The sequence below is a fragment of the Lithobates pipiens genome, unplaced genomic scaffold (genome assembly GCF_037356315.1).
Source record: "Lithobates pipiens isolate NorthernLeopardFrog02 unplaced genomic scaffold, aLitPip1_a1.2 Scaffold_8, whole genome shotgun sequence".
Classification (NCBI taxonomy): Eukaryota; Metazoa; Chordata; class Amphibia; order Anura; family Ranidae; genus Lithobates; species Lithobates pipiens.
Window position 1 is genome coordinate 663675598 of NW_027507903.1, and position 132720 is coordinate 663808317.

Consider the following 132720-nt stretch of genomic DNA (forward strand, 5'->3'; position numbering starts at 1 on the left):
CCCACAAGTGCAGCCCATCAGAGTCCATCAGTTCCACCTCATCAGTGTCCAACAGTGCAGCCTATCAGTGCCAATCAGTGTTCATCAGTGCCCACAAGTGCAGCCCATCAGTGTCCATCAGTTCCACCTCATCAGTGCCCACCAGTGCAACCTATCAGTCCCATTTAGTGTCCATCAGTGCCACCTCATCAGTGCAGCCTATCAGTGTCCATCAGTGCAGCCTATCAGTATCCATCAGTGCCCAGAGTGGGGATCTCAGCGCTGCGGCTCCTTCTCCAAACTCGACCCGTTTCTTAGCTGCACCTGCAGCCTCAGCCTTCTCCCGACCACACATACTGCATCGAGGCAGGGTCTGAGAGTCAGTAGTGCTCCCGTCCCGCCCCCTCCCCTGCTCTCTGTGGACTCCTGCTGCCTTGAAGACAGTGGCATTGAGGGGTGTGGGGCAGCCACTAATATTCAGGCAGTGTGGGCTCCAGGGGCAGCTGTTTTGGGCCCGAAAACAGTGACTGGGCTTGGGGCAGTTTCCCCATTTGCCTCACAATGAAAACAGCCCTGTTGGTCTCAGTGATCACATGGTACAGGCTCATTGTTTCTGAAGGACACAGCATGCATTGCTATCAAATCATTAGTAAGACCTCACCTGGAATATGCAGTTCAGTTTTGGGCACCAGTTCTCAAAAAGGATATCGGGGAACTGGAGAAAGTGCAGAGAAGGGCAACCAAACTGATAAGAGGCATGGAGGAACTCAGCTATGAGGAAAGATTAGAGGAACTGAATTTATTCACTCTTGAGAAGAGGAGAATAAGGGGGGATATGATCAACATGTTCAAATATATTAGGGGTCCATATAGTGAACTTGGTGTTGAGTTGTTCTCTGTACGGTCAACCCAGAGGACAAGGGGACACTCTTTACGTCTAGAGGAAAAGAGATTTCATCTTCAAGTACGGAAAGGTTTCTTCACAGTTAGAGCTGTGAAAATGTGGAATAGGTGGTTCTGGCCAGCTCAGTAGATTGCTTTAAGAAAGGCCTGGATACTTTCCTGAATGTACATAATATAACTGGGTACTAACATTTATAGGTAAAGTTGATCCAGGGAAAATCCGATTGCCTCTTGGGGGATCAGAAAGGAATTTTTTTCCCCTGCTGTAGCAAATTGGAGCATGCTCTGCTGGGGGGTTTTTTTTTCGCCTTCCTCTGGATCAATTGTGGGCATAAAATTGGGTATTTGGATTGTACGATTATTTTTTATTTTATTTTTTGTTTTTAAGGTTGAACTGGATGGACTTGTGTCTTTTTTCAACCTGACTAACTATGTAACTATGTAACTATGTAAGAGGGTGTGCACAAGCAGCAAGAGCTCTCCCGCCCCTAGGAGTGAACCATCTGGCCGTTTACAAAAAGTGTCCGGGAGGAAGATGGTTAATTAGGTAAGATGCAGTGGCCACCCCTTCAATAAAATTTGAGAGGCTGGGAGGGTGGCAACTTCACTGCAATCTCTAAAGTATAAAATTGAGATCTGTGAGCAAATTGTTGTCATATCTGAGGGGTCCTGTCTATGTTGGGGGTATGCACCACTGTGCCTTTAAGGAGGGGTGGGCTCCCTCCAGGCTCACCTGCCCTCTGCCTATTTATTATAATACATGTGCTTCCACAGTGGAGGCTCATCATTAGATGGGTTATGACTACAGAAAATATTGGGGTGCCTTGATGGAACTCTGTAGATTACTCATGTATTTGCAAATGTGTGCAAACTAAACCCCTCTCTTTCCATCACCCCTCTTCTCCACTCTGCAGCCTGTATATAGTTTCATAGTTTCATAGTTAGTAAGGTTGAATAAATACACCAGTCCATCCAGTTCAACCTGAGTGTCTACCCCTATCCCTGTACATTGCACACTCACATTGGTCCCTACCCTCAAGGAGCCCACAATCTAAGGTCCCCATTCATATACTAGGGCCATGTTTGGACAAAAGCCAATTAACCTACCTGCATGTCTTTGGAGCGTGGGAGGAAACCAGAGTACCCGGAAGAAACCCACGCAGGCACAGGGAGAACATGCAAACTCCAGGCAGATAGTGTCGTGGTTGGGATATGAACCTGATAAGGTTCTATCCTACATAACATACATGAAGAGTCATCAGGCAATCAATGCCACAATCCCAAAGAAGTATTAAAACACAACACAGAATGTAGAGATCATCTTATATGATCTAAGAGGGGATTGAAGGGATATTTAGCGTAACCGCTTTCATTCTTTAACCACTTGAGACCCGCGCTATAGCCGAATGATGGCTACAGCGCGGATATCCTTTTCCGGGACTACGTCTATTGACGTAGTCCAGGGGGCACGCGCGGTGCGCTCTGTGATCGGCGAGTCTATGAGACTCGCCTGATCACCGATCAGAGCAAGGGGTCAATCCCGACCCCATATCACGTGATCAGCTGTCAGCCAATGACAGCTGATCATGTGATATAACGGAGCCGGTAATCGGCTATTATTCCTCCTCGCGCTGACAGCGCGAGGAGAAAAAAAAAGAGCCGATCACCGGCGGCCGTGATCGGGACATCAGTCCCGATCACGGCCAGCCCTGCCAGTGCCCACCTGCCCCCTCATCAATAAAGATGTTTAAAAAATAAGTGCCCCCATCAGTGCCACCCAGCAGTGCCCATAGTGCCACCCAGCAGTGCCCACAGTGCCACCCAGCAGTGCCACCCAGCAGTGCCCACAGTGCCACCCAGCAGTGCCCACAATCTGCCTCAACAAAGGTGCTGCACCCCAGTGCCACATATCCGTGCCCATCAGTGTCATCTACCAGTGCCCATCAGTGCCCAGCAGTGCCGCCCATCAGTGCCTAGCAGTGCCACCTATCAGTGCCCATCAGTCCCATCTATCAGTGGTACCTATCAGTGCCCCTTAGTGCCACCCATCCGTGCCACCCATCTGTGCCACCCATCCGTGCCATCTTATCTGTGCCCATCTTTGCCCATCAGTGCCACCTTATCTGTGCCCATTGGTGCCGCCTTATCTGTGCCTATTAGTGCCGCCTTAACTATGCCTATCAGTGCCCACCAGTGCAGCCTATCAGTGCCCACCAATGCAGCCTATCAGTGCCCACCAGAGCAGCCTATCAGTGCCGCCTCATCAGCGCACTTCAATGAAGGAGAAAAATGACCTGTTTGCAAAATTTTATAACAAACTATTAACCACCTCAATACAGTGCAGTTACACCCCCTTCCTGACCAGACCAATTTTCAGCTTTCAGCGCTCTCACACTTTGAATGACAATTACTCAGTCATCCAACACTGTATCCATATGAAACTTGCGTCCTTTTTCCACACAAATAGAGCTTTCTTTTAGTGGTATTTAATCACTAGTGGGTTTTTTATTTTTTGTGCTATAAATAAAATAAAACGTAAATTTTGTGAAAAAAATGCCTTTTTCTTCATTTCTGTCATAAATTTTTGCTAATTAGTAATTTTTCTTCATAAATTTTGGCCAAAATTTATACTGCTACATATCTTTGGTAAAAATAACCCACATTAGTATATATTATTTGGTCTTTGTGAAAGTTATAGAGTCTACAATCTATGGTGCCAATCACTGAAAATTGATCACTTCTGATCAGGCCTTCAGTACATCAGGTGTACCTACTTTCTTGAGACTCTAACTAGTCAGGAAAGTACAAATACCCCCCAAATGACCCCTTTTTACAAAGTAGACATCCCAAGGTATTAAGTAAGTAGCATGGTGAGTTTTTTTATATTGTCATTTTTTCCCATAATTCTTTGCAAAATTAAGATTTTTTATTTTTTTTAATTTTTTTTTACTAAATTGTCATATTCTCTGGTTATTTCTCACACACAGCATATGCATACAACAAATTACACCCCAAAATACATTCCGCTACTCTTCCCGAGTACGGCGATACCACATGTGTGAGACTTTTACACAGCCTGGCCACATACAGAGCACCAACATTGATGTAGTACCTTCAGACGTTCTACGAGCAAAAATGACGCATCTCATTTCTCAACCACCTATTACACTTTTGAAGTCCCTGGAGTACCAGCATAATGGAATTTCCCATAAAATGACCCCATTTTGGAAAGCAAACACCCCAACGTATAATCTGTGAGGCATAATGAGTCTTTTGAATGGTTCATTTTTTTCCAGAAGTTTTTGTAATATGTGGAAAAAAATTAAAACGCATTTTTTTTTTACACAAAATTGTCAATTTATAAGATATTTCTAACACATAACATGTATATAGCAAAAATTACACCCCAAAATACATTCTGCTACTCCTCCCGAGTATGACGATACCACATGTGTAGGACTTTTACACAGCCTGGCCACATAGAGAGGCCGAACATTAAAGTAGTACGTTCAGGCGTTCTAGGAGCATAAATGACACATCTCATTTCATTCCTACCCATCACACTTTTGAAGGTCCTGGACCACCAGGACAGTGCAATTACCCACAAAATGACCCCATTTTGGAAAGTAAACACCCCAACGTATATTCTATGAGACATGAATGAATGAATGAATGAAATACTTATATAGCGCACAATGCGAACTGAATCGCCTCTAGGCGCTGCAAATAGGTACTCGGGTACTCTGATGGGCTGGAGATAGGTACTCGAGTACTCTGATGGCCTGGTGACAGGTACTCGGGTACTCTGATGGCCTGGTGACAGGTACTCGGGTACTCTGATGGCCTTGTGACAGGTACTCGGGTACTCTGATGGCCTGGTGACAGGTACTCGAGTACTCTGATGGCCTGGTGACAGGTACTCGGGTACTCTGATGGCCTGGTGACAGGTACTCGGGTACTCTGATGGCCTGGTGACAGGTATTCGGGTACTCTGATGGCCTGGTGACAGGTACTCGGGTACTCTGATGGCCTGGTGACAGGTACTCGGGTACTCTGATGGCCTGGTGACAAGTACTCAGGTACTCTGATGGCCTGGTGACAGGTACTCTAATGGTTTGGTGACTGGTATTTGGGTACTCTGAAGGGCGGTGACAGGTACTCATATGTACTTTGATAGGTACTCGGGTACTCAGATGGACTGTGACAGGTACTCGGTACTCTAATGGACTGTGACAGGTACTCGGTACTCTAATGGACTGTGACAGGTACTCGGTACTCTGATGGACCGTGACAGGTACTCGGGTACCCTGATGGACTGTGACAGGTACTCGGGTACCCTGATGGGCCGTGACAGGTACTCGGGTACCCTGATGGGCCGTGACAGGTACTCGGGTACCCTGATGGGCCGTGACAGGTACTCGGGTACCCTGATGGGCCGTGACAGGTACTCGGGTACTCTGATGTGCCGTGACAGGTACTCGGGTACTCTGATGTGCCGTGACAGGTACTCGGGTACTCTGATGTGCCGGCACAGGTACTCGGGTGCTCTGATGGGCCGGGACAGGTACTCGGGTACTCTGATGGGCTGGGACAGGTACTCGGGTACTCTAATGGACTGTGACAGGTACTCGGTACTCTAATGGACTGTGACAGGTACTCGGGTACCCTGATGGGCCGTGACAGGTACTCGGGTACTCTGATGGGCCGTGACAGGTACTCGGGTACTCTGATGGGCCGTGACAGGTACTCGGGTACTCTGATGGGCCGGGACAGGTACTCTGATGGGCCGGGACAGGTACTCGGGTACTCTGATGGGCCGGGACAGGTACTCAGATGGGCTGGGACAGGTACTCAAATACGCTGATGGACTGTGACAGGTACTCTGATGGACTGTGATTGACAGGTACTATGAGGGGTGGTGACAGGTCCTCTTTATTGGGGGGGGCAATCAGTATGTTTGGTGTACACTGTATGCGGTAACGAGATGTTACCGCAATCTCCTCCTCACACACGATCGGTGTGTGAGGAGGAGAACCCGGTAACATCCCGTTACCGCGGTTTGTTTACATTTTTGTGATCGGCTGTGAAAGGATCACAGCCGATCACGTGGGTAAACAGCCGGCCAATGGCTGTTTACCAGCGTCGGTGACGAGCAGTGTTCCCGGGGAACACGCCGCCACCGACGTGCACGCGCAGCGCGCTCGCGATCGCGCGCATGCTCCGTGCACGTTCGGGGTGTCACCATCTGTGATCGGCCGTGACTTCATCACGGCCGATCACGTGGTAAACAGCCATAACAAATGGCTTTTCACCCCCTTCGGTGGTGAGCGGTGTCTCAGTGACACGCCGCCACCGAAGAAACAGGGATGCGCGCGCACGATCGCGCGCATCCCTGTTTAAACGGGAGGCCGTCATATGACGGCCTCCCGCCACAGTAGGTGCGCCGCCTGGCCGTCATTTGACGGCCGGCGGTCAGCTACTAGTTAAACATGTATTTTTTTTTTTTGCATCTTTTTTTGTTTGTTTAGCAAAAAATAAAACTCCGAGCTGTAACTAAATACCACCAAAAGAAAGCTCTATTTGTGGGAAAAAAATGATAAAAATTTCATTTGGGTACAGTGTTGTATGCCCGTGTAATTGTCATTCAAAGGGCATCAGCGCTGAAAGCTGAAAATTGGTCTGGGACTGAGGGGGGTTTAAGTGCCCAGTAAGCAAGTGGTTAAAAAATTTGGTTTCCATTTTGTGTCATTCTAACATCCACTTCACAAATAGACATGCTCAAGTTTTGCTAATCTAGTTTCGTTTCTCATGTTGCTGTTATCTTCTTTCAGTTGTTACATTTCTTGGAAATCACATGATTTTGAGGACTCACTAGTTTCACTTTTATTGTAGGCTGTACTTGTATATGATTGGATAATCTGTATGACACGTTCCAAGGGCGATACTTTCTGAAAGCCCCCTTTACCCCCCCCAGCACATGTCTGCTCAGAGGTTGAGTGGCTATGAGGTGATCGTGCTGTCTAATTCAAAATTGCACATCAAATATGCTTCTCCCACTGCAGGACTAGCACCAATCTTAAATGCCCTTTAGGATTAAAATGAGACCAGGATGGGGTTGTGCCACAACATGATTGCATAAACCTCATTCACCAAGACACATCACCCAGGTCTGATTTATCTTTCACAGCACTGCAGAGCACACACAGGCCAACAAACAGATAGCCAAGGGAAATGCTCTGGCTGATTTAGCTGCTAAACAAGCTGCTATTTCACAAAATGCACAGATCCAAATGCCCATGCTAGCCCCAGAATTGCCCTTTTTGGATCAGGTTCTTTCAGATTTGCAGGGATGTGCAGACGAAGCTGATCTCAGAGATTGGGACAAAATAGGTGTGCAGAAAGATCCAAAAACTGGACTTCTCTACAAAGATGGGAAGCCATGTATACCAGTAGCTAATGCATCACATTTATTTCCCAGTACCTTGGAATAGGTCACAGAGGCTGGAAGGCCACTTGTGAACTATTGGAGAAAGATTTTTATTTTCCAGAACTTTTCTGGAGGGTTAAAGATTATGTATCAAGATGCATCACATGTATCAGGCCAAACACTCCTTTTACACATTTGCAGATTGACTTCACACACACACAGGCATGTACTGGCCATTAGGACTACCGGGAGTTTCCCGGTGGGCCAATGGCTCAGTGGGCCACTCTGATGTAAGGGGGTGCTGATGGGACACTCTGATGTAAGGGGGTGCTGATGGGACACGCTGATGTAAGGGGGTGCTGATGGGACACTCTGATGTAAGTGGGTGGTGATGGGACACTCTGATGTAAGGGGGCTGGTGATGGGACACTCTGATGTAAGGGGGTGCTGATGGGACACTCTGATGTAAGGGGGTGCTGATGGGACACTCTGATGTAAGGGGGTGCTGATGGGACACTCTGATGTAAGTGGGTGCTGATGGGACACTCTGATGTAAGGGACTGGTGATGGGACACTCTGTTGTAAGGTAGCTGGTGATGGGACACTCTGTTGTAAGGTAGCTGGTGATGGGACACTCTGTTGTAAGGGGGCTGGTGATGGGACACTGTTGTAAGGGGGCTGGTGATGAGACACTCTGATGTAAGGGGGCTGGTGATGGGACACTGTTGTAAGGGGGCTGGTCATGGGACACTCTGATGTAAGGCGGCTGGTGATGGGACACTCTGTTGGAAGGGGGCTGGTGATGGGACACTCTGTTGTAAGGGGGCTGGTGATGAGACACTTTGATGTAAGGGGGCTGGTGATGGGACACTTTGTAAGGGGGCTGGTGATGGGACACTCTGATGTAAGGGGGCTGGTGATGGGACACTCTGTTGTAAGGGGGCTGGTGATGGGACACTCTGATGTAAGGGGGCTGGTGATGGGACACTCTGATGTAAGGGGGCTGGTGATGGGACACTCTGATGTAAGGGGGCTGGTGATGGGACACTTTGTAAGGGGGCTGGTGATGGGACACTCTGATGTAAGGGGGCTGGTGATGGGACATTCTGATGTAAGGGGGCTGGTGATGGGACACTCTGTTGTAAGGGGGCTGGTGATGGGACACTCTGTTGTAAGGGGGCTGGTGATGGGACACTCTGTTGTAAGGGGGCTGGTGATGGGACACTCTGATGTAAGGGGGCTGGTGATGGGACATTCTGATGTAAGGGAGCTGCTGATGGGATACTCTGTTGTAAGGGGGCTGATGATGGGACATTCAAAATGTATCTGGGCTGGTCTGGATGAAGTCCAGGGCCAAATTTCGGTCCTAGTCCAGCCCTGCACACACATGCCCAAACTAGGCAAAAGACAGGAATATCTTTTGGTAATTGTGAACACGTTCTCAAGATGAGTTGAACTTTTTGTAAACACAAAAGAAGATGCACAAACAGTAGTGAGCATCCTCGATGGGGATGCCCACTTCAAATAAACTCAGACAATGGACCTACATTTGTATCAAGGGTCTGCCAGGACTTGGTAAAAACTCTCAAGATAGAATGAAAGTTTCAAATTCCCTCAGGGATAATAGAAAGAATAAACAGAACAATTAAAAGACAAAATAAGAAAGGCCACAGGAGGAACCTTTGCCAACTGGAAGAAGGTCCTCCCAGCAGTCCTGGCAGAAATAAGAATGACCCTTCCAAGACAACAGGGTATTCACCTTCTGAAGTCTTGATGGGTCAACCTTTCCCCACCCCATGGGCCAGAGCACCTTTAATGATAGAAAAGGAAGATTTAGACTTAATACAAGAAGAATATGTAAGGAAATTGGTTGAAACATTGGATACAGTTGAGAGAAATGTTGCTCGCACCTCTCCTATTTCTTCACAGGAAGCTACTCACCTCTTCAAGGTGGGAGACACCGAGGTGGTCCAATAGCTGAACAGAAGTAAGAAGCAAGAGTATCCCTTTGGACCACCTACCACAGTGGTTGTAGTGACCAGAACAGCCATCCTAGTGGAAAATTGCCAGTCCTGGATCCATGCCAACAGAGTGAAAAAGGTAAATCCATCACGCAGCCCGCCTCATTGCCAACCCAAAAAATGAAGAAAAAAGTCCCTCCGCCCCGATGAAGGCTCCCATCATCTTCCTGATCCACCGTGTGTCAGCTCTTAAATAACTAAAGGGCGGGCCACCAGGTGACATCTCTGGGTGGCACCGCCCCTTATGACGTTTTTAACCAAGGGCATGCTGGGTCAGTGAAGTCAAAAGGGGGCCGTTCCATGCCCCTTAGGTATTTGTCACATAACAAAGCTGGCAGACGGCAGGAGTGTTTGTCAGTGGTGGAGATTTTTTTTTCTTTTTTCAGATCCGGGCGTGGAGGCGGTGGGCGGCGTGATTGACAATGGATCTACACCCGGGGACATTATTTTTTAATTTTTAATAAAGGAAATCTCAAAATCTGGTGTAGTGTCTTTACTCAATTTTTACAATTTTTTGATGTATGTGCAGGGGTATAATGTACCCCATACTGATTCACATGGGGGGGGGTGGGATCTGGGGGTCCTCTTGTTCAAGGGTCCTTTAAGATTCCGATAAGCTCCCCGTCTGCAGACCCCCACAACCACCGCCCAGGGTTGTGGGAAAGAGGCCTTTAACCCCATCAACATGGGGACAAGGTGCTTTGGGAAGCACCCCCCATGTTAATGGCATGTGGCCTGGCATGGTTCAGGGGGGGCACTCGTTTGTCCCCCCTTTCCTGACGTGCTGGGCTACATGCTGGGATAAAGGTCTGGTATGGATTTTGGGGGGACCCAATGCCATTTTATCTACATTTTTTGCATGGGGTTCCCTTTAAAATCCATACCAGACACGAAAGACATAGAAATTATTGGGGGCGACCCCAAGCCTTTTTTTTTTATTGCCAGCATTCTTTTTTTCTCATTCAGTTGCCAGTGGGGAAACCCGCTGACAGCTGATGAATTATCAGTTGCTAAGGACGCTGCGGCCGTCTTCCCGACCCACTCCTTAACAACCATCTATTCTTCACATAGAATTCGAATTGCAATTGATTTGGAAATGTGTAATTCATTAGAAAATAAAGAAACCTAACAAATCTTTCTGTTCTGCACTTATCACACTTATCCAGAGTCACATCAAAATGGATTCTATATTATGCAGGTGTGACTTTCATGCGACTTTTGAGGGTTTATATTGAGGTCTATACATGAAAGTTGGACCAAAGTAGTTCAGAAACTACTTTGAAGTCGCACAGATATGAACAGTACTCATAGGGAAACATGGGGTGCAACTTGTGCGACTTTGGGGTCCTGCACAAGTGTGAACGGGGCCTAAATCCTCATAACTTCCTATCACTATATGATAAAAGAACATTTCTCTATATAAATGGAGACTATAGGAAAAAACATTCAGTGAAAAAAATGTAACAAAATCTTAGGAAAGCAATGAGGAGGAGAATGTCGGGGGGTCTTCTCTAATGTAAAGCTGAACTCCGGGCAGATAGAAGAGAGAAATGAATGTGGCTCTGTATACATGAATACAGCCCGGAGTTCTGCTTTACCAGGAAGTGAGACAACCTCATTATTCCTCAAATATTTTTTAATGGGCACACTGGCAGTGTTGGGCAAAGTGTCAGCGTTTGGCACAGTGGCTGCATTTGATGGGCACAGTGGCAGCGTTTGAAGACACAGTGGCTGTAATTGATGGACACAGTGGTTGTGTTTGATGGGCACAGTGGCTGCGTTTGATGGCACAGTTGCAGCGCGTGATGGGCACAGTTGCAGCGTTTTATGGGCACATTGGCTGCAATTGATGGGCACAGTGGCTGCAATTGATGTTTTTTTGTTTGTTTTTTTTTAATTTGCGCGCTCCCCCAAAAAAATTTGAGCACCAGCTGCCACTGATTTCCAGGACTGAAAGTTTGGCTGTCAGCATTGATAGAAACAGGAAAAGGAGGAATAAAATAACTGTAATTGTGAAAAATATATATATAATCAGCGCAATAAACAATGTGATTGTGAAAATAAAATAAATGATTAAAACCTTTTGTCTATATAAGAATCACCCAATGTGGTTGCAGCTATTACTGATAGAATTAATAACAAATGATAACTGTGCAAAAAGAATAACAATCCAATTTTATTTATACAGAAAAGAAACATTAGAATAATCAGATATCACCAAATATAACGTAGTGATGTTACACATACAATGTTGCCAGTGGACAAAGATAATTAATACAAAAAGGATATATTGTTACAATGAACATATAAATGCTATCAGTGTATTAAGGCAAATCCTAGGAGAGAAAAAAGAAAAGAGAAATAAGATAATGCGGATACGTTCCACAGACAGATCTTACGTGACCATGCTTGTGGAGACCATGAGGCTAAGAGAGGCCCATCAATGGGAGCTTTGATTTTTATGTTCCCTCTCTACCCACCCCCACCAATTACACAAATGGACTACTTTCATTGGTTCAGAGTTGTATCAAATTCTGATTGGCTGTACCTGAAGCCTAGTTGGCCATCATGCTTCTCACATAAGCATAAGGCCCCTTTCACACATGCGGACGATATGTCCGTATTTCATCCATCCATTTGCGGATGAAATACGGACATACATTCATCCCTATGGGATAGCAGGTGTCTGCGAATGAACATCCGCAGACACCCGATTTCGTCCGCCTCCGCTACTGTCCGATTCTGCAGACGGAGGAAAATCATATTTTTCTATCCGTCTGCAGAGCGGATCGGATGAACACGGACAGAAGGTCCGTGCGCATCCAATCCCCATAGAGGAGAGCGGAGAGCTGACAGGGCGGTCCCTGCACAATGTGCGGAGACCGCCCTGTCCGCTGCCGGCTCAGCGGGGACAATTGAGCGATCCCCGCTGAGCGAGCGGATCATCACGGGGCGGATCATTACTGATCCGTCCCGTGTGAAAGGGGCCTTAGACTCTCTTCGGTGCCTCTCTGTCTACCATGTTTCTGGTTGTTGGGTAAGAAACCCTCTTTGATCCGAGTATAACCAGTTCCTCTGATATGTCCATCTCTATAAACAATCGGGGGACTTAGTTATCACCCGACTATTGAAGACATCAAACTGCTTTTGAGAAAAATGAAGAAGTCTTGTGAGCCGGACCCAAATCTCATCATATATATATATATATATATATATATATATATATATATATATATATATATATATATATATATATATATATATATATCCATCTAACGGGGGATGGTCATTTAATTAGAAAGTCCTCACAATGGTTCCCTTGAAGCCTCTTGATATAAATATGAAGCTCAATATTTCCACATCATCGATAATAAACAAAATATATCAGACATTCCAGCGAGAGTCTGAAGTCACCGGATATCAATGAACTGTCACTGAAAGTTGCACTGCGGTGGAATTTTGTCAATATTTGGACTTGATTTATGAGTTTTTGGTTGCACTGCACTATATATTTTGTTTAATAAAATACCCGTCACCATCACTTTTCCCCCCCACAAATAGAGCTTCCTATTGGTGGTATATGATCAACTCTGCATTTTTTAATTTTTTGCGCTATAAACAAAAGAGATTTTGGGGAAAAAACATTTTTTTTTTTACTTTTTGCAATAATAAATATTCAATTTTTTTATTTTATTTTATATTTTTCCATCAGTTTAGGCCAATATATATCTTCTCCATATTTTTGGTAACAAAAAATCGCAATAAGCGTATATTGATTGGTTTGTGCAAAAGTTATCACATCTAGAAAATAGGGGATAGATTTATGGCATTTTATATTTTTATTTTTTACTACTAGTAATGGAAGTCATCAGTAGTGATGGACGAACTTCCGACGGGACGTTTCGCAAACGCGAAACGCGAACGGGGCCAACCGTTCGCGAAACCGAACGTTCGCCGCGGGCCCCATTGACTTCAATGGGAGGTGAACGTTTCAAACCTTCATGTCGAATTTTCAGCCACGAGATAATTATTAGCTAGGCAAACATAGTCCCACCACATGGCCAATGACATAATACATGTATGCGGTGAATTTGGGATTGATAACTACAAGCATTCTTTTTTTATGTGGGAAATTGTTCTGACAATTCAGGGCTGTGGAGCGCATGAAGGCAATGGAGGAGAGGGAAGGTCTGGGACCAGGGTAGGCAAAGAAGAGGGTGCAGGAGATGATCACCAGCAGCGTGACATACAGCAATGACACCTGCACCGTGATAGAGTCATCTGACAACAGCACCGTGATAGAGAGCACTGACATCAGCAGCGTGACATAAAGCATTAACACCAGCACCGTGACATACAGCACTGACAGCAGCACCGTGATAGAGAGCACTGACATCAGAAGCGTGACATACAGCACTGACATCAGCACCGTGATATACAGCACTGACAGCAGCATCGTGATAGAGGGCACTGACATCAGAAGCGTGACATACAGCACTGACATCAGCACCGTGATATACAGCACTGACAGCAGCACCGTGATAGAGAGTACTGACATCAGAAGCGTGACATTAAGCACTGACATCAGCACCGTGATATACAGCACTGACAGCAGCACCGTGATAGAGAGTACTGACATCAGAAGCGTGACATTAAGCACTGACATCAGCACCGTGATATACAGCACTGACAGCAGCACCGTAAGCAGCCCCAGGAGTAAGTCAGCACAGCACAGGGATGGTGTGATCCCCTCATAATAAGAACCCCCAGGAGGAAGTCAGCACAGCACAGGGATGGTGTGATCCCCTCATAATAAGAACCCCCAGGAGGAAGTCAGCACAGCACAGGGATATCATAAGCAGCCCCAGTAGAAATATGACACCGCTCAACCTCTTCAAAGAGGAGGGTAGGGGCATATAGTACGGTGTGCTTTTTTGGGACAAGGAAGTGAGCCAAATGAAGAAAGGTCTGTGTGCTTGATTAAAAAAATAGTTTATAGACATATACATGGTCTACTGGTCACATGTGCTGAATTCCTCCGAGATCCATGCCTCATTCATTTTTAGAAATGTGAGGTAGTTAACACTGTGGTGAGCTAGGCGAGTACGCTTATCGGTCACGATCCCCCCTGCTGCGCTGAATGTCCTTTCGGACAGGACACTGGATGAGGGGCAAGCCAACAGTTCGATTGCAAATTGGGCAAGCTCTGGCCAGAGGTCAAGCCTGCCCACCCAGTAGTCCAGGGGTTCATCACCCCTCATAGCGTCCACATCGGCCGTTAACCCGATGTAGTCGGACACCTGACGGTCTAGGCGTTCCGTGATGCTGGATCGGGATGACACCTGTCGATGGGTCGGCTGAAAGAATGACCTCATATCGGAAGTCACCAACACATCTTCAAACCGGCCTCTTCTTGCATTGTTGGATTGGTACCCGCCAATCCTTCTCTGGGAGTGGGAATTGCTCCTCACAGCCCTCTGCGACGGCGGTAACATTTCCGCCATTTTGTGTTTGTACGGGGGGTCTAAGTACGTTGCCACCCAGTACTGGTCCTTGACCCTTATGCTTTTTATACGGGGGTCCCTATTAAAACACTGGAGCATGAAGGCCCCCATTTGCACTAAAGTGGAAGCGGTGTGGAAGCGGTGTGGTGGCCTGGCTCCTGCTCATCATCCAGGATAATGTCGTCCTCTTCATTCTCCTCTCCCCATCCACGCACAACAGGGATCCCAGAAAGGTTTAAAGCATGCTCTTCTTGCTCCTGCTCATCCGCCCCGGCACCATCCTCCTCTGACTCCTCATCAGACTCCTGTTGTTGACTTGTCTCAGGTAGAGTAGCCCCCCCTGGGAATTCATCCAGCATTGCGACTTCCTCATCTTCCCGCTCCTCCACAGCCTGATCAATGACACGACGCAATGCACGCTCCATAAAGAAGGCATAAGGTACCATGTCACTGATGGCGCCATGGCTGCGAATGACCAGTTTGGTGATCTCCTCAAATGGGCGCAGAAATCTGCATGCGTCGCGCATGAGCAGCCACTGGCGCGGTGAAAAAAAAACCCAGCTCCCCAGAACCGTTTCTTTCGCAGAGTTCATACAGGTAGACGTTAACTTCACGTTTCTGCTGGAGCAGCCTATCAAGCATATAAAAGGTTGAGTTCCATCGCGTCGGGCAATCGCAAATAAGACGTCTGACCGGCAGATGGTGTCGCCGCTGAATGTCAGCAAGGCGAGCCATGGCCGTGTAAGATCTTCTGAAATGGGCCGAGATTTTCCTTGCCTGCCACAAGATGTCCTGGACCCCAGGGTATTTGACAAGGAATTGCTGCACGACCAAGTTTAAGACGTGTGCCATGCACGGCACGTGCGTGATTTTGCCCTGTTTCAATGTGCTAAGCAGATTGGCACCGTTGTCACACACCACTTTACCAACTGTCAAATTGAGCGGTGTTAGCCACTGATCTGCCTGTGAACGCAAAGCTGAAAGGAGTGCCGGGCCAGTGTGGCTCTTGGCTTCCAGGCACAACAGATGCAGCACGGCATGGCAACGTCTCACCTGGCATGTGGAATAGGTTCTGGGGAGCTTGGGCGGTGCAGCGGAAGAGACGCTAGCAGCGGAAAAGGAGGAGGCAGCTGAGGAGGAGAGGGAGGAGGATGGAGTAGGAGGAGGAGGAGAAGAAGAGTCAGGCCTGCATGCAATCCGTGGCGGTAAAACCAAATCTACACGGGTGCCACGGCTTACATGCTTGACGGCCGTCAGAAGGTTCACCCAGTGGGCAGTAAAACTGATATACCTTCCCTGCCCGTGTTTGCTAGACCACGTGTCTGTGGTCAGATGTATCTTGGCACCGACACTGTGTGCCAGAGATACATTCACTTGCCGCTGAACATGGTTATATAGCTCTGGGATGCCCTTCTCTGAGAAATACTTCCTTCCTGGGACCTTCCATTGTGGTGTTCCAATGGCCACAAATTTGCGAAAGGCCTCCCAGTCCACCAGTTTATATGGCAGTAGTTGGCGGGCTATCAGTTCTGACAAGCCAGCCGTCAACCGTTGGGCAAGAGGGTTATCCGGCGTCATCATTTTTTTACGCTCGAACATTAGGCCCACAGAAGCCTGCCTTTTTGCAGAAAAACGTGAGCTTGGCGTGATGGAAGGTGGAGTGGAGGACAATTGTGAGGAGAGAGGAGAAGGAGAAGTAGAAGACGAGGCTGGACGGTGAGAGCCTGCAGTGTGGCTTTGTGTGTTCCGTTGCTCCCACTGGGCTCGGTGATGGCTGCTCATGTGCCTTCTTAAGGCGGTCGTCCCTAGGTGAGTGTTGGGCTTACCGCGACTAACGCGTTGACTGCAAAGATTGCAGATGGCAACGCTATTGTCAGCAGCGGACACGTTAAAAAAAGCCCACACTGCAGAGCCATGTGCTGGTGTCCTGGGAGCGCCAGATGTGACCGTACATGGTCGATGACTCGCTCCTGATACATTTGCAGTCTGCTTTGTCCCTGCTGTGCAATGTAAGTTATTGCTGCTTCTCCTCCCTATCTGCTGGTCCATATCTCCCTCTGAACTCCCCTCCTCTTCCTCTCTTGTGGGCACCCACGTGACATCACTAGACACGTCATCATCAACGTCACCTTCCCCACCGCTATAAGTAGAGATCTCGGAGTAGGCAGCAACACCGGGGACCAACCTCCTCCTTGAGCTGATCTGGGTACTGTCGTCAGACTGCTGAGTAGCGGTTGTTGCTACCTCCTCTTCCTGATCCAATACCAAGAGTGGCTGCGCATCAGAAATGTCCTCTTCATATGGATCGGAAAATAATTCCTGTGACTCAAGCGAAAGGTATGTGGTGGTGGTGGTGGTGTTGTTGGTGGTAGTGTCTTTGGGGGTGCACATAGCAGAGAGTGAAGAAGAGGGTGCAGATCGAGAGGATGAGGAGGGTGCAGAAGAGTAAGGCTGAGTGAGCCACTCAACCAAGTCTGGTGCATCCTTTAAAGTAATTGAACGCACCTTCTGCAACTTCCCACTTTGGCTCAAGGCTGTTGCTCCTGCCCTACCCCTACCACCCCTGCGGAAGGGCCTGCCTCTTCCTCTGCCTGTCATTTTTTAAATCACCCTGTGACAAAACTCTTAGTCCCTATACCGCTGAAGGACTGCTGCAGTATAGGGCAGCGGTCAGCAGTGGTGCACCTCAACCCTATCTATTGTGGACCGATACCAGTCCTTATAGAATAGCAGACTGTACCTCACTCAATCCTATGTACTGTAGCACCCTAAACCAAGTTACCAGTCCTTATAAGAACTTTTGTGGACCAAGTAGGTTGTGTGTTAGTGTTTAGCAGACTGTACGTCAGTCCCTATACCAATGAAGGACTGCTGCAGTATAGGGCAGCAGTCAGCAGTGGTGCACCTCAACCCTATCTATTGTGGACCGATACCAGTCCTTATAGAATAGCAGACTGTACCTCACTCAATCCTATGTACTGTAGCACCCTAAACCAAGTTACCAGTCCTTATAAGAACTTTTGTGGACCAAGCAGGTTGTGTGTTAGTGTTTAGCAGACTGTACGTCAGTCCCTATACCAGTGAAGGACTGCTGCAGTATAGGGCAGCAGTCAGCAGTAGTGCACCTCAACCCTATCTATTGTGGACCGATAGCGGTCCTAACAGAACAGCAGACTGTACCGCACTCAACCCTATGTACTGTAGCACCCTAAACCAAGTTACCAGTCCTTATAAGAACTTTTGTGGACCAAGCAGGTTGTGTGTTAGTTTTTAGCAGACTGTACGTCAGTCCCTATACCAATGAAGTACTGCTGCAGTATAGGGCAGCAGTCAGCAGTAGTGCACCTCAACCCTATCTATTGTGGACCGATAGCAGTCCTTACAGAACAGCAGACTGTACCGCACTCAACCCTATGTACTGTAGCACCCTAAACCAAGTTACCAGTCCTTATAAGAACTTTTGTGGACCAAGCAGGTTGTGTGTTAGTGTTTAGCAGACTGTACGTCAGTCCCTATACCAATGAAGGACTGCTGCAGTATAGGGCAGCAGTCAGCAGTAGTGCACCTCAACCCTATCTATTGTGGACCGATAGCGGTCCTTACAGAACAGCAGACTGTACCACACTCAACCCTATGTACTGTAGCACCCTAGACCAAATTACCAGTCCTTATAAGAACTTTTGTGGACCAAGCAGGTTGTGTGTTAGGGTTTAGCAGACTGTACATCAGTCCCTATGCCAATGAAGGACTGCTGCAGTATAGGGCAGCAGTCAGCAGTAGTGCACCTCAACCCTATCTATTGTGGACCAATAGCGGTCCTTACAGAACAGCAGACTGTACCGCACTCAACCCTATGTACTGTAGCACCCTAGACAGACCAAGTTACCAGTCCTGATAAAGAGCTTTGTGGAACAAGTGAGTTGTGAATGATTAGCAGACTGCAGCAGAAGGGCAGCAGTCAAGTATAATATTCTTTCTATATTTGGAAGAAAGAATATTATACGTGTACAAGCCTATTACCGTACCACTGATACCAGTCCTGAAAAGAACCTTTGTGGAACTAATAGTAACAGCAAGTCTTTAAACTGACCCTCACTGCCTGACAACACTGCTTCCTTCCTGTCCCTATACAAAGTGGCAAAAAAGAGTAGACTGGAACGATTAGTGGTTACTGGAATAGCTCTTTTGTGGACCTGATAGTAACAGCTAATGATGATGATGATGATGACGACTAATCTGGCCGGCCCTGTAACACACACCGTCCTTTCCCTTTCTCTAAACTGACAAAAGACACTCAGGCTGCTGCAACAATCAGTAGCACAGCAAACCTATATACACCTAACACCTATACCAGTCCTGAAAAGAACTTTTGTGTACCAAATAGCTAGCGATTTATCTCTCCCTACTCCACACAGCAACCTTTCCCTATAGTGACAGAAGAAAGAATGTAAAATGGCCGCCGGATCGGGTGTATTTATAGGTTAGGGGGAATGTCCAAGTGTCCATGTGCTGTCATGTCTCAATTGGCTGTCCTGTACCCCATGATAGATGTGTCATCATAGGTCAAAGTTCTTTTACACAGAAAACACGTAAGTCCGCCGGGGTGAACAACCGAAATAGGCGAGCGAACGAGCGGACCGCGAACGACCGAAATTCGCCGCGAAACGACCGCCGGGCGAACCGTTTGTCCATCACTAGTCATCAGCGATTTTTAGTGGGACTGCAACATTGCGGAGGACAGATCAGACACTTTTGACACTATTTTGGGACCATTGACATTTATACAGCAATCAGAGCTATAAAAATGCACTAATTACTGTATTATCGGGTGGCACAGTTGTGTAGGGGTTAGCAATCTTGCCTAGCATTAAAAAGGGTCGCTAGTTCACATCCCAACCACAACACTACCTGCCTGGAGTTTGCATGTTCTCCCTGTGCCTGTGTGGGTTTCCTCCCACACTCCAAAGACATGCTAGTAGGTTAATTGGCTTCTGTCCAAAATTGGCCCTAGTATATGAATGGGGACCTTGGATTGTGGGCTCCTTGAGGGTAGGGACCGATGTGAGTGTGAAATGTACAGGGATGGGGACAATTGTAGACACTCACTCAGGTTTAACTGGATGAACGGGTGTCTTTATTCAACCTTACTAACTATGTATAAATGTCACTGGAAGTTGTTAACACTAGAGGGCGATCAAGGATCTGGGAGGTGTTTCTTGTTGTGGGGGGATGGGACTGACGGGGGGACGAGAGAGATCGCTGCTCCTAAACATTAGGAACACAAGATCTGTTTCCTCACCCCTAACAGGACAGGGATCTGTTTGTTTACACACACAAATCCCCATTCTGGCTCTGTCAGGTGCGATCGTGGGTGCCTGGCAGACATTGTGGCTGCCGGGCATGCACATCGGCTCCTCGGTGATGTGGCAGGTGTGCCCACGTTCCCTGTACCCCTTAAAGCACCCACCGTACAGCTACATCGATTCACGCAGGGGAGCCATTCTGCCACTATATAATGACGGCGGACAGTCGTTAAGTGGTTAAGGAGAACCAGTTATCCAAAAAAGCATCACATTGTCTCCATGTGACGAAAAACAAGTTTAGTAAAATAGAAATGTAAAAATATTACTATACCGACCAACATTATGAGATGGGAATGAGGGACACCTACCAGCAAATGTATGTCAAATACTCTAAATACTGAAGTACATCAGCAGTATATCTTAATTGTAAGTAATTCATACGACAGTGCAACTATTAAAAACGCACCCAGCATAATGCTGCCATATTTCTAATAAAATAAATAAATAACACGTGCTTGAAAATCAAAAAATATCTCAAAGAAAAAAAAATATATATAATCATATACCAAGGTAAAAAAATCTACGTTAACCGCAGATTGCATGCACCAGTGTGAGGATAGTGTGGAGCTTCCGGTCTCAGCCACGACCAGAAGTAGCAAGTGACACCTCAACTCCTCCCTGACGCGTTGCGTCACGATCACGTGACTTTCTTTGCCACGGACCCTTTGAGAAAGTCACGTGATCGTGACGCAACGCGTCAGGGAGGAGTTGATGCGTCACTTGCTACTTCCGGTCGCGGTCGAGACCCAGAAGCTCCGCTGTGTACAGGTTTTGAGAAGTTTTCCTAAATGTAAGTGCTGATTTTATATTTAAATAAATATTGTGCGTTACTACTCATTGGAGCTCCCCCTCATTCTTTCATATACTGCCTGAATCATCGCTATTGGAGGAACTGGTGGAGTTCTTGGAGGCTGTATATATATTGTTTGACGGTGGAAGATTGGTTACTAACCATCCCCTAAGTGTGATCCGGTCCGTAGGGACCTTCAGTGGAGGTGAGAGGCTGGGGGAAACAAGGGGTGCATGCAATAGCACTGAAAGGAAACACTAAAAAGAAGAGGGAACAACTGATTGACTGCTCACATTGCATGGATCGTATTGCTAAATGAACTGCACATTGTTTTAGAGTGGACTGTTTACACTGTGTTTCACTGGGCACTGGAATTGAATGTTCACTGATTATAATTTTTATTGTTTATTCTGCTGTATTTTGCACTATCCTCACACTGGTGCATGCAATCTGCAGTTAACGTAGATTTTTTTACCTTGGTATATGATTATATATTTTTTCTTTTTTTCTTTGAGATATTTTTTTCATTTTCAAGCACGTGTTATTTATTTATTTTATTAGAAATATGGCAGCATTATGCTGGGTGCGTTTTTAATAGTTGCACTGTCGTATGAATTACTTACAATTAAGATATACTGCTGATGTACTTCAGTATTTAGAGTATTTGACATCTATGCACTTTATTGCTACTTTGTAGCCTGATTATTATTTTGCACTATTGTGATAGGTTGGATAGATTTATATATTTATTCAAAATTGCATTTATTTAATTTTTGTAGTATTCACCTTATTAGTATTTATTTAGGTAGCGCCACATAAAAACACCCCTTATAATTTTATTTAGAGTGCTGAGAACACTTTTATATGTGTGCAGCTTCCTATATTTCATATATATATTTTTTATTTAGCAAGAGTGTTGCGCATCAGGACTTTCCCATTTTTTATATTCTTCCTTTATATTGGCTTTTAACATTTACAAATGTAGCAATTTAGAAATTGGATGAAAGTGGGAAACACTTTTTTGATAGATAAAAAGTGCATTTTCCCTGACAGACTCCATGGCAGCCTACGTGTGGGTTGACCCCGCCTCCACTCCAATGCTATAGGACCCCATTCAAATAAAAGAGCACTCACCACTCCGCACCGTGTTCCTTTTTTGTCCTCCTCCATTTGGACCTACACTTGCTGTTCGGTTGGATTTCGGATTTCTCTCTTTGCATACCTATGCGGTGCAAGCTCAGTACCCAGCCATGGGCGGGTGAGTAGCTTTGAGGCTGGACGGTCCCCTGTATGAGGGTGGTTGCCTCGGTATGCCCCAGACGAACGTTCAGGAGGAATCACTACGGCTGGCAAGGTCTGAAGAGTTTTTTCTTTCTCCATGGCAGTCATATATTTGTATATGTTTGTGGCTATTCCCTGGCATTTGTTTATTCCCCCTGTATGGCGGCTGGAGCGCTTTGCGTTCCAGGTCGCCGCATTGTCTTCCGCGTTCTGGACGCGCCTGCGCAGTAGCCTCTTTCGATATGGAGGCTTGGTGTGCATGTGCGCAGTTTGACCGAGCTAAAGTGGCCGCACAGACGCAGTTTGGCCATCCCTCTACTACGCAAGTGCGAGGTGAGGGGGCGGTGACGTCATGGGTGGGGATTTTAAAAACCAGACTGCTGCCTCAGTCTTACTGGGTATGTCAGTGCATCGGAAGCAGCAAGCCTGTTTTCTCCAGCCCCAGTCTGCAAAGGTGAGCATCGTTGCTATGGATAATTAGATGCAGTGTGTGCATGTTGGAATACATGTATTTAAAAAAAAAAAAAGAGAGTTTTAATTTGGTAATCTTGTTTAAAAAAAAAAAAAAAGAAAAAATATATAATATATATTTAATGAATTCTTTCTAAATATTATTAAGTGAGATATATTTATGTGCTTTCCCTTGGGACCTCATCTTTTCTTTGCAGACTATCTTGTATCGTGACGCTCTTCGTCCTAAAATTATGGACAAATCACCGCCTTTAAGTGGCCAGCCCTTACGCACTAGGTATGTGCTGATAAGGAGAGGGGTGGAATTAACAGTCGCATTTGTTTGCGTTTTCTTTTTGATGTAATTTTTTCCCCCTTTCCTGTCTTGTGTTAGCCCTTTCAGGTTGGATCCTCAGGATAAAGACCTTGCCAGGCCACATCGCCATTCGTCTAGATCCAGAAGGGAATCACCGCATGGATCTCATCATCAGAGGAGAAGTTCACATTCCTCCTCCAGACACCGCTCTCACCGCCATGATAGTCGCTCTGATCGCAGAGCCTGCTGGGGATGTGGGACTCGAGTCCCAGAGGGCAAATCGCTGTGTAATCAATGCTATGCCAGGGCGGTTGGAGAAAAAGAATCAGAAAGCCAGCGTATGGAATCCCTGGTGAAACGTGTGGTGCAGCAGTCTCTGAGAGACATGGACACCTCTCACACGCTGAGTCAATCTACTTCCTTGTCTGGCCCTCAGGCTGATGAGGCCCGTGATGATCCGGGCACTTCCCAGCTCTATGCAGCATCTAATGCGACTTCGGAAGACGAGTTCCTAGGTGAGGAAGATATCGGGGGTTTCGACTTTTCTATGGTCTCCCCTCTGATTAAGGCAGTTAAGGAAGCCCTTAAGTGGGAAGACTCATCTACTCCTCCAGCCAAGCAGAAGAAATTCTTCAAACAGCTGGGGAAGGAACGTCCAAACTTTCCTTTTCTTACTGAATTCAAAGATATTTTTGAGGAAGAGTGGAGTAAAGTGGACAGGAAGTCCTCTATAACTAATAAAACTTCCAGGTTGTATCCCTTCAAATTAGAAGATGTAAAGCATCTGGAAAATGCCCCCCTTGTGGATGCGGCTTTGATGCGTTTGGCCAAACACGTTACCCTCCCATTGGAGGATTCAGTGTCCTTTAAGGACGGCCTGGAGAGGAAAATTGACCAAGACCTTAAGAAGATTTATGGTCTGGCTGGGATGGCCTGAAAACCTGCCCTGGCACTAGCAGCTATGTCTAAGGCCATGGAAGCTTGGTCTGAAAATGTGGAATCCTTCCTTAAGGGCGTTTCCGAGGATCTGGCTAAGAATTCAGCAGCAGCAGAACTGAAGCTGGCGACAGTCTTTCTGGGGGAGGCGTCCATTGATCTAATCCGTCTGTTGGCACACGTGATGCTGTCTTCGGTTATGGCTAAGCGGGCCTTGTGGTTACGTTCCTGGCTAGCGGACCCGGTTTCTAAGCAGGCGTGGTGTTAGATCCCCTTCGAGGGCTCTACGTTATTTGGTAACAAGTTAGATGACGCTATTACACGTGCTACAGGAGGCAAGTCTGGCTTCCTTCCCCAGGACAGAAGACTTTTAGGTCGGAAGAGACCACAGTATAAAAAATGCAGCCCAGAGCGGACAAGGGACACACGTTCCTACAATCCGGGTCGGAACTTCAGAAGGAATTGGTACAGAGGTCAGACTTCCTTTTGTAAGCCCAGCAAGAACCAGTCATCCAGTGGCCGCGAGCAGGCTAAGTCTTTCTGAGGTTGCGCCTGCCCAGACAGGTCGGGTGGGGGCTCGGCTATCCCTCTTTCGGCACGTTTGGGTGGCCTCGATCTCAGATTACTGGGTAGTCAGAACGGTCTCGGTGGGCCACAGATGGACCTTCTCCAGCTCCCCTCCTCCCAGATTCGTGCCCACCCTCCTCCCTCGCTCGGAGGAACAAAGTCAAGTACTGTCTTCTTATGTGGATCTGCTGAAGGCTCAAGGAGCGGTAATTCAAGTGCCAAAGGAAGAGTGGTTTCAAGGAGTCTATTCTCCTCTTTTCCTGGTTCGAAAGAAAATCAGTTCCTGGCGCCCAGTGATAGATCTCACCTATCTAAACAAATACATAGAGCAGGGGTGGCCAACCCGCGGCTCTCGAGCCGCATGCGGCTCTTTGCCCGGTTTCATGCGGCTCTTGCGTTCGGGCTGTTTCATTCGGCTCTTGCGTTCGACTGTTTCATTGCGGCCCTTGCGTTCGGACCTGGCCGATGGTTCAGTGGGCTGGTTTAGTGACAGGCAGCCCGAGTCTTTGCACTCCTCCGCTCCTCCCACACATCAACAGCCAATCAGCATGTAGTGTCCCCAGCCCGCCACATTTGAATACATAAGCGCAGGAGTGAGGCTGAAGGGGGCAGAGGAAGGAGAAACACGCTGTATCTGAAGCCGATGAGATACAAAAAGGTATGACCACAAGTGTGCAGGTTACTGACCTGTCCTCCCTTCTCCCTCTGTCTTGCTCTGTACTTTTTTTTTTTTTTTTAATAGCTGTTTTACCTGCACACTGATAAGATCTGCTCAGCACATTCTCTGTCTGTTTATAGTGTGACACACGCTGGCTGTTAACCATTTCAGCTTCTTTTCACTTATTTATCCAGAGCTCTGTGTGTGCTGCATGCTTTCTGTGATGTTTTGGAAGAATTTACTGCTAGTTCAGGCTAGAAGACCCATTAACTGTTTATTGTTATTCTGACCAGTTCACTCTTTGTAAGACCATTTGTCTTGTATTTGTATTTTGGAAATTAGATGAGCTGCTGTCTTCTGTCACATGGATGTACTTTCAAAGGAAGATTACTGACTTGATGAAAATGACTGGCCTGTGGTCTTTGTAGTGTTAAAACAGTGTGTGCCATTTACAATAAATCCAGCTGAGCAAAAGTATGTGTGTAGGGATGGGGTGATGTTCATGTGTGCCATGCGTATGATGTGGCTCTTTGCGGTAACTTGGTAAAAAATGTGGCTCTTGGTCTTCGTCTGGTTGGCCACCCCTGACATAGAGTATGGGAAATTCAAGATGGAAACTCTTTCGACCATTCAACAAGCCATACAGACGGGAGACTGGTTGATTTCGATCGACTTAAAGGACGCCTATTTCCATGTCCCGGTAGAAAAGGATTTTCAAAAATTCCTAAGATTTCACATAGGTCAAGACCATCTCCAATTTATTTGCCTCCCCTTCGGGTTGACGACCTCTCCCCGAGTTTTTTCAAAGGTCCTCCTGGCTGTAGTGGCCTTTATCAGGTTAAAAGGTATTCGACTGTACCATTACCTGGACAACCTGCTGGTTCTGTCCCAAAGCAGAGAACAACTGCTGAAACACTGGGAACAAGTAATCTCTTCTCTGTCCAGCTTCGGGTGGCTTCTAAATCTGGCAAAAAGTCATCTAGAGCCGGTCCAGCGGCTAATATATCTAGGAGCCCAATTCGACACTCTGTAGAGTACTATTTCTCTCCCGGATGAAAAAATACCGACAATACGAGAAAGAGTCTCTCGGCCCCTATACACTCAGCACCTAAAAGCTTCTCAGTGTCTCAAGATCATTGGTACGATGGTCTCGACAGCCCCGATGGTGAAATGGGCTTTGTGGAGGCTTCGCCCCTTCCAAGCAGGTTTTCTCAAGCAGTGGAAGTCAGGGGACAAAAATCTGATTATTTGTATAACCTCAACCATGAGAGAGAGCCTCTTTTGGTGGCTACAGAGCAAGAATCTGCTGAACTGTCATTCCATCATCCCCATCTCCTGGGTCATGGTCACGACCGATGCCAGTGGGACAGGTTGGGGGGCTCTCTATGGATCAAATCTTGCACAAGGCAAGTGGATTGCTCATCTCCCCTTACCAGGGTCGAATGTCCTGGAACTTTGGGCAGCCTGGTGTGCTCTCCAGCAATTCTCTCACCTTCTGAAGGGGAAGTCAGTGTTATTACGGATGGACAACACCACGGCAGTGTCCTACGTGAAAAGGCAGGGGGGTACTCGGAGCTCTACTCTTCTACGGGAGGTCGAACCCATCCTATCATGGGCACAGAAAAACCTGATGAACATCTCAGCGGTCTTTGTGCCAGGAGTTCAGAACTCTCAGGCGGATTTTCTATCCCGGTCTCTACTGGACAACAACGAATGGTCTCTTCATGTTCAAACCTTCAAGTGGATCCTGTCATTAGGGGTCAGTCCAGAAGTGGATCTTTTCGCCTCTCCCTGCAATTTCAAAATAAAGAAATTTTACACGCAAAGTCGTTGCAGTCAGGCCTGCGGGACGGACGCTCTAACGGACCAGTGGAGGTTCAGGAGGGCATATGCTTTCCCTCCACTTCCCATGATCCTCAGATTCCTTCAGAGGCTCCGAGTGGAAGCAGTAGAAGTTGTGATGATAGCTCCCTATTGGCCCAACAGGCCTTGGTTTCCCCTCCTGGTCCAACTCAGTGTTTGAGATCCCATACCTTTCCCTCTCAGGCCGGACCTTCTTTCTCAGGGTACAGTTCTGCACCCTTGCCCAGCAGTTCTGAGACTGATGGTCTGGTTCTTGAGAGGAAGAGGCTGGAATCCATTGGTTGTGCATCAAGTGTGATTTCCACTCTGATGAGTGCAAGGAGATCAAGTACAAACAAAGTGTATGGCAGAATCTGGGACAAATTTGTTAAGTTCTGCTCTTCTTCGAATAGACCTTTTGAACATCCAGGAGTACAGGACATTCTTAGCTTCTTGCAGTCCGGCCTCGATCTTCCTTTATCGGTAAGCTCCCTCAGGGTGCAGGTGTCGGCTTTATCGGCTTTCTCAGGTACATCTTGGGCAGTGCATCCACTGATTCGTCAGTTCTTCCGGGGAGCTTCAAGACTCAAACCCCAAAGAAAGCCTATATTCCCCAAGTGGGATCTTCCTCTGGTCCTGGGCTCAATCTCCGGTCTAAGTATGACGGGGCCATCCCCGCTCTCTATTAAGGATTTCTCAGCAAAAGTTGTTTTCTTAGTTGCAGTCACCTCAGCCAAAAGGGTTTCGGAAATTGGATCCTTGGGCTTCAAAGAGCCTTTTTTGACATTCTTTCCGGACCGAGTAGTCCTTATTCCCAAGTTGGGATCTAATACAAAGGTTACTTCTGTGTTTCACCAGAACCAGGAAATTGTCTTGCCTACTTTTAGGACTTCAGATTCTAATGACGTTCACCCTTTGGATGTTGGAGAAGCCTTGAAAGAATATCTTCTTATCAGTTCCCCCTTCAGATGCTCGGAGCAACTCTTTATCCTACCTTCAGGTAGCAACAAGGGCAAGAAAGCTTCAACTAGGACGCTGGCCAGCTGGATTGTGAGAACTATACAACGGGCATATAGGGTGAAGGGCTTGGCTCCTCCAGAGGCGGTGACGGCTCACTCTACCAGGGGAATGGCAGCCTCATGGGCAGTGTCTCGGCATGTGGCTCCTGACACAATCTGCAAGGCGGCCTCTTGGTCTTCTATTAATACGTTCATGTCACATTACTGTGTTGAGCCTGCTTCTCTATCCTCTGTAAATTTTGGTTTAAAGATTTTATCGGTTGCTAAAGCAAATTAAATGTTTTCTGTTTAAAGCATACCCACCCGTGTGGTCGGCTAGTTATTTCCCACACGTAGGCTGCCATGGAGTCTTTCAGGGAAAAAGGAAAATTTATTGTCAAATACCTACCGTAATTTTCCTTTCCTGATGGACTCCATGGCAGACGGAGTTCCCACCCATAAGTCTTATGAGGAGGCTAGTTACGGAACACCGTGTGGAGTGGTGAGTGCTCTTTTATTTGAATGGGGTCCTATAGCATTGGAGTGGAGGCGGGGTCAACCCACACATAGGCTGCCATGGAGTCCATCAGGAAAGGAAAATTACGGTAAGTATTTGACAATAAATTTTCCTTTTTATATACATCTATATAGATCAGACCAAAATGAGGGACAGGTGAGGAGGAAAGAGGGACAGAGGGACTTTGCTCCAAATCAGGGACAGTTGGGAGCGATGATATTACACATAAATTGCCCCTAAAGTCACCCCCACCCCAACATTTTTGAGTGCCCCACCCCCCCAATACACGTATGACTGTAAATGCATGTTTCAGGGACACCTACACACAAGGCCATTGCTTGCACTGCACATTACATATCACCACACACACCGGAGTGAGAGAAGAAATTCTCAGCCCATTACTCACAGTTATCTCTAAACTGATGACCTGTAGGGGCTTGTAAAGTGTCGTCTATGAAAATAAAGCGCACCAAAGATTGTTGTAATTTCAGGGGCACACACAATGTTAACCACTTGCCGACCGGCTCACGCCGATATATGTCGTCAAAAGGACATGGGTGCGCAAAACGACGTAACCGTACGTCACTGCTTCACCGGCGGCAAGCGGGCGTGCGTGCATTTTTTATAGCACTGATCACTGTACAAATGTCAATGGTCCCAAAATATTTTCAAATGTGTCCGATGTGTCCGCCGCAATGTCACAGTCATGATAAAACATTGCAGATTCGCCACCATTACTAATAAAAAAATTATAATCAGGGGCTCTTTACCAAGATTGGTGTGGCGGTGTGCTAGACTGACACACCGCACCACCGATCGCCGTGATGCACACCCCAACGGGCGCACGAGATTGGTCATTCTGGGAGGCCGTCATATGATGTCCACCCAGAACGAGAGCCGCGCTGCCCCCAGCTGTCATATGATGGCCGACGGGCAGCAAGCGGTTAAACAATGTGTACAAAAAAAATGCTAAAATGGTTCTGGAAGAGAAAGGGTTAAAGGGCCCCTGTCATGAGAGAATCATGGGGGCCGCCATTTCTACCATTACTCTCCTTGTGAGAATGCTAGTTCCCTGGCTGTCATGCTGATGCTTTGCCTTCATTACTGTCTCAGTCTGTGACCCGGAACAAGTATAGAGATAAGGAATTCTGACTCTTTTCTTATTCTTATTCCCCCCATGCTTGTTCCGGGTCGGAGACTTAAAGTGGTAATAAATCCCAAAAACAGAAATGACAATTATTGGAGCTTGTGTACATACGACTGAAAAACAGCAGTAAATAAACTCTGCGCCACTTAATAAAATAATATGTGAAAAAAAAATTAAATAATCTGTGACTCAAAACTAGCTGAGTGAAACATTTATAGCTGCTCCCTAGAAACAATAAAAAAAAAAAACTTATTGTACTGAAAATATGGTAATGATAGGGGTGCTGAAATATAAACATTAATTACAAAAAAGTGTAAAACTTAATAATCATAAACGACTAAAGTGATAGACAACCTGTCACCATACAATAATGATCATAAGACAATTGCAAAAAGTTAATAAATAATAAAGTCCCAATTAGATGCTAGAGAACAACATATATCCACAGTCCACACAGTGATTCATTTAGTGATAGACTCCGTCTATATCCATTTGCCAAAAAAGACTGAAATCTTCTAAAGAATTGTGAAATGTCCCTTCACCAAGATTTGGACACGGACAACACCCAACCGTGAAGATATAGTTGTCTTCTTACCAGATGGTGTTGACTACTTTAATTAAAAAGATAGTCAGCTGAGCTTGTGCAGGTGATTCCCTGCTCACACGGAATAAGATGGGTCTCTATGGAAAAAACCTTCCTCCTCATAGACTCAGACAGGGCATAAAAAAGGAGAGCAAACAATATCCATAGTGTAACACCGTTTTAATTAAAAAAAAATTTAAAAACATAAAGCCAAATGGTTGCTTACATTTTCCGGTGCCCGACCTGGCACTGGGGCTGCTCGCTTAAACAAATCGTTTCGTGGTAGGTTCGTAGTTCCTCGTTGTGTACGGCATGCGTTCCACCGAAAGCAGCCGACAACCAAAACGTCCGGAACTGTGCGTATACGAACGTGACCAGGTACCGCCTCCACGTACGTTTCGTTTTCACGTCCTCAGGAAGAGTACCTAGTCACAGGGTCAACGTTCTTTATAGTGTACCGATCGATCGTAAAGACCAATAGGATACACCACATTTTGTGCGCAGCCTCAGTCCCACTCAAGGCTTAATGGATAATCCATTGCTCACAAAACATAACTTGCTTACATAATACAATTAAAAATTCTTACTACAAATACAAACCAATTGTTATTCACACTATATCAGAGGGAAGAGGGAACCATAAATAACAAAAATTACAAAAATGAATATGAATTAAAAATCTTGTCTTAGGGCAGCTCCTCTACCTATGGAGGGGCAGTGGAGACCTCCTTGGACAGCAGCCTTGTCTGGAGAGGGGGGTGTTGGATGGACTAGTAGATTTAGATGGACTTTACATAACTCCAGAACTCCAGATAACACTTTATAAGCCGTTACACCAACATTTGTGTCTCATTTTGGGATAAATGTTTTACATCAATGAATAAAAGCTGATCATTGTAAGCACCCCTGTCAGTGGTGAATGGTTTGTCCCAACCCTCTAACTGCCACTTTTGCGGGACAGATTGGTCTGTTATAGGAAGTTGGGAAATAACAGCAGAACCAACAGGTAAAAGAACAAAATTCCAGGAGGACTCCGAAAAAACAAAGACTGCTGTGTTCATGTCAGTGACAGACGCCGTCATATCCGTCATTTTATATTTTGTCTTTACTACCACTTTATAAGTTCTTACATTACACACAGCCAGGGAACTAGTATTTTCAGAAGGAGGCCCTCAGACTTCTCCCAGGAGCCACCACTTCCTCCAATCATTGGCTGATCAATGAACCAATCCCACCATCCGTCCACTGTGATGTCACCAGACTGTGGGCGGAGTTCTCACATCTCCCTCCTCCCCCCACATATCTTTATACAACCTCCCCATACACATATCACAGCATGGAGGGGCTCAGTGAAGGTGGTGGTGAAGGTGTGGAGGTGTCGGATCGGGTCACACAGATCATAAAAGGAGATCCGCCCGGCCTCATAATCCAGATATATCCTGACTCTGTTACTGGAGGGATTGGTGGGTAAGAAGATCACTTTACTGTCATATATCACCTGATACTGATTATTACACCTGTCCAATCCCCAGGACTTCTTATTACATCCAATCTCTGACTCCTCCCCTCCCCTCTCTATACTGGGGTAACACATCCCGACTGTCCACCAATCTGACCCCCCGACATCCACTTCCCAGTAATGTCTCCCTGAGGAGAAACTCCGACTGCTCAACACCTGAGAATCCTGGAATCTCTCTGGTGTTTCTGGGTGATTCTGGTTTCTATCTGACCAGGATACAGTTTTCCTATCATCTGATATCTGTAGATTATTATCAGCTGTGTTTCCATCCAGTAATATGTCTGCAGCTCCCTGTATATAGAAGTATACATTTACCTCTGTTATTATATCAGATAAACCTGTGTGTAAGACCCCCGCCACATCCAGACCCCCTCCATCATGGAGGAGCTCCTCATGTCTCTCTCTGTCCTCATTATCTCCATCCTCAGTATCACACAAGTCACCTGTGTCTGATTCCTGTAAGACAGTCAGTGGATCCGTCACGTTACACAGCTCCTCAATGTGACGCAACTTCCTGGACAGCTCCTCCTTCTTTATTTCCAGATCCCGGATGGAGATGGAGATCCACTCTGCCCTCCCAGAGATGTCCCTCAGGGCTCTCTTCTCCAGGTCTTCCAGACGTCTCCTGAGATTAGACATGTGCAATTCATTTAATTCTGAATTTGTTTATTAGCGAATTTTGACAAATTTGTCAATTCTGAAATTTCCAATTTTCCAAACTTTTGAATTTCTGAGTTTTTGAAATTTAGAATTTCCAAGTTTCCGAATTTCCGTGTTTCGAATTTCCAAACTTTCCGAAATTTTAAATTTTCTGAAATTCGGAATTCAGAAATTGGAAAAATAAAAATTTCAGAAATTAAAAATTTGGGAAATTTGAGATTTTGGAAAATTGAGATTTTCAAAATTAGAATTCGGAAATTCTAAATTTTGGAAAATTCAGAAATTCAAAAATTCTAAATTAAGAAATTTGAAAATTCTAAAATTTGTAAATTTGAAAATTTACAAATTTGAAGATTCAAAAAGAAGAATGAATATCTGAAAATTCAAAAATGTGTAAATTTGAAAATTCAAAAATAGGAATGAAAATCAGAAAATTCTAAATAATGTAAATCTGAAAGTTTAAAAACCCATAAATCTGAAATAAAAATGAAACAATAATAAATATTAAATTATAGGTATTGGAATTTTCTTTCAAATTTGGCTGTTAGTGAATGTAATGAATATGAATGTATCCAAAGTTACAAATTATCTGAAATAACTAATCTAAACAAAAGGAAAGTAATGATCTAATAATAATAAATAACAATAATAATAATAACAAAACCTTAATATTATTCATTATTAATTTATTCCATTCCATTTGTTTAGATGCTGCATTCTTTATTTCGGATAATTCATAACTTCAGATACAATTGTATTTGTTACATTCACTAATAGCCAAATTTGAAAAGAAATTCCAATACCTATAATTCAATGCTTAGTTATTATTTCAAATTTTACAGATTTTCTTGCTTTTTTTAACCACTTTCAGACCGGACCATTTTGCTGGTCAATGACCAGAGGTCTTTTTACAATTTGGCACTGCGCTGCTTTAACTGGTAATTGCGCGGTCATGCAATGTTGTACCCAAACAAAATTTGCGTCCTTTTCTTCCCACAAATAGAGCTTTCTTTTGATGGTATTTGATTGCCTCTGCGATTTTTATTTTTTGCGATATAAACGTAAAAAGACCGCAAATTTTGAAAAAAATGATATTTTCTACTTTTTTTTTATAAGTAAAATCCAATAAACTCAATTTTAGTCATACATTTAGGCCAAAATGTATTCAGCCACATGTCTTTGGTAAAAAAAAAGTCAATAACTGTATATTTATTGGTTTGCGCAAAAGTTGTCACATCTACAAACTAAGGTACGTTTTCTGGAATTTACGCAGCTTTTAGTTTACGACTGCCTATCTCATTCCTTGAGGTGCTAAAATGGCAGGGCAGTACAAACCCCCCCAAATGACCCCATTTTGGAAAGTAGACCCCCTAAGGAAATTGATAAGTGGCATGTTGAGCCCATTGAATATTTTATTTTTTTGCCTCAAGCGATTGAATAATGACAATTTTTTTTTTTTTTTTACACAAAGTTGTCACTAAATGATATATTGCTCACACATGCTATGGGCATATGTGAAATGACACCCCAAAATAAATTCTGCTGCTTCTCCTGAGTACGGGGATACCACATATGTGGTACTTTTTGGGAGCCTAGCCCCGAAAACCAAGCACCGCCTTCAGGCTTTCTAAGAGCGTAAATTTTTGATTTCACTTCTCACTACCTATTACAGTTTTGAAGGCCATAAAATGCCAAGATGGCACAAAACCCCCACAAATGACCCCATTTTAGAAAGTAGACACCCCAAGCTATTTGCTGAGAGGCATGTTGAGTCCATGGAATATTTTCTATTTTGCCACAAGTTCAGGGAAAATTACAAACTTTTTTTTTTTTTTTTTTTTTTTACACAAAGTTGTCACTAAATGATATATTGCTCACACATGCTATGGGCATATGTGAAATGACACCCCAAAATAAATTCTGCTGCTTCTCCTGAGTACGGGGATACCACATATGTGGGACTTTTTGGGAGCCTAGCCGCGTACGGGGCCCCGAAAACCAAGCACCGCCATCAGGCTTTCTAAGGGCGTAAATTTTTGATTTCACTTCTCACTACCTATTACAGTTTTGAAGGCCATAAAATGCCAAGATGGCACAAAACCCCCACAAATGACCCCATTTTAGAAAGTAGACACCCCAAGCTATTTGCTGAGAGGCATGTTGAGTCCATGGAATATTTTATATTTTGCCACAAGTTGCGGGAAAATTACAAACTTTTTTATTTTATTTTATTTTTTCACAAAGTTGTCACTAAATGATATATTGCTCACGCATACCATGGGCATATGTGAAATGACACCCCAAAATAAATTCTGCTGCTTCTCCTGAGTACGGGGATACCACATATGTGGGACTTTTTGGGAGCCTACCCGCGTACGGGGCCCGAAAACCAAGCACCGCCTTCAGGCTTTCTAAGGGCGTTACAGTTTTGAAGGCCATAAAATGCCAAGATGGCACAAACCCCCCCCCAAATGACCTCATTTTGGAAAGTAGACACCCCTAAATTTAGGGGTACACTAGTGAGACTAGGTAATAAATGGCGGGTGCCCTGAAACTATAAAAAAATAACTAACCAACCAGCGTCACCTGTAACAGTTATATGGTGATCACTGGTGAAAGGGTTAACTAGGGGGCAATCAGGGGGCTTTATGCGGTAGTATATGGGGGTCCCTGGCGCTATAAAAAGCTGCGGCGAACCTAAATACCTACCTGCCTAACTAGCGTCACCTGTGACACTAATACAGCGATCAGAAAAACGATCGCTTATTAGGCTGGGTTCACACTGGAGCGATGCGGGAACGCCACGAATCCGCGGCGGGTTCCCGCATTGCATGCCTCCCGGCGGCAGTTCACACTGCCCTATGCGAACTGCTGGGAGTGTCAGTGAAATGTTAATGACACCCCCAGATCAGTTCGCATATCGCAGTGCGATCTGCAAACTCGGATCGCATGGTTTGAACACCCATGCGATCCGATTCTGCTGCGGACCAAAAAAAGGGTCCCGTGCGAGTTTGCGGCGGGTGCGACACGAATTCAGCCATACTATCTGTATGGCTGAACTCGAATCGCACAGAGATCGGATGTGATTTGCACTGCAGTGCGGTGCGAATCACATCCGTTCTCATAAACCGCTGCAATGTGAACCCAGCCTTAGTGACACTGGCGACGGGGGGTGATCACGGGGTTAAACCTTTATTGGGGGGGTCAGGGGGGTACCTTAGAACTAAAGGGAGCTAACCCTAACTGCCCTAACAGTTATTACAGTCACAAATGACACCCGCCGGGTGATCAGGGGGTTAAACCTTTATTAGGTAATAAATGGCGGGTGCCCTGAAACTATAAAAAAATAACTAACCAACCAGCGTCACCTGTAACAGTTATATGGTGATCACTGGTGAAAGGGTTAACTAGAGGGCAATCAGGGGGCTTTATGCGGTAGTATATGGGGGTCCCTGGCGCTATAAAAAACTGCGGCGAACCTAAATACCTACCTGCCTAACTAGCGTCACCTGTGACACTAATACAGCGATCAGAAAAACGATCGCTTATTAGGCTGGGTTCACACTGGAGTGATGCGGGAATGCCACGAATCCGCGGCGGGTTCCCGCGTTGCATGCCTCCCGGCGGCAGTTCACACTGCCCTATGCGAACTGCTGGGAGTGTCAGTGAAATGTTAATGACACCCCCAGATCAGTTCGCATATCGCAGTGCGATCTGCAAACTCGGATCGCATGGTGTGAACACCCATGCGATCCGATTCTGCTGCGGACCAAAAAAAGGGTCCCGTGTGAATTTGCGGCGGGTGTGGCGGGTGCGGCGAATGGCTGAACTCGAATCGCACAGAGATCGGATGTGATTTGCACTGCAGTGCGGTGCGAATCACATCCGTTCTCATAAACCGCTGCAATGTGAACCCAGCCTTAGTGACACTGGCGACGGGGGGTGATCACGGGGTTAAACCTTTATTGGGGGGGTTAGGGGGGTACATTAGAAACTAAAGGGGGCTAACCCTAACTGCCCTAACAGTTATTAGAGTCACAAATGACACCAATGCAAAAAAAAAAAAATGCAATTGGTGTCACTGTGACTGGGGGGGCAGGGGTAATTGGTGGGTGATCGGGGGGTAAAGGGGGGGTGTGAGTGTGCCTGGCATGTTCTACTGTGAAGTGTCGTGTTGGTGCAACTCACCGATGCTCTCTCCTCGGTGCCGGAACGAAAAATACCGACACGGAGGAGAGATTACATCACTTCCTCTCCTGTGTTTACATTACAGGAGAGGAAGTGATGCAATGCTTCACTCCCATTCGTCAGGAGCGATCGCGAGGGGGTGGCCATGAATGAATGGCCGCCCCCTCATCTCGGATCGCTCCTGCACGGATACCGACCGCTGCTGGCACCGGGGGGGGGCCTGATCGGGCCCCCCACCCGCGGGAAGGCAGGGACGTACATGTACGCCCATATGCCTGCCCGTGCCATTCTGTCGACGTACATCGTCGTGCGGCGGTCGGCAAGTGGTTAATATTTTCACATTTTTAGATTTTCACATTTTTAAAATATAAAAATTTGTATATTAGAAAATTCTAAATTTGGAAATTGGAAAATTCAGAATTTGGCAAATTCGGAAATTAGAAAATTTGAATATTCGGAAATTTGAAATTCAAACTTCAGAAAGCTGGAAATTCAAAAATTTGAAAATCAGAATTTTCTGATTTCTGAATTTCCGAATTTTCTAATTTCCAAATTTCCAAAAAAAAGCAAAAAAAGAATGAAAAGAAAACAAATTAATTTTTTATCAGTGCACATGTCTACCTGAGATCTCTAAACAGGGCAGTGACTCTCTCGGTGTCACCGGCTGCTTCTTCTTCTACTTTCCTCCGGTGTTCCTGCAGACTCTGGACTCTTTCCTCCGTCTTCTCTCTCTTTGTCAGAAGTTTCTGCTGAACATTCCTCAGTGTCTCCTTCTTCTTCTCAGAAGCCTCATCCAGTGACTCCACCTGGTGTCCCCGATGTTCTCCAGCCAAACTGCAGGACACACAGATACAGGCGTTATCTTTGGTGCAAAAATACTTCAAAACTTCCTTATGGACGGAGCATTTCCTGCTCTCCATGGACAAGGTGGGGTCACAAAAGACGTGTTCTGGGGACTTTTTGTGGACTCTCAGGTGTTTATCACACAGAGAAACCTCACAGTGCAGACAGGATCTAACAGCAGGTACAGGATAGTCCACACAGTGAGTACAGAAGACCCCGGACTCCTCCTGATTTGGCTGAGTAGACAGGAAAGTCTCTGCTATGTTACGTAGTGTTATGTTCCTGTGCAGTGCAGGACGACTCCTGGATCTTTTTCTGCATACAGGACAGGAATATCCTCCAGACCCCTTCTGTGTATCCAGCACACGATCAATACAGACTCGGCAGAAGTTGTGACCACAACTCAGCATTACAGGATCGGTATAAATGTTCAAACAGACGGTACATTTCAACTCGGCTCTCAGATCACCAGACGCCATCGCTGACAGCAGAAGAGAAAGAAACTGAAAGTCTCTGACACCGGAGAGGAATGTGGAGGGGGGAGGGGTGACGTCCTCCTACACAGGGTGAGGCTGAGCTCAGCTTCCTGTTGACCTTCAGCATAGAGGGGGGTGACATAAGGCAGGATCAACCAATTGGCACCAATGTTCCTGCAGCTGAGACCTACTGCCACGTTGGCTCCAGTTCTGAGTAACAGGGAAGTGATAATAAGGTCTAAGCAAGTGCAGAGCAGAAAAATGTTACGTTACTAGTTTTGTTTTGTTATTCGCTTTTGGAATTTGTTTAGTTTAATTTATAAATTTTCACAAAAAATCTAAATTTTTGGAACAATTACTATTCAAATTGGTCGAAAATTGATCGACTGACCTGAATTCTGTGTAAAGAATAGATGGTTGTTAAGTAACGGGCCGGCAAACTGGCCACGGCGTCCTTTACAACCAGAACTCATCTGCTGCCAGCTGGACACTGACCGCAGAATATAAACAAACAATTGCCGACATTAACCACTTCAGCCCTGGAGAATTTGGCTGCTCAATGACCGGAGCACTTTTTACAATTTGGCACTGCGCTGATTTATCTGGTAATTGCGCGGTCATGCAATGTTCTACCCAAACAAAATTTGCTCCTTTTTTTCCCACAAATAGAGCTTGCTTTTGATGGTATTTGATTGCCTCTGCGATTTTTATTTTTTGCAATATAAAGGGAAAAAGACCGAAAATTTTGAAAAAAAAATTATATTTTCTACTTTTTGTTATAAAAAAATAATAAACTCAATTTTAGTCATACATTTAGGCCAAAATGTATTCAGCCACATGTCTTTGGTAAAAAAAAAAATGTCAATAATCATATATTTATTGGTTTGCTCAAAAGTTATAGCGTCTACAAACTAGGGAACATTAGACATGTGCAGACTAGAATATTTCGTTTCGTTTTTTCGTTTTCGTCCGTAAATTTTATTTATTTAGTTACTCCCGAAATTCGTTTTTATTTATTTCGTTTTTCGTGCAAAAATTCCACATGAATTACGGTCGAATCTGTCTTGGAAGGCTTATGGTATCTGTCGAATGGATAAAGAAGATTCGATGGAGCTGCTAAACTATATAGCCTATAGGCGGAGCATTCGATTGCCGAAATGTACGATTGCAGTGTCGTATAGTTGCGACGATCCCGTCGAATATTATTATAAACGTGCAACGATCCCGTCGAATATTATTATACACGTGCAACGATCCCGTCGAATATTATTATAAACGTGCAACGATCCCATCGAATATTATCATTATTTTTTTTTATTTACTTCCCCCACCCAATTCCAGTATCGTTTCTCTCTGTCGATTCTGTTCTCTCTATGTCGAATATTTACTCTCTGTCGAAGCTTTTCTATATAATAATACTAATAGAGGTAAACGAAACTTAGGCACATTCGACCACAGGTTCAATAGACATATGGAGTCACGTCGAATCTCCTATTCTATATCGAACGGTCACTTCGAATCTCCTATTCTATATCGAACTGTTGTAACAACGAAAACGAAAAAAAGCATTTATTTATGTCGGATCTTTCGTTTTTCGGAACCTGCACTTTCGTTATCGTTTGTCAAAACGAAAACGAAAATACCTGAAATTCGGACGAAAATGCATTCGGACGAAAATGAATGCACATGTCTAGGGAACATTATCTGGAATTTACGCAGCTTTTAGTTTATGACTACCTATCTCATTTCTTGAGGTGCTAAAATGGCAGGGCAGTACAACCCCCCAAATGACCCCATTTTGGAAAGTAGACACCCCAAGGAAATTGCTGAGGGGCATGTTGAGTCCATGGAATATTTTATATTTTGCCACAAGTTTCATGAACATTACATTTTTTTTACACAACGTTGTCACTAAATGATATATTATTCAAGCATGCCATGGTTATATGTGGATTTACACCCCAAAATACATTCTGCTTCTCCTGAGTACGGGGATACCTCATGTGTGGGATTTTTTGGCAGTCTAGCCGCGTACAGGACACCAAATCACCACCTTCAGGATTTCTAAGGGCGCACATTTTTGATTTCACTCCTCACTACCTATCACAGTTTCGGAGGCCATGAAATGCCCAGATAACACACCCCCCTAAATGACACCATTTTGGAAAGTAGACACCCCAAGCTATCTGCTGGGGGGGAATGTTGAGTATTGTGCAGATCTCGCTTTGTGTCACAAGGTTTTGAAAAAACAAAAAAAAAATAACATTTTATTTTCTTTCTTCATTTTCGAAAATAATTAAAATCTGCAAAATACTCACTATGCCTCTTAGCAAATACCTTGAGGTGTCTAGTTTCCAACATGGGTTCATTTGGGGGGGGGGGTGTGCTATCTGGACACTTCAGGGCCTCCGTAACTGTGATAGGTAGTGAGGTGTAAAAATCATAATTTTACGCCTTTAGACAGCTTGAAGGCGGTGATTGGTTTTCAGGGTCCTGTAGATGGCTAGGCTCCAAAAAAGTCTCACACATGTGGTATCCCGGTACTCAGGAGAAGCAGCAGAATGTATTTTGGGGTGCAATTCCACAAATAACCATGGCATACGTGAGCAATATATTATTTAGTGACAACTTTGTGTAAAAAAATTTTTTTTAAATTTCCTGAAACTTGTAACAAAATTTCAAATATTCCATATACTCAACATGCTTATCAGCAAATAGCTTGGGGTGTCTAATTTCCAAAATGGGGTCATTGGGGGGGAGTTGTGCTATCTTGACATTTCAGGGCCTCCGAAACTGTGATAGGTAGTGAGGAAGTGAAATCACCATTTTACATCCTAAAGCCGCGTACACACGGGCGGACTGTCTGGCCTACTTAGTCCGCCGAAACACATTTCAGCGGACAGTCGGCTCGTGTGTGGGCTTCAGCGGATTTTTCAGCGTGCAGTCTGGCGGACTAAGTATTTCGGAATGTTCGAAATACTGTCCGTCGTACTCGCATTTCGGCGGACAATCCGCCCGTGTGTGTGCCAGTCCGCCGTACTTTTGAAATGAGCGGACTTTTCCCGCCCGGAGAAAAGTCCGCTCATTTCGAGCGGGTATCCAGGTAGGCGGGGCCCGCGAAGGAGACGTCGCTGGCCCCGCCGCCTGGTATGGACTTAAAGGGGAACCTCAACGCCGAAAAAAATCGGCGTGGGGGTCCCCCCCAAGTCCACAACAGACCCTTGTCCGAGCACGCTACCCGGCCGGCCAGGAAAGGGGGGCGAGCGAGCGCCCCCCCTCCTAAACCGTACCAGGCCGCGTGCCCTCAACATGGGGGGGTGCCTTGGGGAAGGGGGGCCGCGCGGCCCCCCCACCCCAAAGCACCTTGTCCCCATGTTGATGAGCACAAGGGCCTCTTCCCGACAACCCTGGCCGTTGGTTGTCGGGGTCTGCGGGCGGGGGGCTTATCGGAATCCGGGAGCCCCCTTTAATAAGGGGGCCCCCGTATACCGGCCCCCCACCCTATGTGAATGAGTATGGGGTACAATGTACCCCTACCCATTCACCTGTAAAATAAAAGTACAAAAAAAAACACAACACACGAGATAAAATACTAAAATTCTTCCGTCTTCGGGGGTCTTCTCGCCGAACTCCTCCTCTATCTTCTTGTAGCTCTTTTGCTAGCGGAGGAGTCCGGCTTTCTTCCTCGCCGCCGGCCTCTTCTCCCGACTTCGGGGGTCTTGTCCCCCTCTTCGGTTCTTCTGCCGGGCCACCGCGCCTTATAGCTCTTTTACAGGCGGTGGCCCGGTCTTCTGTCGCCGCTGCCGCCGCCCGTTCTTCTTCTTCTTCTTCTCCTGGAGATGTTGCCTCGACGATCTCTCCGGCCGGAATGCCAGGGACGCGCTCCGCTGCCACTTATATAGGGACAAGGGGCGGTGTCACATGGCTTTATGTCACATGGGTTGGTGTCACATGGTGACCCCGGACCCCTTACGATGTCATAGTGCCCATGTGACCTCAACCCATGTGACCAACCCATGTGACATAAAGCTATGTGACACCGCCCCTTGTCCCTATATAAGTGGCAGCGGAGCGCGTCCCTGGCATTCCGGCCGGAGAGATCGTCAAGGCAACATCTCCAGGAGAAGAAGAAGAAGAAGAAGAAGAACAAGAACGGGCGGCGGCGGCGGCGACAGAAGACCGGTCCACCGCCTGTAAAAGAGCTAGAAGAAGGCGTGGTGGCCCGGCAGAAGAACCGAAGAGGGGGACAAGACCCCCGAAGTCGGGAGAAGAGGCCGGCGGCGAGGAAGAAAGCCGGACTCCACCGCTAGCAAAAGAGCTACAAGAAGATAGCGGAGGAGTCCGGCAAGAAGACCTCCAAAGACGGAAGACCCCCGGAGCTGTGCAATAAGATAAAAGTATTTTATCTCGTGTGTTGTGTTTTTTTTTGTACTTTTATTTTACAGGTGAATGGGTAGGGGTACATTGTACCCCATACTCATTCACATAGGGTGGGGGGCCGGTATCCGGGGGCCCCCTTATTAAAGGGGGCTCCCGGATTCCGATAAGCCCCCCGCCCGCAGACCCCGACAACCAACGGCCAGGGTTGTCGGGAAGAGGCCCTTTTCCTCATCAACATGGGGACAAGGTGCTTTGGGGTGGGGGCCGTGCGGCCCCCCCTTCCCCAAGGCACCCCCCCATGTTGAGGGCACATGGCCTGGTACGGCTCAGGAGGGGGGGGGGGGGGGGCGCTCGCTCGCCCCCTTTCCTGGCTGGCCGGGTAGCGTGCTAGGACAAGGGTCTGTTGTGGACTTGGGGGGGACCCCCACGCCGATTTTTTTCGGCGTTGGGGTTCCCCTTTAAGTCCATACCAGGCGGCGGGGCCAGCGACGTCTCCTTCGCGGGCCCCGCCTACCTGGAGACGCGCTCGAAATGAGCGGACTTTCCACCGCGTGTGTGGGCGAGTCCGTTCATTTCAAAAGTAGGGCGGATAGTACGGCGGACTTAGTACGCCGTATTAGTCCGCTCATAAAGTGCCGTGTGTGGTCAAGTCCGTTCATTCGAAAGTATGATGGACTGTCCGTCGGATTGTCTGACAGACTAAGTTGGCCAGACAGTCCACCCCGTGTGTATGCGGCTTTAGAAAGCCTGAAGGTGGTGATTGGATTTCAGGGTCCTGTATGCCGCTAGGCTCCAATAAAAGTCCCACACATGAGCTATCCCCATACTCAGGAGAAGCAGTAGAATTTATTTTGGGGTGTAAGTCCACATATAACCATGCCATGTTTCAACATCATATTATTTAGAGACAACTTTGTGAAATAAAAGTGTAATTTTCCCAAAACTTGTGACAAAATATAAAATATTCCATATACTCAACATGCCTCTCAGCAAATATCTTGGGGTGTCTACTTTCCAAAAAGGGGTCATTTTGGGGGGGGTTTGAACTGTCCTGGCATTTTATGCACAACATTTAGAAGCTTATGTCACACATCACCCACTCTTCTAACCACTTGAAGACAAAGCCCTTTCTGACACTTTTTGTTTACATGAAATAATATATTTTTTTTGCAAGAAAATGTTTTTAACCCCCAAACATTATATATATATATATTTTTTAAAGTAAAGTTCCTACAGATTAAAAGGGTGGGTGTTTTTTTTTTTTTTTTTTCACACAGTATTTGCGCAGCGATTTTTTAAATCCAATTTTTTGGGAAAAAACACAGATTTCTTATTTTAACTGGATCCCGACCGGCGCACGCCGATGTACGTCGGCAGAATGGCACGGGCAGGCAAATGGGCGTACCTGTACATCCCTTTAAATTTGCTGCCCTGCCATCATGAGCGCGCCGGCGGCGGCGCGGCCGCGTGCTGATCGGGACCCTCGTGAGTCCGGTTGCGGGTCCCGCGGACTCGATCGCCGCGGGCATACCCCCGATCGTCTCATGGGGTGGCTGAACGGAGAAATGCCGTTGTAAACAACATCTCCCCGTTCTGCCTAGCAACTAGTGACGCTGATCTCTGCTCCATGTGATTGAAGCAGAGATCAGTGTTCACTAAATTAAAGCCCAGCCCCCCAACAGCTAGTAACACAGCCCTAGGAACACTTAACCCCTACACTGCCACCCACTGGTTAACCTCTTCACTGCCAGTGTCATTTACACAGGAATCACTGCATTTATATAGCACTGATTGCTGTATAAATGACAATGGTCCCAAAAATGTGTCAAAAATGTCGGATGTGTCCGCCACAATGTCGCAGTCACAATAAAAATCACTGATCGCCGCCATTACTAGTAAAAAAAAATTATTATTAAAAATGCCATAAAACTATCCCCTATTTTGTAAACGCTATAACGTTTGCACAAACCAATCAATAATCGCTTATTGCAATTTTTTTTACCAAAAATATGTAGAAGAATACGTATCGGCCTAAACTGAGGGAAAAAATTGTTTTTTTTAATATATTTTTGGGGGATATTTATTATAACAAAAAGTAAAACAATAATGCGTTTTTTTCAAAATGGTCGCTCTATTTTTGTTTATAGCTCAAAAAATAAAAAACGCAGGGGTGATCAAATACCACCAAAAGAAAGCTCTATTTATGGGAAAAAAAGGACGTCAATTTCATTTTGGAGCCACGTTGCACGGCCGCTCAATTGTCGTTTAAAGCGACGCAATGCCGAATCACAAAAAGTGGTCTGGTCTTTGACCAGCAAAATGGTCCGGGGCTGAAGTGGTTAACGCACTAAAACACACTATATTGCCCAAATATTTGATGAAATAAAAAAAAGGTGATCTTATGCCGAGTACATGGATACCAAACACGACATGCTTTAAAATTGCGCAGAAACGTGCAGCGGCGACAAACTACATACATTTTTAAAAGTCTTTACAGGTTACCATTTTAGATTTACAGTGGAGGTCTACTACTAAAATGACTGCCCTCGATCTGACCTTTGCGGTGATACCTCACATGCATGGTGCAATTGCTTTTTATATATGACACCAGACTGATGATTGCATTCACTTTTGCACATGAGCACGGAAGGGACAGGGTGCTTTTTTATTTTTATTTTTTATTATTATTTATTTTGCTTTTTTATTATATTTTTAAACTGTTCCTTTCATTTTTATTTGTTTTATCATTTTTATTGTAGCCACGCCCCCCCCCACAGTTAGAATAACTCCCCAGGACACACTTAACCCCTACACTGCCCCCTAGTGGTTAACCCCTTCACTGCCAGTGTCATTTACACAGGAATCAGTGCATTTGTGTAGCACTGATTGCTGTATAAATGACAATGGTCCCAAAAATGTGTCAAAATGTCCGATGTGTCCGCCATAATGTCGCAGTCATGATCAAAATCACTGATCGCCTCCATTTAAAAAAATATATATATATATTAATAAAAATGCCATAAAACTATCCCCTATTTTGTAAACGCTATAACTTTTGCACAAAACAATCAATAGACGCTTATTGTGATTTTTTTACCAATAATATGTAGAAGAATACGTATCGGCCTAAACTGAGGGAATTTTTTTTTTTTTTTAACATATATTTTTGGGAGATATTTATTATAGGAAAAAGTAAAAAGAATGCGTTTTTTTTTCAAAATTGTTGCTCTTTTTTTTGTTTATAGCACAAAAAATTAAAACCACAGAGGGGATCAAATACCACCAAAAGAAAGCTCTATTTGTGGGGAAAAAAGGATGTCAATTTTGTTTTGGAGCCACGTCGCACGACCGCGCAATTGTCAGTTGAAGCAACGCAGTGCCGAATCGCAAAAAGTGCTCTGGTCAGGAAGGGGGTAAAATCTTCCAGGGCTGAATTGGTTAAGCAGCGGGCCTGTAACCCGAATTTTGGCGTCCTTAACAACTGATGACTATCAGCTGTCATCGGGTTTCCCCTCTGACAGCTGAATGTGAAAAAAAGAATTCCGGCAATAAAAAGAAAACGGCGTGGGGTCTCCCCCAAAATCCATACCAGACTTTAACCACTTGCCGACCGCCGCACGACGATGTACGTCGACAGCATGGCACGGGCAGGCATAAGGGCGTACATGTACGTCCCTGCCTTCCCGCGGGTCGGGCCCCCGCCCGGTGCCTGCGGCGGTCGGTATTCGTACGGGAGCGATCCCGGACGAGGGGACGGCAATTCATTCGTGGCCACCCCCTCGCGATCGCTCCCGACGAATAGAAATCCTTCGTGACATCACTTCCTCTCCTGTAATGTAAACACAGGAGAGGAAGTGATGTGTTCTCTCCTCCGTGTCGGTATTTTTCGTTCCGACACCGAGGAGAGAGGATCGGTGAGTTGCACCAACACGTCACTACACAGTAGAACATGCCAGGCACACTCACACCCCCCCTTTACCCCCCGATCACCCCCCCAATTACCCCTGCCCCCCAGTCACAGTGACACCAATGTAATTTTTTTTTTTTTTTTGCATTGGTGTCATTTGTGACTGTAATAACTGTTAGGGCAGTTAGGGTTAGCCCCCTTTAGTTCTAATGTACCCCCCTAACCCCCCCAATAAAGGTTTAACCCCGTGATCACCCCCCGTCGCCAGTGTCACTAAGGCTGGGTTCACATTGCAGCGGTTTATGAGAACGAATGTGATTCGCACCGCACTGCAGTGCAAATCACATCCGATCTCTGTGCGATTCGAGTTCAGCCATACAGATAGTATGGCTGAATTCGCATCGTACCCGCCGCACCCACCGCACCCGCCGCAAATTCGCACGGGACCCTTTTTTTGGCCCGCAGCAGAATCGGATCGCATGGGTGTTCACACCATGCGATCCGAGTTTGCAGATCGCACTGCGATATGCGAACTGATCTGGGGGTGTCATTAACATTTCACTGACACTCCCAGCAGTTCGCATAGGGCAGTGTGAACTGCCGCCGGGAGGCATGCGATGCGGGAACCCGCCGCGGATTCGTGGCGTTCCCGCATCGCTCCAGTGTGAACCCAGCCTAATAAGCGATCATTTTTCTGATCGCTGTATTAGTGTCACAGGTGACGCTAGTTAGGCAGGTAGGTATTTAGGTTCGCCGCAGCTTTTTATAGCGCCAGGGACCCCCATATACTACCGCATAAAGCCCCCTGATTGCCCCCTAGTTAACCCTTTCACCAGTGATCACCATATAACTGTTACAGGTGACGCTGGTTGGTTAGTTATTTTTTTATAGTTTCAGGGCACCCGCCATTTATTACCTAATAAAGGTTTAACCCCCTGATCACCCGGCGGGTGTCATTTGTGACTGTAATAACTGTTAGGGCAGTTAGGGTTAGCCCCCTTTAGTTCTAAGGTACCCCCCTAACCCCCCCAATAAAGGTTTAACCCCGTGATCACCCCCCGTCGCCAGTGTCACTAAGGCTGGGTTCACATTGCAGCGGTTTATGAGAACGGATGTGATTCGCACCGCACTGCAGTGCAAATCACATCCGATCTCTGTGCGATTCGAGTTCAGCCATACAGATAGTATGGCTGAATTCGCGTCGCACCCGCCGCACCCGCCGCAAACTCGCACGGGACCCTTTTTTTGGTCCGCAGCAGAATCGGATCGCATGGGTGTTCACACCATGCGATCCAAGTTTGCAGATCGCACTGCGATATGCGAACTAATCTGGGGGTGTCATTAACATTTCACTGACACACCCAGCAGTTCGCATAGGGCAGTGTGAACTGCCGCCGGGAGGCATGCGATGCGGGAACCCGCCGCGGATTTGTGGCGTTCCCGCATCGCTCCAGTGTGAACCCAGCCTAATAAGCGATCGTTTTTCTGATCGCTGTATTAGTGTCACAGGTGACGCTAGTTAGGCAGGTAGGTATTTAGGTTCGCCGCAGCTTTTTATAGCGCCAGGGACCCCCATATACTACCGCATAAAGCCCCCTGATTGCCCCCTAGTTAACCCTTTCACCAGTGATCACCATATAACTGTTAGGCCGCGTACACACGCGCGGACTGTTTGCCCAACCTTGTTCGTCAAACAGTTTCGGCAAACAGTCCGCTCAAAATTTGCATGAGCGGACTTGCCCACACACGAGCGGACTGTTTCAGCGAACTGTTTGCCAAACAGTTCGCTCAACTTTTGAAATGAACGGACTCGCCCACGTAAGGAGGAGGCAAATCTGCACTGCCTATCTCATTTCTTGAGGTGCTAAAATGGCAGGGCAGTACAAACCCCCCCCCAAATGACCCCATTTTGGAAAGTAGACCCCCTAAGGAAATTGATAAGTGGCATGTTGAGCCCATTGAATATTTTATTTTTTTGCCTCAAGCGATTGAATAATGACAAAAATTATTTATTTTTTTTTTTTTACACAAAGTTGTCACTAAATGATATATTGCTCACACATGCTATGGGCATATGTGAAATGACACCCCAAAATAAATTCTGCTGCTTCTCCTGAGTACGGGGATACCACATATGTGGTACTTTTTGGGAGCCTAGCCCCGAAAACCAAGCACCGCCTTCAGGCTTTCTAAGAGCGTAAATTTTTGATTTCACTTCTCACTACCTATTACAGTTTTGAAGGCCATAAAATGCCAAGATGGCACAAAACCCCCACAAATGACCCCATTTTAGAAAGTAGACACCCCAAGCTATTTGCTGAGAGGCATGTTGAGTCCATGGAATATTTTCTATTTTGCCACAAGTTCAGGGAAAATTACAAACTTTTTTTTTTTTTTTTTTTTTTTACACAAAGTTGTCACTAAATGATATATTGCTCACACATGCTATGGGCATATGTGAAATGACACCCCAAAATAAATTCTGCTGCTTCTCCTGAGTACGGGGATACCACATATGTGGGACTTTTTGGGAGCCTAGCCGCGTACGGGGCCCCGAAAACCAAGCACCGCCATCAGGCTTTCTAAGGGCGTAAATTTTTGATTTCACTTCTCACTACCTATTACAGTTTTGAAGGCCATAAAATGCCAAGATGGCACAAAACCCCCACAAATGACCCCATTTTAGAAAGTAGACACCCCAAGCTATTTGCTGAGAGGCATGTTGAGTCCATGGAATATTTTATATTTTGCCACAAGTTGCGGGAAAATTACAAACTTTTTTATTTTATTTTATTTTTTCACAAAGTTGTCACTAAATGATATATTGCTCACGCATACCATGGGCATATGTGAAATGACACCCCAAAATAAATTCTGCTGCTTCTCCTGAGTACGGGGATACCACATATGTGGGACTTTTTGGGAGCCTACCCGCGTACGGGGCCCGAAAACCAAGCACCGCCTTCAGGCTTTCTAAGGGCGTTACAGTTTTGAAGGCCATAAAATGCCAAGATGGCACAAACCCCCCCCCCAAATGACCTCATTTTGGAAAGTAGACACCCCTAAATTTAGGGGTACACTAGTGAGACTAGGTAATAAATGGCGGGTGCCCTGAAACTATAAAAAAATAACTAACCAACCAGCGTCACCTGTAACAGTTATATGGTGATCACTGGTGAAAGGGTTAACTAGGGGGCAATCAGGGGGCTTTATGCGGTAGTATATGGGGGTCCCTGGCGCTATAAAAAGCTGCGGCGAACCTAAATACCTACCTGCCTAACTAGCGTCACCTGTGACACTAATACAGCGATCAGAAAAACGATCGCTTATTAGGCTGGGTTCACACTGGAGCGATGCGGGAACGCCACGAATCCGCGGCGGGTTCCCGCATTGCATGCCTCCCGGCGGCAGTTCACACTGCCCTATGCGAACTGCTGGGAGTGTCAGTGAAATGTTAATGACACCCCCAGATCAGTTCGCATATCGCAGTGCGATCTGCAAACTCGGATCGCATGGTTTGAACACCCATGCGATCCGATTCTGCTGCGGACCAAAAAAAGGGTCCCGTGCGAGTTTGCGGCGGGTGCGACACGAATTCAGCCATACTATCTGTATGGCTGAACTCGAATCGCACAGAGATCGGATGTGATTTGCACTGCAGTGCGGTGCGAATCACATCCGTTCTCATAAACCGCTGCAATGTGAACCCAGCCTTAGTGACACTGGCGACGGGGGGTGATCACGGGGTTAAACCTTTATTGGGGGGGTCAGGGGGGTACCTTAGAACTAAAGGGAGCTAACCCTAACTGCCCTAACAGTTATTACAGTCACAAATGACACCCGCCGGGTGATCAGGGGGTTAAACCTTTATTAGGTAATAAATGGCGGGTGCCCTGAAACTATAAAAAAATAACTAACCAACCAGCGTCACCTGTAACAGTTATATGGTGATCACTGGTGAAAGGGTTAACTAGAGGGCAATCAGGGGGCTTTATGCGGTAGTATATGGGGGTCCCTGGCGCTATAAAAAGCTGCGGCGAACCTAAATACCTACCTGCCTAACTAGCGTCACCTGTGACACTAATACAGCGATCAGAAAAACGATCGCTTATTAGGCTGGGTTCACACTGGAGTGATGCGGGAATGCCACGAATCCGCGGCGGGTTCCCGCGTTGCATGCCTCCCGGCGGCAGTTCACACTGCCCTATGCGAACTGCTGGGAGTGTCAGTGAAATGTTAATGACACCCCCAGATCAGTTCGCATATCGCAGTGCGATCTGCAAACTCGGATCGCATGGTGTGAACACCCATGCGATCCGATTCTGCTGCGGACCAAAAAAAGGGTCCCGTGTGAATTTGCGGCGGGTGTGGCGGGTGCGGCGAATGGCTGAACTCGAATCGCACAGAGATCGGATGTGATTTGCACTGCAGTGCGGTGCGAATCACATCCGTTCTCATAAACCGCTGCAATGTGAACCCAGCCTTAGTGACACTGGCGACGGGGGGTGATCACGGGGTTAAACCTTTATTGGGGGGGTTAGGGGGGTACATTAGAAACTAAAGGGGGCTAACCCTAACTGCCCTAACAGTTATTAGAGTCACAAATGACACCAATGCAAAAAAAAAAAATGCAATTGGTGTCACTGTGACTGGGGGGGCAGGGGTAATTGGTGGGTGATCGGGGGGTAAAGGGGGGGTGTGAGTGTGCCTGGCATGTTCTACTGTGAAGTGTCGTGTTGGTGCAACTCACCGATGCTCTCTCCTCGGTGCCGGAACGAAAAATACCGACACGGAGGAGAGATTACATCACTTCCTCTCCTGTGTTTACATTACAGGAGAGGAAGTGATGCAATGCTTCACTCCCATTCGTCAGGAGCGATCGCGAGGGGGTGGCCATGAATGAATGGCCGCCCCCTCATCTCGGATCGCTCCTGCACGGATACCGACCGCTGCTGGCACCGGGGGGGGGGGCCTGATCGGGCCCCCCACCCGCGGGAAGGCAGGGACGTACATGTACGCCCATATGCCTGCCCGTGCCATTCTGTCGACGTACATCGTCGTGCGGCGGTCGGCAAGTGGTTAATATTTTCACATTTTTAGATTTTCACATTTTTAAAATATAAAAATTTGTATATTAGAAAATTCTAAATTTGGAAATTGGAAAATTCAGAATTTGGCAAATTCGGAAATTAGAAAATTTGAATATTCGGAAATTTGAAATTCAAACTTCAGAAAGCTGGAAATTCAAAAATTTGAAAATCAGAATTTTCTGATTTCTGAATTTCCGAATTTTCTAATTTCCAAATTTCCAAAAAAAAGCAAAAAAAGAATGAAAAGAAAACAAATTAATTTTTTATCAGTGCACATGTCTACCTGAGATCTCTAAACAGGGCAGTGACTCTCTCGGTGTCACCGGCTGCTTCTTCTTCTACTTTCCTCCGGTGTTCCTGCAGACTCTGGACTCTTTCCTCCGTCTTCTCTCTCTTTGTCAGAAGTTTCTGCTGAACATTCCTCAGTGTCTCCTTCTTCTTCTCAGAAGCCTCATCCAGTGTCTCCACCTGGTGTCCCCGATGTTCTCCAGCCAAACTGCAGGACACACAGATACAGGCGTTATCTTTGGTGCAAAAATACTTCAAAACTTCCTTATGGACGGAGCATTTCCTGCTCTCCATGGACAAGGTGGGGTCACAAAAGACGTGTTCTGGGGACTTTTTGTGGACTCTCAGGTGTTTATCACACAGAGAAACCTCACAGTGCAGACAGGATCTAACAGCAGGTACAGGATAGTCCACACAGTGAGTACAGAAGACCCCGGACTCCTCCTGATTTGGCTGAGTAGACAGGAAAGTCTCTGCTATGTTACGTAGTGTTATGTTCCTGTGCAGTGCAGGACGACTCCTGGATCTTTTTCTGCATACAGGACAGGAATATCCTCCAGACCCCTTCTGTGTATCCAGCACACGATCAATACAGACTCGGCAGAAGTTGTGACCACAACTCAGCATTACAGGATCGGTATAAATGTTCAAACAGACGGTACATTTCAACTCGGCTCTCAGATCACCAGACGCCATCGCTGACAGCAGAAGAGAAAGAAACTGAAAGTCTCTGACACCGGAGAGGAATGTGGAGGGGGGAGGGGTGACGTCCTCCTACACAGGGTGAGGCTGAGCTCAGCTTCCTGTTGACCTTCAGCATAGAGGGGGGTGACATAAGGCAGGATCAACCAATTGGCACCAATGTTCCTGCAGCTGAGACCTACTGCCACGTTGGCTCCAGTTCTGAGTAACAGGGAAGTGATAATAAGGTCTAAGCAAGTGCAGAGCAGAAAAATGTTACGTTACTAGTTTTGTTTTGTTATTCGCTTTTGGAATTTGTTTAGTTTAATTTATAAATTTTCACAAAAAATCTAAATTTTTGGAACAATTACTATTCAAATTGGTCGAAAATTGATCGACTGACCTGAATTCTGTGTAAAGAATAGATGGTTGTTAAGTAACGGGCCGGCAAACTGGCCACGGCGTCCTTTACAACCAGAACTCATCTGCTGCCAGCTGGACACTGACCGCAGAATATAAACAAACAATTGCCGACATTAACCACTTCAGCCCTGGAGAATTTGGCTGCTCAATGACCGGAGCACTTTTTACAATTTGGCACTGCGCTGATTTATCTGGTAATTGCGCGGTCATGCAATGTTCTACCCAAACAAAATTTGCTCCTTTTTTTCCCACAAATAGAGCTTGCTTTTGATGGTATTTGATTGCCTCTGCGATTTTTATTTTTTGCAATATAAAGGGAAAAAGACCGAAAATTTTGAAAAAAAAATTATATTTTCTACTTTTTGTTATAAAAAAATAATAAACTCAATTTTAGTCATACATTTAGGCCAAAATGTATTCAGCCACATGTCTTTGGTAAAAAAAAAAATGTCAATAATCATATATTTATTGGTTTGCTCAAAAGTTATAGCGTCTACAAACTAGGGAACATTAGACATGTGCAGACTAGAATATTTCGTTTCGTTTTTTCGTTTTTGTCCGTAAATTTTATTTATTTAGTTACTCCCGAAATTCGTTTTTATTTATTTCGTTTTTCGTGCAAAAATTCCACATGAATTACGGTCGAATCTGTCTTGGAAGGCTTATGGTATCTGTCGAATGGATAAAGAAGATTCGATGGAGCTGCTAAACTATATAGCCTATAGGCGGAGCATTCGATTGCCGAAATGTACGATTGCAGTGTCGTATAGTTGCGACGATCCCGTCGAATATTATTATAAACGTGCAACGATCCCGTCGAATATTATTATACACGTGCAACGATCCCGTCGAATATTATTATAAACGTGCAACGATCCCATCGAATATTATCATTATTTTTTTTTATTTACTTCCCCCACCCAATTCCAGTATCGTTTCTCTCTGTCGATTCTGTTCTCTCTATGTCGAATATTTACTCTCTGTCGAAGCTTTTCTATATAATAATACTAATAGAGGTAAACGAAACTTAGGCACATTCGACCACAGGTTCAATAGACATATGGAGTCACGTCGAATCTCCTATTCTATATCGAACGGTCACTTCGAATCTCCTATTCTATATCGAACTGTTGTAACAACGAAAACGAAAAAAAGCATTTATTTATGTCGGATCTTTCGTTTTTCGGAACCTGCACTTTCGTTATCGTTTGTCAAAACGAAAACGAAAATACCTGAAATTCGGACGAAAATGCATTCGGACGAAAATGAATGCACATGTCTAGGGAACATTATCTGGAATTTACGCAGCTTTTAGTTTATGACTACCTATCTCATTTCTTGAGGTGCTAAAATGGCAGGGCAGTACAACCCCCCAAATGACCCCATTTTGGAAAGTAGACACCCCAAGGAAATTGCTGAGGGGCATGTTGAGTCCATGGAATATTTTATATTTTGCCACAAGTTTCATGAACATTACATTTTTTTTACACAACGTTGTCACTAAATGATATATTATTCAAGCATGCCATGGTTATATGTGGATTTACACCCCAAAATACATTCTGCTTCTCCTGAGTACGGGGATACCTCATGTGTGGGATTTTTTGGCAGTCTAGCCGCGTACAGGACACCAAATCACCACCTTCAGGATTTCTAAGGGCGCACATTTTTGATTTCACTCCTCACTACCTATCACAGTTTCGGAGGCCATGAAATGCCCAGATAACACACCCCCCTAAATGACACCATTTTGGAAAGTAGACACCCCAAGCTATCTGCTGGGGGGGAATGTTGAGTATTGTGCAGATCTCGCTTTGTGTCACAAGGTTTTGAAAAAACAAAAAAAAAATAACATTTTATTTTCTTTCTTCATTTTCGAAAATAATTAAAATCTGCAAAATACTCACTATGCCTCTTAGCAAATACCTTGAGGTGTCTAGTTTCCAACATGGGTTCATTTGGGGGGGGGGGGTGTGCTATCTGGACACTTCAGGGCCTCCGTAACTGTGATAGGTAGTGAGGTGTAAAAATCATAATTTTACGCCTTTAGACAGCTTGAAGGCGGTGATTGGTTTTCAGGGTCCTGTAGATGGCTAGGCTCCAAAAAAGTCTCACACATGTGGTATCCCGGTACTCAGGAGAAGCAGCAGAATGTATTTTGGGGTGCAATTCCACAAATAACCATGGCATACGTGAGCAATATATTATTTAGTGACAACTTTGTGTAAAAAAATTTTTTTTAAATTTCCTGAAACTTGTAACAAAATTTCAAATATTCCATATACTCAACATGCTTATCAGCAAATAGCTTGGGGTGTCTAATTTCCAAAATGGGGTCATTGGGGGGGAGTTGTGCTATCTTGACATTTCAGGGCCTCCGAAACTGTGATAGGTAGTGAGGAAGTGAAATCACCATTTTACATCCTAAAGCCGCGTACACACGGGCGGACTGTCTGGCCTACTTAGTCCGCCGAAACACATTTCAGCGGACAGTCGGCTCGTGTGTGGGCTTCAGCGGATTTTTCAGCGTGCAGTCTGGCGGACTAAGTATTTCGGAATGTTCGAAATACTGTCCGTCGTACTCGAATTTCGGCGGACAATCCGCCCGTGTGTGTGCCAGTCCGCCGTACTTTTGAAATGAGCGGACTTTTCCCGCCCGGAGAAAAGTCCGCTCATTTCGAGCGGGTATCCAGGTAGGCGGGGCCCGCGAAGGAGACGTCGCTGGCCCCGCCGCCTGGTATGGACTTAAAGGGGAACCTCAACGCCGAAAAAAATCGGCGTGGGGGTCCCCCCCAAGTCCACAACAGACCCTTGTCCGAGCACGCTACCCGGCCGGCCAGGAAAGGGGGGCGAGCGAGCGCCCCCCCTCCTAAACCGTACCAGGCCGCGTGCCCTCAACATGGGGGGGTGCCTTGGGGAAGGGGGGCCGCGCGGCCCCCCCACCCCAAAGCACCTTGTCCCCATGTTGATGAGCACAAGGGCCTCTTCCCGACAACCCTGGCCGTTGGTTGTCGGGGTCTGCGGGCGGGGGGCTTATCGGAATCCGGGAGCCCCCTTTAATAAGGGGGCCCCCGTATACCGGCCCCCCACCCTATGTGAATGAGTATGGGGTACAATGTACCCCTACCCATTCACCTGTAAAATAAAAGTACAAAAAAAAACACAACACACGAGATAAAATACTAAAATTCTTCCGTCTTCGGGGGTCTTCTCGCCGAACTCCTCCTCTATCTTCTTGTAGCTCTTTTGCTAGCGGAGGAGTCCGGCTTTCTTCCTCGCCGCCGGCCTCTTCTCCCGACTTCGGGGGTCTTGTCCCCCTCTTCGGTTCTTCTGCCGGGCCACCGCGCCTTATAGCTCTTTTACAGGCGGTGGCCCGGTCTTCTGTCGCCGCTGCCGCCGCCCGTTCTTCTTCTTCTTCTTCTCCTGGAGATGTTGCCTCGACGATCTCTCCGGCCGGAATGCCAGGGACGCGCTCCGCTGCCACTTATATAGGGACAAGGGGCGGTGTCACATGGCTTTATGTCACATGGGTTGGTGTCACATGGTGACCCCGGACCCCTTACGATGTCATAGTGCCCATGTGACCTCAACCCATGTGACCAACCCATGTGACATAAAGCTATGTGACACCGCCCCTTGTCCCTATATAAGTGGCAGCGGAGCGCGTCCCTGGCATTCCGGCCGGAGAGATCGTCAAGGCAACATCTCCAGGAGAAGAAGAAGAAGAAGAAGAAGAACAAGAACGGGCGGCGGCGGCGGCGACAGAAGACCGGTCCACCGCCTGTAAAAGAGCTAGAAGAAGGCGTGGTGGCCCGGCAGAAGAACCGAAGAGGGGGACAAGACCCCCGAAGTCGGGAGAAGAGGCCGGCGGCGAGGAAGAAAGCCGGACTCCACCGCTAGCAAAAGAGCTACAAGAAGATAGCGGAGGAGTCCGGCAAGAAGACCTCCAAAGACGGAAGACCCCCGGAGCTGTGCAATAAGATAAAAGTATTTTATCTCGTGTGTTGTGTTTTTTTTTGTACTTTTATTTTACAGGTGAATGGGTAGGGGTACATTGTACCCCATACTCATTCACATAGGGTGGGGGGCCGGTATCCGGGGGCCCCCTTATTAAAGGGGGCTCCCGGATTCCGATAAGCCCCCCGCCCGCAGACCCCGACAACCAACGGCCAGGGTTGTCGGGAAGAGGCCCTTTTCCTCATCAACATGGGGACAAGGTGCTTTGGGGTGGGGGCCGTGCGGCCCCCCCTTCCCCAAGGCACCCCCCCATGTTGAGGGCACATGGCCTGGTACGGCTCAGGAGGGGGGGGGGGGCGCTCGCTCGCCCCCTTTCCTGGCTGGCCGGGTAGCGTGCTAGGACAAGGGTCTGTTGTGGACTTGGGGGGGACCCCCACGCCGATTTTTTTCGGCGTTGGGGTTCCCCTTTAAGTCCATACCAGGCGGCGGGGCCAGCGACGTCTCCTTCGCGGGCCCCGCCTACCTGGAGACGCGCTCGAAATGAGCGGACTTTCCACCGCGTGTGTGGGCGAGTCCGTTCATTTCAAAAGTAGGGCGGATAGTACGGCGGACTTAGTACGCCGTATTAGTCCGCTCATAAAGTGCCGTGTGTGGTCAAGTCCGTTCATTTGAAAGTATGACGGACTGTCCGTCGGATTGTCTGACAGACTAAGTTGGCCAGACAGTCCACCCCGTGTGTATGCGGCTTTAGAAAGCCTGAAGGTGGTGATTGGATTTCAGGGTCCTGTATGCCGCTAGGCTCCAATAAAAGTCCCACACATGAGCTATCCCCATACTCAGGAGAAGCAGTAGAATTTATTTTGGGGTGTAAGTCCACATATAACCATGCCATGTTTCAACATCATATTATTTAGAGACAACTTTGTGAAATAAAAGTGTAATTTTCCCAAAACTTGTGACAAAATATAAAATATTCCATATACTCAACATGCCTCTCAGCAAATATCTTGGGGTGTCTACTTTCCAAAAAGGGGTCATTTTGGGGGGGGTTTGAACTGTCCTGGCATTTTATGCACAACATTTAGAAGCTTATGTCACACATCACCCACTCTTCTAACCACTTGAAGACAAAGCCCTTTCTGACACTTTTTGTTTACATGAAATAATATATTTTTTTTGCAAGAAAATGTTTTTAACCCCCAAACATTATATATATATATATTTTTTAAAGTAAAGTTCCTACAGATTAAAAGGGTGGGTGTTTTTTTTTTTTTTTTTCACACAGTATTTGCGCAGCGATTTTTTAAATCCAATTTTTTGGGAAAAAACACAGATTTCTTATTTTAACTGGATCCCGACCGGCGCACGCCGATGTACGTCGGCAGAATGGCACGGGCAGGCAAATGGGCGTACCTGTACATCCCTTTAAATTTGCTGCCCTGCCATCATGAGCGCGCCGGCGGCGGCGCGGCCGCGTGCTGATCGGGACCCTCGTGAGTCCGGTTGCGGGTCCCGCGGACTCGATCGCCGCGGGCATACCCCCGATCGTCTCATGGGGTGGCTGAACGGAGAAATGCCGTTGTAAACAACATCTCCCCGTTCTGCCTAGCAACTAGTGACGCTGATCTCTGCTCCATGTGATTGAAGCAGAGATCAGTGTTCACTAAATTAAAGCCCAGCCCCCCAACAGCTAGTAACACAGCCCTAGGAACACTTAACCCCTACACTGCCACCCACTGGTTAACCTCTTCACTGCCAGTGTCATTTACACAGGAATCACTGCATTTATATAGCACTGATTGCTGTATAAATGACAATGGTCCCAAAAATGTGTCAAAAATGTCGGATGTGTCCGCCACAATGTCGCAGTCACAATAAAAATCACTGATCGCCGCCATTACTAGTAAAAAAAAATTATTATTAAAAATGCCATAAAACTATCCCCTATTTTGTAAACGCTATAACGTTTGCACAAACCAATCAATAATCGCTTATTGCAATTTTTTTTACCAAAAATATGTAGAAGAATACGTATCGGCCTAAACTGAGGGAAAAAATTGTTTTTTTTAATATATTTTTGGGGGATATTTATTATAACAAAAAGTAAAACAATAATGCGTTTTTTTCAAAATGGTCGCTCTATTTTTGTTTATAGCTCAAAAAATAAAAAACGCAGGGGTGATCAAATACCACCAAAAGAAAGCTCTATTTATGGGAAAAAAAGGACGTCAATTTCATTTTGGAGCCACGTTGCACGGCCGCTCAATTGTCGTTTAAAGCGACGCAATGCCGAATCACAAAAAGTGGTCTGGTCTTTGACCAGCAAAATGGTCCGGGGCTGAAGTGGTTAACGCACTAAAACACACTATATTGCCCAAATATTTGATGAAATAAAAAAAAGGTGATCTTATGCCGAGTACATGGATACCAAACACGACATGCTTTAAAATTGCGCAGAAACGTGCAGCGGCGACAAACTACATACATTTTTAAAAGTCTTTACAGGTTACCATTTTAGATTTACAGTGGAGGTCTACTACTAAAATGACTGCCCTCGATCTGACCTTTGCGGTGATACCTCACATGCATGGTGCAATTGCTTTTTATATATGACACCAGACTGATGATTGCATTCACTTTTGCACATGAGCACGGAAGGGACAGGGTGCTTTTTTATTTTTATTTTTTATTATTATTTATTTTGCTTTTTTATTATATTTTTAAACTGTTCCTTTCATTTTTATTTGTTTTATCATTTTTATTGTAGCCACGCCCCCCCCCACAGTTAGAATAACTCCCCAGGACACACTTAACCCCTACACTGCCCCCTAGTGGTTAACCCCTTCACTGCCAGTGTCATTTACACAGGAATCAGTGCATTTGTGTAGCACTGATTGCTGTATAAATGACAATGGTCCCAAAAATGTGTCAAAATGTCCGATGTGTCCGCCATAATGTCGCAGTCATGATCAAAATCACTGATCGCCTCCATTTAAAAAAATATATATATATATTAATAAAAATGCCATAAAACTATCCCCTATTTTGTAAACGCTATAACTTTTGCACAAAACAATCAATAGACGCTTATTGTGATTTTTTTACCAATAATATGTAGAAGAATACGTATCGGCCTAAACTGAGGGAATTTTTTTTTTTTTTTAACATATATTTTTGGGAGATATTTATTATAGGAAAAAGTAAAAAGAATGCGTTTTTTTTTCAAAATTGTTGCTCTTTTTTTTGTTTATAGCACAAAAAATTAAAACCACAGAGGGGATCAAATACCACCAAAAGAAAGCTCTATTTGTGGGGAAAAAAGGATGTCAATTTTGTTTTGGAGCCACGTCGCACGACCGCGCAATTGTCAGTTGAAGCAACGCAGTGCCGAATCGCAAAAAGTGCTCTGGTCAGGAAGGGGGTAAAATCTTCCAGGGCTGAATTGGTTAAGCAGCGGGCCTGTAACCCGAATTTTGGCGTCCTTAACAACTGATGACTATCTGACAGCTGAATGTGAAAAAAAGAATTCCGGCAATAAAAAGAAAACGGCGTGGGGTCTCCCCCAAAATCCATACCAGACTTTAACCACTTGCCGACCGCCGCTGTACGTCGACAGCATGGCACGGGCAGGCATAAGGGCGTACATGTACGTCCCTGCCTTCCCGCGGGTCGGGCCCCCGCCCGGTGCCTGCGGCGGTCGGTATTCGTACGGGAGCGATCCCGGACGAGGGGACGGCAATTCATTCGTGGCCACCCCCTCGCGATCGCTCCCGACGAATAGAAATCCTTCGTGACATCACTTCCTCTCCTGTAATGTAAACACAGGAGAGGAAGTGATGTGTTCTCTCCTCCGTGTCGGTATTTTTCGTTCCGACACCGAGGAGAGAGGATCGGTGAGTTGCACCAACACGTCACTACACAGTAGAACATGCCAGGCACACTCACACCCCCCCTTTACCCCCCGATCACCCCCCCAATTACCCCTGCCCCCCAGTCACAGTGACACCAATGTAATTTTTTATTTTTTTTTGCATTGGTGTCATTTGTGACTGTAATAACTGTTAGGGCAGTTAGGGTTAGCCCCCTTTAGTTCTAATGTACCCCCCTAACCCCCCCAATAAAGGTTTAACCCCGTGATCACCCCCCGTCGCCAGTGTCACTAAGGCTGGGTTCACATTGCAGCGGTTTATGAGAACGAATGTGATTCGCACCGCACTGCAGTGCAAATCACATCCGATCTCTGTGCGATTCGAGTTCAGCCATACAGATAGTATGGCTGAATTCGCATCGTACCCGCCGCACCCACCGCACCCGCCGCAAATTCGCACGGGACCCTTTTTTTGGCCCGCAGCAGAATCGGATCGCATGGGTGTTCACACCATGCGATCCGAGTTTGCAGATCGCACTGCGATATGCGAACTGATCTGGGGGTGTCATTAACATTTCACTGACACTCCCAGCAGTTCGCATAGGGCAGTGTGAACTGCCGCCGGGAGGCATGCGATGCGGGAACCCGCCGCGGATTCGTGGCGTTCCCGCATCGCTCCAGTGTGAACCCAGCCTAATAAGCGATCATTTTTCTGATCGCTGTATTAGTGTCACAGGTGACGCTAGTTAGGCAGGTAGGTATTTAGGTTCGCCGCAGCTTTTTATAGCGCCAGGGACCCCCATATACTACCGCATAAAGCCCCCTGATTGCCCCCTAGTTAACCCTTTCACCAGTGATCACCATATAACTGTTACAGGTGACGCTGGTTGGTTAGTTATTTTTTTATAGTTTCAGGGCACCCGCCATTTATTACCTAATAAAGGTTTAACCCCCTGATCACCCGGCGGGTGTCATTTGTGACTGTAATAACTGTTAGGGCAGTTAGGGTTAGCCCCCTTTAGTTCTAAGGTACCCCCCTAACCCCCCCAATAAAGGTTTAACCCCGTGATCACCCCCCGTCGCCAGTGTCACTAAGGCTGGGTTCACATTGCAGCGGTTTATGAGAACGGATGTGATTCGCACCGCACTGCAGTGCAAATCACATCCGATCTCTGTGCGATTCGAGTTCAGCCATACAGATAGTATGGCTGAATTCGCGTCGCACCCGCCGCACCCGCCGCAAACTCGCACGGGACCCTTTTTTTGGTCCGCAGCAGAATCGGATCGCATGGGTGTTCACACCATGCGATCCAAGTTTGCAGATCGCACTGCGATATGCGAACTAATCTGGGGGTGTCATTAACATTTCACTGACACACCCAGCAGTTCGCATAGGGCAGTGTGAACTGCCGCCGGGAGGCATGCGATGCGGGAACCCGCCGCGGATTCGTGGCGTTCCCGCATCGCTCCAGTGTGAACCCAGCCTAATAAGCGATCGTTTTTCTGATCGCTGTATTAGTGTCACAGGTGACGCTAGTTAGGCAGGTAGGTATTTAGGTTCGCCGCAGCTTTTTATAGCGCCAGGGACCCCCATATACTACCGCATAAAGCCCCCTGATTGCCCCCTAGTTAACCCTTTCACCAGTGATCACCATATAACTGTTAGGCCGCGTACACACGCGCGGACTGTTTGCCCAACCTTGTTCGTCAAACAGTTTCGGCAAACAGTCCGCTCAAAATTTGCATGAGCGGACTTGCCCACACACGAGCGGACTGTTTCAGCGAACTGTTTGCCAAACAGTTCGCTCAACTTTTGAAATGAACGGACTCGCCCACGTAAGGAGGAGGCAAATCCGCCCATTTCGAGCGCGTGTACAGGTAGGCGGGGCCCGCGAAGGAGACGTCGCGGGCTCCGCCGCCTGGAATGGGCTTAAAGGGGAACCCCAACGCCGAAAAAAATCGGCGTGGGGGTTCCCCCCAAGTCCACACCAGACCCTTGTCCGAGCACGCTACCCGGCCGGCCAGGAAAGGGGGGCGAGCGAGCGCGCCCCCCCTCCTGAGCCGTACCAGGCCGCGTGCCCTCAACATGGGGGGTGCCTTGGGGAAGGGGGGGCCGCGCGGCCCCCCCACCCCAAAGCACCTTGTCCCCATGTTGATGAGGACAAGGGCCTCTTCCCGACAACCCTGGCCGTTGGTTGTCAGGGTCTGCGGGCGGGGGGCTTATCGGAATCCGGGAGCCCCCTTTAAGAAGGGGGCCCCCGGATACCGGCTCCCCACCCTATGTGAATGAGTATGGGGTACAATGTACCCCTACCCATTCACCTGTGAAATAAAGTACAAAAAAAAACACAACACATGGAAAAAGTATTTTATTGCACAGCTCCGGGGGTCTTCCGTCTTCGGGGGTCTTCTCGCCGGACTCCTCCGCTATGTGTGTGTAGCTCTTTTGCTAGCGGAGGAGTCCGGCTTTCTTCCTCCCCGCCGCCGGCCTCTTCTCCCGACTTCGGGGGTCTTGTCCCCCTCTTCGGTTCTTCTGCCGGGCCACCGCGCCTGGTCCGGTGGCCCGGTCTTCTGTCGCCGCTGCCTTCCGTTCTTCTGTCGCCGCCTTCGGTTCTTCTGCCGGGCCACTGCGCCTTCTTGTAGCTCTTTTACAGGCGGTGGCCCGGTCTTCTGTCGCCGCTGTCGCCGCCGACTTCCGTTCGTGTTCTTCTTCTTGTTCTTCTTGTTCTTCTCCAGGAGATGTTGACACGTCGCTCCCTCCGGCCGGAATGCCAGAGCCGCGCTGTGCGGTCACTTATATAGTGACAATGGGGCGGGGTCACATGGTATATGTCACATGGGTTGGTCACATGGGTTGATGTCACATGGGGACTATGACATCGTAAGGGGGCGGGGTCACCATGTGACCAACCCATGTGACATATACCATGTGACCCCGCCCCATTGTCACTATATAAGTGACCGCACAGCGCGGCTCTGGCATTCCGGCCGGAGGGAGCGACGTGTCAACATCTCCTGGAGAAGAACAAGAAGAACAAGAAGAAGAACACGAACGGAAGTCGGCGGCGACAGCGGCGACAGAAGACCGGGCCACCGCCTGTAAAAGAGCTACAAGAAGGCGCGGTGGCCCGGCAGAAGAACCGAAGGCGGCGACAGAAGAACGGAAGGCAGCGGCGACAGAAGACCGGGCCACCGGACCAGGCGCGGTGGCCCGGCAGAAGAACCGAAGAGGGGGACAAGACCCCCGAAGTCGGGAGAAGAGGCCGGCGGCGGGGAGGAAGAAAGCCGGACTCCTCCGCTAGCAAAAGAGCTACACACACATAGCGGAGGAGTCCGGCGAGAAGACCCCCGAAGACGGAAGACCCCCGGAGCTGTGCAATAAAATACTTTTTCCATGTGTTGTGTTTTTTTTTGTACTTTATTTCACAGGTGAATGGGTAGGGGTACATTGTACCCCATACTCATTCACATAGGGTGGGGGGCCGGTATCCGGGGGCCCCCTTATTAAAGGGGGCTCCCGGATTCCGATAAGCCCCCCGCCCGCAGACCCCGACAACCAACGGCCAGGGTTGTCGGGAAGAGGCCCTTGTCCTCATCAACATGGGGACAAGGTGCTTTGGGGTGGGGGGGCCGCGCGGCCCCCCCTTCCCCAAGGCACCCCCCATGTTGAGGGCACGCGGCCTGGTACGGCTCAGGAGGGGGGGCGCGCTCGCTCGCCCCCCTTTCCTGGCCGGCCGGGTAGCGTGCTCGGACAAGGGTCTGGTGTGGACTTGGGGGGAACCCCCACGCCGATTTTTTTCGGCGTTGGGGTTCCCCTTTAAGCCCATTCCAGGCGGCGGAGCCCGCGACGTCTCCTTCGCGGGCCCCGCCTACCTGTACACGCGCTCGAAATGGGCGGACTTTCCGAGCGGGAACAGTCCGCTCATTTCGAAAGTACAGCGGACAGGCCCACACACGGGCGGACTGTTCGCTCAAACACAGTTTCAGCGGACAGTTTTTCGGAATTTCCGAAAGACTTTGTCCGTCCAACTGTCCGCTGAAACTGTCCGCTGAAAGCCCACACACGAGCGGACTGTCCGCCCAAACACTGTTCAGCGGACAAGGTTGGGCGAACAGTCCGCCCGTGTGTACGCGGCCTTACAGGTGACGCTGGTTGGTTAGTTATTTTTTTATAGTTTCAGGGCACCCGCCATTTATTACCTAGTCTCACTAGTGTACCCCTAAATTTAGGGGTGTCTACTTTCCAAAATGGGGTCATTTGGGGGGGGGTTTGTGCCATCTTGGCATTTTATGGCCTTCAAAACTGTAACGCCCTTAGAAAGCCTGAAGGCGGTGCTTGGTTTTCGGGGCCCCGTACGCGGCTAGGCTCCCAAAAAGTCCCACATATGTGGTATCCCCGTACTCAGGAGAAGCAGCAGAATGTATTTTGGGGTGTCATTTCACATATGCCCATGGCATGCGTGAGCAATATATCATTTAGTGACAACTTTGTGAAAAAAAAAAAGTTTGTAATTTTCCCGCAACTTATGGCAAAATAGAAAATATTCCATGGACTCAACATGCCTCTCAGCAAATAGCTTGGGGTGTCTACTTTCTAAAATGGGGTCATTTGTGGGGGTTTTGTGCCATCTTGGCATTTTATGGCCTTCAAAACTGTAATAGGTAGTGAGAAGTGAACTCAAAAATTTACGCCCTTAGAAAGCCTGAAGGCGGTGCTTGGTTTTCGGGGCCCCGTACGTGGCTAGGCTCCCAAAAAGTCCCACATATGTGGTATCCCCGTACTCAGGAGAAGCAGCAGAATTTATTTTGGGGTGTCATTTCACATATGCCCATGGCATGCGTGAGCAATATATCATTTAGTGACAACTTTGTGAAAAAAAAAAAAAAAAGTTTGTAATTTTCCCGCAACTTGTGGCAAAATATAAAATATTCCATGGACTCAACATGCCTCTCAGCAAATAGCTTGGGGTGTCTACTTTCTAAAATGGGGTCATTTGTGGGGGTTTTGTGCCATCTTGGCATTTTATGGCCTTCAAAACTGTAATAGGTAGTGAGAAGTGAACTCAAAAATTTACGCCCTTAGAAAGCCTGAAGGCGGTGATTGGTTTTCGGGGCCCCGTACGCGGCTAGGCTCCCAAAAAGTCCCACATATGTGGTATCCCCGTACTCAGGAGAAGCAGCAGAATTTATTTTGGGGTGTCATTTCACATATACCCATAGCATGTGTGAGCAATATATCATTTAGTGACAACTTTGTGTAAAAAAAAAAAAAAAAATTTTTTTTTGTCATTATTCAATCGCTTGAGGCAAAAAAATAAAATATTCAATGGGCTCAACATGCCACTTATCAATTTCCTTAGGGGGTCTACTTTCCAAAATGGGGTCATTTGGGGGGGTTTTGTACTGCCCTGCCATTTTAGCACCTCAAGAAATGAGATAGGCAGTCGTAAACTAAAAGCTGCGTAAATTCCAGAAAACGTACTTTAGTTTGTAGATGTGACAACTTTTGCGCAAACCAATAAATATACAATTATTGACTTTTTTTTACCAAAGACATGTGGCTGAATACATTTTGGCCTAAATGTATGACTAAAATTGAGTTTATTGGATTTTTCTAATAACAAAAAGTAGAAAATATCATTTTTTTTCAAAATTTGCGGTCTTTTTACGTTTATATCGCAAAAAATAAAAATCGCTGAGGCAATCAAATACCATCAAAAGAAAGCTCTATTTGTGGGAAGAAAAGGACGCAAATTTTGTTTGGGTACAACATTGCATGACCGCGCAATTACCAGTTAAAGCAGCGCAGTGCCAAAGTGTAAAAAGACCTCTGGTCATTTACCAGCAAAATGGTCCGGTCTGAAAGTGGTTAATCCGAGCATGCAGCCCGGCAGGTCAGGAAAGGTGGGAGCGATACCATACCTCCGGCCCCGATGAAGGTTCCTGCCATCTGCTTGCTCCGCCATGTGACAGCTCTTAAATAGCCAAAGGGCGGGGCCAGCTGGTGATGTCTGTGGGTGGCACCGCCCCTTATGACATCATCAATGGAGGGCATGCAGGGTCAGTGAAGTCAAAAGGCCATGCCCCTTAGGTATTTAAGAGCTGTCACACAGCAAAGCAGGCAGATGGCAGGAGTGTTCTTAGGGGCTGGAGGTTTTTTTTTCAGTGGTGGCAGTGGCGGCGGATGGCGTGATTGACAATAGTTCTACACCCGGGGACATTGTTTTTTATTTTTTAATAAAGGAATTGTCAAAAAGTGGTGTTGTGTCTTTACTGAGGTTTTACACTTTTTTGGTGCATGGGTAAGGGGTAATATGTACCCAATACTCATTCCTATGGGGGGCGGGATCTGGGGGCCCCCTTGTTAAAGGGGGCTTTCAGATTCCGATAAGCCCCCCGCCTGCAAACCCCAACAACCACCACCTAGGGTTGTGGGGAAGAGGACCTTGTCTTCATCAACATGGGACACTCCCCCCCCAAGTTGAGGGCATGTGGCCTGGTATAGTTAAGGAGGGGAGGGGCTGCTCACTCATCCCTCCTTTCCTAACCTGAGGGTCTGCATGCTTGGATAAGGGTTCGGTATGTATTTTGGGGGGACCCCATGCCATTTTATTTTTACATTTTGCCATGGGGTTCCTTTTAAAATTCATACCAGACCCGAGGGGCCTGGAATGCATTGGGGGGACCCCAACTTTTTTTTTTATTGCTGGCATTGTTTTTTCTTTATTCAGCTGTCAGTGGGAAAACCCGCTGACAGCTGATGAATTTGAATTGCAATTGAGTTAAAAATGTGTAATTCACTAGAAAATAAAGAAACCTAACAAATCTTTCTGTTCTGCACTTATCACACTTATCCAGAGTCACATCAAAATTGATTCTATATTATGCAGGTGTGACTTTCATGGGACTTTTGAGGGTTTACATTGAGGTCTGTGCCTGAAAGTCAGACTACAGTAGTGCAGGAACTACTTTGAAGTCGCACAGATATGAACAGTACTCATAGGGGAATATGGGGAGCGACTTGTGCGACTTTGGGGTCCAAAGTCACATGACAAGTCGCACAAGTGTGAATGGGGCCTAAATCCTCATCACTTCCTATCACTATATGATAAAAGAACATTTCTCTATATAAATGAAGACTTAAGAAAAAAAAAACATTCAGATAAAATAATCTAACAAAATCTTAGGACAGCAATGAGGAGGAGAATGTCGGGGTGTCTTCTCTAATATAAAGCTGAACTCCGGGCAGATAGAAGAGATAAATGAATACGGCTCTGTATACATGAATACAGCCCGGAGTTCTGCTTTACCAGGAAGTGAGACAACCTCATTATTCCTCATATATTGTTTGATGGGCACACTGGCAGCGTTGGGCAAGGTGGCAGCGTTTCGCACAGTAGCTGCATTTGATGGGCACGGTGGCAGTATTTGATGGTATAGTGGCAGCGTTTGAAGACACAGTGGCTGTAATTGATGGGCACAGTGGCTGCAATTGATGGGCACAGTGGCTGCAATTGATATTTTTTTTTCAAAAATGTTGCGCCCTCTCCCAAAAAAAATTGAGCACCAGCTGCCACTGATTTCCAGGACTGAAAGCTGCCACTGATTTCCAGGACTGAAAGCTGCCAACATTGATAGAAACAGGAAAAGGAGGAATAAAATAACTGTAATTGTGAAAAATATATATAATCAGCGCAATAAACAATGTGATTGTGAAAATAAAATAAATGATTAAAACCTTTTGTCTATATAAGAATCACCCAATGCGGTTGCAGCTATTATGGATAGAATAAAAAAAAATGAATGATAAATGTGCAAAAATAATAACAATCACATTTTATTTATAGAGAAAAGAAACATTAGAATAATCAGATATCACCAAATATAACGTAGTGATGTTACACATACAATGTTGCCAGTGGACAAAGATAATTAATACAAAAAGGATATATTGTTACAATGAACATATAAATACTATCAGTGTATTAAGGCAAATCCTAGGAGAGAAAAAAGAAAAGAGAAATAAGATAATACGGATACGTTCCACAGACAGATCTTATGTGACCATGCTTGTGGAGACCATGAGGCTAAGAGAGGCTCATCAATGGGAGCTTTGATTTTTATGTCCCCTCTCTGCCCTCCCCCACCAATTACACAAATGGACTGCTTTCATTGGTTCAGAGTTGTATCAAATTCTGATTGGCTGTACCTGAAGCCTAGTTGGCCATCATGTTTCTCACATAAGCATTAGACTCTCTTCGGTGCCTCTCTGTCTACCATGTTTCTGGTTGTTGGGTAAGAAACCCTCTTTGATCCGAGTATAACCAGTTCCTCTGATATGTCCATCTCTATAAACAATCGGGGGACTTAGTTATCACCCGACTATTGAAGACATCAAACGGCTTTTGAGAAACATGAAGAAGTCTTGTGAGCCGGACCCAAATCTCATCATATATATATCTCCATCTAACGGGGCATGGTCATTTAATTAGAAAGTCCTCACAATGGTTCCCTTGAAGCCTCTTGATATAAATATGAAGCTCAATATTTCCACATCATCGATAATAAACAAAATATATCAGACATTCCAGCGAGAGTCTGAAGTCACCGGATATCAATGAACTGTCACTGAAAGTTGCACTGCGGTGGAATTTTGTCAATATTTGGACTTGATTTATGAGTTTTTGGTTGCACTGCACTATATATTTTATTTATTAACCACTTGGGATCCGCGCTATTGCCAAATGACGGCATTAGCGCGGATCTACTTTGCCGGGACTACGTCTATTGACGTCGTCCCATGCACGAGCGGCCTGCGCGCCCCCTGAGGGGCGCGCACAGCGCGCTCTGTGATCGGCGAGTCCATGAGACTCGTCTGATCACCGATCCGTGCAAGGGGTCGATCCCGAACCCTTATCACGTGATCAGCTGTCAGCCAATGACAGCTGATCATGTGATAGAACGGAGCCGGTAATCGGCTATTATTCCTCCTCGCGCTGACAGCGCGAGGAGAAAAAAAAAAGCCGATCACCGGCGGCCATGATCGGGACATCAGTCCCGATCACGGCCAGCAATAGGAGCGACCACTTGCCCCCTGCCAGTGCCCACCTGCCCCCTGCAGTGCCATCCTGAGTAAAACTAAGTGCCCCCCATCAGTGCCACCCAGCAGTGCCCATAGTGCCCACAGTGCCACCCACAGTGCCACACACAGTGCCACCCAGCAGTGCAACCCAGAGTGCCACCCACAGTGCCCACAATCTGCCTCAAAGGTGCTGCACCCCAGTGCCACCCATCAGTGCCCAGCAGTGCCGCCCATCAGTGCCCAGCAGTGCCACCTATCAGAGCCACCTATCAGTGCCACCTATCAGTGCCCATCAGTCCCATCTATCAGTGGTACCTATCAGTGCCCATCCGTGCCACCCATCCGTGCCACTTATCCGTGCCACCCATCTGTGCCATCTTATCTGTGCCCATCTTTGCCCATCAGTGCCGCCTTATCTGTGCCCATCAGTGCCGCCTTATCTGTGCCTATTAGTGCCGCCTTAACTATGCCTATCAGTGTCCACCAGTGCAGCCTATCAGTGCCCACCAATGCAGCCTATCAGTGCCCACCAATGCAGCCCATCAGTGCCCACCAATGCAGCCTATCAGTGCCGCCTAATCAGCGCACTTCAATGAAGGAGAAAAATGACCCGTTTGCAAAATTTTATAACAAACTATTAAAACATGATTTTTTTTTGCATCTTTTTTTGTTTGTTTAGCAAAAAATAAAACTCCCAGCTGTAACTAAATACCACCAAAAGAAAGCTCTATTTGTGGGAAAAAAATGATAAAAATTTCATTTGGGTACAGTGTTGTATGACCGCGCAATTGTCATTCAAAGTGCATCAGCGCTGAAAGCTGAAAATTGGTCTGGGACTGAGGGGGGTTTAAGTGCCCAGTAAGCAAGTGGTTAAAATACCCGTCACCGTCAATTTTTCCCCCACAAATAGAGCTTTCTATTGGTGGTATAGGATCACCTCTGCGTTTTTTTTATTTTTTACTCTATAAACAAAATATTATTATTATTTTTTTTTTTTACTTTTTGCGATATTTAATATTTCATTTTTTTCTATTTTATATTTTTCCATCAGTTTAGACCGATATATATCTTCTCCATATTTTTGGTAAAAAAAAAATCGCAAGAAGCGTATATTGATTGGTTTGTGCAAAAGTTATCACATCTAGAAAATAGGGGATAGATTTATGGCATTTTTTTTTTCTACTAGTAATGGAAGTCATCAGTGATTTTTAGTGGGACTGCAACATTGCAGCGGACAGATCAGACACTTTTGACACTATTTTGGGACCACTGACATTTATACAGCAATCAGAGCTATAAAAATGCACTGATTACTGTATTATCGGGTGGCACAGTGGCGTAGTGGTTAGCACTCCGCCTAGAGTTAAAAAGGGTCGCTGGTTCGAATCCTAACCATGACACCACCTGCCTGGAGTTTGCATGTTCTCCCTGTGCCTGCGTGGGTTTCCTCCGGGTACTCCAGTTTCCTCCCACACTTCAAAGACATGCAGGTAGGTTAATTGGCTTTTATCCAAAATTGGCCCTAGTATATGAATGGGGGCCTTGTATTGTGGGCTCCTTGAGGGTAGGGACCGATGTGAGTGTGCAATGTACAGGGATAGGGACAATTGTAGACACTCACTCAGGTTTAACTGGATGGACGGGTGTCTTTATTCAACCTTACTAACTATGTATAAATGTCACTGGCAGGGAAGCGGTTAACACTAGAGGGCGATCAAGGATCTGGAAGGTGTTTCTTGCTGTGGGGGGATGGGACTGACTGGGGGAGGAGAGAGATCGCTGCTCCTAAGCATTAGGAACACAAGATCTGTCTCCTCACCCCTAACAGAACCGGGATCTGTTTGTTTACACACACAAATCCCCATTCTGGCTCTGTCAGGTGCGATCGTGGGTGCCTGGCAGACATTGTGGCCGCCGGGCATGCACATCGGCTCCTCGATTATGTGGCAGGCGTGTCCACGCTCCCTGTACCCCTTAAAGCACCCGCCGTACAGCTACGGCATTTCGCGCAGGGGAGCCATTCTGCCGCCGTATAATGATGGCGGACGGTCAGCAAGTGGTTAAGGAGAACCAGTTACCCAAAAAAGCATCACATTGTCTCCATGTGACGAAAAAAAGTTTAGTAAAATAGAAATGTAAAAATATTACTATACCGACCAACATTATGAGATGGGAATGAGGGACACCTACCAGCAAATGTATGTAGGCATAGGACACGCCCCCTGCCACACCCCGTTAAAGGAGAAATAACCAAAAAAAAGGTTAATTAAATCCACAAGGGATTTCTTTACCACGACTCTTCCTTTATATTGGCTTTTAACATTTACAAATGTAGCAATTTAGAAATTGGATGAAAGTGGGAAACAGTTTTTGATAGATAAAAAGTGCATTTTATATACATCTATATAGATCAGACCAAAATGAGGGACAGATGAGGAGGAAAGAGGGACAGAGGGACTTTGCTCCAAATCAGGGACAGTTGGGAGCGATGATATTACACATAAATTGCCCCTATATTCACCCCTACCCCAACATTTTTGAGTGCCCCACCCCCCCAATACACGTATGAATGTAAATGCATGTTTCAGGGACACCTACACACAAGGCCATTGCTTGCACTGCACATTACATATCACCACACACACCGGAGTGAGAGAAGAAATTCTCAGCCCATTACTCACAGTTATCTCTAAACTGATGACCTGTAGGGGCTTGTAAAGTGTCGTCTATGAAAATAAAGCGCACCAAAGATTGTTGTCATTTCAGGGGTGCACACAATTTTAACCACTTGCCGACCGGCTCACGCCGATATATGTCGTCAAAGGGACACGGGTGCGCAAAACGACGTAACCGTACGTCACTGCGTCACCGGCGGCAAGCGCGCACGCGTGCATTTTTATAGCACTGATCACTGTATAAATGTCAATGGTCCCAAAATGGTGTCAAAAGTGTCCGATGTGTCCGCTGCAATGTCACAGTCATGATAAAAAAATTGCCATTACTAATAAATAAATTATAATCAGGGGCTCTTTACCAAGATTGGTGTGGCGGTGTGCTAGACTGACACACCGCACCACCGATCACCAAGATGCGCACCCCAACGGGCACACGTGATCGGTCATTCTGGGAGGCCGTCATATGATGTCCACCCAGAACGAGAGCCGCGCCGCCCCCAGCTGTCATATGACGGCCGACGGGCAGCAAGCGGTTAACCACTTCAATACAGGGCACTTAAACACCTTCCTGCCCAGACCAATTTTGAGCTTTCAGCGCTGTTGCACTTTGAATGACAATTGCGCGGTCGTGCTACACTGTACCCAAATGAAATTTTTATCATTTTTTTCCCACAAATAGAGCTTTCTTTTGGTGGTATTTGATCACCTCTACGGTTTTTATTTTTTGCGCTACAAATAAAAAAATACCGAAAATTTTGAAAAAAAAAATGTTTTTTTTTGTTTCAGTTTCAAAACTTTGTAAATAAGTACGTTTTCTCCTTCACTGATGGGCACTGATGGGGCTACACTGATGGGCACTGATAAGGTGGCACTGATGGGCACCAATGAAGTGGCACTGATAGGCGGCACTGATGGGCGACACGGATGGGCGACACGGATGGGCGACACGGACGGACACTGATAGGTGGCACAAATTGGCACTGATAGCTGGCACAGATGGGCGGCACGGATGGGCGGCACGGATGGGCATGGATAGGCGGCACAGGTGGGCATGGATAGGCGGCACAGGTGGGCATGGATAGGCGGCACAGGTGGGCATAGATAGGCGGCACAGGTGGGCATGGATAGGCGGCACAGGTGGGCACTCATAGGCGGCACAGGTGGGCACTCAGGCGGCACAGGTGGGCACTCATAGGCGGCACAGGTGGGCACTCATAGGCGGCATCGGTGTTATAGTAATGGATGCCAATCAGTGCCAAACAATAATGCATGCCAATCAGTGATGCCCATTGTGGCCACTGATTGGCATCCATTATGGGCACTGATTGGCACCCATTGTGCTGAGTGGCACCCTGGTGGTCTAGGGAGGATTATGGATTTTTATTACCTTTTCCCTGGTGGTCTAGCGGTGTCCCTGGTGGTCCAGTGTGGGCATCCTCGGGGGGGCTGTGCTGATAATCGATCAGCACAGACCCCCCCTGTCAGAGGAGCAGCCGATCGGCTCTCCTCTACTCGCGTCTGACAGACGCGAGTGAGGGAAAGCCGATCACCGGCTCTTCCCATTTACACTGTGATCAGCCGTGATTGGACACTGCTGATCACATGGTAAAGAGTCTCCGTCGGAGACTCTTTACTGAGATCGTAGTTGCCGGGTGTCAGACTGACACCCCGCAACAACGATCGCCGCGATGCGCGCCCCCGGGGGCGCGCAGCGGCTCATAATCCTAATCACGTCATATGACGTCCGGTTAGGATTATGAAACCACTTTGCCGCCGTCAATTTGTAATAGGGCGGGCGGCAAGTGGTTAAACATGTGTGCAAAAAAATGCTAAAACGGTTGTGCAAGAGAAAGGGTTAAAGGGCCCCTGTCATGAGAGAATCATGGGGGCCGCCATTTTCTACCATTACTCTCCTTGTGAGAATGCTAGTTCCCTGGCTGTCATGCTGATGCTTTGCCTTCATTACTGTCTCAGTCTGTGACCCGGAACAAGTATAGAGATAAGGAATTCTGACTCTTTTCTGATTCTTATTCCCCCCATGCTTGTTCCGGGTCGGAGACTTAAAGTGGTAATAAATCCCAAAACTGAAATGACAATTATTGGAGCTTACCAATCCTTAGATGTGGTGGCTGCATTCCTTTTCTGTTTTTACCTTTATTTTCCCCTGGTGATCCTGCCAGTAACACACTTCCTGTCTTAGGGTGGCTCCTCTATCTATGGAGGGGCAGTGGAGACCCCCTTGGACAGCAGCCTTGTCTGGAGAGGGGGGTGTTGGACGGACTAGTAGATTTAGATGGATTTTACATAAGTGACTAACAAATTAAAGGAGAACTCCAGATAACACTTTATAAGCCGTTACACCAACATTTGTGTCTCCTTTTGGGATAAAGGTTTTACATTATTGAATAAAAGCTGATAATTGTAAGCACCCCTGTCATTGGTGAATGGTTTGTCCCAACCCTCTAACTGCCACTTTTGCTGGACAGATTGGTCTGTTATAGGAAGTTGGGAAATAACAGCAGAACCAACAGGTAAAAGAACAAAATTTCAGGAGGACTCCGAAAAAACAAAGACTGCTGTGTTCATGTCAGTGACAGACGCCGTCATATCCGTCATTTTATATTTTGTCTTTACTACCACTTTATAAGTTCTTACATTACACACAGCCAGGGAACTAGTATTTTCAGAAGGAGGCCCTCAGACTTCTCCCAGGAGCCACCACTTCCTCCAAATCATTGGCTGATCAATGAACCAATCCCACCAACCGTCCACTGTGATGTCACCAGACTGTGGGCGGAGTTCTCACATCTCCCGCCTCCCCCACATATCTTTATACAACCTTCCCATACACGTATCCCAGCATGGAGGGGCTCAGTGAAGGTGGTGGTGAAGGTGTGGAGGTGTCGGATCGGTTCACACAGATCATAAAAGGAGATCCGCCCGGCCTCATAATCCAGATATATCCTGACTCTGTTACTGGAGGGATTGGTGGGTAAGAGGGTCCGATTACTTTCATGTATCACATAATACTGATCACCAGTCCTGTCCAATCCCCAGGACTTCTTATTCCATCCAATCACTGACTCCCCCCTCTCCTCCCTATACTGGGGTAACACATCCCGACTCTCCAGCTCTCTGACCCCCCGACATCCACTTCCCAGTAATGTCTCCCTGAGGAGAAACTCCGACTGCTCAACACCTGATAACAATCCTGGAATCTCTCTGGTGTTTCTGAGTGATTCTGGTCTATATCTGACCAGGATACAGTTTTCCTGTCATCTGATATCTGTAGAATATTATGAGCTGTGTTTCCATCCAGTAATATGTCTGCAGCTCCCTGTATATAGAAGTATACATTTACCTCTGTTATTATATCAGATAAACCTGTGTGTAAGACCCCCGCCACACCCAGACCCCCTCCATCATGGAGGAGCTCCTCATGTCTCTCTCTGTCCTCATTATCTCCATCCTCAGTATCACACAAGTCACCTGTGTCTGATTCCTGTAAGACAGTCAGTGGATCCGTCACGTTACACAGCTCCTCAATGTGACGCAACTTCCTGGACAGCTCCTCCTTCTTTATTTCCAGATCCTGGATGGAGATAGAGATCCGCTCTGCCCTCCCGGAGATGTCCCTCAGGACTCTCTTCTCCAGGTCTTCCAGACGTCTCCTAAGATTACACATGTGCAATTTGTTTAGCTCTGAATTCGTTTTTTAACGAATTTTGACAAATTTGACAATTCTGAAATTTCCAATTTTCTGAACTTTTCAATTTCTGAGTTTCTGAAATTTAGAATTTCCAAGTTTCGAATTTCCAAATTTTACGAAACTTTAAATTTTTGGAAATTTGGAATTCAGAAATTGGAAAATTCAAAATTTCAGAAATTAAACATTTTGTAAATTTGAGATTTCAAAAAAATTAAATTTTGAAATTCGAACTTGGAAATTCTAAATTTTGGAGAATTCGTAAATTCGAATTTTCGGAAAATTCTGAAATGCAAAAATTCTAAATTAAGACATTTGAAAATTTTAAATTTGGAAATTAAAAAATTCTAAATTTCATAAATGTGAAAATTTGTAAATTTGTAAATTTGAAAATTAAAAAATTAAAAAATGTGAAGATTCAAAAATAAGAATGAAAATCTGAAAATTCAAAAATGTGTAAATTTGAAAATTCTAAAATAAAAATCATAATCAGAAAATTCCAAAATTTTAAATTTGAAAATTCCAAAGAATGAAAATCTGAAAGTTTGAAAACCTGTAAATCTGAAATAAAGATTAAACAATAATAAATATTAAATTACAGGTATTGGAATTTTCTTTCAAATTTGGCTGTTAGTGAACGTAATGAATATGAATTCATCTAAAGTTACAAATTATCTCAAATAACGGATCTACACAAAAGGAAAGTAATGATTTAAAAATAATAATAATAACAAATCCTTTTTTTCCTGGTGCCTCCATGGCAGCATACCTGTGACAAGCTCCGCCTTGGCTCCTCCCTCAGGACTAGTGAATATTATAAAAGAAAAGGTTAGTACAGCCCCAGCATTCTCCTTTTTTTCCTCATACCTCATGGCAGTGAATTCTGGTCGGCGTCCTTACCTCCTGCAGTCGGCAGCTTCCGTCCGGGTTCAAGCCTCTCCCAGACGCAGTTCCTTCTCTTGGGCAGCTAAACGCGCTTATAAGGTTGGAAGTCCCTTCTGTAGGATCTTTTGGGACAAGCAGTTTGTCTCTTAAGTAAGAGCTTTATCTGCAAATTGATCAGGCACCAGCTCATTCATGGTAACGGAGGCAGCAGCTATTTCTACATTTCTTTTTTTTTTCCCCCCCTTCTCTCTTTTCTTCCTTCCTTTCCTTTCCCTTTTAGGTTTTATATCTTTATCTTTTCCCTTTTCTCTTTCCTCTCTCTTTTGCTCTCTTCCCCTCCCCAACCTTCCATTTCTTTGTTTCTTTGTTTCTTTTCTTTTGACCTCCCATTTGTTTGTTTCTCTCAGAGAAAAAATCTCCCTCTTAGCCCCTACCGCCATTCCCGGCTCCATAGGAGCTGCGCGCGCTCAGCGCCGGCGTTTTATTTAACTTTCGGCGTTCCCCGCCGTGCTCTGCGCATGCGCCGGCGGTGTGAGGCTTCTAGCTTACTGTTCCGCCGATCGGCGCATGCGCAGTGGATTCGGAGGCCGCGGCGGCCATCTTTGATAAGGGCACAGTGACGTCTGTGCCCTCAAAATGTCAAAGACAGGATAGAGGCGTGCCCTGCCTCTCCTGTTCTACTGTTTATCTCCCTGATGGGCTCAGTGGGACGCCTGTGGCTGCAGGGAGAACTGCTACTCTGAGCTTTAATATAATGAAAAAAAAAAAAAAAAGAGAAGATGGATTAATTAATTAATTAAATAGTATAAAATTAAATAAACATATTAAATTATTAAATAAAATTAATAAAAAATAATTAAATAAATTACTTTATTTACAAAAAAATAATAATAATTAAATAAGTTATTTTATTTACAAAAAAAAAATTAAAATATATATATAATTTAACCCCCCCCCCCCCCCCCAAAAAAAAAAAAAAAAAAAAAAAAAAAGGGACAAGAAGACAAAATGTAGATTTAGACGTATTTTAGATGTATTTATTGAAGTCCCTTTTTCCAGTCAAGGACACGGTTGGTTGATTTTTCTCCTCTAAAACTCTTTTCTTAGCTGCTGCTTCTGCTAATCCGTCTAGTATGAGCCATTCGCCACCCGCACAAGATCCTACTCTACACCTGAGGTAAGGACCTACGTCCAGGTAAGTTGATACACTTTAAAAAACAAACAAAAAAAAAAAAAGAGTGCACTCAGGCTGGTACTTTATGTATTTCAGTCCTGTACGCCAGAAGATGTCTAAGAGGACCTCAAGGCGACATGAAGACGATGATGACTCTAGTCACAGCAGAGACAGGTCGTCCTGGCATGGGGATTATAGAAGTGGCAGAAAGCATCGGCCAAAAAGGCGCCATCACTCATGCTCCCCGAGACCTAGATCTCCAAGATGTCAGGCGTGTGGAGCTGCCCCACTTTCAGACAAACTGATCTGTTTGAGATTGCCTCAGGGACGATGCAGCTGAAGGTCTGCAAATGGCGGACCTACTTAAGAAAGCAGTAAAGGACTCCCTTGCGGAATTGGTAGCCACAATGACGACGCAACAACCAGCGTCTCCTCCTCAGGAGCAAACGGCTGAGGCTGAGGCTTCCATCCCGGGGCTGTCCACAAGTGGAATTTTTCGTCTGACGCCGGCATCCTCCTCTAAATGCCATCTCAGAGGAATCATCTGATGACCTAGATGCCTCTGGCTTTGCTTTCGCCATGGTCCAGCCTTATGTACAGGCAGCTAAACAAACGATCGGCTGGGAGAGACCAACACAAAGGTTTAAGAAGTCTAAATCGTACTTCCCCTTTCTCAAACGCCAGATCTCCGTTTTTTCTCTCATGGACGAGATCAGGGATGTGATTGAGGAAGAGTGGGAAAAGACAGAGAAAATGTTCTCTATTAATCGGTTGGGAAAGTTATTCCCTCTCTCATAGCCTGATTCCGCAATGCTGGAGGGTTCTCCAGTGGTCGATGCAGCAGTGGTAAGGTTGGCAAAGAATGTCACATTGCCCCTGGAAGACTCAACTTCTTTTAAGGCTCCAGATGGCAGACAACGCCTGTAAACCTGTCATAGCCCTGACATCAGTGTCCAATGCGCTACGCGTCTGGACAGATAATATAGAGTCAGCAATCCAACAGGACATCCCAGAGGAGGATATAATCAAGGCCTTGGATGAGCTGAAGTTCTCAGCAGACTTTATTGGTGAAGCCGCCATCGATTCAATTCGTTGCTCCGCAAGGGCAATGCTCCACACAGTTATGGCCAAATGGGCCTTGTGGCTGAAACCGTGGGCAGCAGATATCGCCTCCAAACAGAACTGGTGCAAGATACCATTTGATGGTGAAGCCTTGTTTGGGGGAAAAACTGGACAAGGACATCTCTCGAGTCACTGGTGGAAAATCAGGCCTGCTACCCCAAGACAGGTGATCTAGGCGCTCCAGGACAATCGCACCCATATTCCAATACTCCAAGAATAAGGATTACCGATAGTCCAGGCAGGGAAAAGGCTTCAGGCATAATTGGGAAAGCACACAGTCCACGTTCCTCAAAACCCGAAGACAGAGACCAATGCCTACCCCACAGGATTCTACTAAATCCTTTCGACGCCTGGCCAGCCCAAGCGAGTCCTGTGTGGGCCAAGCTAAAACACTTCTCAAAGATCTGGGAGCAAAAGTGCAGGGATTCTTGGGTAGTCTCCACAGTCAAATACGGCCATTTCTGGCCGTTCCTAGACAAACCTCCCAAGGTCTTCTTCTCCCTGACAAGGGTGTCAAGGTTCCCCCCTAAAAAACGGAAGTGCTACAGCAATTTCTTCTCTCCTTGCAGTAACAGCAAGCAGTAGTTCCAGTGCCTCCATCAGAGAGATTTTCAGGTTTTTACTCAACCCTGTTTCCAGTCCCCAAGAGAAATGGAGGGTGGAGACCCGTGATAGACCTAAAAAGTCTAAATCGTTATTTCTTCCTAGTAAGATTCAAAATGGAGTCACTACGAACGATTATTTGTGTAGACCAACCAGCGGGCTGGATGTTGTCAATAGACTTGCAGGACACTTACCTGCATATACCCATACTCCCTCCTTTCCAGAAGTATCTGAGATTGGCGGTGGGGCAGGTACATCTCTAATTCCAGAGTCTTCCATTGGGCCTCTGCACATCGCCAAGAGTCTTCACAAAGACCCCAATTGCCATCATAGCCCCTCTGAGAGAATTGGGGCTTCGGGTATGCCACTACTTGGACGACCTTCTACTGCTGGCAAAAGACTCTGGAACAGGTGGTATCTATCCCAACCCATACACTTGACGACCTTGATGCTCAGGAGTCTGCATTGGTGGATGAAGAAACAGACACTTCTGAAATCACGCCCGTTAGGGCATGTCGACTGGATCACAATTTAATACCAATGCCAGTGCAGCAGGTTGGGGAGCACACTGCAACCGGATTTCAGTGCAGCGTAGATGGTCCTTCCATACAACAGGCCTGGTGTCGAATGTCCTGCAGGTCAGAGCGGCCTACCTTGCGTTACTAGCCCTAAGGTTCGAGATTACAGGGAAACCTGTTCTCCTCCGAATGGACAACAGGACTGCGGTATCCTATGTACACCGGCAAGGGGGGACACGCAGCAGGTCCCTCCTGAAGGAGGTGGAACCCATAATACTCTGGGCAGAAAGGAATCTAAAGGACCTGAGGGCAGTTTATCTGCCCGGCCATCTCAACTTGAGGGCCGACCGCCTTTCCCGCAAGTTTGCGGATGCCAACGAATGGTCTCTACACCCGGAGATTTTCGACTGGATAGTGAACCAGTGGGGTCCCCTCGAGCTAGACCTATTTGTAACAGCATTCAATACCAAGCTTCCAAGGTGCATCTCAAGGCTTCCTCAACCCCAAGCGGAGGCATTAGATGCCCTCTCAGCCCCCTGGGCATGCAATCAGGCCTATGCCTTCCCTCGACGGCCTTTCATTCCAAGATTCTTGTCAAGGCTTATGATAGAAACCTCGACAGTGATAACGGTCCTACTGTACTGGCCAACACGTCCTTCGTTCCCCACAGCAATGTATCTAAGTACCCGACTTCCAGTCAAGGTTCCAATAATACCTCTTCGCCTCTCGCAAGGATGTCACACCCTTCCAGATCCCCGCAGGCTGGATCTTCACATCTGGCAGCTGAAAGGGAAAGGTTCCAATCTCTAGGGTGTTCCAACAAAGTGATCGCAACCCCGCTCAAGGCAAGAAAACCATCCACAAACAAAAGTTCAGGGCCTTCATGATTGGCAGAAGCTGTGATCCAGATTCCCCATCATCCTCTCAAATTCTTGAGTTTTTGTAGGCAGGCCTAGACCTAGGTCTTGCACTAGGTACACTAAAAGTACAGGTATCAGCAATTTCATTGGCAAACCAGTAGAAGATGGGCCGAGGACTCATTAATAATACAGTTCTTCAAAGCTGTCAAAAAGATCCGACCGCCAACTAAACAATCTTTTCCCTCTTGGGACCTTGCTATTATCCTAGAGTCCTTAGCCAGTCCACCTTTTTGCCCCTTCGGAGTCAGCATCGCTTTGGAATCTAGCCTAGAAGCTAGCCTTCCTGATAGCTATAACCTCTGGCAGACGGGTTTCAGAGCTCCAAGCTTTAGGTGCAGATCATAATCATATCATATTCCATCCGGACAGAGTAGAACTCAGAACAGTGCGAGGATTTATTCTCAAAGTCGCATCATCCTTAAACATGTCAGAACCTTGGGCACTCCCAACATTTTCAGAACAGGACTCTGGTTCTCTTCATGAGCTAGACATTGCCTCCACTTTGAAATGCTATCTGCAGGCCACAGCATCATTCAGGGATTCCATCAGGCTGTTTATAATTCCCTGGGGCAAACACCAAGGCAAGGAGGCGTCAGCAAAAACGATTGCCTCATGGATCGTTAGACTCATTCACAAGGGGTACAGGACAAAGGGGCTGGAACCCCCTTTGGCGGTCAGGGCGCTCTCCACCAGAGCAGTTTCTGCCTTTTGGGCGGCAAGAGCGAATGTGTTAATTGAAACTATTTGTGGGGCAGCGACTTGGTCGTCCCGACATACGTTTCTGAAACATTGCAGGGTGGACCCAGGGGCTCTTGCATCGGTGGAGTTTGGCAGACAGGCAGTCACATCAGCCCTCGCTTCTTCTAAATAATAATTTCTTTAAAATAGACTTCTAAGCATCCCACCCATCTCAGCTAGTTATTTGTCACAGGTATGCTGCCATGGAGGCACCAGGAAAACAGAAAATTGTACCATACTTACCGTAATTTTCTTTTCCTGGTGCCTATCCATGGCAGCATACAATCCCACCCTCGGTATTCTATATTACGGAGAATGCGGGGGCTGTACTAACCTTTTATTTTATAATATTCACTAGTCCTGAGGGAGGAGCCAAGGCGGAGCTTGTCACAGGTATGCTGCCATGGATAGGCACCAGGAAAAGAAAATTACGGTAAGTATGGTACAATTTTCTGTTATTATTAATTACAAATTTGTTCCATTCCATTTGTTTAGATGCAACATTCATTATTTCTGAAAATTCATAACTTCAGATACATTTGTATTTGTTACATTCACTAACAGCCAAATTTGAAAGGAAATTTCAATACCTATAATTTAACGCTAGTTATTATTTTGAATTTTAGAGATTTTTTTGCATTTTTTCATATTTTCAAATTTTTGGGTTTTCTAATTTTTGAATTCCAAAAATTTGGAAATTGGAAAATTCTAAATTCAGAAATTGGAAAATTCGGAAATTGGAAAATTCGGGTATTGGAAAATTTGAATATTTGGAAATTTGAAATTCCAAATTCTGAAATTTGGAAATTTGAAACTTTCGGATTTCTGAATTTCCGAATTTTCTAATTTCCGAATTTTCAAAAAAAGCAAAAAAAAGAATGAAAAGAAAACAAATTAATTTTTTGTCAGTGCACATGTCTACCTGAGGTCTCTAAACAGGGCAGTGACTCTCTTGGTGTCACCGGCTGTTTCTTCTTCTACTTTCTTCCGGTGTTCCTGCAGACTCTGGACTCTTTCCTCCGTCTTCTCTCTCTTTGTCAGAAGTTTCTGCAGAACATTCCTCAGTGTCTCCTTCTTCTTCTCAGAAGCCTCATCCAGTGTCTCCACCTGGTGTCCCCGATGTTCTCCAGCCAAACTGCAGGACACACAGATACAGGCGTTATCTTTGGTGCAAAAGTACTTCAAAACTTCCTTATGGACGGAGCATTTCCTGCTCTCCATGGACAAGGTGGGGTCACATAAGACGTGTTCTGGGGACTTTTTGTGGACTCTCAGGTGTTTATCACACAGAGAAACCTCACAGAGCAGACAGGATCTAACAGCAGGTACAGGAGAGTCCACACAGTAAGTACAGAAGACTCCGAACTCCTCTTGATGTGGCAGAGGAGACAGGAAAGTCTCTGCTATGTTACGTAGTGTTATGTTCCTGTGCAGTGCAGGCCGATCCGGAAACTTTTCTCTACATTGAGGACAGGAATATCCTCCAGACCCCCTCTGTGTATCCAGCACACCATCAATACAGACCCGGCAGAAGTTGTGACCACATCTCAGGGTTACAGGATCCGTATAAATGTTCAGACAGACGGAACATTCCAACTCAGCTCTCAGATCACCAGACGCCATCGCTGACAGCAGAAGAGAAACGAGACTGAAAATCTCTGACACCGGAGAGGAATGTGGATGGGGGAGGGGTGACATCCTCCTACACAGGGTGAGGCTGAGCTCAGCTCTCTGTTGACTTAGAAACCTTTCTATGTCAGATTAGGACACGCCCCATGACTGTGTACATTTACACTTATAAACATCTATTTAACCCCTTGAGGGCCACCATGACATACTTTTCTTCCAGCATTTGTACCCACAGACCACATCGGGGTGCAGCACCTAGGGGTGGGGCACATTTTTCTGGCAGCAAGCCTGTTATACACCCAGAGCTGAAGAGAAGACCGTGGAGTCTAATCAAGTCTTCATCCTCCACCTCCTCTGTCTTCCAGGATCAGAATAGATTGAAGCTCCCTGTTCTTCCTCCTTACCCACAGATACTCCTGTCATTGCCCCACCAATTGGCATGGAGAAGTCATCTGAGATATTTCAGCACAGTGTCAGTCACTTGCTCCATGAGGATGCACAGCAATTAATGAACGGCGAGGTTGGGGAGGAGACCAATGGGAGCATAGAGGGGGGTGACATAAGGCAGGATCAACCAATTGGCACCAATGTTCCTGCAGCTGAGACCTACTGCTACGTTGGCTCCAGTTCTGAGTAACGGGGAAGTGATAATAAGGTCTAAGCAAGTGCAGAGCAGAAAAATGTTACGTTACTAGTTTTGTTTTGTTATTCGCTTTTGGAATTTGTTTAGTTTAAATTTATAAATTTTCACACAAATTCCAAATTTTTGGAACGATTACTATTCAAATTGGTCGAAAATTGATCGACCGATCTGAATTCTGTGTAAAGAATAGATGGTTGTTAAGTAACGGGCCGGCAAGCTGGCCACGGCGTCCTTTACAACCAGAACTCATCTGCTGCCAGCTGGACACTGACCGCAGAATATAAACAAACAATTGCCGACATTAACCACTTCAGCCCCGGAGGATTTGGCTGCTCAATGACCGGAGCACTTTTTACAATTTGGCACTGCGTTGCTTTATCTGGTAATTGCGCGGTCATGCAATGTTCTACCCAAACAAAGTTTGCGTCCTTTTTTCCCACAAATAGAGCTTGCTTTTGATGGCATTTGTTTGCCTCTGCGATTTTTATTTTTTGTGATATAAATGGAAAAAGACCGAAAATTTTAAAAAGAAATTTATACTTTTTGTTAGAATTTTTTTAATAAACTCAATTTTAGTCATACATTTAGGCCAAAATGTATTCAGCCACATGTCTTTGGTAAAAAAAAATGTCAATAATCGTATATTTATTGGTTTGCACAAAAGTTATAGCGTCTACAAACTAGGGTACATTTTCTGGAATTTATACAGCTTTAGTTTATGACTGCCTATCTAATTTCTTGAGCTGCCAAAATAGCAGGGCAGTACAAACCCCCAAATGACAACATTTTGGAAAGTAGATACCCCAAGGAAATTGCTGAGAGGCATTTTGAGCCCATTGGATATTTTATTTTTTTGTCACAAGATATTGAATAATGCAAATTACACAAAGATGCCACTAAATGATATATTGCTCACACATGCCATGGTTATATGTGGAATTACACCCCAAAATACATTCTGCTGCTTCTCCTGAGTACGGGGATACCTCATGTGTGGGACTTTTTGGGAGCCTAGACGTGTCCAGGACCCCAAAAACCAATCACTACCTTCAGGATTTCTAAGGGTGTAAATTTGTGATTTCACTCCTCACTACCTATCACAGTTTTGAAGGCCACAAAATGCCAAGATAGCATAAAACCACCCCAAATGACCCCATTTTGGGAAATTAGACACCCCAAGCTATTTGCTGAGAGGCATGTTGAGTCCATGGAATATTTTTCCACAAGTTGCGGGACAATTACATTTTTTTTTTGCACAAAATTGTCACTAAATGATAAATTGCTAAAACATGCCATGGGCATATGTGAAGTTACACCCCAAAATATATTCTACTTCTCCTGATTACGGGGATACCACATGTGTGAGATTTTTTGTGAGCCTAGCTGTGTTCAGAACCCCAAAAACCAATCACCGCCTTCAGGCTTTCTAAGGGTGTACATTTTTGATTTCACTCCTCACTGCCTATCACAGTTTCGGAGGCCATGAAATACCCAGATAGCACAACCCCCACCCCCAAATTACCCAATTTTGGAAAGTAGACACAAGCTATCTGCTCTGGGGAATATTGAGTATTTTGCGGATCTTGCTTTTTGTCACAAAGTTTTGAAAATTGAAAAAATAAAAAAAATAAAATTTTCTTTTCTTTCTTAATTTTCAAAAATAAATGAGATCTGCAAAATACTCACCATGCCTCTTAGCAAATACCTTGGGGTGTCTACTTTCCAAAATGGGGTCATTTTTTGGGGGGGGGGGGTTGTGCTATCTGGACATTTCAGGACCTACTGTGATAGGTAGTGAGAAGTAAAATCTGAATTTTACGCCTTTAGAAATCCTGAAGGCGGTGATTGGTTTGTCAGATCCTGTACGCAGCTAGGCTCCCAAAAAGTCTCACACATGTGGTATCCCCGTACTCAGGAGAAGCAGCAGAATGTATTTTTGGGTGTAATTCCACATATAACCATGGCATGTTTGAACAATATATCATTTTGTGACAACTTTGTGTAAAAAAGAAAAGAAAAATTGTATTTTTTTTCCGAAACTTGTAGAAAAATATCAAATATTCCATGAACTCAACATGTCTCTCAACAAAAAGCTTGACGTGTCTTCTTTCCAAAATGGGGTCATTTGGGCGGAGTTGTGCCATCTTGACATTTCAGGGCCTCCAAAACTGTGATAGGTAGTGAGGAAGTGAAATCACCATTTTACGCCCTTAGGTGGTGATTGGATTTTGGGGTCCCGTATGCGGCTAGACTCCAAAAAAGTCTCACACATGTGGTATCCCCGTACTCAGGAGAAGCAGCAGAATGTATTTTGGGGTGTCATTCCACATATGCCCATGGCATGTGTGAGCAATAGATCATTTAGTGACAACTTTGTGCAAAAAAAAAAAAAAGAAAGTGTAATTTTCCTGAAAATTGTGACAAAATATAAAATATTCCATGGACTCAACATTCCTATCAGTTTATAGCTTGTGGTGTCTACTTTCCAAAAAGGAGTCATTTGGGGGGGGGGGGGTTAAACTGTCATTTTATGCACAACATTTAGAAGCTTATGTCACACATCACCCACTCTTCTAACCACTTGAAGACAAAGCGCTTTCTGACACTTTTTGTTTACATGAAAAAATATAATTTTTTTGGCAAACCCCCAAACATTATATATATATATATATTAATTAAAGCAAAGGTCCTACAGATTAAAATCTTGGGTGTTGCAATTTTTTTTCACACAGTATTTACGCAGAAATTAAAAAAAAAAAAACACGCATTTTTTATTTTTTTATTTGAATGCACTAAAACACACTATATTACCCAAATGTTTGATTAAATAAAAAAAGGTGGTCTTATGCCGAGTACATGGATACCAAACACAATGCTTTTACCGTATATACTCGAGTATAAGCCGAGATTTTCAGCCTCTTTTTTGAGGCTGAAAGTGCCCCCTCGGCTTATACTCGAGTCACCGCTGTCTGACTGCTCGATCAGCGTATCGAGCAGACAGACAGCGGACATTCTAAAATTCAAAAGCCGCGCCTCCGCCTTCGCCTGTGATAGGCGGAACACTGAATTTCCCAGCAGTCAGTGTTCCGCCTATCACGGACATCCGCTCATCCTCGTACTACCGACGAGGATGAAAGGATGTCCGTGATAGGCGGAACACAGGCTGCTGGGAAATTCAGTGTTCCGCCTATCACAGGCGAAGGCGGAGGCGCGGCTTTTGAATTTTAGAATGGCCGCCGAGAAGAGCGGCGATCCTGGAAGGACTGAGGAGGCTCGGGACGGCGGCTCGGGACGGAGGCTCGGGACGGAGGCTCGGGACGGAGGCTCGGGACGGAGGCTCGGGACACAGGTAGGCTGGACACACACACAAGGCTGCACGGACACACACACACAGGGATGGATGGATGGATGGACACACACACACAGGGATGGATGGATGGATGGACACACAGGGATGGATGGATGGACACACACAGGGATGGATGGATGGACGGACACACACACAGGGATGGATGGATGGACGGACACACACACAGGGATGGACGGACACACACACAGGGATGGACGGACACACAGGGATGGACAGCCATGTCTCACCCTCGGCTTATACACGAGTCAATAATTTTTCCAGTTTTTTTGGGGGTAAATTGGGGGCCTCGGCTTATATTCGGGTCGGCCTATACTCGAGTATATACGGTAAATTGCGCACAAACGTGCAGTGGCGACAAACTCATACATTTTTAAAAGCCTTCACAGGTTACCATTTTAGATTTACAGAGGAGGTCTATTGCTAAAGCACGGGGGGAAGGGGTGATTTTTCTTTTTTCTTTTTTTGCTTTTTTATTATAATTTTAAACTGTTCCTTTCTTTTTTTTATAATTTTTATTGTTATCTCAGGAATTATAAATACTGTATCCCCTATGATAGCAATAGGTAGTTGCAGGTACTCTTTTTTTTTTTTTTAAATGGAGTTCATAGACCCCATGGGGACATAGTCCCTACATCTCTCCTCAGCCCTCAAAGCATCTGACCACACCAAGATCGGTGTGATAAAATGCTTTGCCAATTTTCCAATGGCGCTGTTTATTTTCGGCAAAACCTAATTCATTAAATGCTTGGGGCTTCCTGTTTCTTAGGCTATAGAGATGATTGGAGCTGTTCTGGTCTTTGATCAGCTCTATGGTCAGCTTGCAGAACCACTGGCTGAATTCTCGGGTTCCCTGTTGGGACAGAAGAGCCAGAGAAATCCAAGGAAGATGGAGGGAGGGTGTAAGAGAACCAGTTGCTCCCGTCCATTGCACACTCGCGCGCGCACGCACGAGGGCATCCGCACATGCCTGTGCGCATCAATGCGCATGCGCGTGTGCCCATGGCGCAAATTGGCACCAGAAGGCCTATTTAAAGGAGTGCTGACCCCCGGTGGTTGCTGACTGATCTTCAGCTGTTCCTGTTACCCTGCACCAGCTATTATTCTGCCTGATACCTCCTGATGAACTCGGCTTGCTCTGACCCTGCATCTGGATCCTGTTCTGGCTCTGATCCCTGGCTCCTGATCCTGGCTATTCTTGTGACCTCGCTTCTGCCTGCTGACCTGTACCACGTTGCCCGCCTGCTGCCGCACTTGGCTTCCTACAAGACCCTGCTTTTGCTGCTGTTCGTCCTGCCGGTGCCTGCTACCTTGATCCAGCGACCTTCTGCGATCTTCTGCTGTAAGCCTATCAAGGACCTAACCACACCGCATGTTCCAGTTCCACTGTTCCTGTGGAGTTCCCCTTTAAGTCCAGCTGATCCTTGGTACCAGGCAAACCATCCTGTCCTGACGGCTCACCTGCCTGCCCAAGTTCACTTCCTATGCTGCAAAGCTCTGGGTCCGCAGTAGCAGGCACTCATGTTCCTTATGGACCTCAGTTCCCTCTATACCACTCCCAGTGGGGCCTGGGCAGAAGATACAAGAGACGCCGACCTCATCAATTCCGTCTCCTCCAAGGTACGTGACAGACGGGGTTGTTGCCTCCCACTGCTTATAAAAGCAGTCTAGAGGTTAATTAGCCACTAGGATTGCTTTTACATGAAAGCCGACTGCTGTCTGAAAAGAATGATACCAAGATGATACCTATACCTGCAGGCATCATTCTGGTATAACGGCTCAAAGTCCAGCAACATACCAGTATGTTGCTGGTCCTTGGTGGGCATACATTGTAATGTTCTTTTTTTCATGCAGCCTGTGGGCTGAACTAAAAAAGAGATTGTAGACAAAAGATATATCTATAGGAAAGACTAATGGTCATGTATATCTGAGACTTAAAAAAGGTACCACATCCCAGTTTAGAAATTTAAATGAAGAAGGGGGAAATAGATGAAGGGGACTGGAGGGTAACCAACCCCCGGGACTTTTTTGACGGTACCAGATATATATAAACAAAGAATAAAATCAATAGAATTTTATTTGATGTACAAAAGACATTTCTCACATAGGACCAACAATTTTGTCCATATATAAAAAAAAAAAAAAAAAAAAAAAAAAAAGAATGACAAAATACAAAAGCTGATACAGAAGCTTGTATAACTCCACAGATTACCACATTTTTGTAAATGATAAAGCCTGCATTGTTTCTTTCCTACATGTTTCGCTCTCTTGAGCTTCCTCAGGACAATTGCAGCATATAACAGTACATGGAAAACCCATAAGGTTTGTAAATTAATGTGATTCAAAATCGTTGTTAGTGGATAATAGAAATAGCTTAGACGAGAAGATTTCTCCTCTTTATCCACCAGAATAGGTGGAATATGGTGAAAGCAGCGCTAGGGATCCCCAGTATCTTCAATGAGTCTGGACCATGCCCAGAAATGTCACTTTGAAATACACACGCTCTCCTCTCTCTCATCCCTCGGGTATACACATTGCTCTATGAGAGAAGAGGAGGAAGGGGGCGGGGACTCCACACAGAGGAAGCTGCTTCTGAGACTGGCACTCTGGAACGCTCCACGGACATCAAAGGACATCATATTGTGTCTTTGCGTAGCACTTGGGACAGAGGAAAACTCTGTACTGGAATGGGGGGGGGGGCTTTGTGGGAGGACAGCTTTGGAGAGGCGCTCTGTCCTGGAATCTGGGTGGGAGGAGAGCTGTGAACCCACCTCCCTCTGCACCCACCTCCCTCTGCACCCACCCCACTCTGCACCCACCTCACTCTGCACCCATCCCACTCTGCACCTAGCCCACTCTGCACGCACCTCACTCTACACTCACCTCACTCTGCACCCACCTCCCTCTGCACCCACCTCCCTCTGCACCCACCCCACTCTGCACCCACCCCACTCTGCACCCACCTCACTCTGCACCCACCTCCCTCTGCACCCACCTCACTCTGCACCCACCCCACTCTGCACCCACCTCACTCTGCACCCACCCCACTCTGCACCCACCTCCCTCTGCACCCACCTCACTCTGCACCCACCCCACTCTGCACCCACCTCACTGTGCATCCAACTCACTCTGCCTTCACCCCACTCTTCACCAACCTCAGTCCTGCACTCAGCACCCACCTCACTCTGCACCCACCTCAGTCCTGCACTCTGCACCCACCCCACTCTTGCAATCTGCACCCACCTCACTCTGCACCCACCTCAGTCCTGCACTCTGCACCCACCCCAGTCTTGCAATCTGCACCCACCTCACTATGCACCCACCTCACTCCTGCACTCTGCACCCACCCCACTCTGCACCCACCTCACTCTGCACCCATCCCACTCTGCACCCACCCCACTCTGCACGCACCTCACTCTACACTCACCTCACTCTGCACCCACCTCCCTCTGCACCCACCTCCCTCTGCACCCACCCCACTCTGCACCCACCCCACTCTGCACCCACCTCACTCTGCACCCACCTCCCTCTGCACCCACCTCACTCTGCACCCACCCCACTCTGCACCCACCTCCCTCTGCACCCACCTCACTCTGCACCCACCCCACTCTGCACCCACCTCACTGTGCATCCAACTCACTCTGCCTTCACCCCACTCTTCACCAACCTCAGTCCTGCACTCAGCACCCACCTCACTCTGCACCCACCTCAGTCCTGCACTCTGCACCCACCCCACTCTTGCAATCTGCACCCACCTCACTCTGCACCCACCTCAGTCCTGCACTCTGCACCCACCCCAGTCTTGCAATCTGCACCCACCTCACTATGCACCCACCTCACTCCTGCACACTGCACCCACCCCACTCTGCACCCACCTCCCTCTGCACCAACCTCCCTCTGCACCCAACTCCCTCTGCACCCACCCCACTCTGCACCCACTTCACTCTGCACCCACCCCACTCTGCACCCACCTCACTCTGCACCCACACCACTCTGCACCCACCTCACTCTGCACCAATCCCACTTTGCACCCACCTCCCTCTGCACCCACCTCCCTCTGCACCCACCTCCCTCTGCACCCATCTCCCTCTGCACCCATCTCCCTCTGCACCCACCTCCCTCTGCACCCAGCTCACTCTGCACCCACTCTGCACCCACCCCACTCTGCACCCACCTCCCTCTGCACCCACCTCACTCTGCACCCACCCCACTCTTCACCCACCTCACTGTGCATCCAACTCACTCTGCCTTCACCCCACTCTTCACCAACCTCAGTCCTGCACTCTGCACCCACCTCACTCTGCACCCACCTCAGTCCTGCACTCTGCACCCACCCCACTCTTGCAATCTGGACCCACCTCACTCTGCACCCACCTCAGTCCTGCACTCTGCACCCACCCCACTCTTGCAATCTGCACCCACCTCACTCTGCACCCACCTCAGTCCTGCACTCTGCACCCACCCCACTCTTGCAATCTGCACCCACCTCACTCTGCACCCATCTCAGTCCTGCACTCTGCACCCACCCCTCACTCTTGCACTCTGCACCCACCTCAGTCCTGCCATCTGCACCCACCTCCCCCCTGCACTCTGCACATAGTGCACCCCTCAATGCTAGCACAGTTTGGCCACACCCTCAATTTACACTGATGTGTAGTAACTTCTAGAAACTAATCAGTGAGCAATAATGATATGCAGTAACCTCTAGAATCCAATTAGTGAGCAGTAATGATGTTCTGTAACCTCTAGCAACTAATCTGTGAGCTGTAATGATGTGTTGTATTCTCTGGCAGCCAATCACAACCACTGCTTGATCTGCTGCCGTAAACTAATTTTGAGTGTAGCTGGGGAGGGGGGGCAATTAAAATCTTTGCCCAGGGTCCAATCAATATTAAAGACGGCCCTGACTAAATGCATCAGTCTATGGGAACTAACATAAAAAATATTATTGCACTGATATCTAACCCCATATAGAATTTCTACATTCGATACTCATGCTTCTACACTATGCTGGAGGGAATGTAACAATATAGGTACTTTATACCATATATTTTTGGGATGTCCAAATACACGTAAGCTTCAGGACAAAGTATTTGACATGATTGCACAAACATTGAAACTCCGTTTCCCCAAAACTCCAGGATTGGCTATTCTATCCTCAGGTATAGACTCGCTTCCAAAAGATACCAGGGCAATAATGACCCGCATCTTACTAAGCACCAGACTAGTGATTACCAGACATTGGAAAGACCAGGAAGCACCTACAATGAAGAAAATAATAATAACGACTAACACACACGCCACATACACAATTATGTTCACTTCACCCCGGGGCAAATTTCAATCATCACACAAACAATGGAAACCGTGGACTGACTGGTATCAGACAAAAAGTTCTGATTACTACTTATGACTTCCATACAATCAAAAGACACTTGTTGCCATTGGTCTCGGGTGTAATTAAGATAGGTAAATCAGTCAGCGCTACAAATGTCTGATACTAACACATGTGCATCAGGAGGGATAGAGAATCCCCCCTCCCAGGACACGGTGTGACCCCCAGAAGGGGTGTCGAAGGGGGAGATTCACCCTCTTACAATAATGCCGCGTACACACGATCAAACAAGCGGGTGGAAAAGTCCGGCAAACTGAAGTCCGCCAAACAATCCCCCCGTGTGTAGCCTCCGGCATACTTTTTTGACCCGAAAGTACAGCGGACTTAGAAAGTAGTTTTACACTCCAATCTTCCCGCCGGACTCGCATTTCGGCGGACAATCCGGCCGTGTGTATGCCAGTCCGCTGTACTTTTGAAATGAGCAGACTTTTCCCGCCCGGAGAAAAGTCCGCTCATTTAGAACGGGTCTCCATGTAGGCGGGGCCCGCGAAGGAGACGTCGCTGGCCCCGCCGCCGCCTGGTATGGACTTAAAGGGGAACCCCAACGCCGAAAAAAATCGTCGTGGGGGTCCCCCCAAGGTCCACATCAGACCCTTGTCCGAGCACGCTACCCGCCGGCCAGAAAAGGGGGGACGGGCGAGCGCCCCCCCTCCTGAGCCGTACCAGGCCGCGTGCCCTCAACATGGGGGGTGCCTTGGGGAAGGAGGGCTGCGCGGCCCCCCCACCCCAAAGCACCTTGTCCCCATGTTGATGAGGACAAGGGCCTCTTCCCGACAACCCTGGCCGTTAGTTGTCGGGGTCTGCGGGCGGGGGGCTTATCGGAAACCGGGAGCCCCCTTTAATAAGGGGGCCCCCGATAACAGCCCCCCACCCTATGTGAATGAGTATGGGGTACAATGTACCCCTACCCATTCACCTGTAAAATAAAGTACAAAAAAAACACAACACACAAGATAAAATAATTTATTGCACAGCTCCGGGGGTCTTCCGTCTTAGGGGGTCTTCTCGCCGGACTCCTCCGCTATCTTCTTGTAGCTCTTTTGCTAGCGGAGGAGCCCGGCTTTCTTCCTCACCGCCGGCCTCTTCTTCCGACTTCGGGGGTCTTGTCCCCCTCTTCGGTTCTTCTGCCGGGCCACCGCACCTTCTTCTAGCTCTTTTACAGGCGGTGGCCCGGTCTTCTGTCGCCGCCGCCGCCGCCACCTTCCGTTCTTCTCTTCTTCTCTTCTTCTCCTGGAGATGTTGCCTCGCCAAGTCCTCTGCTCACAATGACTGGGACCGGGCATGCGGCGACTTATATAGGGACAAGGGGCGGGGTCTTCGGTTGATGTCACCGTTATCTTGTTATTGTGTTATACTATATTCACGGTATACTTTGTACCTTTTCTGACAAAATTCAATAAAAACTTATTGGAATAAAAAAAAAATGTTGCTGGGAAGGGGGATATAGATGGGGGCAAAGATTTTTTTGGCGGGAGAGAATTTGTGATGGGAGGGGGATTTGTGGGAAGATTATTTGTGATGGGAGGGGAGATAAGGGAAGACGATTTGTGCTGGGAGGGGTGATTTGAAGGATCGAGGATTTGTGTTTGGAGGTGATATTTGGGGGAAATATGATTTGTGCTGAGAGGGGCACGGGGGTTGTGTATAGAGGAGAGACTTTAGGTGGTATTGCAAGACAAAGATTTGTGTTAAAAGAGGATTTGAGGAAAGGATTTGTACTGGGAAAGATCATTTGGTTAGTAGACAAAGATTTCCGCGGGGAGAAGGGATTTTGAGGGGGAAAAGATTTGGGCTGGGAGTTGGGATTTTGAGGGGTAGATTATGTGTGCTGACATGAGAGATTTGGGTGTGGGACAAAGATTTTTGCTGGGATGGGGAATTTCAGAGGGCAGTATTAATGCTTGGAGGGAGGAGAGGATTTGTGCTGAAGAAGGGATTTGGGGGATCGATGCTGGGAGGGGGGATTTGGGTGGGGGATAAAGATTTGTGCTGGGAAGGAATATGGACAGAGGGTGAGGATGTTGTCTGGGGGGGGGGGGGGTTTGGGTGGGGGAGAGGATTTCTATTGGAAGATGGGATTTGGTCAGAGGCAATAATTTGTGATTGAAGGGGGGATTTGGAAAAGAGGGGATTGATGTTTTAAGGAGGGATTTGGTTGGGGAAGAAGATTTGTGCTGAGAGGGGAATATTAGATAGAAAATATTGATGATGAGTATTCGTGTCTGTCAGGCTCTTGCTGATGGCCCAACAATTAAAGTATAACTTCTGAGTACCGGGAGACTCGGGTTTTATTTATGTCCCTGTATTCTCTCCCATTGGTTTGTCTACAACCACTGGTCGTTGTGTCACATTTTTACCCCCCCAGGTCTTCTACATTCCTAGTAACACCTCTGGATCCAGAGCATACAATGAGACAAATGTAAGGAGCCGCACTTCTCCGGTGTCACCTGCTGGGGGCGCTCTGCTCAGGGTTTGTTCCCATTCACTCTTCACCAGAGGAAGTCTCACTGAAGCTCCAACTCCCCTCATTCTCCCCCTGCATTGCTTGTTTGCTGTGTATTGATTTGTCGCATTCCTCTCAGTATCTCGTTAATCTTTCAGGGTGTGTCTGTCCTGTATGACCGGTTCTCCGTATCCTGAAGGCTTCTCACTTCTTTTTTCTGCAGGTACTTTTCCAAGTTTCTATGGAACAGGCAGCAGTGTGCTCTCCTCTAAGGCAGGCCACAGATTATACAATTTTGTTTCCTTCAACTACAAGTTAGAAGAAATTCCCCAACAGAACAGTCCGTGTTATTGGTGGAATCCCTTCTGCTGCGCTAATGTATCATCACATTGTACAGAAATACCCCACAGGATGAGAGTACTGAAGGTGATTGATAGACTTTGTTACACTACAAGTATACGGGTGTGGTGGTGATCAGAACACTGTTGCTGACTTTCACTGGTCTTTTGACACTGGGACTGGTGCATAGGCAGGCGCACAGGGTGTGCCAGGTGTGCCTGGGCCCACCCTAATCCCCCTGTGCTGCACAGATTTCCCCCTGCTGCTTGGCTGCTGAAGAAAAAGACTGGGAAATCTCTGTGTCAAGTGTTATGGTGATCAGGGACACTGTTGATGGCTACGCTGGCTAACACTGGGACTGGTGTTATGGTGATCGGGAACGTAAAAATGGGAAAGTCCTGTTGAGCAAAACCTCGCTAGGAGAACTAGGTATAAACTATAGAAAGCTGCTCACATATAAAAATGTTCTCTACACTCAATGTCCCCGCCTATGGTGTCAGAGTCCCAGCATCCTCTGGGACTGTGACACCATAATGGGCGGGGACATCATCCGGTGATGTCCCTATATAAGTCGCCGCATGCCCGGTCCCTATTATTGTGAGCGGAGGGAGCGACGAGTCAACATCTGAAGAGAAGAGGAGAAAAACAGAAGGCGGTGGCGACAGAAGACCGGGCCACCGCCTGTAAAAGAGCTATAAGAAGGTGTGGTGGCCCGGCAGAAGAACCGAAGAGGGGGACAAGACCCCAGAAGTCGGAAGAAGAGGGCGGCGGTGAGGAAGAAAGCCGGGCTCCTCCGCTAGTAAAAGAGCTAGCAGAAGATAGTGGAGGAGTCCGGCGAGAAGACCCCCGAAGATGGAAGACCCCCGGAGCTGTGCAATAAACTATTTTAACCGTTGTGTGTTGTGTTTTTTTGTACTTTTTTTTACAGGTGAATGGGTAGGGGTACATTGTACTCCATACTCATTCACATAGGGTGGGGGGCCGGTATCCGGGGGCCCCCTTATTAAAGGGGGCTCCCGGATTCCGATAAGCCCCTGCCCGCAGACCCTGACAACCAACGGCCAGGGTTGTCGGGAAGAGGCCCTTGTCCTCAACAACATGGGGACAAGGTGTTTTGGGGTGGGGGGGCCACGTGGCCTCCCCTTCCCCAAGGCACCCCCCATGTTGAGGGCACGCGGCCTGGTACGGCTCAGGAGGGGAGGGCGCTCGCTCATCCCCCCCTTTCCTGGCCGGCTGAATAGCGTGCTCAGACAAGGGTCTGATGTGGACCTGGGGGGACCCCACGCCGATTTTTTTCGGCGCTGGGGTTCCGCTTTATGTCCTTAAAGTCCATACCAGGTGGCGGGGCCAGCAACGTCTCCTTCGCGGGCCCCGCCTACCTGGAGACGCGCTCGAAATGAGCGGACTTTCCTCCGCGTGTGTGGGCCGAATCTGTTCATTTCCAAAGTACGGCGGATAGTACGGCGGACTTAGTACGCCGTATTAGTCCGTTGAAAAAGTGCCGTGTGTGAGCAATAGTCCGCCGGATAGTCAGCTATGTGTGTAGAATCAGGTAGTTTATCTGCCTCAATAACCTGGTCATGTGTTACAACAGCATATCCTGTCTTATTTGTATTTGTATCACATTTTTTTTTGCATGATCCATCAACAAAATAAGTAATATCGGCATTATCAAATGGCACATCCGTGAGAGCTTTTCTGGGAAGTATTCTTTCATCAATTTGATCTATACAGTCATGCGGGTCCCCTTCAGTGGGTGCGGGCATGAGTGTGGAAGGATTTAGGGTAGTACACCTCTCCAATGGTTATGTGAGGTTGCCCTAAAAGAGTAGTCATGCATGACAGATGTCTTGCCGGGGCAAATAGGAGATCTTGTCCTGCAGCAAGATTACTAAAATGGCATGTGGGACCCTCAGGACAAGAGGGTGAAAGAGAACTATCATGGCTGAGGACTTAATGGCCATTGAAGCAGCTACAACGGCTTGAACACAATTGGGTAGACCGTGTGCTACTGTCCAATCTGGTGGAATAAAATGCAATTGGTTTGTGTTTGCTACCATATATCTGGGTGAGGACAGATGTCATGTACCCGTTCTTGCAATCTACTGTTTGATAAAAACTGATCCCACAATCAATTGCTTAACCTTCACAAAGGCCTCCTCAGCATTAGATGTCCATTATACTTTGTCTCTGGCTGCCATGGGGGTGTCATAAATTAGTTCTGCTAATGGAGCTGTTTCTGCTGCATAATTTGCTATCCGGTGTCCTGTCAAGAAATGTCCCCCATCGGATAGTGTCCGCCCTATACTGCGCTTGCACAGTACGGAGGACAAAGGAGACGCCGAAGGTCTCTGAGGATGAACAGCTGAACGTCAGCTCTATACGCGCCTGTGCGCTTAATACTACATTCTGCCCTGAGTCCAGGTTCAAGGCCCACCATCCAAGTTGACATAGAGTTAGATTATAATTATGCCAAGTGAAGCGAAAGCTGTGCCTGAAGCGCGTTGAGTGAAGCGAGCCCGTGAGGGGCCCTGTTATCGGGAGCGCGTGACCCTGTTATCGGGAGGTGGCGTGTAGAGCTGATGATCACCTGTTCATCTTCGGAGACTTTTGGCGCCTCCTTTGTCCTCCGTACTGCACAAGCGATGCGCCTGCACAGTACAGGGTGGACACTATCCGATGGGGGGGCCTTTCTCGTCAGAACACCGGCAGAAATGAGCCATTCACTGGAAAGACATCATTTCTCTTTTTGTGTGTGGTTTTAGGGCCTGAAGTATAGCTGTCTTACGGCCCTCATCCAAGTGTCTGCCTTCCTGTGACAGGGTATAGCCCGGGTATTTTGCCTGATCTTTCCATAGCTGCAGTTTATCTTTACTGACCTTGTGTCCTTGTTCAGCAAGAAAGGACATCAAGGCCAGTGTGTCTTCCTTGTAGCTCAGTTCTGTAGGAGATGCCACCAGGATGTCATCCACATACAGAAGTATTTGGCTGCCACATGGAGGTGAAAACCTGGACAAATTATTTGACATTTCTTGTGAAAAAATTGTAGGAATTTCCCAATACCCTTGTGGTAATCTTGTGTATGTGTATTTTATTTTTATTTTTTTAGGTAAATGCGAACCAACACTGGCTATCCTTATTCACAGGTATTGAAAAGAAAGCATTACTTATATCAGTGACAGAAAATACCTTGTTTTCAGGCTGGAGGTCGTTCAGGAGGACATGGGGGGTCAGGCACTACTGGGGCCCGCGACACCACAGCTTTATTTATTGCTGGTAAGTCCTGAACAAGTCCCCAGCATCCTTGTGGCTTCTTAACAGGAAATAATGGTGTATTACTGGGTGAATCTGGACATTCTATGATTATACCCTTATCCTGCAGTTCCCTGATTACAGGATCTATTCCAACCTCTGCATCTTTTCTCAAAGGGTACTGTTTTTGATGCGGTCTCATAGTACTTTTTGGGGGTGATATGCACTTCACTTGCTGCTTTAATTAGTCCTACATAACCTTTTCCTCTTGACCAAAGGTGGTCCGGATGTCTTTAAGTGTATCCTCTTCCTCTCGGGTCAAGAGGACCAGTCATTCTTCGTCATAATGTCCCCCTGAAAGGTGCACCCCTGGTGTACTTTGTGTGACCCAATTGAAGCTACAGGACTGGATTCCCTTTGTTTTCCGTTGTTCTGGTGTCATGTGTACCCAATCATTTAACAAATCTCCCAACTCATGCCATTCTACTGTAGTGTTTCCAGTGATTGGCACATGGGGTGGAAACTCTCTGTGCAGCTTGAATACCTCATCAGGAAGGAGACAGGTGGCCATTCTGTTTCCCTCCCGATCCCAATACAGGGTTTTCAAGGTGATTCTGGCCCCCTTTTTATATATATATATATATATATATATATTCTTTATTTATATTCAAAGGAGGTCAAAGTATTACATTACATATCCTTATATAGTCACATACATACATTAAGCAATTCCCAGCCAATCTTACTTTAGACAGGATATTCATATTTCTCTGTTTTTAGTAGTTGAAAGCTCTATAATAAACCTTATACTACTGTTCTGTCACCTACCCTGGTTTTCTTTCATCTCCTATACTATTAGGTGAGGTTCATTCCTCCTTTTATTTGTATATTTTCCCTTGTCCACACCCCCCCTCCCCAAAAAAAAACAAAGGATTTATTAATTTTCCTCGACTTCCTACCTCTTCTCTCCTCTCCTATCTCCCTCCCCTGAGGGGGGGTCTATATTGTTATTGTATTATTAGCTTCCAATACATAGCAAATTCCTTATCCTTCCCTATTCCCCATCAGTCTCCTCCCCTCTTCTGAATAGACAAAAGCATTCCATACTGTCCAGACCCTGACGTATTGCTCATTCCTATCCTGAGCCGAGTGTACCAGGTCTTCTATGGCCCCCACCTTTCTAAACTTATTTAACCACATTGCTATCGTAGGTGGCTTAGGGTCTTTCCAGCATCGGGCGATACACGCCTTGGCCTCATTAACCAGGTGGCATAGTACCGAGTTCTTATATGTCAGTATTGGGATATGTGAGAGATGCAACAGGAAGAGGGCCGGATCATCCAATATTGGGTATTCGGTAAATTTTTGAGCAATCTTTTGCACTTCCCTCCAATATTGTCTGATCCTAGGACAGGTCCAAAATATATGGTATAAAGTCCCCCGTCCCCCCGTTGCATCTCCAACATTGATCTGAGGCTTCAGGGAAGAACCTCTGAAGCTTCGACGGAGTGTAATACCACCTCATCAACAGCTTATAATTTAATTCCTGAGTTTCCGGTACAGACTGATGAGTTTAACGAGAGGTATATCATCCTCTGGCGTTGGTCTGGTGTGAATGTCCTATTAAGATCCCTTTCCCACTTTACGAATCCTGGCATCTCATAGTTATCTGGGAGGGCAGTGAGCATCGTGTATATCTTTGATATCGTTTTGAGAGAGGGGCTCCTTCTCTTCACAATATAATTCAAACCTTGTCAGGTCTCATCTATAATTTGTCGCTGGTCCCGGTGACTCAAAAAAGTGACGAAGCTGCAATGCCTGCCGGTAATTAATTTTAAATCGACCCCCCTGTTGTGTCAGTGAAGTCACTGTAGGCCAAGAGTCAGACTGCAGAAAGTGTGATGCCTGGGTGTAGCCTTTTTTCCAAATTTTTCTAAAGGCCTTTCTCTCCATCCCTGGTCCAAAGCTAGGGTTACCCAGTATCGGAAACAGTGGAGATTGTATTGACGAAAATTTAGGTTTCTGACTAATTCTGAGCCCTATTCGCAGTGTCGGGCCTATAAGGGGATGCTTTTTTATGAGACTCCGGTAATCCCGCGTAACACCAAATCGCTCTCCGTAGGGGTACTGTACTCAATTCTTGTTCTAGTTCCGTCCACAATTTAAATTCTGTGTGCCTACACCAATCAATAATCCTACCAATATGGACTGCCTTATAGTATTTAAGTAAGTCTGGAACTGCTAGGCCTCCATCTCTTTTTGAAATAGTCATCCGACTTCTACTGATCCTTGGTCGCTTACTTGTCCAAATACATTTAGTAAAAAGCATGTCTACTTGACGAAAGAGGGCAGATGGAATCTCTATCGGTAGGGCCTGTAGTAAATACAAACTTGGGCAGAATACTCATTTTAATGGCATTACAGCGCCCAAACCATGAATGCAATCCCTGTTGCCATTTCTCTAATAAGGTTCTAACTACCTTAAGTAACGGGGATTCTGACCCCTTTTAACTTAGTTAGTTTCTTTTCGTAATTCATATCAGGTCCTGAAGAACGTTTGAAATACATTGTACAATGTGAATGATGTTGGACCTTGCAGTTCCTCTCACTTTATCCTTTTCTTCCACCTTGTTCAGTAGGGATTGCTGCATGCACCCAGGACCTGCAGTACATAGATCCAGGCTATACCAGTAATAAGGCTCGCTGTGATCCTCCACTACATGTGTTTTGCAAGTGCGGTGGGCTCTCAAGCCCCCTTCAGCTGGTATAACCGAAATATCAAGTGCATGAAACAAGTCCCTGCCCAGCAGGCTAACCGGACATCGTTTAGATATCACAATTTTACATTCAACTTGTTTGCCTGTTAGTGGGTCCTCTATAGGAAGATTTTCTGATACATCCTCCTCACACATTAACCCATTTAACTGATTTTACAAAAATTTTACCTTTTTTTCTTAACTCCTCCAGGCATGTCCTGGGGATGAATCAGGGTCCTGCATGCCCCTGTGTCACACAAAAAGGTGACTTCCCTTCCTTTTACAACAAGTGTTATTTCAGGTTTAATCTCACTCTGTAAATACATTTCCACATTACATATCTCCAAATCTTCAGACCCTTCTGAATTCCTTTCATTGTCCATACATTCTGTCTCATACATTTCTTCTCCCTCTAGTCATGCCTCCTCGTCCTTTTTCAACTTGCAATTCATGGCCAAGTGGCCTTTCCTGCCACACAAAAAACATTCCCCCCTCTCTTTCCTTCCCTCGTAATCCTTAATGCGAGGTCTACACTGGGAGTTTTTTTCTGTACCTCTTTTGGCAACATGAGTGTTCCGTCTTCTATAGCAAACGCCTTTCCTTTTTTTCCTTTCTTTTATGATTGGAAATGTCTTTCAGCGTGGCCTGTATATGCAATAAAATCCTGGAGCCTGCAGGTTCTATGCTTTATTATGTGTTTAGTGAGCTGCAGAAGTCCCTGCGTAGGCGTGTCATCCTCCAGCCCCTCCCCTATCAGCCTCTATACTGATCCCTATTGGTGGATGTGGGCGGGGCTTCTTCTGGCTCGGATCCCACAGTGTGCAGTGGCGGGGCTCATCCTGAATATACACCGTAACCCCGGTGTCACGGGTCTTTGGGGTTCTAGAACTTCTCATATCATAGTGAGCACAACCCAATCTGAGGAAATGCTTCATCTCCATTTATTATAAAGAAATCACTTCCAATACAATACGATTCCTGACAATCACTTCTAATTACTGGACATGATTGGGACATAAAAGATCTGAATAATGATTGACAGAACTGATCACATGACTCCGGTGATAGAAATAGAACACGACCAATAGAAACATGAACATTCCTAATCGGGTCCTCTGGTGGACGACAGGATGACTATAACAGATGATAGATGTCTCCGGGGTTATCATTGGGGAAATCTGATGTGGATTGTCAGCTCTTCTGCCAAGTACAATCCAGACCCTGATCTTCAGATCTATTTCTGGATTCTTTTCTATGAAATAAAGATTTCCCGGGACCCCTTTAGACATGGACAATACTAGTTCTAGCAGCTCCTCAGTCCAGCCGTTCCCCTATAACACTAAGGCCCCATTCACACTTGTGCAACTTAAATATCATGTGATTTCCACTGCGACTTTACTGTGGGACATAGTGGGACATTGATGCAATTTTAATGCGACTTTGGATGAGTGTGACTTGTGCAGAACGGAAAACAATGTGTTAGGTTTCTTTATTTTCTAACGAATTACAAATTTTCAGAATGACTGGAATTCGAATTGGTCAAAAATTGATAGACGGATTTGAATTCTGTGTGAAGAATAGCTGGTTGTTAAGGAGCGGGCCTGTCACCCAAATTTCGGCGTTCTTAACAACCGATAACTCATCAGCTTTCTGTGGGTTTCCCCACTGACAGCTGAATGTGAAAAAAATAATGGCGGTAATAAAAAAAATGAAAACAAAATTAAACGGCATGGGGTCTCCCTCAAAATCCATACCAGACTTTTATCTGAGCAGGCAGCCGGGCAGGTTAGGAACTATACCAGGCCACATGCCCTTAACATGGGTGGGTGCTTTGGGGCAGGGATTGCACCCGTTTTTGACAATTTCTTTAATAAAAAACAATGTCCCCCGAAGTTAATCCATCACGCAGCCCGCCGCATTGCCAACCCAAAAAAACAAGAAAAAAAAACCCTCCGCCCCGATGAAGGCTCCCATCATCTGCCTGCTCCGCCGTGTGTCAGCTCTTAAATCACTAAAGGGCGGGGCCACCCGGTGACATCTCTGAGTGACACCGCCCCTTATGACGTTTTTAACCAAGGGCATGCTGGGTCAGTGAAGTCAAAAGGGGGCCGTTCCATGCCCCTTAGGTATTTGTCACACAACAAAGCTGGCAGACGGCAGGAGTGTTTGTCAGGGTCAGAGATCATTTTTTTCTTTTTTCAGATCTGGTGGTGATGGCGGGTGGCGTGATTGACAATGGATCTACATTGTTTTTTAATTTTTTAATAAAGGAATTGTCAAAATCTGGTGTAGTGTCTTTACTCAATTTTTACACTTTTTTGATGTATGTGCAGGGGTATAATGTACCCCATACTGATTCACATGGGGGGGGGTGGGATCTGGGGGTCCTCTTGTTTAAGGGTCCTTTAAGATTCTGATAAGCTCCCCGCCTGCAGACCCCCACAACCACCACCCAGGGTTGTGGGAAAGAGGCCTTTGTCCCCATCAACATGGGGAACAAGGTGCTTTGAGAAGCATCCCCCATGTTAATGGCATGTGGTCTGGCATGGTTCAGGGGGGGCACTCGCTTGTCCCCCCCTTTCCTGACCTGCTGGGCTGCATGCTTGGATAAGGGTCTGGTATGGATTTTGGGGGGACCCAATGCCCTTTTATTTACATTTTTTGCACAGGGTTCCCTTTAAAATCCATACCAGACCTGAGAGGCATAGCATTCATTGGGGGGACTCCAAGCCTTTTTTTTCTTGCCGGCATTCTTTTTTTTCATTCAACTGTCAGTGGGGAAACCCGCTGACAGCTGATGAATCATCAGTTGCTAAGGATGCTGCGGCCGTCTTCCCGACCCACTCCTTAACAACCATCTAATCTTAACATAGAATTCGAATTGCAATCGATTTGAAAATGTGTAATTCATTAGAAAGTAAAGAAACCTAACAAATCTTTCTGTTCTGCACTTATCACACTTATCCAGAGTCACATCAAAATGGATTCTATGTTATGCAGGTGTGACTTTCATGCGACTTTTGAGGGTTTACATTGAGGTCTATACATGAAAGTTGAACCAAAGTAGTGCAGGAACTACTTTGAAGTCGCACAGATATGAACAGTACTCAAAACATGGGGTGCGACTTGTGCGACTTCGGGGGCCAAAGTCACATGACAAGTCGCGAACGGGGCCTAAATCCTCATCACTTCCTATCACTATATGATAAAAGAACATTTCTCTATATAAATGGAGACTATAGGAAAAAACATTCAGAGAAAAAAATTTAACAAAATCTTAGGAAAGCAATGAGGAGGAGAATGTCGGGGTGTCTTCTCTAATGTAAAGCTGAACTCCGGGCAGATAGAAGAGAGAAATGAAGGTGGCTCTGTATACATGAATACAGCCCGGAGTTCTGCTTTACCAGGAAGTGAGACAACCTCATTATTCCTCAAATATTGTTTGATGGGCACACTGGCAGTGTTGGGCAAAGTGGCAGCGTTTGGCACAGTGGCTGAATTTGATGGGCACAGTGGCAGCGTTTGAAGACACAGTGGCTGTAATTGATGGGCACTGTGGCTGCGTTTGATGGGCACAGTTGCAGCGTTTGATGGGCACATTGGCTGCAATTGATGTTTTTTTTTTTTTATTATTTACGCCGTCCCCCAAAAAAATTGAGCACCAGCTGCCACTGATTTCCAGGACTGAAAGCTGCCAACATTGATAGAAACAGGAAAAGGAGGAATAAAATAACTGTAATTGTGAACAAAATATATATACATAATCAGTACAATAAACAATGTGATTGTGAAAATAAAATAAATGATTAAAACCTTTTGTCTATATAAGAATCAACCAATGCGGTTGCAGCTATTATGGATAGAATTAAAAAAATGAATGATAACTGTGCAAAAAGAATAACAATCACATTTATTTATACAGAAAAGAAACATTAGAATAATCAGATATCACCAAATATAACGTAGTGATGTTACACATACAGTGTTGCCAGTGGACAAAGATAATTAATACAAAAAGGATATATTGTTACAATGAACATATAAATGCTATCAGTGTATTAAGGCAAATCCTAGGAGAGAAAAAAGAAAAGAGAAATAAGATAATACGGATACGTTCCACAGACAGATCTTACGTGACCATGCTTGTGGAGACCATGAGGCTAAAAGAGGCCCATCAATGGGAGCTTTGATTTTTATGTTCCCTCTCTACCCTCCCCCACCAATTACACAAATGGACTACTTTCATTGGTTCAGAGTTGTATCAAATTCTGTACCTGAAGCCTAGTTGGCCATCATGCTTCTCACATAAGCATTAGACTCTCTTCGGTGCCTCTCTGTCTACCATGTTTCTGGTTGTTGGGTAAGAAACCCTCTTTGATCCGAGTATAACCAGTTCCTCTGATATGTCCATCTCTATAAACAATCGGGGGACTTAGTTATCACCTGACTATTGAAGACATCAAACGGCTTTTGAGAAACATGAAGAAGTCTTGTGAGCCGGACCCAAATCTCATCATAATATCATAAAATATATTATGTACATCATCTTCCTGTAAAAATACACACATATATATATATATACCCATTTAACGGGCCAGGATAATATAATTAGAAAGTCCTCACAATGGTTCCCTTGAAGCCTCTTGATATAAATATGAAGCTCAATATTTCCACATCATCGATAATAAATAAAATATATCAGACATTCCAGCGAGAGTCTGAAGTCACCGGATATCAATGAACTGTCACTGAAAGTTGCACTGCGGTGGAATTTTGTCAATATTTGGACTTGATTTATGAGTTTTTGGTTGCAGTGCACTATATATTATGTTTAATAAAATCCCCGTCACCATCACTTTTCCCCCCACAAATAGAGCTTTCTATTGGTGGTATATGATCATCTCTGCATTTTTTTATTTTTTGCTCTATAAACAAAATATTTTTTTTTTACTTTTTGCGATAATTAATATTACATTTTTTTTTTTTTTTCCATCAGTTTAGACCAATATATATCTTCTCCATATTTTTGGTAACAAAAAATCGCAATAAGCATATACTGATTGGTTTGTGCAAAAGTTATCACATCTACAAAATAGGGGATAGATTTATGCCATTTTAAATTTTTATTTTTTTCTACTAGTAATGGCGGTGATCAGCGATTTTTAGTGGGACTGCAACATTGCGGCGGACAGATCAGACACTTTTGACACTATTTTGGGACCACTGACATTTATACAGCGATCAGAGCTATAAAAATGCACTGATTACTGTATTATCGGGTAGCACAATGCTGTCATGGTTAGGACTTTTGCCTAGCATTAAAAAGGGTCGCCGGTTAGAATCCCAACCATGACGCTACCTGCCTGGAGTTTGCATGTTCTCCCTGTGCCTGTGTGGGTTTCCTCTGGGTACTCCAGTTTTCTCCCACACTCCAAAGACATGCAGGTAGGTTAATTGGCTTCTATCCAAAATTGGCCCTAGTATATGAATGGGGGCCTTATATTGTGGGCTCCTTGAGGGTAGGGACCGATGTAAGGGTGCAATGTACAGGGATAGGGACAATTGTAGACACTCCCTCAGGTTTAACTGGATGGACCGGTGTATTTATTCAATCTTACTAACTATGTATAAATGTCACTGGCAGGGAAGTGGGTAACACTAGGGGGCGATCAAGGGTTTAAATGTATTCCCTGGGAGGTGTTTCTTGCTGTGGGGGGATGGGACTGATTGGGGGAGGAGAGAGATCGCTACTGCGTCACCGGCGGCATAGCACTGATCACTGTATAAATGTCAATGGTCCAAAAATAGTGTCAAATGTGTTTGATGTGTCCGCCGCAATGTCGCAGTCATGATAAAAAAAATTGCAGATTCGCCGCCATTACTAATAAAAAAAAATTATAATCAGGGGCTCTTTACCAAGATTGGTGTGGCGGTGTGCTAGACTGACACACCTCACCACCGATCGCCGTGATGCGCACCCCAATGGGCGCATGAGATTGGTCGTTCTGGGAGGCCGTCATATGATGTCCACCCAGAACAAGAGCCGCACTGCCCCCAGCTGTCATATGACGGCCGACGGGCAGCAAGCGGTTAAACATGTGTGCAAAAAATGCTAAAACGGTTCTGGAAGAGAAAGGGTTAAAGGGCCCCTGTCATGAGAGAATCATGGGGGCAGCCATTTCTACCATTACTCTCCTTGTGAGAATGCTTGTTCCCTGGCTGTCATGCTGATGCTTTGCCTTCATTACTGTCTCAGTCTGTGACCTGGAACAAGTATAGAGATAAGGAATTCTGACTCTTTTCTGATTCTTATTCCCCCCATGCTTGTTCCGGGTCGGAGACTTAAAGAGGAGGGCCAGTTTAAAAAAAAAAAAGTCAGCAGCTGCAAACACTGCAGCTGCTGACTTAATAAAATCACTTACCTGTCCAGGGCGCCCGAGGCCGAGCCGTCCCTCGGCTCTCGGGTCCCGGCGCCGCCATTCCCTGTAAGGGAAACAGGCAGAGGAGCCTTACGGCTTCACTGCCCGTTTCCTACTGCGCATGCGCGAGTCCCGGAACTACTGCACATGCGCGAGTCCCGCAGCGCTTTCTGAATGGGACGCGCTGTGTTCTGGAACACACAGTTCCCAGAACACAGCGCGACCCATTACCCAGAAGACGCCGCGACGAAGACAGAAGACAGAAGATCTCCGCGGAGGAGGAAGAGGAAGATTAGGATAAAGTGCCTAGCAACAGGCATTTCTGGTAAGTAAAAAAAAAAAAAAATTTCTCATTTTATTTTTTTTAGATTTTTTTGTCATTTTTAACATTTTTTGGTTTTCAGGGTGGCCCTCCACTTTAAAGTGGTAATAAATCCCAAAAACAAAAATGACAATTATTGGAGCTTACCAATCCTTAGATGTGAGAAATAACAGAAGAACCAACAGGTAAAAGAAGAAAATTCCAGGAGGACTCCGAAAAAACAAAGACCGCTGTGTTCATGTCAGTGACAGACGCCGTCATATCCGTCATTTTATATTTTGTCTTTACTACCACTTTATAAGTTCTTACATTACACACAGCCAGGGAACTAGTATTTTCAGAAGGAGGCCCTCAGACTTCTCCCAGGAGCCACCACTTCCTCCAATCATTGGCTGATCAATGAACCAATCCCACCACCCGTCCACTGTGATGTCACCAGACTGTGGGCAGAGTTCTCACATCTTCCTCCTCCCCCCACATATCTTTATACAACCTCTCCATATATATATCCCAGCATGGAGGGGCTCAGTGAAGGTGGTGGTGAAGGTGTGGAGGTGTCGGATCGGGTCACACAGATCATAAAAGGAGATCCGCCCGGCCTCATAATCCAGATATATCCTGACTCTGTTACTGGAGGGATTGGGGGGTAAGAGGATCACTTTCCTGTCATGTATCACATAATACTGATTATTATACCTGCACAATCCCCAGGACTTCTTATTACATCCAATCCCTGCCTCCCCCCCTCTCCTCGCTATACTGGGGTAACACATCCCGACTCTCCAGCTCTCTGACCCCCCGACATCCACTTCCCAGTAATGTCTCCCTGAGGAGAAACTCCGACTGCTCAACACCTGAGGAGAATCCTGGAATCTCTCTGGTGTTTCTGGGTGATTCTGGTTTCTATCTGACCAGGATACAGTTTTCCTGTCATCTGATATCTGTAGAATATTATGAGCTGTGTTTCCATCCAGTAATATGTCTGCAGCTCCCTGTATATAGGAGTATACATTTACCTCTGTTATTATATCAGATAAACCTGTGTGTAAGACCCCCGCCACATCCAGACCCCCTCCATCATGGAGGAGCTCCTCATGTCTCTCTCTGTCCTCATTATCTCCATCCTCAGTATCACACAAGTCACCTGTGTCTGATTCCTGTAAGACAGTCAGTGGATCCGTCACGTTACACAGCTCCTCAATGTGACGCAACTTCCTGGACAGCTCCTCCTTCTTTATTTCCAGATCCCGGATGGAGATGGAGATCCGCTCTGCCCTCCCGGAGATGTCCCTCAGGGCTCTCTTCTCCAGGTCTTCCAGACGTCTCCTGAGATAAGACATGTGCAATTTGTTTAGTTCCGAATTCGTTTTTTAACAAATTTTGACAAATTTGTCAATTGTGACATTTTCAATTTTCCAAACTTTTGAATTTCTGAGTTTCTGAAATTTAGAATTTCCAAGTTTCCGAATTTCCAAGTTTCAAATTTCAAAATTTTCAGAAATTTTACATTTTCAGAAATTTGGAATTCAGAAATAGGAAAATTCAAAATTTCAGAAATTCTACATTTTGGAAATTTGAGATTTCGGAAAATTGAGATTTCGAAAATCGAATCCGGAAATTCAAAATTTTGGATAATTCGGAAATTCGAAAATTTTGGAAAATTCAGAAATTCTAAATTAAGAAATGTGAAAATTTTAAATTTGGAATTTCAAAAATTCTAAATTTCATAAATTTGAAAAATCAAAAATGTGTAAATTTAAAAATGTAAAAATTTGAAAATGTAAAAATTTGAAAATGTAAAAATTTGAAAATGTAAAAATAAGAATGAAAATCTGAAAATTCAACCCTCGTTAACAAGTACACGCCCTCAACATCAAACTTATGCTGGAGATGCAATTCAGTACCTGGTTCACAGCTTCACATCTGGTGGTCATGCCCCATCATCCAAAAATTCTGGAAGGAAGTACACATCATCACATCAAGGATAACCACACTTACCCAAGACTTCTCCCCTGCACAGCTACTATTACACCATACCACACTACCCAGATGGGCTTACTTTAAATCTCTGGCAATGCACATGCTGAACGCAGCCAAGCTATGCATACCGTTCCTATGGGGCAAACCCAGGGCTCCCTCAATCAAAGACTGGCTTCTGAGAGTCAACAAAATTGCAGAAATGGAAGAGCTCATAGCCATTGCACATGATAATATCACCAAACATAATACACGTTGGGCATGCTGGTCCCACTTTAAGACTACACCAAAATACAAACACGCAGTCCAAACACATGTTACTTAAAACTATTTCAATACACATTCTCTCAACAAGCTCATAGCATCCTAAACAATATTAAATGTATAGAAGGACTGATGAGGGCGGGGCTGAGATCCAGGACCAGTTTGGAGGCTCCTGCCACCCCTAACTCGATCTAACCCATCCTCTTACTCTCCAGCCAACCCCACACCATAGCCAACTCTACAATCCTTTCCACTCCTTTTCCACCAAACCCTAAACAAATCTAACCCCAACCCTTACACCTACCTGTCTTCGAGAACCCCTCCCCACCCCCCACCTTATCCTTCCACACACAACCAACGGACTTCACCAAGACAACCAGCGGGACTGGTTGTCTCCACTCATATACGAATCACAAGATACACACTCAACTGAGCTGAATAAGGACAGGTACATATGAACCTTACAACCCCACAGAAGCATTAGAACTCTACTCAACATAGCTTACCAAACGACCGGGAAAACAGAGATAACAGCACTCAACGAGAACACACCCTCCCAAAAACCTGTCAAACCACCCTCCAGGAAAGCTGCACCACCACCCGGAATACAATAGAATACAAAATTCGACATCCCTATCCACAAGCTAATGTATGATGCTGTGTTATCGTTAGTGACACACTTGTTTTCCTGAGGAAAGATGTGAAGCCTGTGTATCTCTTTAAACCATTGGTTACTTGTACTTACTGTTTTGCTTGGACAATTCTGTTCATTGTTAACTTTTCCTCGTTTTTCCTCAATAAAAACATTATGCAATAAAAAAAAAATCCCATTTTGATAAAATCCAACTTGGCAACTCTAAATAAATAAAAGTGCTGAAAATCTGAAAATTCAAAAATGTGTAAATTTGAAAATTCAAAAATAAAAATGAAAATCAGAAAATTCCCAAATTTGTAAATTTGAAAATTCCCAAATTTGTAAATTTGAAAATTTCCAAATTTGTAAATTTGAAAATTTCCAAATTTGTAAATTTGAAAATTCCCAAATTTGTAAATTTGAAAATTCCCAAATTTGTAAATTTGAAAATTCAAGAATAAGAATGAAAATCTGAAAATGCAAAAATGTGTAAATTTGAAAATTCAAAAATAAGAATGAAAATCTGAAAATTCTAAAGAATGAAAATCTGAAAGTTTAAAAACCCATAAATCTGAAATAAAAATTAAACAATAATAAATATTAAATTATATGTATTAGAATTTTCTTTCAAATTTGGCTGTTAGTGAATGTAATGAATATGAATGTATCCAACGTTACAAATTATCTGAAATAACGAATCTAAGCAAAAAGAAAGTAGTGATCTAATAATAATAAATAACAATAATAATAACAAAACCTTTTTATTATTAATTATTTCGGATAATTCATAACTTCAGATACAATTGTATTTGCTACATTCACTAACAACCAAATTTGAAAGTAAATTCCAATACCTATAATTTAATACTTAGTTATTATTTTGAATTCTACAGATTTTCTTGCTTTTTTCATATTTTCAAATTTTTGGATTTTCAAATATTTGAAATACAAAAATTCGGAAATTGGAAAATTCAAAATTCAGAAATGGGAAAATTCTAAATTTGAAAAATTCAGAAATGAGAAAATTCGGAATTTGAAAAATTCGGAAATTAGAAAATTTGAATATTTGGAAATTTGAAATTCAAAATTTGGAATGTTGGAAATTCAAAAATTAGAAAATCAGGATTTTCAGATTTCTGAATTTCCGAATTTCCAAAAAAAGCAAAAAAAGAATGAAAAGAAAACAATTTTTTTGTCAGTGCACATGTCTACCTGAGATCTCTAAACAGGGCAGTGACTCTCTCGGTGTCACCAGCGGCTTCTTCTTCTTCTACTTTCCTCCTGTGTTCCTGCAGACTCTGGACTCTTTCCTCCGTCTCCTCTCTCTTTGTCAGAAGTTTCTGCAGAACATTCCTCAGTGTCTTCTTCTTCTTCTCAAAAGCCTCATCCAGTGTCTCCACCTGGTGTCCCCGATGTTCTCCAGCCAAACTGCAGGACACACAGATACAGGTGTTATCTTTGGTGCAAAAATACTTCAAAACTTCCTTATGGACGGAGCATTTCCTGCTCTCCATGGACAAGGTGGGGTCACATAAGACGTGTTCTGGGGACTTTTTGTGGACTCTCAGGTGTTTATCACACAGAGAAACCTCACAAAGCAGACAGGATCTAACAGCAGGTACAGGAGAGTCCACACAGTGAGTACAGAAGACCCCGGACTCCTCCCGATCTGGCTGAGGAGACAGGAAAGTCTCTGCTATGTTATGTAGTGTTATGTTCCTGTGCAGTGCAGGCCGATCAGGAAACTTCTCTCTACATTCAGGACAGGAATATCCTCCAGACCCCTCCTGTGTATCCAACACACGATCAATACAGACCCGGCAGAAGTTGTGACCACATCTCAGGGTTACAGGATCGGTATAAATGTTCAGACAGACGGAACATTCCAACTCAGCTCTCAGATCACCAGACGCCATCGCTGACAGCAGAAGAGAAACTAAACTAAAAGTCTCTGACACCGGAGAGGAATGTGGATGGGGGAGGGGTGACATCCTCCTACACAGGGTGAGGCTGAGATCAGCTCTCTGTTGACTTAAAAACCTTTCTATGTCAGATTAGGACACGCCCCATGACTGTGTACATTTACACTTATAAACATCTATTTAACCCCTTGAGGGCCACCATGACATACTTTTCTTCCAGCATTTGTACTCACAGACCACATCGGGGTGCAGCACCTAGGGGTGGGGCACATTTTTCTGGCAGCAAGCCTGTTATACACCCAGAGCTGAAGAGAAGACCGTGGAGTCTAATCAAGTCTTCATCCTCCTCCTCCTCTGTCTTCCAGGATCAGAATAGATTGAAGCTCCCTGTTCTTCCTCCTCATCCACAGATACTCCTGTCATTGCCCCACCAATTGGCATGGAGAAGTCATCTGAGATATTTCAGCACAGTGTCAGTCACTTGCTCCATGAGGATGTACAGCAATTAATGAATGGCGAGGTTGGGGAGGAGACCAATGGGAGCATAGAGGGGCGTGACATAAGGCAGGATCAACCAATTGGCACCAATGTTCCTGCAGACCTACTGCCACGTAGGAAAACATAAAAGAACATAGGCGCTCAGTAAATCAATGTAAATTTCATAACTCAAAAGGTTTGAAATATTAAAATAAAATTCATATACAAATATATATAAAGATATTGCCTAATCCTGACTTTTTTTAAAAAACTTACTGGGAGAAATGAATAAAAAGTCTATAAAGATACTTATAAATGTCCAATCAGTCCCAGGGAGAGGAAATTCTTGCTGGACAGGCAGGCAATAATATATGCTCTTTCACTGAAGGCTGCTGATCTTAGAGTGAAGCCGACTCAATCACATAGAAGAAAACAAGTAGAAAAGCGCCACTTAGTAAAATAAGCTTTAATTCATTAAATATCAAGTTTCTGTCACTTAAGCCGCGTACACACGGGCGGATTGTATGGCCTACTTAGTCCGTCATACAATCCGATGGACAGTCCGTCCTACTTTCGAATGAACGGACTTGACCACACACGGATGCACATAGGAAGTCCAATACACAGCAATGCAACCTTCTGCCTTGTAAATCCTTTCTGAGCATGCGCCATTCTTAGTCCGTCGAACTAGCCTACTGACGAGCGGATTGTCCGCTGAAACCAAAGTATGACGGACAGTATTACGGAAATTCCGAAATACTTAGTCCGCCAGACTGCACGCTGAAAAAGTCCGCTGAAGCCCACACACGAGCGGACTGTCCGCTGAAATGTGTTTCAACGGACTAAGTAGGCCATACAATCCGCCCGTGTGTACGCGGCTTTACATTTACCGAACAGAAAGCTGGGGATAAACATAGTCAAGTCCTCTGGTCATCAGCATGTCCTTAAAGCGTCCAAAAAAATCAATCAGAACCCCTAGTGTTGATCACGAGACGCTGGGAGAGAACCCAGCTGTGTCTCGCTGCTGACCGATTGCAGAGCAGCTCACGGAGACAGCGTGTGACGTCACAGGTACAAGGGAACACACAACGCGTTTCTGAGCATGCGCGGGTTCCGTACGGAGCCAGAGTGCTCCTTTGTCAAGTGTAGAAAAAGAAGGGAACGGAGTGACGGCTATTAAATACAATCATTAGACAAACAACGGTGTATAGTTTGGGCCGAAAAGGTTTAAGAAAAACTAATGCTGGCCATATCAAATAAAGAAAATACAGTGTTGCCATGTCAAATGATAAATCAGCTCATAAGTAAATAAATAAATAACCTCTTAGCATTATGCTCTTGATCTTGCAAGAATCTTAAGATAAACTACTGTATGAAAATTAAAAAATACTAATAATAAAAATAATAATGAGAATAATGAATCAAATAAATAAATGATAGAACAAAAAACTAATGATAATAATAAGTATGAAATTAATAATAATAATAATTAAAAAAAAATAGAAAAACTAAAACGAAAAATAATAATAAATATAAAAAATAAAAATAAAAAATATATATAATAAAAATAATAATGAGAATAATGAATCGAATAAATAAATAAATGATAGAATAAATAAAAAAAATAATGATAATAATAAGTCTGAAATTAATTAAAAAAAAATAAATTAGGAAAATTAAAAATAAAAATGAAAAATAATAATAAATATAAAAAAATAAAAATAAAAAATATATATAATAAAAATAATACGTAATAATTAATAAAAGAAAAACATTAACAAATAATCCTTACAGAAAAAGCATTTTTTTAGTGTCTTTATTGGCTATATCCGCAATAACGAGTCACAAGATAGTGTGTATCTCAATTTCCTCGTTAAGGCCATTAGGGGCAAGCGTATCCAAAGTAAAAATCCAGAACGTTTCACGCTCACACAATTTCGAGAAACGTTCTGCTTCAGAGATGTCACCAGGTATGGATTCAATCACCCATACTTGGAGGCCCAACGTGGACTGATTATGAAACTCTAGAAAGTGTCGTGGCACACTGTGTTTATCACTCCCTAATTCTGTGACCCAACGATGCTTGCCAAAGTGTTGTCTGAGGGGACAGATAGTACGGCCCACATATAACATTTTACATGGACACATCAAGCAATAAACAACATAGTCGCTAGAGCAATTATGAAATTGATTAAAATAATGGGTTATTCCTTTATGGGTAAACATTTTTTTGGCCATGGTTAACAAATTGACAAGTTTTACAGAGAGGCTTATTACACCTATACATCCCTTTAAGTGGAATAAGACACAGAGGATTTGTGTCACGTTTATATTTCAATTTACTGGGGGGCAATCTTATTCTTAAGTGTGGGGGCCCTTCTATAGGTGACCTTGGGTCCATCTCCCAATGTAGAGCTTAGATGAGGATCTTGTTTCAAAATACTCCAATGTTTTTTAAGGATATGTTCCATTCTTTTATATTGTCTGTAAAACCCTGTAATAAAATGTACAGTAGATTCTACTTGGGGTTTGGCCACCTTGGACTTCTTCCCCGAGAGGAAGGTGCTGTAAGCGTGTTCTACTAGCTGTGAAGGATAGCCTTTCTCAATTAACTTTTCTTTTTTTTTTTTTTTCCAATACATTTTATTAAAGTTTTGTAAGTTTACAAAAGACAAAAGTTACATGTGGTATATCACAAATTCTGCAGTGGCAACCAATAAAACAGAAACCAAGTACATGACATTACATGCGTAGACTTAAGCATGTATTATATATCGGGAGTAGAGAATATAGGCAGATGGAAACCTGTGTTACATCAGAGGGGAGAGGGGTCACCCATACGTCATTGGGGAAGCTTTCCTCACTAGCGTAAGAGGGGGGCGGGGTCAGGTGACGGGTGGCCCCACCCTCCACATATAACAAACGTCAGGCCGCCAGGATCCCCACAGTATCTCCTCCGTGGAGACAGAAGATGAATGGATGTGCTGCACTGGATCAGATCAGCCATCGCTGGACCCTGGAGAGATGATCATCTGTCGCTGGATTGCAAGAGTGGATTACCACCGCTGGAATCTTTTTTTTATTTTTAATAAAGGAATTTTTCAAAAGTGTGTTTGTCTTAACAATTTTTTACACTTTCTTTGTGAAATGGTAGGGGTACTTTTGTACCCCCTTACCATTTCAAATGGGGGGGGGCGGGATCTGGGGGTCCCCTTGTTAAAGGGGGCTTCCAGATTCTGATAAGCCCCCTGCCCGCAGACCCCCACAACCACCAGCCAGGGTTGTGGGGATGAGGCCCTTGTCCACATCAACATGGGGACAAGGTGCTTTGAGGGGTCACAGACCCCCAAAGCATCCTCCCAATGTTGAGGGCACGTGGCCTGGTACGGTTCAGGAGGGGGGGTGCTCTCTCGTCCCCCCCTCTTTTCCTGCGGCCTTCCAGGTTGCGTGCTCGGATAAAGGGTCTGGTATGGATTTTTAGGGGGACCCCCACGTCATTTTTTTTTATTTGACGCGGGGTTCGACCTGCGCCCCTTCACAGGCATACTATAGACACCCCCCAGGTACGGAATTTAAAGGAATATTACACTTGTATTGTTACACTTTAATCATTATTAAAATCACTGCTCCTGAAAAAACGTCCGTTTTTAAAACTTTTTTTGCATCCATGTCCCCTGGGGCAGGACCCAGGTCCCCAAACACTTTTTAGGACAGTAACTTGCATATTAGCCTTTAAAATGAGCACTTTAGATTTCTCCCATAGACTTGTATAGGGTGTTCCGCGGCTTTTCGAATTTGCCACGAACACCCCAAATTGTTCACTGTTCGCTAAACAGGCGAACAGGCAATGTTCCAGTCCAACTCGAAGCTCATCCCTAGTCACCGCCAATCCAGCTGGCATGTCACTGTCTGGGCTGTAGGAAGCTAGCTAGGAAGGTTTGAAGTCCAAGCGCTTGTGGACCTTGATGTCAACGGTCATTGGGCAATGCATTTCCAAGCATGGGCATTGTGAACAGACACGCTCCTTTTCTCAAACAATCAAATAAGGATCATACAGCTGTCTATATATACAGGGTTTTGGGGCATACTTAAAGAGTTCCGCCAAAAAAAAAAATATATATATTTTAAAGTCAGCTGCTACAAAAAGCTGCTGACTTTTAATAAACGGACACTCACCGGTCCCAGGGTCCAGTGATGGGGGGGTATGGGGGCTCAGTTTGGCATCCTTGCCCTGGGCACTGGGCAATCCTGTCTCGGTACTGAGCATAACATGGGAGTAATAACTTGCCAGCTTCGGTCTGGCAAGTCAAAAAACAATCACTGCACTGCAATTAACTGGCATCCACTGATAATATTTAACATAGTGTGACAGAATAAGATGCTTGCACTATGAAATTGGTCAGTGTTATGCCGTGTACACACGAGCGAATTGTCCGGCGTACTTAGTCCGGCAAACAATCCGACGGATAGTCCTGCGGACTTTCTACCGAACGGACTTGGCCACACACGGACACACAGAATGTCCGGCGTTTGCTAGCGCGATGATGTACATAGCCAGTAGCCAATAGCTTCCTTTTGCGTACTTGCTTCTGAGCATGCTTCATTCTTAGTCCGCCGGACTAGCACACTGACGAACGTATTGTCCGCTGAAACCCAAGTCCGGTGGAAAGATTGGACTGCAAAACTACTTTCTAAGTCTGCCAGACTTTACGCTGGAAAAGTCAGCTGAAGCCCACACACGATCGAATTGTCCGCTGAAATGCGTTTCGGTGGACTAAGTACGCCGGACAATTCGCTCGTGTGTACGCGGCATTAGAAGTTTTTGAGTTAATTAATATTTTAAGTGATAAAAGTTTCTGAAAATATATGTAAGTTATATGTACGGTAATAGGTGATGGTCTCTAAAGGTCACAGAATAACACAGAATACAGATGGGAGTGGTTTTGCTGAGTAGGTACTTCTATTTTTGAGTTACTATGTCAGTACAATGGGTGGATCTATAGACTGAACCATATTAGGTATATATGCAAATATGGGTGTTCTTAGGATATGATGACATAACATCATGAAACAGTATAAGAATGGAGTAGGATTATGAGAGTGAGGGTAGATCAGTGGGAAGAGAAGGAACTCTACACTTTGGAGAATGTAGATCAGACGCCCCTTTCTTACTTCTGAGGCCATCACCATGCCATATGTTACCAGATGCCAGTCTTCTCTTTGCTTATCTTTCTGAACAATAAAACCACTATTGTTGAAGTATTGAACGGACGAAGGATTCTTCAATTTCTAGTCCTGAAAGTACATTGGAAATGCCTTGGATGAAGACATACATATCTCCGCTACACACCCTTTAGAAGAAGGGATACTGATTCACATATTTACACAAAGACTTTGCTATTCATTAAGAAACGCCCCTGTGAGTATAGTAGAATACTAGAGTAAAATGTATTTTACTGGGAAGTGTTTGTGTATGTAGAGTTTCTACTACCTACTCACTTTCTTTCAGTCAGTTACAGGACACAGGGTGTGCACATTGGCTCAGTGCAGGACTACAGAGCGTAGATGCGGAGTGGAGAAAACTTCTTTCTCCAGGTTTTGGTATTCCTGGATAGGGCTCTGTAGTTTGAAGATTCCCCAGTGTCTTGGGTGGTAGGGAATCCCCAACCAAGTGTGCAGGTTTTGTGAAGGACCAGAGTTTTAGAAATACCTCAGACCCCTTTCACACTAAGGGTCGGTTCACACTAGGATGAGTTGTCAGGCGACTGAGCCGCCTGACAAGTAGCGTTCCCACTCTGTACAATGGAACCGTTCTAATCGGAGCGACACAAGTTGCTCCATCTTAGAAAAAGGTTCCTGTACGACTTTGGGGGCGACTTGCATTGACTTCTATACAGAAGTCGTTTTGCAAGTCGCCGCAGCGGTCGAGTCTGGGTCGTCTGAGGCAGTCGCGCTGTAAGTCGTGCTGCCTCAGTGTGAACTGACCCTGAGGCACTTTGCAGGCGCGATAGCGTTAAAAATAGTGCCTGAAAAGCGCTCTGAAAGAGCCACTCCTCTCACTCCAGCGTGAAAGCCCGAGTGCATTCACACTGGAGCGGTGCGCTGGCAGGACATAAAAAAAAAGTCATGCCAGCAGCTTCTTTACAGCACATTAAGAGCGGTGAATACACCACTCCTAAAGCGCCCCCCCCTGCCCATTGAAATCAATAGGTAGCACCAGGGACGGACTGACAACTCATGGGGCCCCCGGGCAATAGAAGATTATGGGGCCCCCAGGCAATCAGACATTATGGGGCCGCACAGTATACACAAACACACACACACAGTATACAATCACACAGTATACACATACATGTTTCTATTAGCTGAGAAGGTACTGGAGAGGTGGGGCAGCTATAATCTTGAGATTTTTAGACCAAAAGGATGTCGGTAAGGGACATTTCAGAGACAGATGTAAAAAAAAAAACAGTTTTTTACATACTTTCCCTTGTTTTAATGAGGCTGGCAACCCTGATGGGGCCCCCTAGTGGCATGGGGCCCTCGGGCAGTGCCCAGGTGGTCCAATGGTCAGTCCGCCCCTGGGTAGCACCTAAGGATGAGCCGAACACCCCCCCTGTTCGGTTCGCACCAGAACCTGCGAACAGACCTAAACTTCATGTGAACTTTAGAACCCTATCAAAGTCTATGGGACTCGAACGTTTACAATCTAAAGTGCTAATTTTAAAGGCTAATATGCAAGTTACTGTCCTAAAAAGTGTTTGGGGACCCGGGTCCTGCCCCAGGGGACATGGATCAATGCAAAAAAAAGTTTTAAAAATGGCAGTTTTTTTGGGAGCAGTGATTTTAATAATGATTAAAGTGAAACAATTGGGGAGTAGGGAGAGGGAATAATAAAAAGTAAAATATTGAAATTTTATAAGATAGGTGAGTGTGTAGGTGGGAGATATTCATTCATGTGTACCCAACTCCCCCCTCCCCCCCCCCCCGTTTTTTTTTGGGGGGGAGGAGGGGGAGATACGGGCTGAAAACATGGAGATTGTTGAATGATAAGGGGGAGGCGGAAGAACTGCCCAAAAAAGATAGTGGGGCTCTTAGGGACTCCTTCTGGTTTATTGGGGGAGGCCCAGTAGAGCCTGAAATATAAGTCGGCATGGCCTGAGTCCCACCCTCTGGGGTAGGTGTTTCCGTCGGCATTAGATAAGATGCCTGACACGAGATATAGGACCGGAAAGGTCGTGATGGGGGGGGGGTGGGAGGTGGGGGGCATGGAGGAGTGGGAGGGTGGGTATGCATGTATACCCAGATTACTATGTGGATGGAGAGGGAGGATAAGAGCAGATGGGGACCCCAATTGGTAAGGAGTGGGACACACCGTGGAACCAGGTAGAAGATGGAATTAAAATTCATGACATATAATGTGAGGGGCCTAGGATCGTATGGGAAGAGACTTAAAATTCTTAAAGAAATCAAACAGCGATCTGTAGATGTAATATTTATACAAGAGACTCGCTTAACGCACTATACAAATATTTAAATGTACTCAAAAGAATACCCTACCTGGTTCTACGGTGACTCCACAATAAGGGGTGCAAAGGGGGTGGCTATTGGGTTTTCGGAAAGGATTAAATTCAAGGTCTTAGACAGAAGAATTGATCCAGAGGGATGCTATATGTTTATTAAAGGTCAATTGGGAGATGGGTTATTCACTCTGGTTAATGTATACAGTCCAAATAAGAACCCTGTTTATTTTTTTTAACAGAATCTTGACTATATTGGAGGAATTTAGAGTAGGAAAGGTCATCATGGCAGGAGATCTAAATTTTGGATTGGACCCCAGGCTAGATAGTACGTCGCGTGCACAGGGGAGTAAGGAACAAATAAAAAAGATAAAAACTAAATTGCACCAAGCCTATTTAATGGATGCATGGAGGGTAGAACATGACGGAGTTAAGTGGGGTACCCCCTAAAAAAAAAAAATTAAAAGTCAGCAGCTACAAATACTGCAGCTGCTGGCTTTTAATAATCGGACACTTACCTGTCCCGGGTTCCAGCGATGCGGGGGAACGAAGCCCCCCCCTCGCTCCCCGCTCCGCTCGCGGCGCCGTCATGCATACTGTGGGCACCCGGCTGTGGCTTCACAGCCGGGCACCCACTGCGCATGCGCGAGCGGCGCAGGGCGCCGTGATACGCCGTACAGTCACCTGGGACACGTGACAGGTCCCAGGTGAATGTGCGGCGCGAGGGGAAGTGATGTCACCAGCCCGGGCAATGAAGAAGGCAGACTACGAGGGACCCCCTAGCAACCGGTATTTAGAGGTGAGTAAAAAATTTTTTTTTTGCCAATTATTTTTTTTTGATTTTTTTTAAGATTTTTAAGTGGTTTTATTTTTTGGGGGGCAACTCCACTTTAGGGACTACACCTTCTTTTCCCCGGTGCACGGGACGTACTCAAGGTTGGACTATTTTTTTGTGGATCATAAATTATTGGAGGAGGTAGGGGTGGTCAATATTGAAATAATGTCAGTATCTGACCATGCTCCGGTCACTATGGAGATGAGGACCCCGGGGATCCATAGGATACCGTTTACGTGGCGGCTTAATGAAAGCCTATTACTGGATGCAGAGGTAGAAGCCGAAATACGGAAAGAGATGGAGGCCTATTTTTTGAATAATGATAATGGAGAAGTAACGGCTCAGATACTCTCTGGGAAGCGCATAAGGCGTATATAAGGGGGATCCTTATCTCCATAGGAGCCAGGAAAAAAGGGAAAGTGAAATGAATATTAAAAATCTTATGGAAGAAATCCGCGGGTTAGAAATACAACATAAAAATGGGGGGGGGGGTCACAGACAATCTTCCAGGCATTGGTCGGTAAAAGAGAGGAATTAAAAGACATTATGGAAAGTATGGCCAGGAAAGAGATAAATAGGATATCGCGGAATCAATATCTATGGGGAAATAAGTCCGGTAAGCAGCTTGCTAGGACGTTGAAGCAGAAAAATGGTACCGGGATGATGCCTGCAGGTGGGGGCATCATCCCGGTATACCCCCTGGAAGCCGAGTATGCACATCTGCGTAAGCTCGGCAGGAAGGGGTTAAAAAAGTTTAAGGACATTCTGGTCCAAGTAGGTAAAGAATGTGACATGGGGACAGATGCTCTGCTAGCCTCAATAACATTAATATTAAAGAATGGGAAAGATGATAGTTTTTGTTCCAGCTACAGGCCTATTGCAATATTAAATGCGGACACTAAACTTTATGCTAGTGTACTAGCAAATAGATTGAAAGAGAGGATGAGTGCATTGGTGCACCCAGATCAGACAGGTTTTGTATCAGGTAGGGAGGGCCGGGACAATGGAGTCCGGGCCTTGATGCTAATACAGGCAGCCAAGAATGAAGGAAGCCCCAGTCTATTCCTGTCAATTGATGCTGAAAAAGCTTTTGACAGGGTAGACCGGGGCTTTATTTGGAAAGTGCTGGAGGAAATGGGGTTAGGACCCAGGATGATAAGTTGGATTAAAGCATTGTACAGGTGTCCCCAAACAAGGGTTAAGGTAAATGGGCACTTATCCTCTCCGCAGGGGTGCCCTTTGTCCCCTTTATTGTTCATATTGACACTGAAACCTTTATTGGCCTATATAAGGAATAGTGCGGACATAAGGGGGATAACAGTGGATCAAGAAGAACATAAATTGGCAGCTTTTGCAGACGATGTGCCTTTTCTCATTTCACATCCTAGGACATCGCTCCCTAACTTACTACGAGCTTTGGAAAAATATGGAGAGCTCTCTAATCTTAAAATAAATCCCACAAAGTCGGAAATACTGAATATCAATATAAATAAGATAGAAGAAGAGAGATTAGGAAAAGAATTTCACTTCATCTGGAAACAGGACATAAAGTACTTCTTGGGGATTAGACTAATGCCGCGTACACACGAGCGGACTTTTTGACATCAAAGGTCAGACGGAACAATTCCGGCGGACCATTCGATCGTGTGTGGGCTGCAGCGGACTTTTGATTTGCAAAAATCCGACAGACTTTAGAAATGGAACATGTTTCAAATTTTTCCGCCGGAACTCCGCCGGACCCAGTTCCTACCGAGAAATCCGCTCGTGTGTATGCTAGTCCGACGGACAAAAAGCGACGCGAGGGCACCTATTGGCTATTGGCTATGAACTTCTTTATTCTAGTCCAGTCGTACGTCATCACGTTCAAATCTGTCGGACTTTGGTGTGATTGTGTGTGGCCAAATCCGTCAGAACTCCGCCGAAAGTCCGTCGGACTTAGTCCCTTGAAAAGTCCTATCGTGTGTACGCGGCATTACAGATACTTTGAGGAAAATGTATTTAATAAATTATATCCCGCTCTTAGACGAGATTAGGAGAGAAATAAAAAAAAAAATTCAATATCCACACTTTCGTGGTTTGGTCGTATAAATGTGTTAAAAATGATGATAACTCCCAAAATTCTTTATAAATTTCTAATGCTCCCATTAAAGATTCCAAAATCTTTTTTTTACAATTTTAAAAGGTATCATCTCCAGATATATATGGCAGAATAAAAGACCATGTATTTCGGCGGCCGTTTTGTGTCTAAATAATAAAAAAGGAGGTTCTGACTGTTCCTGATTTTAAAAAATATTATTATGCGATAGTAGTGTCACGTTTAGTAGAATGGACAAGAGAGAATAGTGAAAAAAGATGGAGGGGTATAGAATTTAGCATGAGTAGGACACATTTGGGTCAAATAGTGTGGAATCCACCATATTTTAGGGAATTAGGATCGGATGCGCATGAAATCACTTACACTGCATTGAATATATGGGATAAGATACATGCACAAAAAAAAAATGGAAATATACCGTATTTATCAGCTTTTCAACTTTCAGCCACCTTCGGCTCTTCAAGGCGGCTTTCTGCTGCCTTCGGCCATAATCGGCGGCTTTCGGCTGCCTTCGGCCATTATCGGCGGCTTTTGGCCGCCTTCGGCCGTTCTCGGCAGCTTTTGGCTGCCTTCATCTCTTCTCGGCGGCTTCCGGTCACCTTCGGCCGCTCTCGGCGGCCGAAAGCTGCCAAGAATGGCCTAAAGCTGCCGAGAAGAGCCGAAGGCGGCCCGAGGCCGCCGAGAACGGCCAAAAGCTGCCGAGAAGAGCCGAAGGCGGCCCAAGGCCGCCGAGAACGGCCGAAGGCGGCCAAAAGCTGCCGAGAAGAGGCGGTGGCGGCATTTTAAAAGAATGAAAAAGAGACCATTTGAATAGACAAGCCTGCAATGGTGCACAAGGCTGCATAAGGCTGCATGACAAGGCTGCAATGGTGGACAAGGCTGCATGACAAGGCTGCAATGGTGGACAAGGCTGCATGACAAGGCTGCAGATGACACTGATAGGCATTTAAATGTAAGTTTTTCTTTTCCTTTAAACTTCCCACCTAAAAGTTTTTTTCCTTAAAATTCCCTCCTAAACTTGGGGTGCGTGTTATACGCCAGCGCGTGTTATACGCCAGCGCGTGTTATACGCCGATAAATACAGTAATTCCCCACTAATCTATTTAAAGGATAATGTGTTTTTTGCACCTGGGACGAGGGAGGTTGGGGGAAATTGGACAAAAAAAACAGGTACAAGTGAAGGATATAGTAGAAAAAGGAAAAATTCGCACTTTTCAGAATTTATTAAGTGACACAGAACGGTGGAAACTTGATACATGGAGGTATAACCAGGTGAAAACATTTGTGGAAAAATTACCCGACCCAATTCGTTCAGAAAAAGGAATATACAGCAATGGAAAAGTTGATAGTAAAGGGAAATATCAAAAACAGTATTGCTTATATCTATAAATTGGTGCTGGAGGAAGAGAACGGGGAGGTTCCTCCATGTATCAAGAAATGGGAAAGGGAAATAGGCACAAGGGATATGAGTATTAGACTAAGCAATATTTGGAGAATGACACACGAAACGGCACCGGATGCGAGGATGACAGAAATAAATTACAAATGTCTAGTGAGATGGTACCTTACTCCGGACAGACTGAGTCGTTATCAATCAGAAACTTCTTCCGAATGCTGGAGAGGATGTAAAATGGTAGGTGCAATGGCTCATATATGGTGGGAATGTCCCACCATAAGAGACTATTAGATAAGGATTTTGACATTGATAAAAGAGATAACGGGTGACTCTATCCCTCTTGACCCATGGGTCCGTCTATTCCACGAGACGGACAGACCGATGGGGTTATAGAAGGCCTCATTGGTACCAATATTATTAATTGATCCCAAAGAATTGGCAAAAACTAGAAAGTCCAAAGATAAGTAAGTGGATAAATGGAATAAATTATATTAAAAAAAATGGAGCGGGAGCAAGATAAAGAGAGGGAGGAGGAAAGCGAAGTGGATAAGGAAGATAAATGGAAAGGGTGGGGGGGAGGTTAAAAACTCATGGAGATATGTGAGGGAGATAACCCAAGAGACCTAGAATTAGAGCTAGAAAGAGCATATAGGATAAGAGGAAGGATCAACTAGATGGACTAGTAGTTTAGAGGGGGCGTGCATGGAGGGGGAGGGGGGGGAGGGCTTGGGAATAGGGGAGGGTATTAGAAGGGACTGTGGATGTATTTGCAATGTAATTTGGGTGTATTGTATCAGTCACCTTTTTGTTATTTTTATTACGAGTGTAAAATAGAAAATTTAAATAAAGAATAAAAAAAAAGGAGTTAAAAAAAAATAAAGTTAAACAATAAAAGTGTAATATTCCTTTAAATTTCGTACCTGGGGGGTGTCTATAGTATGCCTGTAAAGGGGCGCATGTTTCCTGTGCTTAGAACTGTCCCTGCACAAAGTGTCATTTCTGCAGGAAAAAAAGTCATTTAAAATCACTCCCCGTAATACAGAGAACAATCATTGAAAGTCATTGATAAAAAAATAAAATAAAAGCGTGGGGTTTATCAGAATCTGGAAGCCCCCTTTAACAAGGGGACCCCCAGATCCCGTCCCTGCGTTTGAAATAGTAAGGGGGTATTTACCCCTACCATTTCACAAAGAAAGCGTAAAAAATTGTTAAATAAGACAAACACACTTTTGAAAAATTCCTTTATTAAAAATAAAAAAAATAAAAAAAAAAAGATTCCAGCGGTGGTAATCCACAGGTGATCTCTTCCTCTGTGTCCACTGGCGGAGACACTGCGGGATCCTGGTAGCCTGACGTTTCTTATATGAGGAGGGCGGGGCCACCCATCACCCTCTGACGCTAGTGGGGAAGCCTGGCTTCCCCAATGACATATGGGTGACCCCGCCCCTCTCTGATGTAACACAGGTTTCCGTTACATCAGAGGGGGCGGGGTCACCCACACATCATTGAGGAAGCCAGGCTTCCCCACTAGCGTCAGAGGGGGCGAGGGTCAGGTGACGGGTGGCCCCGCCCTCCTCATATAAGAAACGTCAGGCTTCCGGGATCCCACAGTGTCTCCGCCAGTGGAGACAGAGGATGGATGGACTGCGCTGTGCTGGAGGGAGAGATCACCCGTCGCTGGATTAGATCAGCCATCGCTGGACCCCGGAGAGATGATCATCCGTCGCTGGATAGCAAGAGTGGATTACCACCGCTGGAATCATTTTTTATTTTTTTTATTTTTAATAAACGACTTTTTCAAAAGTGTGTTTGTCTTATTTAACTATTTTTTACACTTTCTTTGTGAAATGGTAGGGGTACTTTTGTACCCCTTACCATTTCAAATGGGGGGGCTTGGATCTGGGGGTCCCCTTGTTAAAGGGGGCTTCCAGATTCTGATAAGTCCCCCGCCCGCAGACCCCCACAACCACCGGCCAGGGTTCTGGGGATGAGGCCCTTGTCCTCATCAACATGGGGACATGGTGCTTTGGGGGGACCCCAAAGCTTCCTCCCAATGTTGAGGGCATGTGTCCTGGTACGGTTCAGGAGGGGGGGTGCTCTCTCGTTCCCCCCTCTTTTCCTGTGGCCTGCCAGGTTGCGTGCTCGGATAAAGGGTCTGGTCTGTATTTTTAGAGGGAACCCCATATCAATTTTTTTTTAATTTGACGCGGGGTTCACCTTCATATCCATACCAGACCTGAAGGGCCTGGTAATTGAATTTGGGGGAACCCCACGCTTTTTTTTTTTCATCAATGACTTTCAATGAGTGTTCTCTGTATTACGGGAGCCGACAATTCATTATAGCCGTGAGTGATTTTAAATGATTTTTATTTCCTGCAGAAATGACACTTTGTGCAGGGACAGTTCCAAGCACAGGAAACATGCGCCCCTTCACAGGCATACTATAGACACCCCCCAGGTATGATATTTAAAGGAATATTACACTTTTATTGTTTCACTTTAATCATGATTAAAATCACTGCTCCCGAAAAAACTGCAGTTTTTAAAACTTTTTTTTTGCATTGATACATGTCCCCTGGGGCAGGACCCAGGTCCCCAAACACTTTTTAGGATAGTAACTTGCATATTAGCCTTTAGATTTCTCCCATAGACTTGTATAGGGTGTTCTGCGGCTTTTCGAATTTGCCGCAAACACTCCAAATTGTTCACTGTTCGTTAAACAGGCGAACAGGCAATATTCGAGTCGAACATGAGTTTGACTCGAACCTGAAGCTCATCCTTAGAAGCGCCGCCAAACCGCCAGCAAAGCGTTGCTGTAGCAGGGCTTTGTGGGCGCTTTTAACCCTTTTTCGCCCGCTAGCGGGGGTTATACGCGCCCTGCTAGCGCCAGAAAAGCGCTACAAAAACAACGATAAAGCGCCGCTAAAAATAGCGCCATTTTACTGCCGACACCTGTGCGCTTTCAGAAAGGGGTCTCAAGGCTTCCAGTTGGAGATGGATCCACCCAAGGGAGACAGGAGGTCTCCAGGAGTCAGAGAGGCTGCATGTGGGTCTGCAAGAGACCAATAGTAGCCTGAGGACCAAGGCCTGAAAGGAGCTGTGTGCATTAGTGTGAAGCCGTCCACACTGAAGAGCCTGTGGTCTCGGTGACCGGCGTAAAGAGAAGAGGTACTGTGATTAAAGCTGAATGAAAGCTTAGTAGCCAGCTAGCATTTTCAAGTGATTTTTACCCTGTGTGAGAAACATTATATGGTGGACTTTTGCTTTATTTATTTTTTTGCTTTTTTTAACCACTTAAAGACCGCCTCATGGCAATGTATGTCGCTGCAATGGCACCGACAGGCACAAGCACATACATGTACATGCTCGCCTTCCAGCGGGTGGGGGGTCTGATCGGACCCCCTCCCGCTGGATGCGGCAGTCCGTTTCGCTGCAGGAGTGATCCGGGATGAGGGGATGGCCGTTGGTTTCTGGCCATCCCCTCTCGATCGCTCCTGGCCAATGAGAAGCTTCCCCCGCTGTGTATAGTGAACACAGGCAGGGAGGAAGTGATGTCATTCTCCTTGGGGCGGTCTTTTTGACTGGACTACGAGGAGAAGAGTGAAAGTAAGTGCACCAAACACTACACTGACATGTAGGCACACATAGGCACACAAACCCCCCCGATCACCCCCCCGATTGCCCCCCGATCCCCCCCCCGCCCCCCTCCCCTCCAGTTACAGTGTCACTGATTGCAGTGATCATTTATTTTCTGATCACTGCATTCAGTGTCAGTTGTGACAGTAAAAACTGTCAGGGCAGTTAGTGTTAGGTCCAGGGTAGCCCCCTACCACCCCCAATAAAGGTTTAACCCCCTGATTGCCCCTAGAGTTAACCCTTTCACCCACTTTTGCCAGTGTCACTAACCGATCATTTTTCTGATCGCTGCATTAGTGTCGCTAGTGTCGCTAGGTAGCTAGTTTTTTTTTAGGTTCACCGCCAGGTTTATATAGCGCTAGGTACCCCAATATACTATTTTGGCATGTTATGGCCTTCGAAACTGTGATAGGTAGTGAGGAGTGAAATCAAAAATTTGCACCCTTAGAAATCCTGAAGGCAGTGATTGGTTTTCGGGGTGCCGTACGCGGCTAGACTCCCAAAAAGCCCCACATATGTCATATCCCCATACTCAGGAGAAGCAGCAGAATATATTTTGGGGTGTAATTCCACATATAACTATGGCATGTGTGAGCAAAATATCATTTAGTGACAACTTTTTGTAAACTTTTTTTTTTTTTTGTGTCATTATTCAATCACTTGGGACAAAAAAAAAATATTCAATGGGCTCAACATGCCCCTCAGCAATTTCCTTGGGGTGTCTACTTTCCAAAATGGGGTCATTTGGGGGGGGGAGTTGTACTGCCCTGCCATTTTAGCACCTCAAGAAATGAGATAGGCAGTCAATTAAAAGCTGTGTAAATTCCAGAAAATGTACTCTAATTTGTAGACGCTATAACTTTTGCGCAAAGCAATAAATATACGCTTATTTACCTTTTTTTTACTAAAGACATGTGGCTGAATAAATTTTGCCCTAAATGTATCACTAAAATTGAGTTTATTCGATTTTTCTTATAACAAAAAGTAGAAAATATCTTTTTTTCTCAAAATTTTCGGTCTTTTTCCATTTATATCGCAAAAAGTAAAAATCGCAGAGGCAATCAAATACCATTAAAAGAAAGCTCTATTTGTGGGAAGAAAAGGACGCAAATTTCGTTTGGATGCAACATTGCATGACCGCGCAATTACCAGTTAAAGCAGTGCAGTGCAAAATTGTAAAAAGACCTCTGGTCCTTAGGCTGTTGATTGGTCCGGGGCTGAAGTGGTTAATAAATATGGGCTGCAGGACCTTAAATATAGTTTCTGACTACTATGAGTCACTAGAAAATGCATCAACCACTAGAGCTAATGATCCCCCTGTGTTACAATAGTTATAATACCAGTAGATGTTTGGACCACTAATTAATTAATGGGTAGTGATTGTTCCATGATGATGTATCAATGGGTGGTGATTGTCCAATAATAATGTGTAAATGGGTGGTGATTGTTCAATGATTTATTTTTTTATATTTTAAAGTCCATGGTGTGTGAACACACGCCAAAAGTCCTCCAAAATCGAAGGACCTCGCCCTGATCCCCTGGGGCGTTAGGCTCCAGACTGGGGTACTTACACTTGGTCCATCTGGCCGAAACCAGACAGACCCCTGTTCTCTGGGAGGTCTGCTGAGACAGACCCACCCAAGTACTAGGTGGTGCTCCCCCGAAGGGAGACCCCATGAGGGAGGGTAAACTAAGCCAAAAGGCCATGTCCAGCCCCTCACCAAGACTTTCAGGGCAGGTCCGAGGACCTACACCCTACCAGTCACACGTGCAAAACCGTGTACTAACAAAAAAAGATAAAAAAAGTGACAAACAAAGGGCAATAAATAAAAGAAGTGGAGAGAGAAAGTGAAAGTGGCCATTTTTGTAATACAAAGGCCAGCCCTTCGGCCAGGAATAAAAAAATTCCTCTGGTCCTATCCAAAAGGCTTGGCCCTAGAGGCAGGTGTGACATAAGTGTGTGAAGTGCAGTGACCTTGGTGCCATAATTCAAAGTGACACTCACTTACTCACTCACGGTGATATTACGGCACCCCTGGACTACTACGCCAGGGGCACATACACCACAGGCAAGGCTGGACTTACCATTGGGCTTGACTGGGCTCAAGCCCATGGGCCCCACCTCAACAGGGGGCCCGGCCGAGATACATAGCCGAATGTACACGGCTCGGCTCCACTCACAGTCACGCCCAGTCCTGCCCCACGATGGACATAATACAGGGACCGGGCGTGACTGTAAGCCGAGGCCGAGTACACCCGGCTACTCTTGGCTCCGCTCGGGACTGCGAGAGGACCCGAGAGCCGCCGAGATACACAGGACTCTGTATCTCCGCTGCACCATTTTTAAATTTCAAGACTGCAATGACAAGGCTGCAAATGGCAAGGCTACACTGACAAGGCTGCAAATGACACTGGGCAAGGCTGCAGATGGATGGGCAAGGCTGCAGATGGACACTGATAAGACTGTATTGATGGGCATTTAAATTAAAGTTTTTTCTTTAAACTTCCCTCCTAAACTTGGGGTGCGTGTTATGCACCAATAAATACGGTAATGTATAGAAGGTAGGGTTCGAAAGTGACTCAAGCCCAGGGGCCCCCAGCACCCTAAGTCCTGCCCTGACCACAGGCTTCTTTTGGGCTCAGCCAGACCAATGCAACCTCCGTCCCTGCCAGAAAGTGAGCCCTTTGAGATTTTCTCAGACAGATCCGCTGACGCCAAATGCGGCCCCAATCATCCCAGTGGTTTTGGATGGCAACACCTCAACCCGGCCAAAGGTCAAGGTGACCGCTCCTCCAGCGGGTGCTGAGAGCAACAGAGACCAGATTGTTCAATGATTACGTACTAGTTGGTGGTGATTGTTGAATGATAATGTCCCAATGGGTGGTGATTGTTGAATGATAATGTCCCAATGGGTGGTGATTGTTGAATGATAACGTCCCAATGGGTGGTGATTGTTCAATGATAACGTCCCAATGGGTGGTGATTGTTCAGTGATAACGTCCCAATGGGTGGTGATTGTTCAATGATAACGTCCCAATGGGTGGTGATTGTTCAATGATAACGTCCCAATGGGTGGTGATTGTTCAATGATAATGTCCCAATGGGTGGTGATTGTTCAATGATGGTATATTGAATTTCATTTTCCAAGTTATGGAGGCTTAGCAGCACATGTGGGTGTCTGTATGCAAATACAACCTGCCTAGGAAAGCCCACTCCTCCAGACTGACCCACACCCATCAAGGCATTGTGATTTTTGCCTAACTCCTCCCACTGCTTCCATCAAGACTGAGGGCTCTTGAGGGGAGTACCGAGGCCGGGTGCTGTGATGTTTTCAGGAAGCCATGTACAGACCCATGATGGACCTTTCCACCAGCCATGATCTGCCTGCATTGCATAGAAGCACACGAGCCCCATAC

General features: G+C 45.7%; 1 protein-coding gene across 1 annotated transcript; it reads right to left on the minus strand.

The window, feature by feature from the left end:
- Positions 1-31369: 31369 nt before the first annotated feature.
- On the minus strand, positions 31370-113837 carry LOC143962502 (uncharacterized). The gene is made up of 7 exons (XM_077471782.1): positions 112640-113837; positions 101999-102123; positions 98590-98810; positions 82908-83739; positions 75399-75990; positions 37271-38049; positions 31370-32426 (listed from the first exon to the last, which is right to left on the minus strand). Exons 1-7 carry the CDS (start codon positions 113414-113416, stop codon positions 31559-31561), a joined length of 4194 nt encoding a protein of 1397 aa, XP_077327908.1. The 5' UTR covers positions 113417-113837; the 3' UTR covers positions 31370-31558.
- Between the last annotated feature and the right edge of the window lie 18883 nt (positions 113838-132720).

What these genes read in the sequence shown, in the direction of transcription:
- LOC143962502 (XM_077471782.1), bottom strand. Translation starts at nt 113,416, where the DNA reads ATGTCACCCCTCCCCCATCCACATTCCTCTCCGGTGTCAGAGACTTTT. An exon ending in CAGACACTTGGATGAGGGCC is followed by an intron (nt 83,740 to 98,589) that starts GTAAGACAGCTA and finishes CCTAATCTGACA; the next exon opens with TAGAAAGGTTTCTAAGTCAA. An exon ending in GCCCTGTTTAGAGATCTCAG is followed by an intron (nt 32,427 to 37,270) that starts GTAGACATGTGC and finishes GTCTAATCTCAG; the next exon opens with GAGACGTCTGGAAGACCTGG.